The sequence below is a fragment of the Momordica charantia genome (genome assembly GCF_013281855.1).
Source record: "Momordica charantia cultivar OHB3-1 chromosome 4 unlocalized genomic scaffold, Mcharantia_2.0 BLBB01000004.1, whole genome shotgun sequence".
Classification (NCBI taxonomy): domain Eukaryota; kingdom Viridiplantae; phylum Streptophyta; class Magnoliopsida; order Cucurbitales; family Cucurbitaceae; genus Momordica; species Momordica charantia.
This window is the reverse complement of record NW_028275162.1, coordinates 21216843-21332735: the sequence shown is the minus strand read 5'-3', so window position 1 is coordinate 21332735 and position 115893 is coordinate 21216843. Positions and strand designations below refer to the sequence as shown.

The 115893-nt window shown below is 35.1% G+C and overlaps 13 protein-coding genes and 1 pseudogene across 20 annotated transcripts; 8 read left to right on the top strand and 6 right to left on the bottom strand.

Moving 5' to 3' along the window:
- The first annotated feature begins 383 nt into the window (after nt 1–383).
- On the top strand, nt 384–5727 carry LOC111015565 (glutaredoxin-like protein). Its single transcript, XM_088123493.1, has 6 exons — nt 384–1383; nt 2488–2543; nt 2985–3215; nt 4037–4328; nt 5068–5264; nt 5449–5727. Exons 1-6 carry the CDS (start codon nt 415–417, stop codon nt 5603–5605), a joined length of 1902 nt encoding a protein of 633 aa, XP_087979619.1. The 5' UTR covers nt 384–414; the 3' UTR covers nt 5606–5727.
- Nucleotides 5728–7658: 1931 nt separating this feature from the next.
- LOC111015579 (uncharacterized) lies at nt 7659–12429 on the top strand. 6 transcript variants are annotated; one of them, XR_002602059.2, is made up of 9 exons: nt 7660–8165; nt 8567–8968; nt 9679–9778; nt 10110–10163; nt 10565–10685; nt 10766–10877; nt 11413–11474; nt 11552–11647; nt 11915–12429. XR_002602059.2 is itself a non-coding variant. In XM_022290652.2 (9 exons), coding segments are annotated over exons 2-9 (864 nt in total). In that variant the 5' UTR covers nt 7672–8165; nt 8567–8627; the 3' UTR covers nt 11916–12429. The 6 variants fall into 6 exon arrangements, 5 of the variants coding, with proteins under 5 accessions (XP_022146346.1, XP_022146345.1, XP_022146343.1 ...); XM_022290652.2 differs by having other exon boundaries at nt 7672–8165; nt 10789–10877; XM_022290654.2 differs by having other exon boundaries at nt 7659–8165; nt 11552–12429.
- Nucleotides 12430–12573: 144 nt separating this feature from the next.
- Nucleotides 12574–15991, top strand: LOC111015578 (phytosulfokine receptor 1 pseudogene; annotated as a pseudogene).
- Nucleotides 15992–18765: 2774 nt separating this feature from the next.
- Nucleotides 18766–25021, top strand: EMB2794 (Tetratricopeptide repeat (TPR)-like superfamily protein). Of its 3 annotated transcripts, none has more exons than XM_022290729.2 (4): nt 18766–21690; nt 21893–22027; nt 23776–24073; nt 24616–25021. In XM_022290729.2, exon 1 carries the CDS (start codon nt 19033–19035, stop codon nt 21394–21396), a length of 2364 nt encoding a protein of 787 aa, XP_022146421.1. In that variant the 5' UTR covers nt 18766–19032; the 3' UTR covers nt 21397–21690; nt 21893–22027; nt 23776–24073; nt 24616–25021. The 3 variants fall into 3 exon arrangements, with proteins under 3 accessions (XP_022146421.1, XP_022146420.1, XP_022146419.1); XM_022290728.2 differs by having other exon boundaries at nt 23776–24085; XM_022290727.2 differs by lacking the exon at nt 23776–24073.
- Nucleotides 25022–26193: 1172 nt separating this feature from the next.
- LOC111015557 (PPR containing protein) lies at nt 26194–31580 on the top strand. The gene is made up of 9 exons (XM_022290628.2): nt 26194–26315; nt 26471–26759; nt 27101–27224; nt 27352–27693; nt 28302–28464; nt 29416–29539; nt 29850–29915; nt 30212–30463; nt 31285–31580. The coding sequence occupies exons 2-9, from the start codon at nt 26577–26579 to the stop codon at nt 31384–31386; spliced, it is 1356 nt and encodes a 451-aa protein (XP_022146320.1). The 5' UTR covers nt 26194–26315; nt 26471–26576; the 3' UTR covers nt 31387–31580.
- A 4626-nt stretch (nt 31581–36206) lies between these two features.
- LOC111015681 (Protein prenylyltransferase superfamily protein) lies at nt 36207–37850 on the top strand. The gene has a single exon (XM_022290778.2). It carries the CDS (start codon nt 36499–36501, stop codon nt 37522–37524), a length of 1026 nt encoding a protein of 341 aa, XP_022146470.1. The 5' UTR covers nt 36207–36498; the 3' UTR covers nt 37525–37850.
- A 4091-nt stretch (nt 37851–41941) lies between these two features.
- Nucleotides 41942–43898, top strand: LOC111015572 (Pentatricopeptide repeat (PPR-like) superfamily protein). The gene has a single exon (XM_022290643.2). It carries the CDS (start codon nt 41978–41980, stop codon nt 43766–43768), a length of 1791 nt encoding a protein of 596 aa, XP_022146335.2. The 5' UTR covers nt 41942–41977; the 3' UTR covers nt 43769–43898.
- A 472-nt stretch (nt 43899–44370) lies between these two features.
- Nucleotides 44371–45967, bottom strand: LOC111015597 (defensin J1-2). The gene is made up of 2 exons (XM_022290677.2): nt 45810–45967; nt 44371–44731 (listed from the first exon to the last, which is right to left on the bottom strand). The coding sequence occupies exons 1-2, from the start codon at nt 45862–45864 to the stop codon at nt 44556–44558; spliced, it is 231 nt and encodes a 76-aa protein (XP_022146369.2). The 5' UTR covers nt 45865–45967; the 3' UTR covers nt 44371–44555.
- A 3422-nt stretch (nt 45968–49389) lies between these two features.
- Nucleotides 49390–50817, bottom strand: LOC111015560 (defensin J1-2). Its single transcript, XM_088123521.1, has 2 exons — nt 50655–50817; nt 49390–49758 (listed from the first exon to the last, which is right to left on the bottom strand). The coding sequence occupies exon 2, from the start codon at nt 49754–49756 to the stop codon at nt 49586–49588; it is 171 nt and encodes a 56-aa protein (XP_087979647.1). The 5' UTR covers nt 49757–49758; nt 50655–50817; the 3' UTR covers nt 49390–49585.
- Nucleotides 50818–55030: 4213 nt separating this feature from the next.
- On the bottom strand, nt 55031–56648 carry LOC111015561 (defensin Ec-AMP-D2). Its single transcript, XM_088123293.1, has 2 exons — nt 56488–56648; nt 55031–55438 (listed from the first exon to the last, which is right to left on the bottom strand). Exons 1-2 carry the CDS (start codon nt 56534–56536, stop codon nt 55266–55268), a joined length of 222 nt encoding a protein of 73 aa, XP_087979419.1. The 5' UTR covers nt 56537–56648; the 3' UTR covers nt 55031–55265.
- Nucleotides 56649–67271: 10623 nt separating this feature from the next.
- On the top strand, nt 67272–95899 carry ARC3 (GTP binding protein). Its single transcript, XM_022290754.2, has 16 exons — nt 67272–67771; nt 68331–68389; nt 70026–70090; nt 78910–79044; nt 79245–79293; nt 79533–79645; nt 79731–79802; nt 88923–89033; nt 89749–89930; nt 91584–91871; nt 91968–92044; nt 92216–92598; nt 94153–94257; nt 94352–94489; nt 95299–95465; nt 95564–95899. The coding sequence occupies exons 1-16, from the start codon at nt 67455–67457 to the stop codon at nt 95634–95636; spliced, it is 2334 nt and encodes a 777-aa protein (XP_022146446.2). The 5' UTR covers nt 67272–67454; the 3' UTR covers nt 95637–95899.
- A 264-nt stretch (nt 95900–96163) lies between these two features.
- LOC111015662 (uncharacterized protein At4g15970) lies at nt 96164–100236 on the bottom strand. The gene is made up of 4 exons (XM_022290755.2): nt 99765–100236; nt 98886–99251; nt 96897–97378; nt 96164–96420 (listed from the first exon to the last, which is right to left on the bottom strand). Exons 1-4 carry the CDS (start codon nt 100056–100058, stop codon nt 96414–96416), a joined length of 1149 nt encoding a protein of 382 aa, XP_022146447.1. The 5' UTR covers nt 100059–100236; the 3' UTR covers nt 96164–96413.
- Nucleotides 100237–100879: 643 nt separating this feature from the next.
- PTR2 (peptide transporter 2) lies at nt 100880–105215 on the bottom strand. The gene is made up of 5 exons (XM_022290713.2): nt 105057–105215; nt 104078–104183; nt 103578–103795; nt 102659–103215; nt 100880–101996 (listed from the first exon to the last, which is right to left on the bottom strand). Exons 1-5 carry the CDS (start codon nt 105105–105107, stop codon nt 101174–101176), a joined length of 1755 nt encoding a protein of 584 aa, XP_022146405.2. The 5' UTR covers nt 105108–105215; the 3' UTR covers nt 100880–101173.
- Nucleotides 105216–113145: 7930 nt separating this feature from the next.
- Nucleotides 113146–115217, bottom strand: LOC111015677 (glutamate decarboxylase 4). The gene is made up of 2 exons (XM_022290774.2): nt 114005–115217; nt 113146–113907 (listed from the first exon to the last, which is right to left on the bottom strand). The coding sequence occupies exons 1-2, from the start codon at nt 114963–114965 to the stop codon at nt 113351–113353; spliced, it is 1518 nt and encodes a 505-aa protein (XP_022146466.2). The 5' UTR covers nt 114966–115217; the 3' UTR covers nt 113146–113350.
- Nucleotides 115218–115893: the final 676 nt, after the last annotated feature.

Sequence of the window (115893 nt, the reverse complement as noted above, 5' to 3'; positions counted from 1 at the left end):
AACGATACGACAGGGGACCGTGCGCTTTGGTTTTGACGTCAAACCAAAAAGATTCATTCTCTTATAATGTAACTTGTAATGTAAAAATAAATAAATAAATAAAATTGGGTTGGCCTCGCCACTTGGCTGTTGGAAGGAACGGCGTTTTTTCCAAAATTCAAACTCCCCGTCCCCCTAGTCCGTCCCTCATGCCTCCGCTCCACACGTCACGTGACCTCTCCTCTGGGCCCCACCACACCCCCCCGCTTCTCTTCCCTGTCCCTCTCTAACCGTCTCTAAATTATTTCAAAAACCTTGTAAAATTGGCGTCCTTTTGTGGGCCCCTTTGACCTCTTCTCCCACCCTCCCCTTCTCTTTCCTTATAACCTTAAACCCCCCTCCCCCCCTTCTCCTCCATTTCCATTTCTCCCCGCCATGGCCGTCGACGTTCATTCCTCTATTCCTCAACACCCCAATCTCCGCCCATCTTCAGACCTCGTCTCCGCCGATAAACTTATTTCAATTCCTCCTCCTCTAGATTCTCCTTCTTCTCCTTCTTCTTCTCCTTCTTCTTCTTCTTCTTCTTCCGAGGATGGCTTCCCAATTCAGCCTTCCAATAATGGCGACATACGCGTCACGGAGCCTCATTCTCAGCTCCCCAAGCCCGAGGCCCCCCCTGGGCTACGCTCCTACAGCTTGCCGGAGAATATCTCCGTCGACATGCCCTCCATTGGCAAGTTCATCCGGGAGAGGAGCAATAGCTTGTCGGCGGCGATCATCAAACGGATTTCGTCGCTTAAAGACGAGGCCGACCAGGAGGATGACGACGGGAAGTCGCTTACTGGCGTCACCGAAATCAATCTCTCCGGCCTCAAGGTCGTGGTGAAGCTGAAGAGCGACGAGGAGCGGGATAGAGAAATCAGGGGAAGAATCAGCTTCTTCTCGAGGTCCAATTGTAGGGATTGTAAGGCGGTTAGGGGTTTTTTCAACGAGAAGGGATTGAGGTTTGTGGAGATCAACGTGGACGTGTTTCCTCAGAGGGAGGCGGAGCTGATGAACAGGACGGGGAATTCGTCCGTGCCGCAGATTTTCTTCAACGAGAAGCTGTTTGGGGGTCTTGTGGCGCTGAATTCGCTCAGAAACAGTGGGGAATTTGACCGGAGAATTAAAGAGATGCTGAGCGATAAATGCCCCGACGACGCTCCCGCTCCGCCGGTGTACGGGTTCGACGATCCGGAGGAGGAATCGACGCCGGCGGACGAGATGGTGGAGATCGTGAAATTTCTGAGACAGAAGTTGCCGATTCAGGACCGTCTGATCAAGATGAAGATCGTGAAGAACTGCTTCTCCGGCAGCGAGATGGTGGAGGCGCTGATTCAGCGCCTTGACTGCGGGCGTAGAAAGGTATGATTAGTGATAATGAAATCCTGTGTTTTCTTTTCTCCTTATCGCATTTCAAAGTCCTGAACACTGTTTCCTGTCCGTTGGATGGATTACAGATCACGCCAAACTCCAATATATGTTTTTAAATCATACGGTCGTTGCCCTTGCCATCTCATCACTTCGTGTTCCGCGAAGCACCTGATTTCTTTTCCATTCTAAATTTCCAAACATAGGGGAACTCGGAGGATTATTCCGTATGGTTAGAATATCAATTTATTAGAATTTTCCAACATACAATAGTGTTATTCCCCTCAATTTTAGTGGATAAAACATCTCAGTTTAGATATTATTGAAGCCTATGTAGTTTTCATTTTAGTTTATTTAGATTAAAATATCTTTTTTAGTTTGCACGAGAGACTAAAATACTATTTAAATTAAACCTCTGTTATCATAATAATAAGGTTGATGGTTGGGTCTATACCATATAAATATTAAAAAAAAAAAAAAAAAAGAAGGAGCCTGAGGTAAGCTACTAAGTAGGACGAATGAAATGACGAAACTGCCCTTACATAGGGCAGGACCAGTGGGAAGCGTATGGAAAGTTACCCCGTGTGGCACGGGCGACATTAATGATGGGGAACAACAAACAACTAACAAGGCAAGGGGGTGAAATGATGAGATATAGAAACTACAAAATGGAGGGGCGTTGTAAATTTGTGAGATGTAATTAGGAGGTTGGCTCTGTTCCCAAAACTGGATCTTATGATTTTATGGGAATTATTAATCACATTTAGTTGCATCTTTAATTAATTACTAATATGTTGCTTGCCTAACCAAACTAAACCGTATCATAGAATTATAGATAGATGACCAATATGCTGCTTTATTTTACTTTCTTGAATTTGAAAAGGTCTTTGATTTGATTGTAAGCTTTGCCAATAATGTATGATTGTGGATTGAGTTATGTAATTATCGCAAGTGCTGTTGTTTGATATTCTACTATGCTACATCTGTCCAATTATTTTAGTATAAGCAATTAAATTTTAAAATTTGAATAGAACTTTTTATTTTTCATGGGCTTTAAAAAGATAATTTTTTACTAAGTTTTCTAAATGTTTGTTGTAGGCTGTTGAAATCGGAAAGCAAATGGCGCGGAAGCTCTTTATTCATCATGTCTTTGGGTAAATTCCCCCTCTCACACCATACATTGCAAGTGTTGGTAGTATTTTGTGTACTTTTTTTAAGTTTGAGTCTAAAATTTATTTATTTTTATGTTAACAAATGTTTAGAAGCTAATTTTAGATTAAATTAAATTACCAATTTAGTTCTGGGTTTGATTTGAATTTGGTCGGTAAGGTTTTGAATATTTTATTATGATTTTATAATTTGAGTTTATTTTCTATTTGATCAAGTCATTCTAAAAGTTTTAATGTGGTCCTATAATGGATGTTAAAAATTTATCATTTTTTTTTCCATTTTTTACTCGGCTTTATTTCCTAATATAACTAGTCAAATAGACGACACTTATGAAGTTTGACTCATCCATGAATCTCAATTATCAAAAAGGCTGAGTCTTATATTGTATATTATTATTATTTTTTTTATTTTGTGGTGAAATACAGGGAAAATGAATTTGAAGATGGGAACCATTTCTACCGGTTCCTGGAGCATGGGCCATTTATTCCTCGGTGCTTCAATTTCCTGGGATCCGTTAACGACAACCAGCCCAAGCCCGCTGCCATTGTTGCGCAAAGACTGGCCAAGATCATGTCCGCCATTTTAGAATCCTATGCCTCTGAAGACCTTCAACATGTCGATTATCTCTCCATTAGCAACAGTGAAGAATTTCGAAGGTACGTAATTAGCATTAATGAACAACGGTTCTTTTTTTTTTTCTTCTTTTTTAAACTCATTTCTATATTTAGCATAATTACTATCCAGCATTGATGTCTTATGTTGACCATGAATAGTTAATATAGTAACAAATTACTTAATTTGATGTATTCGTTTTTAATGATATGTAATTAGTTTTAAAATTAGTGTGAATTGATTCATTAGACAAATATGATAAATTTAATTCAACTCAGGACAGTTAATTAATATTAAATTCTCAATTTGGTATTTATGGTCTGGATTTGAAAATTCTTTCAATTTGGTATCTATGGTTTAAACTTAATTTCATTTAGTCTCTGACCTAAATTGTATTCTACCCAACTCCTCATTTTAACCCTAATATAACCGACTAACATAGTAGCAAATATAGTGTTTGTTGCCACGTCTATAGAAAACATCACATGTTCAATATGGTAACAATTTAGAAGGTTGACAAGAACAATTTGTAAGATTCGATCAAACTACTAGACCAAATTGAAACTTTTAAAACTATTTAGGATCGTATTATTGAAACTATGTATGAGGGGGACGAAATTTGGAAGATAACTATTAATTAGGCATAAGAATTCCTTTAAAAAGGTTCATTACGGTTAGATTTTAGATGATAAACAAATATTGATACCCATTACTCATTCCTACAAATTAGCCATATACAGCATATTTCTAGTATTTCCATCTTCAATCCTATTCTCAAGCTTTCATTCTGGGAAGGCTTTTTCTTTTTCCTTTTGCCTCTTCACCACTTCTAATTTGCTTCCTTCCCTCATGAAAACTTATGCAGGTATATAAATTTAGTACTTGAACTTCACCGCGTGAACCTCTTGGAACTGTCGCATGATGAAAAGTTGGCATTCTTCTTAAACCTGTACAATGCCATGGTCATACATGGCTTAATCAGATTTGGACGACCAGAGGGCGTAATAGACAGAAAATCCTTCTTCTCCGACTTCCAGTACTTGGTGGGTGGACAGCCTTATCCACTAATGGCCATAAAGAATGGGATTCTCAGAGGTAATAAGAGGCCACCATATTCCTTTGTCAAGCCCTTCAGCAACGGCGACAAGCGATTGGAGGTAAATTTATCTCATTTCCCTACTCCCCTTGTTCTTCCAATATTAAGGAATAAGATCTGTTTACCTTCGGTCGATACCATTCCTTCTGTGATACTTTTGTTCTGATTCTGTTTGATTTGTTCAGATCCTTGCTTTGTTCTGAAGCCCTTTATCACTTGTTTTCTGAAAAATTACGCCATGTCAAATCTAGTTGATTAGATATATAAACGAGACCGTTATTAGTTAAACTATTACTGAACTCAGAAGCTTAATCTGATAGGCTACAAACAGGTCATTAAAACTTTTATTCATATTCTTAGGCTTGAAAAGTTAACATAAGACCTAACAAGTGACTATCATGTTAGAGTAACGAACATAGGACCTCATGCTCTGACATCAGGTTAAATCACCACTAAACTAAAAAAATTAAGATGATAGATTCGATATACTTAATATTATATTCATATTATTAACCGATGATAGTTGAACTAGTTTAGATCCTTGCTTTATTATGAAGCCCTTCAGCATCATATCCTTGTTTTCTTCAAGTTATGCTCTGCCAAATCTAATAGCTCTTTCTGATTAGATATATAAAGAAGGTGGTGGGGTGGTAAGAAAGGAGGGAGGGGGGGTTGGGTAATTTCATGTTGTTCTTGGTTGAGTTTATGATATTTGTGCTTATTGAGGATGGATGGGATGGTGGGTGAGTGGGATGGCATCTTTTGAAACTCATTCTCTGAATATGATGAACACATGTCAGCTTGCGTTTGGAAAAGTGAATCCATTAATTCACTTTGGACTGTGCAATGGCACAAAGTCAAGCCCAAGAGTGAGATTCTATACTCCTCAAGGAGTCGAAGCAGAATTGAGATGCGCCGCAAGGGAATTCTTCCAAAGTGGGGGAGTGGAGGTTGACTTGGACAAAAGAACTGTGTACCTCACTGGCATTATCAAGTGGTTGGTTCATCAAACTCACTTCACTCCTCATTTTACTTTTCTCCCTTTGATCTCTTCTGCTAAACTACCCAAAATTGGGATAACATTGAAACTTTTGAAATCAACTATATATGTCGTCGGGGACCCCGACATATTGTATATAATTTAGTACTTTTGCAGATTTGAAATGGTTGTTGGGTTGCAGGTTCAGTGTGGACTTTGGACATGAGAAAGAGATTCTGAGGTGGATCATGAGCTTCTTGGATGCCAAGAAAGCAGGCCTTTTGACACACCTTTTGGGAGATGGAGGTCCAGTCAACATAGCCTACCAGAACTATAATTGGACCATGAACTCTTCTTGATGATCACTTTCCCATTACAAAGGACAAAAATCTTCAAGGATTTTGTTTTGTTTGTGTGCTTTGTCATGGCATGCCCTTGCCAACAATTATTGTAAATAATATATAGCTTTTCTTCTTTATCAGTTATCACCTCTATGCTAAGTTTTCCCAGAATGCCAATTTTTCTGGGGTGGGGGTGTCTCTGGGGTTTGGGAATAGGGAGGGGGTAGAATGGGGATTTGGACAGCCTGATTGTTGCAAACAATTATTATATATATTATTTATGAGAAACATTTTGTGCTCAACTTTTTATTTTAGTTCTTAAATTTTAGGTTTATTTTATTTTGGTATCTAAATTTTTAATAGGTGTATTTTAGTCTTTCAACATTTTTAAAAATAACCATCAATATTTTAGTATATAAATAAATAAGTGCATGCTGATACACATATATGTTCGAAATTATTGTTTTTCTTTTTAATTTGTGTAGGTAAACATTTAAAAAATTTAGGAGTGTAAAATATATATATTTTTTAAAGTTAAAGTTCGAAAACTAAAATTAAATAAAATGAAAGTATAATATTGACCAATACGAAGTTTAAACCTTTTCTTTTTACCTTTTTATAAATGTTTTAATACATTATGCATAACATAAATTATTAACCATAATAAATTTTGTTATTTAGGTGGTTAGTTAGTATTATTATTCCTATGCTAGAGGGATCAATCCTTAACTTGTGTTGTTATCAAACAAAAAAAAAAAAAAATCCTTAACTTGTGTTATTGCTAAATTTAATATTTAGTTTTTAAAGTTAAAAGATTTTGTGTAGTATTAATCACTTTATAGTGGTTACTAGCTCAACTGATTAAAACATAAATAACTTTCTACGAAGTAATAGTTTTAAATCTTCATTCTACTTATCGTTGATGATTGAAAAAAAAATCATTTTAAAACGTTTTTAAATGTAGTATTTTTAAGATCACCTTCTTAAAAAAAACAATAATTAAATATTTCATCTAGAGAACTTCTAAATAGTGATATATTTATTACGTGAAAAATGATAGATATAAACTTTCATTTATATTAATAATTTATAATTTATCAAGCTAAATAGGTTTCTTAATTTAACCAAAAATAGGAGCTAAAGAGAGATGAAATATTTTTTTTCTTATACTTAAAAATGCATATAATTTGTTAACATAAACTGCCAAATTAGAGGGTCGAATTTAAAAGAAATTGCATATAACCTACATTTACATAGAGGATATTTTGATTAATGTATTTTATAATCTTAGAGGTTTGTTTAGGCAACACATTGTTTATTGATTTTTTTCTTTCTTTCCTTTTTTTTTTCTTACTTTATCCAAATTGAAAGATCAGTGATTATGTTTTTCAAACAAATTCCTTTAATTATTAACATAAAAATGGTTAAAAGAAAGACAATTTTATTTTTCTAGAAACAGTAAATTTGAATTATCACCGTGTATTTGTGACCATGATATTTTCAAATGATATCTTCGGGAGCACTATTAACACATTTTTATCATGACTAAAAGTATTTCTCACCCTACAAACATTAACATAGCTTCTTACTAAACCTTATATTACTAAAATACTTACAACTAAAGTATTCTCGTTGAAATTAGATTCCCAAAGCATTTTCAAACATATCTTTACTTTCAAAAGCATACAATTTTCAAATGAGAGAAAAAAGAGACACAGAAATATTCTGAAACAGTGAGGATTCTGAACGAGGGGCAAAGGGAGAAATCAAAAATGGTGAAAAAAGAAGAAAAAGAAAAAAGGATTGGTTTATGGTAAATAAATTAATTGAAGAGCCCAAAATGTGGCGTGAGACAACAGCTACTGACATAGTTTATCACAAAATGCCTTCATTCACTATAATCCACTCCCACTCCACTCCACAAAAACAATATATCCCCACAAAAATTCATATTTATACCCCTTTTTGAGAGAAAATTTTATTTTAAAATTTAAAAGCCCAAAAAAAAAAAAAGCAAAGGTGGAGAGTCCACAATAATTGGCATCAAATGCTTATGGGGATTCGCACTGTTGCTGAATTCCAAGATCTGCAGCAACGTATCCATTATTTATTTGAAAAAATGAGGCACCCCCTTGTTCTCTCTCTCTAGCTTTTGCTTATTTCAAAACGAAAGTTGTGTTTTTTTTTACCAATCTTCCATGGTTTTTCATTGGCGGAGGTGAGAGAGGATTGGAATTGAATGACCCAAATGGAAAAAGGAGGAGGGCGTAGAGAATTTGGGTGCGGTGGTGGCTCGGAGAGCGAGGATACCAGTAGTTGAGTTTGTATTGTATCTGTAGCTGTAGAATTTTCAAGCCCTCTCTCTCTCTCTACATTTATAAATGGATTTCATAAAGGAATATTAAAGCTAGTACAGCCAACCCCAAGCCAATCAGGGCTCCGTCGGAAAGTTGCACCCAAAAAGGTAATCCCCTTCTTTCCTCTCTCTCTCCTCTTCTCTGCAACTCCCCCCTTTTCATTTGGGGCTCCTAGGGCTTCTATCCTCTGCCATTTCGATCGTTACCCAGATGAAATCAACGTGAGTAATACCTTAATTTCCCCCCTAATTCGTTTTCTTCATCCCTTTTCATTTGTGGGTTCTTAATATTCTGCTGTTCCATGGCTTTCAACTGTTGATTCATGGAGTTTCTAGAAATGCTTTGTGTTTAGATGGGTGTTTCCGCCATAACTTTGCTGCTCTCTAATTGTTGTATTTTGTGGTGTCTATTTGCATTTCCCTGATTATTTTGTCGGATTCTTTTGGAATTGTGGAGTTTTCTTGCATTTTCCCTTTTCCTGTCTTGTGCCTGAGATGTTTAGGAATTATGGACATATTGTGTTTAAGACTTCTCGTGTTATCCCCTTTTCTGGAATTCGGACTGCTTTGTGTATTATGATTCAATTTTCGTGTTGTTTCTCTTTGTTTTTTTGAATTTACAGGTTGGATATGGTTCTGCTGAGATTCCTGTGAGAGTTACTGTAAATAGGAGGATTAGTAATCATGGCAGCAGAATCCAACACCGGGTTTCACTGCAACGAAACGTTAAGCTCCGCTCTGAATCGGCACGCTATATCTTTTCAGTCTACTGCGACGACCAGCAGCTCGGAGATGATGACAATGGGGAATTATTTTGGTGTCAACAGTGCGTCGGCCATAATGTTTTCGGGGAATTCAAGTGTCGTCAACAACAACAACAACAACCACCACCCTGTTATCAGCCAAGCTGCTAATTCATCCGGTTCTCTGCTACTTGATACAGTGCCCGGGCTCAAGCATGATGCTGGGTTAGCGGTTGAATGGTCTGTGGAAGAGCAATTCAAATTAGAGGAAGGTCTTGTCAGGTAGGTTCTTCCTTTTCCATCTTCTAACTTACATTCCTGTTAGATTTATTGGCTTTTGAGTTGTTGAAATTTATGTTCAAGATTTGTGATGGAAGAGATTTTCAGTGTTATTTAATTTCTTTTTTTATAAGAAACCGAACTTTCATGGAGAGAAATGAAAAAATAGACAAGGTTATATAAAAAAACAGCCCAACAAAAGACACCCTTGGAGAAAGGGGTTCCAAACCAAATAATTACAGAAGAACTTAGAAACCGACCCCTACAGGAAATTATTAAATTTAATGAGCTCCCAAACATACTCTTTGGATCTATCATCCCTAAAGATTCTATTGTTTCTCTAAAGCAGAATTTCCCATAAAGTAGCAAAGAAACAGACTTGCCACAAAAACCTTTTCCTATCCCGAAAAGGGGGAAAACAACACCTCCTCCATTATGGATGCAGACAGCAAGGCACCTGGATTTTACATCAAAACTGGAATCCATTTGTTGTTATATAATATACCCCTTTCATGTGCTTTCTTTTCCCTTTGAAGTTCTTTTATGTTAAGCCAGTCATTCTTCCTTCTCATGTGTAGTATATCTTCCTTTCTTGTTGAATAAAGCCATTAGAGAATAGAGATATCCATGGTTATGCTTTCTTTCTTTCTTAGTTCCATATAACAATTATCTTTTTACAGTATATTCCATGTTGTTTACATGCCATATGATAGGTTTGCTGATGAACCAAGCATTTTGAGGTATATCAAGATTGCTGCCACGTTACGGGATAAAACTGTCCGGGATGTTGCTTTAAGGTGTAGGTGGATGACTGTAAGCACTTCCATCTTGTTAAATACTTCTGTGTATTATGTTATTGACTTGGGTATGAATCATATGTTAATGGAAATTATTTGGGATTCATCATTTTGTGGAGAATGTAGAGCAAATCTGCTTTTTAGCAGTGCCAAATTTTGTCCTTGACTTGTACTGAATGTAAAATAGTTTCTATATTTAGTTAAAAGCACTACTTCAACCACTGCTTGTGGATTTTCAGTTGAATGTTGCTTTCTCCAATACAATTTTGTAAAATACTGTTCTGTGTAAATTACCAATGATCTGCCTTCTTCAAGTTCATGTAGAAGACTAATAAACTTGTTTACAGAGAAAACGAAGGAAGCCTGAAGAACATATTGGAAAGAAAGTGAACAACCGAAAGGTACCTTTATGAAACTATGTGTATGCATAATGTTTTTTCTACTAGTACATTTATTTTGATGTGTGCGGGCTGTTGGCAAGGCATGTAGTATCTGAGTAACACCTATTCGGAGGTCACATGTTCGGACTTCAAGTGAGTTTAATAAGAAAAATCTTTGATGTCACCCAGGTTTGGGCCTTGGGGCGCCCCGGTACAGGGGAGAAAAGGTCTAACTCTGGGTTATAAAAAAGCATTTATTTTGACCTTTTTTTTTTCCATTACTGTCTTATTTTTATGGGTTCAAATTAAGAATTTTCTGAAGTTCTCTTATGGTAGTGCTAGTTTTTATATGAGTTCCCTCAAATATCTTGATGATCTGATAGATTTGAACAACCAGTTTCCTAAAGATTGTGAATGTTCAGGATAAGCTGGTGGAGTCATCTTTAAAGATAAACAGCACACCTTCGGCCCCCGGACCGAGCATGGGTGCATATTCCCATATGACGCCCCATATGAACAGGAAAGAACGTACGCCTTCTGAAGGTTAGCGTTGTTGAAATTCATCTTCCTCTATACTTGTTTACAGTAGCTCTTAGCAACCGCAAATTATTCACTTTTTTTAGTGAGACATTTCTTTTCATCAAAGCCTCAGAGATCAGCAGTGCAGCTGCACATCTTCTGGAACAGAATGCTCAAGCTTTTAATCAAATTACTGCCAACCTTTCCATGTACAAGGTGAATATCTAATAGTAATAGCTTCTAAATGCATCATAGAAGAAACATCTAAACTAATATCTCAATTCTGAAAGTTCATTTATCTTGGTTGTATCGGGTCATGTTGATGTTTTTCTTTTTGTTACCCAAGCTTTCATTGAGAATAAATGAAAGAATATACGAACAGACCCCAATCCTAAAGAATGGCACCAAAGGTGTTAAATCTAACTAACTACCAAATTTTCCTCCAAAACCTCTCTAACCCCTAAAAATTTTACCATTCTACTCGATCCAAACACTCCACTGAATAGCGGGGAGAAAAAAGAAAAAGTCTGCCAAAACATGATCACCCTGTGGATGTTAGTACGAGATCAATCTCATTATAATGCTTTATTGCAAATTGATGGGTTTGTCTTTGTTCTGTTCTTTGAAAAACAGAATGGCTAGCTTATATAAATGTGAAAATATTCTTGTGTCATTGAATAACAGCATATGTTTTAACCAGACTACTATTGGTCATTTTAATTACATTATGATATATTATCTTTTGAAGCAGTTGCAGGATAACATTGATCTTTTCTGTCGGACAAGGAATAATATTATTGCTATCCTAAATGAGTACGTGGATGTTCATTTCATTAACTTGTAAATACTTCCTTCAATACCCATTAATTTTGAATTCTAAACTTTTGCAGCATGAGGGACACTCCAGGCATAATGAGCAAAATGCTACCACTTCCTGTATCTATAAATGAGGATCTTGCAAATAGAATTTTACCTAGTACAACCTGGTAAGATCTCTAACAAGTATGTCGGCCAGATGGGTGCGAGAGACGTTCTGATTTTTGGACTGTATTCTCATCTACTGCTTTGAACAGATGGTTTAGGAACGTAGATGTCTCGCTAATACATTATTTAGCTGTGAGATAAAAAGATAACCCCAAGTCAAAGTTAATACATCGATTTGGCCATTTGGGTAATGTAAGTTAGGAGGATAGGATAAAGAGAAGCATGAAGTGATTTCTGATATGTTGTTCTGTTTTGAATTGGTTGGTCAGAATTGCAACGGCTCCATTCTTTTGGCTCTTGGTTGTGTTTTATGCCAACACCAGGGCCACTGCAAAGAAATATGAAGAAGATGACGATGACGAGGACGAGGATGATGTAGCGCTGATTGGTTGGTTACCGCCACCCCGGCTGCCCAATCAGGCAAAATGAAATTCATGGCTGAGAAAGAACTGCTTGATGTCATGTCTCTGAGCTCCCCAGCACACAAAATATTCACAGGGAAGTGTTGTCAGCTGCAGATATTGGTTGGGAGATTTGAGTCAAAGGGAGGAAAGGAGAGAGGGGAGGAAATATGGATCTGCTGCTTCCAATCTGTACTGTTAGGCGTTACATAAAAATAAAATTATTGTGCAAAAAATTATTTCATATGAAAAGTATAGTTGGAGCTGAAAATCACTTTCTTGCTTACCCTTGATTGCATTTCTGTAGTTACCTGTGTGTTGGAGGCTGATTTGGTCAATTGGGTGGAATGGAAAATAGACCTACTACACACCGTGTTGAATTATTTGATACTTCCCTTGTGGAGCCGCCATCCATCCCATACCTGTAATCATTCTCTCTCTATTTCCTGCAATTATTCACAAACATTTTATATTTCTTCATCTTAAGCTTCCATCTCTCAAAGAGATTCAACAGATTTTTTGGACTGATAATCGAGACAAAAATTCCCTCCAAAAATAGAGAATTCGAATCTTTGATCCATCTGTAGTTTTCTTTAAAAAAAATTGTTTGTCACTGTGTGGTCTGAAACAAACACCTGCATACATATATTTGATGTTACATTGTTCGACCTGTTACCTAACCAATAAAAAGCAACAATAAAGTGTATGACAGTTGGACCATATACTTATTTTTATAATAAAAGCAGAGATATACTAAATGAAATCGTCATTTCCTCTATTCTATCAACCCTCCTCATTTATGATGCATTTCCTTCGTCTGCTCATTGTCAGTATAGTTTGGTGGGGGAATTTTAGGTGTCTAAATTATTATTATCATTATAATTATTTTCTTGATATTTGTGATCGTCGAGATCAACATATGCTAACCATCGTATGAGGTTCGAACCAGTCCTTCTCACTTTATCCAATAAGCCACCATTGATAATTTTAGGTGTCTAAATTAATATAATAAAATCAAGCGCCCGAATGAATTAGCTCAGTCAATTTTGCTTTATGCAATTTCAAACCCAGAAAACATTTCGACCAAACAAGTTGAATTTTGGAGCTGGCTTATTCCAAGTTATTATGGATTTTGAGCTAATGTGACTTAGCAGCAGGTTTGGCAACCCACTATAATTTTTTTTTCTTGGTCCGGAAGGCAACAATAGCAGATAGATTAAGAAATTTGAAAATAAGAGCTGTCTATAATCTAATATTCTATATCCACAAATTCAAAAGGTGAATTCAAAGTCAAAACAACAACGACTCCTCCATTATAATAATAGACACGATACTTACTTGCCCTTGAAATGATATTTGAAAAGCTCTTCATTTCACACTTCGCTGCTGCTCTTCTCCCTTGACACGCCATGTTGTTGCCATTTTCACTCTGGAAGGGACCAGAAATATCCGCCACAGCACAGAAGCACTCTTATCCACCAGACTCAAGATTGCTTGCTTCCCTTTCAGCTTTACCATAAATGGGTATTTCACTTTTGTTAGTTTTTTACTCGCTATGGTGCTGCTTCTTTAATGCTCACCTTTCCACCTCCATGGATGCAAAATGCCACTCTGCTGATTTGAAAGCCTTGAAAAGCTTCGTCAATGGCCTTTACTCTCCAGTTCAAGGTTGGGACTTTGGCTCTTCTAATTGTTGCAAATGGAAAGGAGTAACCTGCGATCCACCAGCGTCCGGCTTCAACGATTCCAGTGTCTTCTCCAGAGTTGTGGCTTTGGAACTTCCCGGCGAGAGGTTGAGGGGAAATGTTTCAGAGTCTTTGGCATATTTGGTTCAGCTCAGAACTCTCAACTTGTCAGCCAACTTTCTCACTAGTTCTCTTCCGGCGAATCTCTTCCTGTTGCAGAATTTACAGGTCGTTGACTTGAGTTCCAACGATCTCTCTGGATATGCCCCATTAAATATCATTTCATCTTCCATTACGTTTATAGACATTTCTAGGAACAAACTTACTGGAGATGTTGATCCTGGGTTCTGCAAAACTGCAAAACGAATTCAAGTATTGAATCTATCTTCAAACAGATTTGATGGGAAAATTCTACCAGGTTTTGGGAATTGCTCTTCCTTGGAGCACCTCTCTCTGGCTTCCAACTTCTTCTCTGGGAATTTGCCTCCAGATCTGTTTGCATTGTGGAAGCTCAAAACTCTTGACCTTCGGGATAATGGGTTTTCTGGGGAGTTGAGTTTTCAACTTGGGAATCTCTCAAATCTCGTCTACTTGGATATTTCTTCAAACCAATTCTCGAGTTGGCTTCCCGATGACTTCTTCAACCTCCCAATGCTCGAGCAATTCGCTGCATCATCGAATAACTTCACAGGTGTTTTGCCAGTTTCTTTGTGCAATTCACCAACCATTTCATCGCTTAGCCTTGACAATAATTCCCTCAGTGGCTCAATCGATGTTATTAATTGTTCCGCCATGGTTCGTTTGACTTCTCTGAATCTTGGTTCTAATCATTTCGTAGGGCATATTGGAAGTCTCTCATCTTGCCACAAACTTCGAATTGCAAATCTTGGCAAAAACCGATTCGAAGGTGATTTCCCAGAAAGCTTCAAGAACCTCAAATCACTTTCCCATTTCTCGATCTCAAGAAATAGCTTCCGTAATCTATCGTCAGCATTGACAACACTACAACATTGTAGGAACTTGACTGTGTTGATTCTGACATTCAATTTTCATGGAGAGATAATGCCCGCCAATTCCAACTTCAGATTCGAGAACGTGAGGCTGTTTGTGATTGCTAACTGTGGGCTTACCGGTTCAATGCCGCCATGGCTGAGCAGCAGCTCGAAGCTGCAGATCCTGGACCTGTCATGGAACGCATTGAGTGGAGAAATTCCGTCTTCAATTGGTGAATTTCGATACCTCTTCTACTTGGATTTCTCAAACAACTCGTTATCCGGATCAATCCCTACCAGCATCACCCAATTCCAGAGCCTCGTCAATCTCAACAACTCGTTAAAGGGGGAAATATTCGAAGGGTTCTCGTTTTTCATCAAAAAGAGCCAATCCTCAGGGCGACAATACAAGCAGCTTTTAGGGTTTCCACCATTGCTGGACCTCAGCCACAACGAATTGAGCGGAATCATTTTGCCGGAGTTTGGGAATCTGAAAGACCTCCATGTATTAGACCTAAGCAACAACAAATTATCAGGAAAAATTCCAAGCACTCTATCCAAATTGACGGATTTGGAAAGCTTGGATCTATCCTACAACAATCTAACAGGAACGATTCCACCTTCACTGGTGAATCTCCACTTCCTCTCATCGTTTAACGTTGCTCACAATCACCTGCAGGGGCGCATCCCTTCCGAAGGGCAGTTCCATACGTTTCCGGATTCGAGTTTTGCGGGAAACGCTGAACTCTGTGGATTTCAAACATTTTCTTGTGAGGAAGAAACTGAATCCACGGACGAAGGGAACTCAGGGAGTGTAGATAGCGAGGAAAGCTTGGGGTCTCTTATAAGAGTGCCATTGGGCGTCGGAGGAGCCGTCGGATTCGTTTCGACGGTCGCCGTTTGCCTCTTCTCCGGAATGGTGTTTCCGAAGGAGAAGTGGAAACTCCGATGACATCCTCTAAAGCAGAGAAGATTCATGGCAATTTTGGAGTTGCTCGGCTCCTTAGATCGAGAGTTCATCACAATAGTGATGGTACTAATAATCTTGACCCTTTTTTCTATAACAAAAATTTAATTTACCTCGAGGATCTACGTCGAAAAGTGAATGCACTTCGTAATCATTTATAATAGACATGAGCTACTTCTCTTCTTGCCAATTGATTTTGAGATAGAACTCATGAATATTAATATGGTACAGAGTATTAAAACTCAAAGAGCCACGATTTTGAGGTGGTATTGGTTTATAATAGATGAATATTAATAGTTTAGATGTTTGACTTTTTTTTTTGTTTGGAGATTGATTTTTTAGTACAACACCTCGAATCAAACTCACAACTTTTTTTGTCGAACTAACGACGATTAAACAGTGTGCTTGTTTTTACCTTTTATTTTGAGATTTGTAAAATAATTTTAGAGGGTCTTGAATATGTGTACATGGTTGATTTGGTAAAACATATTAGTTTAATAATATATTGTCAATAGGTGAGTTCGAATCTCTACATTGACATATGAAGTTCATCGGAAAAAATAGAAGGAAAAGGAGTGAAAAAGGAAAAATGAGAATTAGATTGAAAGTCAATTTATGAAATTTCATTACAACACGTGTACTAATTCACCATTTTAAAATTATAGGAACTATTGAAATTAATTCAAAATTGTGAAGACAAAAATGCTTATATCTTCGACCATGAGGAGGAACCTTGTCATCCCCACCGAATTAATTCATTATTATAAATTTGGATAATGTGAGTTGAGTACTTCCCCATTTGTAATGTGTTAGAAAAGAAATATCTAGTATAGAACTTTAAATTTTCAATACTATTTTATGATTTATTAGATTTCTTTGTTTAATATATAATTTGAGTATGTAGGTGGATCAAGTAAAAATAGAAGTGGTTATTTTATTTTATCATCATACTTTTTTGAAAACAATTAAACTATAGTGTTCAATAAAAACCATATTCTAAGTTAAAAAGATTAGCAAATGCCAAGAAGTTTAAAATGAGATCATGCTTTGTTTGAACATTTAAACACTCTCCCTAAATGTACTTCCTAAAAGGTGAACAAATCCACATTACAATAATTAAAAAAGACACCATTTTATAGCTCATTCTTAAACCTTATTAGTTATTATATATAGGATAATTGCAGGAGCAAAAATATTTTATGTATTTTACAAAATGTCACTAATTTTTTACAGGTTTAAATATAGTAAAATATTTGAATTTTTATTATTCTAATTTTACCCTTATGATATCTTATTATGTATATCTGTATCTGATATACATATATGATCTGATACACATCCAATCTATATCTGATGTACATTCGATGTACCTCTGATATACTTCCGATATACATCTAATTTACCCTTGATATACATCTAATGTACACCTGAATCTGGTCAATACTAAGGTATTAATTAAAACAATTTAAACTTGTAATTAAGTCTCTCTCAATCCAAATCTTACAAAGTTCACATTTAGATTGAACATCAGTACATCTTCGTAGGCACTTTTCAGATATTTTGCGAATTAGATGCACTAATAACTGTAGTGGACATCTCATAATATTAAATGATAGAAAGTGTCCAAATGATCAATTTCTAAAGATTTCTATTTTGGTTGGTGCTAGTATCTTGAGAATGTTATCTATTAATTATAATTTTGAATGTATTTTTCACTTTTGTATTAAAATATCATATTTCATTCTTTTGTTAAAGTAAGAATGTATTTTTCACTTTTGTATTAAAATATCATATTTCATTCTTTTGTTAAAGTAAATCAACATTATATCATATGTAAATCAAACTATCACATCAATAGTATATCAGTAGTATATCAAACAATCATTTCAATAGTATATCAAACACTCATATCAGTAGTATATCAGACGCTCGTATAAATAGTATATCACATATATATCAGATATACATATCAATAGTATATCACACACTCATATCAATAATATATCGCATATATATCCGATAGAAATCAAAGAGAAATCGAAATGTAGAATTTTTTGGGCTTGAGTTTGGGCCTGCAAGGTAATATTGTCATTTAATATGTTGGCCTCCGTTTTTTTTTAAAAAAATACTATATTTGAAAAACCAAAACATCAACATGGTTGTTATTTTACCTATTTTGCTAATTTTTTTTTGTCATATTTCAAGTTGGCCCTTATATATATTCTTAAACCTTATTATATAATCTAAAAAGACATGCTTGGAAGTAGTTATGTTGGCGTAAAAAGCTTATCACTGTGAATCACCATGTCATTAACATTTTATAGCCCATTCTTAAACCTTATTATATATATTTGCCTTATGTCTTTATCCTTCTCTGTATTTTGGTTTAATTATAATTATAGTCTCAAACTTTTAGAAGGGTGTCAGATATGTTTTTAAAATTTAAAAACTATTTTATAAGTATCTATATTTTTTTTTCAATATTATGTCTAATAAATTTATGACATTTCAACTTCATATTTAATAAGTATATGATTTTTTTTTTAAAAGAAAAAGTTGAATAAGTTAAAGATCTATTAGAAAAGAAAAAAATTGAAAGTGAGAGAATTTTCTAAGACAATTTTTACAGTTAAAAAATATATTAGATATTATATAAAATTTAGAGACCTATTAAACACACCTGTCCAAAGACCCCACCTTGAAATTTGTAATTTAACCAATTTTTTTTATAATTTATATATGGATAAAATAAATTAAGGATTCAACCCCTTCTTTAAATATGCTTTCTTTATAAACGAGAGATAGCAAATAAAACTGAATTATCAAATATAATTTTTTTTTTACTTTGACGGGTGTAATATTTTGAAGAAAAAAACCATTTTTTTAATTTTATGTTTTCGAAAATTATGATTGTCACAATTTTTTTTAAGAATCTTTTTACCTTTTTTTTTTTAAAACACATTTAAATTTTGAGTCAAATTTCGAAAATAAACAGCGAAACCAAACAGGCCCCTTCATAGAGTTTCGAAGCCTGCCACTTGGATGCCATGGCCCAAGAAATCTGGGTTAGGTTTTATAAATCGATCGCGTCATTCCCCTAATTGGGTTTCCGTCTTCTAATTTCTGAGCTGCTTCACGTCGAGTCCAGGCTCGGTTTAGTCATTCTCAGATTCTCTTCGCTTTTGAATTTCGGTGTGCCGATTTCGGCATTTCCAACTCCGCAAGCAGCTCGATTCGCGGTGGCACGGTTGGCCTTTGCCCATAAACCCTAAAAACCCCACAACTTTGGATTTTACCACCCACCCATTTGATCTAACATGAGCATCCATTGCTTTAAAGAGGATGAAGCTTTGTGTTGAAGTTCTGGCCTTCGCTTCCTTCCTCTCAGCGATGCTACTCTTCTTTCGCAGTCTTTTCCACGTTAGCCGCAGAGCCTCTCACCGAGTAATAGCTCTATCTTCGATTTCCTCGCATCCGGGTTGCTTATCTTTCAATATATTTAATGCCCCATCATCAAAAAATGGCTATTGCATTTCTTTTCCGTCTTTCTGGTTCGCTAGCTTTCTTTGTATATTTCGGCTCCCTTTTGTTACTTACTCGAATACAAATAATTCATTTGAATTCTTAGACTTTGGTTCCCTTCGTAAAATAATACAACAAGACCTCTGGAACGATCCTATGATTGTTGTTTTGTTTGATTCAGCACTAGCGCCCATTTGGGTTTCTAAGATTTTAGTTGAATTTAAAGAAGATCCAAAACTAGCTTTCAAGTTCTTCAAATGGGCTGGAAGCCAGGTTGGTTTCCGCCATACCACCGAGGCTTACTGCATTGTAGTTCACATACTGTTTCGTGCGAGAATGTACGCAAATGCCCACGATATTATCAAGGAAGTGATTTTGAAGAGCCAGAACGACTTGGTTTTGCCAGTTTGTAAGATATTTGATATACTTTGGTCGACTAGGAATATTTTTGTGTTAGGAACAGGGGTCTTTGACGTTTTATTTAGTGTTTTGGTAGAGTTGGGGCTGCTTGAGGAAGCTAATGAATGTTTCTTGAGAATGAGGAAGTTTAGAACTCTTCCCAAAGCCCGTTCTTGCAATTTTCTTTTGCATAGGTTATCAAAGTCAGGGAAAGGACAGTTGGTGAGGAAGTTTTTCCATGACATGATTGGGGCTGGTATTGCACCTTCGGTTTTTACCTACAATGTAATGATAGATTACTTGTGCAAAGAAGGAGATTTGGAAAATGCTAGACGTTTGTTTGTGCAAATGAGGCAGATGGGCTTTTCTCCTGATGTTGTGACATATAATTCTTTGATTGATGGCTATGGCAAGGTTGGTTTATTGGAAGAATCTGTGTATTTATTTAATGAAATGAAAGGTGCAGGCTGTGTTCCTGATGTAATTACCTACAATGCTTTAATCAATTGTTTCTGCAAGTTTGAGAAGATGCCTCGAGCTTTTGAGTATCTCTCTGAGATGAAGAACAATGGGTTGAAACCAAATGTTGTAACCTATAGCACCTTGATTGATGCTTTTTGCAAGGAGGGAATAATGCAAGGTGCCATAAAACTTTTTGTTGATATGAGAAGAGTAGGCCTTGTACCTAATGAATTCACCTACACTTCTCTGATTGATGCCAATTGTAAGGCAGGTAATTTGACAGAAGCATGGAAGTTGTCTCACGATATGTTGCAAGCAGGAGTTAACTTAAACATAGTCACTTATACTGCCCTAATGGATGGCCTTTGTGAAGATGGAAGAATGACGGAGGCAGAAGAAGTGTACAGGGCAATGCTGAAAGATGGAATATCTCCCAACCAGCAAGTTTACACTGCTTTGGTTCATGGCTATATCAAGGCGGAGAGAATGGAGGATGCAATGGAAATATTGAAGCAAATGACAGAATGTAACATCAAACCAGATTTAATACTCTACGGAACCATTATTTGGGGTCTCTGTAGTCAAAATAAACTTGAAGAAACTAAGCTTATAATTAAAGAAATGAAGAGTCGGGGTATTAACGCAAATCCAGTTATATACACAACAATTATAGATGCTTATTTTAAGGCTGGAGAAAGCTCAGATGCAATAAATCTTCTTCAGGAGATGCAGGATGCAGGTATTGAGGCTACTGTTGTAACCTACTGTGTATTAATTGATGGTTTGTGCAAAACAGGTAAGGTCGAACTAGCAGTTGATTATTTTGGTAGAATGTCTGCTTTTGGTTTACAACCTAATGTTGCAGTTTATACAGCCCTCATTGATGGTCTTTGTAAAACAAATTGCGTTGAATCTGCCAAAAAGTTGTTTGATGAAATGCAATGTAGGGGTATGGCCCCGGATAAAACAGCTTTCACTGCTCTGATTGATGGCAACTTGAAGCTTGGAAATCTTCAGGAAGCTTTGAATTTGAGTAGTAGAATGACAGAATTAGCTATCGAGTTTGATTTGCATGCTTACACTTCCTTGGTTTCGGGATTTTCTCAATGCGGTGAGCTGCACCAAGCGAGGAAGTTTTTTGATGAGATGGTTGAGAAGGGCATACTTCCTGAGGAGATTTTATGTATATGTCTATTGAGAGAGTATTACAAGCTTGGACAGTTGGATGAAGCCATTGAATTGAAGAGTGAAATGCAAAGAAGGGGTTTGATTACTGAAAAGTGCAGCCATGCAGTTCCTAGTCTAACAAGAGGACTCCAATGACTAATCTGATCATCTTTGGCATCTGGAAGCTGAGGTTGTATCTTAATCGCAAGCACATGCGGCATTTATTTGGAATTCAGAAGTATGATGACCCAAGAAACCCACCATTCAAATGGGTTCTGTGTTTGATGGGAAGAACTTGCAAGCAATGCATGATGTATCTGATGTTGGTTTTGGAAGCTCTGATGCAAAATCTTCCATTTGATAAGATGTAGCTTTCCAGTTTTCAAATGACATTCTGCAGAAAAATCCCATAATGTCATGTGTTTCATTAATCATCAATCTTCTAAAAATGTGAGTGACAGTCTTGTTCCTCCTCTTCCTCCTTTTTCCGAAAAGAAGATTTTCTTTTTAGATATGAGATACAGGCGTGGAATTTTTGGCAGTAATAGCCATTTACGTGAGATTGAAAGTAATAACTTTTTCTACAACGATTATGCATGATGTATCCATCTTGCTTGTCTTCTGTCAACTAATTTGGCATGTTGGTTTACAGGTCCAAAGAGGATTCGTGTGGGCAGAGATATTGATTCCCATGGAGGCATTCTAGTGAAAATACCTATCTGTTATTGGTTCTGAGGGAAGCATATTCATTCAAGTTTGAAGCTCGGCACTGCTTATTATGAGCAAGGTGTTAACCCATTCTTCATGCTTCTTTATATTTCTGAAACTCTTGGAATCCAAGCCTTTGAATGGCCCTGAGAGACTCTGGATTGGAAGAGTGGTAGGTTCTTAGGGAGATTATTGGCAACATTCAACCTAATCCTAGAGAGAACTCTTTGAAATGGATCCTTGATCCTTTTCAGTAGTTTATGAGCGTCTCTCTATTTTCCTTTTTCATGAATGGTTATAGCCTTTTGCCAACAAACCTTGCTAGGAAGATTTGAATGGCAAAATTCCTATGGAAGTCAGAACATCCCTCTGTTCTCTCAATTTCTATTAAGAAGAATAGAAAAGCAAATTACACCAATTCTCTTCTTTAGAGATAGATTGAGCCAACGACCCAAAACCCATCTAAAATTGACAAAACTGACTGCAAAAATCAGTGAAACCAACCAGTTCGTTAAAAACCAAAGCTATTGAAATATTTGCGATTTTGAAACTATATAAAATTGAATAGACCGACACTTTTACCAAATTGACCCAACTAGCATGATAAGTGCCAAGGTTGCTCGGGTTTACAAAACTAGAGGTCCTTCTAAGATCCTTGCAAACATTCACAAAAACGACTAACTTACCAAATGATTCCAACCAAGAGTAAGGTTAGAAGATGATTCACTCTTAGATCGGACTTGGAATCTACGATGGTCACTCCTAGATCATAAGACGACTCACTCCAGAATTAGCTTGATCGAGACTGATCCAATGAATCGGTTTAATATCAAACCTAAGCAAGATTTGAAAGAAGCAACACCAAATGTGTTAAGGAACAGAAGTTCTTGAATTTCAATATGTTGAATCTGCCAAAACAAGGTGATTACAAGCCTTTAAATAGACTAAATGGTCGTTTAACATAGGAACACCAAAAGTCTTTCAAAATACTACTTAATGCAAATTGAAGAAAATAAGACATGCAAATTAAAACTTGATTGCACATCATTCTAGACACTTAAATGCGGATCAGAAAACGTAGTCACGCTTCAAATGGTCTTACCTATGTGCTGTAGGAGGTGCTTCACATTTTGATATGGTTTGACAACTTTTGATTTCACAAACTCCCAAGAGGTGCAATCTGCAAAGGCACCTGTTCACGAATCTGCACACTTTTTTTGTCCTCCGTGCCATCTCTCAAAATAGACAACTTTTCTTGTGCCATCTTTGGTCAATTCTCTTCTTGACTCATTGAAGTAACATTGTAAATAAATTTGGGATCAAAACTCTTCGTTGGTTCTTGTGTATTAATCATCCTTTGAAGATGTAGTGTGAAAGCCTTTTGAATCTTCTTTGCCTTTCTTGTAATAATTGTTCCTTTGATACATGTAATTGGTCACAAATGGATTCGATCATAGCACGACTTCATTGTTTTCATTGGTCCCATACCTAAGAATGTTTCAGCCTCTCTCCTAAGCCCTGAAAGCCTGGGTGGCCTCCCTTTGGGTGCTAAGGCTTGTTCTCCAGTGTGTGGGAAATGGGAATGTTGTTCTAGTTTTTTGTTGGAACATTTAGTCAGGGAAAGATACAAGGGTCTTTCAAGTTCTTCATATAGAGATTAGGGGATCCTTTTGGTTATAGTAATCTTCTTGTCTCCTGTTGATGGTTCTTTCAGGAGCTGCTACAGCTATTGTACTACTACTATAGTTGGCAGCTGGACAACTTTTTGTAGTTTTTAGTTGCTCTGGGGCTTGAGAGATGCCTTATATTTCTCCCTTATTTTTACAGGATTTTTCTTCCTCTGGAAAAAGCTCATCAACTTCCTTTTCCTCCAAATGGAAGGTCTTCACGGATGAGGAGCCACTTCTAAATCATCATGGGTTGACTTAGTGTTCGTAAATGTAAATAGTAAAGGGCTGAGAAAAAATAAGCTCAAAGTTTAAACCATAGTGGCCACCTACCTATGATTTAATATCTTACCAGTTAACTTGGCAATCCAATGTAGTAGGGTCATGTAGTTGTTTTGTGAGATTAATTGAGGTGCGCTCAAGCTGGTCTGGACACTCACGGATATCAAAAGATAAAAGTAAATAAATAAGTAGGCACTTCTCTGTTGTGTTTTTATTTTAAAATTTTTATGTACCTTAAAGCAGTGTATTTTTAGTTATTTATCATAACACTGTAGTTATCCTTATGTGGTTGTTCTCGTTTCTATTGTTAGATATTTAGTTCGTTACAACATGATGATGGTGATTAAGAAGGCTATAGCATTGGTTAAGCATTCCAAAGCTGCTTTCTTTTTTCAAGTTAATTTGTCAAGTGAAACTGATTATCAGTACAATTTTCACTTCTGATTAGTGATTTTTGGCACCTCCACTGATAGTGACTTGCAAAAGCTTCAGATGGTTCCCATTTCTGTTCATTACCATCTTCAGGAGTCCTACTGTAGGGAACAAAACTTAGTCAGATGCCCAAGAACAGAACTTAGTGACATAATGAATATTTTATGTCGGTGTTCCGATCATTTGAATATTTGTCAAATTTATTTATGGCATGCATATATTAGTTTTACTATTGAAGCCTGAGGGTGAATGATTTTTATAAGATAAGTTTCTTTGAATTTCTCAGGTTGTTGGTTTTGGAGAGTATATCTGGCAAATCATTGGCAGAATCAGAACCCATCCATATTTGTTGAGGGTGCTTTGAGAGGTTCAATTGTTGAATAATTGCGACTTGTTTGGCTCCTCCTAACACATTATATGCAAGTCCCAAATCTCAACAGTTCTGGAAGAGAGAACCTGCTTAATAATTTGTATTACCCTTGCGGAATACAAATGAGGTGATGTGATGTACAAAATTTTATTTGTTTTGAAAATCTGTACATGATTTTAAGAAATGAAGCAGGAGAAACATAGAGAACAGAGTGTTATTGTCTACAAACAACCATAAGCTATCTGTTTTTCGGTTGCGTGAAAAACAAGGAACCAAATCATTGCTATTTTTTATATGGAATCGTACGCTACATTTTCGGGCATATTTGATAGTAATGTCAAAATTATTGTTCTTTTAAAATTATATCATTGCATACAAATATCAATATTTAAAAATAAGGCTAGAGTAATTTATATATATATATATAGAGAGAGAGAGAGTTAACCATGGTATGGTTATCATTTTATGTGACTAGGTGAGTTACTCTGAACACTCGTAGATGATGATGAAAGTCTTGGAGGTAAATCTTAATTCATCTCTGAGTTAGAAGACCTAATTAATCTCAAGTCAGAATACCTAATTCGTTCCTAAAATATAAATTAAAAGATAATAATAGTAAAGTATATGTATACATATTTATTCACCGGTTTTGCCACTAACAAATGTTCAATAGATATTATTAAACTAATCTAAATTTTATGCTATATTTCTTGGTAACAAATATAATTAAGGGTGTGTTTGACAGTGGCCAAAATCACTAATATTTTCATTGATCATGTTTGGTAAATTAGTATCATTGGAGGATGATTTTGAAAAATTAATTATACTTATATCAATTTTTTCAAAATAACTTCTTCTATCCTAGCTCCTAAACATATGTTAAAGTGAGCATAGTTCAACGGTAGTTGACATATACCTTGTAAGTTTGAATCCTCTCCCCAACATGTTTTTATTTTTTTTATTTTTTTATTTTAAGATTGCAAGCTTGGGAAAGACCGAGTGTGAGGGAATTAATGGTAAAGTTCAAATCTTCTTGCATTTTCCCAATTTGTAATGTAACATTTGTTAAGAAAAAACAATCAGACTAAATAGATGTTTTAATTCTTAATGTTGGAGTATTTTTTAATTTATTTTTGATGTTTTAAAAGTTTTAATTTAGTCGTCCACCATCAATAAATATTAAAATTTTTTGATGATAAACTTTATAAATGTAATATTTAATGAATCGATAAAAATTTAAAAAAGAAAAAATGTTAATGTAAATTTCTAAGAAATTAGTGAAATAAAAAATTTGAGTTTGATAAATTTTTCCCCTCTAAATTTCACAGATTTATTATATATTATGTTGATGTAAAACACCAATAAGTAGAGACCAAATTTTAAAATGTTAAAATATAAAAATTAAATTAAAAAATGTTTAAATAATGGAGACAAACATTCATTAAAGACTAAAACGAAGAGTGCACGGATATAAAGGTGAGGTCGGCCGCACGGAATCTGTACCACTGTAGTGGACTTGTTTGGGTTTTTGCTTTGGGAGGTGGTGCGGATATCAGATTTAGGTTTCGAAACTGGCTTTGGTCGTCCCGGAAGCTCAGCTACGGTCTCAGCCTCGGGTATGGATTCCCCGCCCTCTCCCCCTCTTCCCATCTCTTCGCATAGCCGTTAAAAACTTTGCTTCTCATTTTCGAATTCACAATCGCAGCAGAAATTGACTTCAATCGTCCTCCATCAATGTCTTCTTCTCATTTTTCTCTGTTCCCTGTCACAGGCAATGAGCTTCTAGCGAACTGGTTCAGGTTTAGACGAAGAAGAAGACGGTATTTTTGTGTTGGGAGCTGTTCTCTGTGTTTGATGCTTGTACTTGTTTCACCGATATGACTACCAGAGTTCCAGTGCAGCGCTACGATCTCAGAACGGCGAATTCGTTCATCGGCAGCGCTTTGCATGATCTCAACACCGTGGATGGAAGCCCTTCTGATATTGCAGCCATCAGCGACGTTGATCGCGACGCCGTCACTGAAGATCGCTTGGACGATGACCATGATTCCAGTGCTGTTGTTAGTGTTCTTGTCTCCCTTTACTCTTCGTTCTCTGTCGTATGGCTATTTCTCGTTTACCTCTGAATTCTAGTAGTCACGAAGTTAATTATCACTTAATGATATGACGGAAAGTTGGGATGTTCATAAATTCAAGGTCAATGTTTTGTTTCCCTCCATTATTTGTTCTAACATAAAAGCCCTTATGCAGTTACATGCTTCCATCTTAATCAGCACGTCCTCTCATTGTCTTAGAGCTAAATTCCGCTTCATCAACTGTTAAATAACGAATTTTTTTGCTGAGTTGCGGCTGCTTTCTTGTAACTGTACAGTTGTTCATGCCTTTTGATTGCATTTTGTAGGATTGCATACACGAATCCTACAGAACTTCATTACCCCTTCACGATGTGGGAGTAGAAGAAGATCGCTCCAGTCTCGAGAATAGTGGGTCTTCCAGGTTGCCATATGACTCTTTAGTAATAGAGGGTATTGTCGACATATCTGAAACTTATCACTTATCTTAAAAGGAATTCTGGACTTCAACCTCTGCTAGGCCTTCACGGGCTTTTGTTTAGACCAAATATAAATTGATAAAAGCTTAGTTTTGGTCCAGATATTGCACCTATTGAAGCAGCACGAGCAAGATTTCTGCAGATCATTGTGGATCATTTTATTGATGATCATGTGACAGAAGTGGCTGAGACTGATAATGATTATCTCTCTCAGTCTGGACAGGATAAGTTGACAAAGAGGAAGACAAAGGAGGTCCAGTATGAGGGGGATCCAAAATATGTCTTACCCTTGATGTATGTGGCAAATATGTATGAAACGCTTGTTAGTGAAGCAAACCTGAGGCTTGCTTCCTTGAGTGGCATCCGTGATAAAACTATTGGGGTAGCCCTTGAAGCAGCTGGTGGTTTGTACAGAAAACTGGCTCAGAAATTCCCCAAAAAAGGTACAAACTATTACTCTATAGCAGTGTTTCAGACGAACAGCTTAGGATAGAGGGGGGGAGGGGCAGTGGGGGGAGTATTCTCCTTTCCTTAGGTTTACCTCTCTCCAGTGATTATTTTGTTGTGAAAAAATCCTGCAGGGGAGAACAATATGGTAGTGGTAGTATTTCTGGAAATTGAGGGTTTGTTTGGCAACTACTCTCATAATGGTTTTCTGTTTTTGAAGTTCAATGAAAATGTGTTTACATTGCTCTTTTTTTAACCTGTTTTTTGTTAAACAAATGAAGTTGTTATTTCCAAAATTGTAGAGTTGTAAATAGTGGTTTTAATGGGCATATTAACTTTTACAGATTATCCAATAGCAATTCTTAAAATAGTTTTGATAATAAAACAGAAAACTGTTTTCAAACAAGCCACAATGCAGTTATTTTTTGGATAGCACTATGCAGTTATTTTTTAAGAGTGTAATACTTGGAAATTGGCTTCTTTGATTGAGTGGCAGCCAGATGAAACTAGTTTCTATATATATATATTTTTTAAGGAATAGTAATAAATTTTCATTTTTAATGAAGTTACTTCTTGTATCTTAATGACATTGTATTGCGAACAGGCCCTTGCACATATAAGAGAAGAGAACTTGCCACTTCTCTTGAAACAAGGACTAGGTTTCCAGAGCTAGTAATTCAAGAAGAAAAGCGGGTTCGTTTTGTGGTAGTTAATGGTTTAGACATTGTTGAAAAACCAAATAGAATGCCTATGGAAGATGCTGAATGGTAAGTTAAATAGTATAATTTTACATAATTTTTTAAATTTTTTATTAGTGTAAAAGTTCCCAGTATCATTATTTACATCTCCATCGGTTAGCTTCCCAGAATCTGTTTAATTTACAAATTGTACAGAACTTTTTCTTTAGTTGTATTATACTAGCTCTTTTGCCTGGCAAAATATTTATTCCTGAGTTCTAATTGTGATTGAATAAGAATTAAGCAATGGGTTGCTGGAGAGTGAAGACCATGTCCTAAGAAAATCTTGTTTTTTCTAATCAAATAAAAAAAAAATTGTGATGGCATTGTGTTAAAAGACATAATATATCTATTATGTCAACAGTTCACAGTGAAAAGAAGTAAAATATTTGATATCAGAACTATTTTTTTAATAGAAAAGGTACAAGAAAACTTTTTTTGAAGAACAAACTAAACAATTTTTATTCAGTCAAACTGAAAAGATTCCACAGTCCTTACAATCAATTTACATGGCATCTACATTATCATCAAAAGGTTGAATTAAGATGACCGTGTAATATGAAGGTCCACCATTGTAAGGATGTTGGGGTTGTGGTATCTAACCACTTAACCATATTAGGAGCCCATCTGAAGGGCAGTGAAGTTGATATTATTAATGCAGATGGAGTCTACAAACCAATCTGCAGAGTCGCTTGCCTTGTTCCTCCATTTAGTTGAACATCCTGGACTACTTGAGAGAGTGAGCAATAAAATCCTTTCAATCCTTGGGAAAAATGTAACTCAAGATCTTCAGAATACCCTTTTCCTTTTATTTGGTCAAATTTTGTTTTGTTGATAATCAAGACTTGGCCATCCCTGCAAAGAAAAATCTAGATGCGAACAGAGTTTATTCACCTGTCTCCAAGAATCGGTAGCAAGTATTTTGATTTCTATTTCCAGTTTAGGTCAACATTTTGCTGATTAAATTGCTTCATTGTGTAGGTTTAGACGATTGACAGGTCGCAGTGAGGTAGCTGTGTCTACTCAGGACTACAAGTTCTATTCACCAAGACACAAATATAGGCGAGTTGTGGCAAACTCTGTGTCCAGCATTTCCAGTTTGAATGTAAGCATAGTAATTTTTCCAATATTTTTTATCCATTTTTATATCTCCCGGAAATATTTTGCATAAATGCATTTTGCAGGTGATTTTCCATAATGTATTCTCGCACTGTGAAAAAAAATTGGATCATAGCTATAGCTTTGGTATTATCTAAATGATGTCAAACAAGATATATCGTTTTTTCTTTATTTTGTTGATAAATTAAGAGATGTTAGACCTGTATGTATTTATTTCAAGGACAAATGTTTTTGTCATGCCTGACTGAATTATTCATGGAGAAAATAATGTCTGGTGTCTGGTGTATTTTTTTCAGACATTTTCCAGCAGTGACAATTCTTCCACTCTGGCTACTGGTCAAACATTCCGCTCTCTAAGTGAAGTAAGAATTTTGTTCTCACCAAATTTTTTATGACTGGTACCTTTTCTCTTTGGGGATTAATCTGGTTTAATTTTGATCATTATGCCCTCTTACAGAATTCATCCTATTCTTTACTTATTGAGATGCAAAGAAGAAAGTAAAAGATTTAAGAGTCTGGTTTTTGTTTAAAGAACATTTAGTTTAGGAAATGGTGGGGCTGTGTCCATATTCTTGTCGGAGAGAGTAATTTATATTGTGTGCATTTCTGTGATGTCCTAACAACCAAAAGCCTGACTCTTCCGCAATTTTAAATTCAGCAACAGACACCCTGCAAACATCATATCCAACAACTGCCGCATCAGCCTCAATTTCAGTCTATCCAGCAGAATCATCATCAGTCCATGCACCAAAGTCAACATACCGCCCACTTCGCTCACAATCATCAGTGTGGTCAACCTTCACAGTTACCGGATATTTCTCATACTCATCATTCTCCAACAATGTCACAGCACATTGCTTGCTTACAACCTCTTTCTGGTGTTGTTGGTGGGCGCTTGCATCATGGGCTGGTAATTTCAAATCCCCCTCCCCCCAAATTAAGATCATCCGCTTCCCTATTTTCGTCAGCTGAATGTTGGGCAGTTTTTCATTTTTCAATTTCTTATGAAATATTTTCAATTTCTTTTTTGAAAAATTTTATTTGGGGGTAAGATCTTCTAAGAATTGTTAGCTCTCACAGTAATTGTCTGGTCTTAATTAATATGATATTGGATTACCCCTTTTATGAGAACTTCTGGTCGTGGTCCCATAAATGTTATTAAGATACTATCACAACTAAGTTCTTGGATGACGCAACGGAAAGAAAAAACTCTCTTTATTTTGGACAATTTTAAACATAAAAATAAACTACTTTTGCAACTTCGTTTCCAGATTGTAAGCCGGACATACCAAAAATTTTTTTATGCGAAACTGTGCAGTTTTTATCTACATGCTGACTGATAAGACAGGTTAAACTTTAAGCTGCCCCATAATGCTTTATTGGTTCCTGCATAGCTGGGGCAGTCGACTGCCAGAAGAGTGATTTAGAGAATCATACAATGTTTCTCAAGATTTCAAATGTTCTAAAAAATAATTCTCAGCATTTCTCCGGGTGCCCCTGCTTATTTTAATGTAGTATCCTGACGTCTTAGTGCCATAAAATTCTTTACTTGATGTTGTGCTACTTATATTTTGATAATATGAACTCTGGATTTCTTCGAGTCCATTTTACGTTAATTATTGATTGATGTTGGCCACATAATTCAACTTCTCTGCTAAAATATCTAATAGAAGGGAAGCAGCTTAGGTTTCTATTATCCAGTAATATTTTCTGAAATACTCATATTTGCAGCCATCAAGCCCTGCCAAGTTCTGCGATGAATGTGGAGCTCCATATTTAAGAGAAACCTCTAAGTTCTGCTCAGAGTGCGGTGTTAAGAGGTTAGGAATTTGACGTGTGCTGTATAATGATCGTTGTTAGTTAGTTCCAAAAAGCTCATTGTTGTATCTAGTTTCTCGTCAAGTTAGTGGAAATTAAGTTTTCTGCAGTCCTCGTACATAAAATTTAGATCTCAAATATACAGATATACATAGCTATGATGTCAGCTTTTGAAAGGAATGAATATAGAAATTACTCTTACCCATAAACGTGCACTGTTATTGGAGCTGTATATTTCTTAAAGATTTCAGAAGAGAATTCGGATGCCAAGAAAGTATAGCGAAAGTTTCCTTCCTAAAAACACTACATACAGGCATCATCACCTTCTTGGCTTCTCTTGCAGCCCAAGGACTTCATGGAAGAACCTTTCTTAACGTAGCTTGCTGCAAGAGCATTCTTGAAAACATACTGAATGCCTTGATCTGATCGTTGAAAATCGAACCGAAAAAAATGTTGTCATATCATTGAAATGCCTCTAGATCTTATTTTGTGGATCTGCTAGTTCGTCCGATTTATTTGGAATCATTTCTTGGAGGTGTTTGGGGTTTCTTTAGCCTTTTTTTTTTTTTTTTTTAAATTGGGAGTGAAAGCTTTGCTTTCCTATACCAAAGGGCACCCACACTTTGCTTTCCTATACCAAAGGGCACCCACACTTTGCTTTAAGGCTTGGATCCAAGAGTTTTTTGTATTAAGTCCATCGGAAAGTTCGAACTTGAGACCTCTAGGCCAATGTGACCAAGAGATCTCAAGCTCTTGCCAATCAAGTTGACCCTTGAGGATGGACTTTCCTATACCAAATGGCACCCGCACTTGCTCTAGGGCTTGGATCCAAGAGTTTTTGGTATTAAGCCCATCGGAAAATTCGAATTTGAGACCTCTCAGCCAGTGTGACCAAGAGATCTCAAGCTCTTGCCAACCAGGTTGACCCTTGAGGGTCGGGTTTCTTTGGTTCTCAATAGAGAGTGTTGCACGATGATGGAGGAAATGTTGCTCTTTCCCCCTTTTCGGGATAGAAAAAGTTTTTTGTGGCAGGCTTATCCATTTTTATTTATTTATATATTTTTGGCTATTTTGTACAGCTTTTGGCTCATGAGGAGTAGCAGAATTTTTAGGGGTTGAGAGGCCTTGGGAGGAAGTTAGAAATATTATTATTCCTCGCTGTGAGTGTCGGTCTCGAAGGTTTTTTGTAATTATTAATTAGAGATTATTCTTTTGGACCGAGGCCTTTTATATAGGCCGGTCTCCTTTTGTCAGGCTTATTTTTTTTATGTCCTTTAGACCTTCTTTCATTTCTTTTCAATGAAAGCATTCTTTTCTTATTGAAAGAAAAAAGAAAAAACACAATGTTGTCAATATCATATCAGAGTTTTGACACTTGGCAATCATTTTGAAGAACAGGAACATGAAGGATATCTTCCTAGAGTTAGAGAGTTAATCTGAGGAGAGACTGTCATTATTTGAAATTCAAATGGTTTTGCCGTTTCTTGCCAAATAGTTTCTCATACTCATTAAAGAGAGTATAGAGTGAGTTGCTTAGAAAGTTGATGTCAGGAATTTAGGTGGCCTGGAATTGGATCCTCCACAGTCTGTTTTTCCAGCTTCAAAGTAAATACAGGGATAGAGGAGATATCTTATATCCCTATATAGGAGTTTAAAGTAGTTTTTTCAAAAATCACTCTAAAATTTTTTCTGCTTACTTTCATTGTTGTCTGTTCGAATGAGTATTGTTAAAGAATTTGGTTCTTGTTGCTGTATGCTCGGTGAACATTATGAATCTCCCAAGTCAACTCTTGAAGGGCACCTACTTTAAAATGAAAGCTATATCGGTATGCTTGCAAAACCTTCATTTGGGAAGTTTGGGTTGAAAAATAAATGGAAGAATTTTTCTGATAGTTGTCGATTTCTTGATCTGATAAATTTGATCGGTTTGTGGCTTTTTAAGGCACTCATTTGATAGAATCTTAGTCTAGAGACGGTTTTGGTTCCTCTACTTTTGGTTTTGATTCATTTTGATTATTGTATTTCTAACTTTTGTATACTTAGTCCTTATACTTTTAAAACATTTGTTTTAATCCCTATACTTTTAAAGGCGAGACTTCTTTTACTATTTTTTACTATTGTTTATTATTAAATTTATTCTAAAAATATATCATCCACTAAATTATTTCCAAGAATAATGCTCACAAAATAGGTGGTCGATAATATATGAGGTGGCAGCTACAAATCTCTTGATTTTTTTTTTAAATCCATAAGTTGTCATCTTCGATAAGTTGTGTATCTTTTTTTTTTTAATTCACAACATGTCGTCTCTTGGCCACTTATAGGTCATCTCTAACAGATGATTTTTTATTGTTTTTTTTAATCTCTGTACCGACATGGCAATTAAAAAGAAAAATCAAATTGAATTTAACTAAAAAAATATCTAACAAAATCTCAAAACAAACCAAAAAATGTATTTTAGAAAACAAACTTTAAATTAAATTTAACTATAAAAAACCTAACAAATTCTTAAAAAAAATATTATAAAAAAATCAATCTAAAAAACAAACTTTAATTATGTTTAGGTATGAAAAATCTAACAAATTCTTAACTAATTCTTATTAAAGATTAAAATTATAAACAAACTCTAATTTTTTAAAAATTTGATCGGATGATTGTACCTTAGATTTTAGAAAAAGGTCTGCAATCCAATAGTGTTTCGGCAATCACTCACAACTTATGAATAAAAATTTTAAAATTTATTTTCTGCTTGTGACATTTATACTTGAATTCTAAGTCTCCACATGACAATTTCTCATCATCGACTCATTGTTTTCTGATTTTTTATTAATATTTATGGGGAGGTATCATGATATTAAAATGTTTTAATGATAAATTTAATTTAAAATTTGAACGCTTAATTAATTAAATTAATTTATTTTAAGATTTTGTTTTTAAATAGATTGTTAGATTTTATTTTAAAATATATTTTTAAAGATTTTGTTAGTTAAATTTAATTTGAATTTTTAAAAAAATAAATATTAAGAAAATCTTGAGAGTACCCTATAGGTAAAGAGATTTTATAGGTGGTCAAAATACAGAGACACAACTTGTGTATTAAAAAAAAATCAATAACAAAAATAGTTTGGTAAGTGATATATTTTTGGAATAAATTTAATAATAAGTAATATTTAAAAAAAAATCCTTTGAAAGTGACTATTAGGATGTTTTCATTTTCATTTATATATCATTTCTTTTCACCATAATTTTTTTTTTGCAAAGGTTCTTACCATAATTTTAACTGGACATTTCACTCATAAAATTTCATAAAATTTCTTGAAGTGTAGCCATAAAATTGTATTAATTGAAGTGTAGTAATAAAATTGTATCAAACAATTTTTACTGTATATAAAATTTATGTTAAATTTTACCCATAAGAATTAAGATAGTCATTTTTTAAAAGTACATGAACTGAACTAAAGCAGATTTTTTGTAAGTATAAAGATTAAAATGAACAAAACTTGAAAGTATATAGACTAAAATTGATGTCTTGAAAAGTATATTGATTAAAATGAACAAAAATCAAAAGCACGGACGTTAAAATAGTATTTAAATTTATAATTTTTTTCTTATTATTTTGAGCCAATTATTGTAGTAGTAGTATTGGACCCTCCCATTCTTTTACATCCTTATCAGTCATACATCGTTTTCGTTTTTCTATCTAAAAGATAAGATAAAATTATAGAACATGCACGCTCCCCGATACCTGCAAATTTTTCCTAAATAATAATATATTTTTCCCTTTTAAAAAAAATAATGTGTGTATATATATTTCATTGGTAAAGACTAGAAATTAAATTGTGTATTCCAAATTATTGAACTTAAAAAATATGTATAGTTGTAGTAATTAAAATAATGTTATTTATGTTTCAATTTTAAATGGTATACTTAAAAAAAAATAACAACCTAAACTCATTTACGAAAAGACTAAAATAGTAAATTGGCGGCAATTTCTTCTGTCTCACAACGTGTCAACTCACATAGTCATAGACAATGATAAAATGTCTAAACAGGTGGGTGCTTTTTTTTTTGAAATTTCCATATTTACAAAATCATACTACAATTTTTTTTTCCTTTTTTCTTTTACAAAATCATAAAATACAATTGTCATCCACTAAAATTTCAAATTTGAATATCACCAAATATTCTAAACGAAATGTGTTTGTACTTTATTATACTCTTGTTAATCTAATTGGGTCAAAGTACATTTAAATATAACATAATCTTTCTTATCTTAGTTTGTGACCAAGGTAATAAATTATTTAAATAACGTAATTTGAAATATTTAAAATGACTCACGTGAAGAAAAATTTTTTCTTCACTTTGGAGTCATAAGAATTTATTTATAACCTAATCAAAGTTTTAACTGTCGACATTGATGAAAATGTCGAAATCTCAATTTCATGAAAACGTCGATAGAAATATCGATAAAATATCAACGTTAATGGTTATTTCTAGAAATGTTATAAAAATTTGTAAAAAATATTTAAATTAACAAATAAATATTTTAAATAATTTTTAAATAATTAATATTAATATCATGCCTATATAGTTTTTTTAATATTTTCTATATCTTATCGATTTTTTTTTAATAGTATATGATGGAAACAACCATGGAAATGATGGATATTTTATACCATGAACCCAACCATTTTAATTTGCAAAAAAAAAAATAAAGGAAAAAACCTTTAATTTTCGTCTGAATGTTAAAAAAAAAAATCTCATAGCAGGGGGGATCAAATGAAACGGATCAAAGAGAGATTCAATGGCAAAATTATGCGAGTAATAATATTTTTATTTTCAGAACCAAAAATGCCACACGCGAGAAAAACAGTGGAACCAACTAGCCCTAGCAGATAACAAAACGACATCGTTTTAATAGTCGGGATTCCAACGGCGGCGCCGCCGGAGGTAGGTTTCGATAACTTGCGATCGGGGTCCAAAAGGTTCCCTCTTGCTCCCTCCAAAGTGTACAGTTCACTTGTTCTTGAAAATATCGTCTACCAAACTCAACCACCAGAAATCCTCCGACCGGCCATAAACCCCTCTTTCTCTCGCTCTCTTCCTTCGTAGCCGCTCGCCGGAACCATGAGCTCCACATTCGCCGCCATGTCTTCACCCTCTTCCTCCTCACTTTCATCCATCTTCCATTTCAATGCGTCTAAACCTAAACCGGTCTCACCCCCAAATCTTCGTTTTGCTGCTCCCCTTTCTCGTAATTCTGTATATGTGCAACGTTTTAGGGTTAGGGCTTCCTCTGCTCCCCTTCCGGACGCTTCCCGGAACCACCCTGTTGTTCAATGCCTCCGGAACTATGCCAGAGCTGCGATTCTCATTGGTGCTGCGGCCACCATGGTGGGGAAGTTCTCGCATTTGCCTGCAAGAGCCGAGTCTCCGGCGGCGGTGGCGGAGGAAGCTTCCAGAATGGAGGAAGATCGGCAGGTGGTTGAGGACTCGGACCGGGACAGGCAGCAATCCTCGCCGTTGAACGATTTTCTCGAATCGAATTCTGAAGCTGTCGAGGCACTCAAGTCTCTCCTGCAGCAAAAGCTCGAAAATGGTGAGGATGAGGAGGCTCTGAAAATCTTGAAGCAGTTGGTATCTGCTCAGCCGTCGGTGACCGAGTGGAAATTTCTGATGGCCAGATTACTCGGCGAGATGGGCAAAACGGAAAATGCACGAGATGTGTTTGAAGAAATTTTGGCTGTGAATCCATTGTCTTTCGAAGCATTGTTTGAAAACGCATTGTTAATGGACCGTTGTGGGGAAGGAGAGGCAGTGCTTCGGCGGTTAGAAGAGGCTCTGAGAATTGCTGAGGATGAAAACAAAGCGAAGGAAGCTAGGGATGTGAAGTTGATAATGGCTCAAATACAGTTCTTGCAGAAGAATGTAGAGGAGGCCTTGAAGAGTTATAAAGAATTGGTGAAGGAGGATCCTAACGACTTTAGGCCTTACTTTTGTCAGGGAATGATCTATAGCTTGCTTGATAAGAATGTGGAGGCCAGAGAGCAATTCTCCAAGTACAGGGAGCTCTCTCCAAAGAAATTTGAGGTTGATGGCTACCTACGGACTCCATTGTCAAGGATGAAAATTTTTGGATCTGATGAGAAGTAAAGTCATTCCACGATGATCAGATAAGTGGGCTCTTTGGAAAATAGAAGATGAGTAAACGAATTTAAGGTGATACTTTTTTTTTTTTCCTTTTTTTTCTTTTGCTGATTATTGTCATTTAGCACTTCTTACTCTTAGTCTGATCTGCCGTAAGCATATGTAGTTCATTTGCGGGATTAAATAGGAGTAAATTGAATTTTATGAGGACAGGTGTTTTCCCTTTCATGAAGCATAAATTTTGCTAATTTATGCAGTTGTTTTGATGATACTGTATTAGACTACTCACATTAGTTGGAATAAATGCAGAAAGGTGCTCCGTTAGTAGTTTATCATGTTGTGTGTTGACTTCTGTTTCAAAATAATAATAGCTATAGTTCGTTTGTATTGTTACAATTGTTCTTGCACTTCGATGTATAGAAATGATTATTTCCTTCATGAAAATAAGATAGAATAAGAATGAAAAATCATCTCCTGAGAGAAGGGCAAATATTTCTTGAAAGAGAGAGAGAGAACATCCTACTTGCTCATCCTTATGGGAGAGTTCCACATGGACTTTTCTGCCTAATTTCAAATGGTAGTTTCAAAGGAAGGGTTGTGAGAAGAGTATGCTTATCTTTCCTTAAAAGCATAGCGATTTTCAAAGAAGCCATTAATATGTTTTACTATAAAAAGTGAAAATAAAATTGTTAGATCTGATTTTGTCTCTTTCTTTTAGATCTGTGTCAATATGTGAGATTGAGGAAATTAAAGTATTTTTTTACCTAGAGTACAAGTACGTGCTTGCATCTGTCTTGCACTAATAGTCTTTTTGGGATATATCTTGTGATCTTAGATTCTTAATTGATTATCCAAATCTTTAGACAATTCTGGATGCTTTAGAGTAGGCTTATGGTAAGGGGGTTCATTTTCTTTTTCAAATTTGATGAGGAAGAATCCATCGCTTTCACTTCCACTGCAAGTTTCCACGATGATTTGAGAAAGAAGGTTGGTTGGGGTAAGCAATTCAATCTTTATCACTATTTATCAGTTTGATAAGAGCAATTTTGCTTGAAATAAATGAGACTGATCATTAGTACAAGGATACAGTGTCTAAAATTATGTCTGTGCTTTGAAAATGATGATGATGGTTGGTGGCTGATTTTAACTTAGATATTTAACTGCTGCTAAATTATACGCCAACTGTAGTGACGTTGTATGATTTTCTTACTATGATTATGGTTATGATGATTTATTAATGTCTGTTGAAGGAACTTTTGTAACATCCTTGCTCTCTGTCCCCTTTTTGTGCTTTGTTATATTGAATTGATATAACATTTCTACGTTTCTGATTGTTAGAAAATTATATATTGTTGGGATCAACTTTCATGATTTTGCAAACTTTTCTACTTTGTATGCAACTGGAAGTCAACCCGAGCTTAGTGAATAGTACTTATGATATTCATGGGTTTCTATCTCAACACAATTGGTAATGAGATGAATAGTCCACTTATATTATAAATTCTTGGTAGGTTCCTTATCTTTTCAATGTGGGATCCTTAACATCCCTTCAAGATTTCTTTTGGCTCATTGATTTTGGTCAGATTCCAATTTTGGACCGCTTGCTCGTTTGAGCGTTTTGGGCTCTAATACCATATTTATATTCATGGGGTTCCATCTCAAAACCAATTGACGGTGAAAGGAGTAACTCACTATTTTTACTCTTTGCTAAAAGAAATTCGGGAAATAATTAAAACTTTTATACTCATGTCAGTTTTTTCTTTCGTTCAATTTTTGCTTCATTGTTAAATGGGTGAGGTTTGAGATCGAATTTTCATTCTTAAAGAAGATAATTGAGGCTATAAATTATACGAAATGATATAATTGGATTTAATTTTGTACTTGGCATATTAAAGCTTCGGTTTTATCCTTGACTTTCTAATTTTATTTTTGAAAAGATCTTACATTTGCAATTTTTGTTAAAATGTTTGGAGGAAATAAAAATTGGGATTAATGTTGAAAATTTTAGAGCTAGGGCGGAATTAAAATCAACTACGTATGTTAGGGACATTTTGTTATCATTTTATTGGTTTCAATTTGGTCCGTAACCTACTAACAATTTAAACTTTACCAAAGATCATAGTGAAACTTGTAATTTTTTGAATACTAAAGACAAATTTGAAAACAACTACATAATTTAAGGACATTTTATATAGTTTATCCCAGTAAAAATTAAGATGTTTTAAATCTAAAATTTAATGGTTATGTTGAGCAAAAGGCTTTATTGTCAACCCAAACATCGAATAATGGATAAAACTCTTGCTTAAAATTGATAATTTAATTCCTAACTCTTACGTTTCTTCAAGATGACACAATGACAAGGACTTGGGGCCTTGTGGTATAACCTACCGTAAGATCTCTTTTCCTTGCAGTATCACCTATCATGAGATCTTGTGTTTGAGTTATACGTTGGACACAGTGCTGTTGGCAATGAGTCTCGATTATAGAGATCTATAAGCGTAAGCCATATGACATCGATTTTGAGAAATAAAAAATCTCAACTTCTACCATTATTGAACTAAAAAAAATACATCATGCATACCTCGACATCATAAATTAAATCGTTATTTTAACTTAGAGTATAAAAAAGAGAAGATACTTTGTCAATTATGCTCAACAATTAATTATGCCTACCTCTTCATCATAGGTTAAATCGCTATTTTAACTTAGAGTATAAAAAACAAAAGTGTTGTTTAAGCTTATGGAAAAGAAAAAGAACTATTCAACCAAAAGATAATTTGTACCTAAACTATTTAAGACTAGGGAGTAGGATATTAAATTTCATAGGTCCTATATTTTACATCGACATCTTTATACTATCATAAAAATTTAGACAAAATATAAAAATATTAACGAATGTTATTAATATAGACATAATATTCATATTAATAAATTTTAACTCATTTAAAAAAATGAAATGCTTGATCCTTATGTTTTAATATTTGTATTGATTTTTTCTTAACATATATATTTTTAATGAAAAAAGTATTAAGTAATCCACGTCCCTTCTGAAAAATAAAAATAAAATTTACTGCTGTTGAACTTGGGAAATTGAGATTTCTAACCCCATTATATAACTCATCTGGATTTTTGACCCCTTTTAAAAAAAACTAATTTTGTGACCCTGTTTTAATTTGTCCCCTTTCTACTTTTTGTCTTTGTAAAATTACCAAAATATCCTTGTTTATTTTAAGTAAAATTATCCACCAATCTTTTCTCTCAACCATTGGCATTTTTTTTAATTTTGAATCTAATATAAATCTAATATAGATTAATTTATTACTTAACAAACGAATCAACACAAAAAAATCCGTAGATTAAATTCTCCAATAAGTAAATTAGGGTGAAAAAAAGATTTGCATAATCCAAGAATAAATGCATAAGATTTGTTCGGAATTAATTACAAAAAAAAAAAATTAAGGTTTCATAAATTTCGTGTCAAAATTGCATTAAATGCCCGAGATTTACTTGACAATAAAGGCTAAAAGAAACTGGAATTCAAAGGGAGATAATGCAAAAAAAAAAAAAAAAAATTCTGGAATTTGGGATCCGGGACCGGGATTGGAGGATCCCGGTCCGGGTTAGAAGGATCCCGGTCCGGGATTGCAGAATCTCGGACCGAATAGTAACCTTGTCCGGGTTTCTACAATCCCGGTCCGGGATGGTTCAATCCTGGACCGTGATCCTTCTAACCCGGACTGGGATCCCAAATTCCAGAATTTTTTTTTTTTTTTTGCATTTTCTCCCCCTGGGCCTATTGTTATCAATTAAATCTTTAGTATTTAATGCAATATTTTCCCGAGATTTTTGTAATTTTGACTTTTTTGTAATTAAATTCGCACAAATTATGTAATTATTACGTTTTTTTTTTTATTTTTTCCATATTAAACTTTTAATTTACTATTTGAGTTAGATATTTTTCTTAAAAGTTAGATTTTTTAAGGTTGGAATTAATTATTGTGAGAAATTTGTGGAGGGAATAAAGATTTGTAGAGAGATTTGTGGAGGAAGATGTTGATTTTGAAACGTGAGGGTACTACGATAATTTTACATTTAAAAATTATAAAATTATTAATAAATAAGGGAGAGTGGGGTCATAAATTAGTTTTTTTTTTTTAAATGAAGTTATAAATCCAAAGTGAATTATTGGAGGGGTTAAAATTTCAAATTTCCCGTTGAAGTTAATATATATATATTCATTCTATTTTTATTATTTGTGAGGCCACATGGCCCAGGAATGAGGCTCGCGCTTTTGATGGAGGAATTACAATGCTTACGTGGAACATCCACTCCTTGTGTCCAAAAACTTCCCACTTGGCAGAATTCCAGTGGCTGACAAGATGTTCCCGGATAAGGTATATATATTATGTGGCACTCTGTTCTTTCTCCCCTGTCCTCCGTCGGAGCTTATCAGTCTCCCATGGCCGCCACTGCCTCTCCCGATTGCTCCCTTCCTCCCATTAACTCCTTCACAAAATCCCATCTCATCACTTTCCCCGCCTCCAACCTTCCCCTCCTCTTCTCTCTCCCCTCTTCAAATCTTCGATCCCTTCACCTCAATTCCTCCTCCTGCCCCTCCCCAATCCTTGACCAATCTCCCATCGCCCCTCCCGCCTCCAATCCCCAAGATTCGAACCATTTGTTATCTGGGTTTTCGTCCCAAGATCCTGGAACCGAGGATTCGATCTACGATTGCTACGTCAAGGCGAAGAAGAGGGCAGGGTTCAGACCCGAGAAGTCGACTTTGCGGCATCTGATCAGGTACTTGGTGCAATCCAAGAAGTGGGATATGATTTTTTCGGTTTCTAGAGATTTTAGGGATTATGGGGTTTGCCCTGATAGAGATACGTGTTGTAGATTGGTTAGTAGTTGCGTTAGAGGTAGGAAATTCAAAATTGTTAGGGCTCTGCTTGAGGTTTTTGAAACGGATGGTGATGTTGCTGCGGCTGCTTTTGAGGCCGCTATGAGAGGCTACAATAAGCTTCATATGTTCAAGAGCACTATCCTCGTTTTCCAGCGGTTGAAATCGGCGAAAATTGAAGCCGATTCTGGATGCTATTGTAGGGTCATGGAAGCTTACCTTAAACTTGGGGATTCTCAGAGAGTTAGGGAACTGTTTGATGAAGTTGAGAGTAGGATATCGGATTTAACGCCCTTTTCGAGTAAGATTTATGGGATTCTTTGCGAGTCGTTGGCGAAATCAGGGCGTGTTTTCGAGTCGCTTGAGTTCTTCAGAGATATGAGAAAGAAAGGGATTGCAGAAGACTACACCATTTACTCTTCTTTGATATGCACTTTTGCTAGCATTAGGGAAGTCAAATTGGCTGAAGACCTTTTCAAAGAGGCCAAAAGCAAGAATTTGTTGAGAGACCCTGCAGTTTTTCTAAAGCTAATATTGATGTATATTCAACAAGGGTCATTAGAGAAGGCACTTGAGGTTGTGGAAATGATGAAGGGCTCGAAAATCGGAGTGTCTGACTGTATTTTCTGCGCAATCGTCAATGGCTACGCTGCGAGAAGGGGCTATAACGCAGCGGTTACGGTTTACGAGAAGCTGATCGGCGACGGGTGTGAGCCAGGACAAGTGACGTACGCCTCAGCGATCAACGCCTACTGCCGCGTCGGGCTGTACTCGAACGCAGAGGACATATTTGGAGAAATGGAGGAAAAGGGGTTTGAGAAATGTGTAGTAGCTTACTCTAGTTTGATATCAATGTATGGGAAAACAGGGAGGTTGAAGGATGCAATGAGGGTGTTGGCAAAGATGAAAGAAAGAGGGTGTGAGCCAAATGTTTGGATTTACAACATTCTGATGGAGATGCATGGAAAAGCCAAAAATTTAAAGCAAGTTGAGAAGCTATGGAAGGAAATGAAGCGCAGAAAGATAGCACCTGATAAGGTTAGCTATACAAGTATCATAAGTGCTTATGTGAAGGCAAAAGAATTCGAGACATGCGAGAGATATTACGTCGAGTTTCGGATGAACGGGGGCGCCATCGATAAGGCGATGGCGGGAATCATGGTCAGCGTGTTCTCGAAGACGAGTCGGGTCGATGAGCTGGTGAAGCTTCTGAGGGAGATGAACTTAGAAGGAACAAGGTTGGATGGGAGGCTGTATAGGTCAGCCTTGAATGCTTTGATGGATGCTGGGTTGCAATTGCAGGCCAAATGGTTGCAAGATCATTATGCAGCAAAATCAGGCTTTGTTTAAACATGGCATAAGCATAAGAGTGAACAAAATTATCATAAACCCATGTGAATGTGATTGGTTATTGTAAGTAAGTTTTCTTTTTTGGGTTAAATTAACAATAATTTGATTCTTAATCTTTTAAAATCTTCAATATCATCCTTAAAAAATTCTCAATTAGGTCGTCCGAATGTTAATAAAAAGTTGCTGTGTCAAGCTATTACTTTACTAACATATTTGAATATTTAGTTATGTAACTTGAACATAAAATATGAAAGAAATGGATTTTGTTGACAAGAGGAACGTGTTATGAGTTTGACGTATCAAATAGTATTCAAGCGATATATCAATGTATCAAAATATATATAAAAAGTAACAATATAATGATGCATGAATTTTTTAGTGACAAATGTTGGACACTATTTTTTTGGAAGGACCTCGTGAATAATTTTTAATACATTAGATATTTAAAAAAGATTAGAAATCATTTTGTATATATAGCGGATTAAATTGAACAAGATGGAAAGCAATTCATTTAACCATAGTTGAATATGAACTTTTGTGAGCCTCATTATTGTTAAAAATAAAAATCATGACGAATAACATTACGAAAGTAGACAACAAAGTTACCATTACAAATAACATTGCATTAATTAATTCAAACCAAAACCTTACACAACATACGCATATAAAAAGCAACAAGTGGCGAAAGATGGCCACTTTTATTATTCTTAAACGCCACAAACCAAAAAGAAAAAAAAAGGATCTGTTTTGAGTGATAGACATAAGCGATTTGAGATAAAAGATGGTTTCATTCAAGACAGTGCTTTGTGCAGAAGCAGCGGCGGCGGAAGCCTCTGCAACGGCCGCCGTGGAAGCCCTCCGTTTTGCAGACATGGCCACAGTTGTTCTTACTAAAGCATAGCCCCTTGAAGTGCCGGCTCTGAGACTCGCATGTCCTTCCCTCTGCAACCATCGGCGCCATTCCTGCTCCCAACCAAATACTAACTTACCATTTATCTCATGACTACTATTAAATGTTAAAACAAAGAATTCTTTTTAAAAATAATAATGAGTGGTAAAACATCTAACGATCCAATCATTTAATTTCACTAAAAAAATTATCAAAATTCACGTGTATATCTCTTGACTTTTGAAATTTTGTCTATTAAATTCTTTAACTTTTAAAATTGTGTATAATTAGTCTTAGACAACTGTGTAATAGATCCATAAAACTTATTAAACAATACAACTCTAAACGTTTTGGCTTCTCATTTGTAATAGTTTAAGTTATTATGAATTCAAGTACAACCTAAAGGGTAGATATTCAAATATATCAAATAATATGTCTTAATTAACCCTATCGAGCTAAGCTCATCTCGGCCAAATGATTCCATTTAGTCATTGTATTATTCTTTTTTAAAAAGTCGTTAGATTACAAGTTCTGAAAAGAGAAAAAAAAAGTGTATGCAAATTCTCTCTTTTCCTCAATATACCTAAAATGGAATATAATGTTAACTAAATAATTTGAGAAAAGACGAAATAAGCTTAGAAAATTAGATGTTATGTGTACTTAAAATCGTAATTTAATATCTGTAAAAAAATCATAATTTAATATATTATAATTTTTTTTACTACAATAAAATTGGGTGAGGATTCAAATTCATGAATTTTAGTGATAGCTACCGAAATCAGTGTAACTATTCTCAGGTTGCAATAAGTTATGATTTTGAAACGAGCTAAACATGTTAAAAAATATATTAAAAAAGTATTATATATATAGTTATGGAATCAAATATAAAAAGGAAAAAAAAAACTTATGTTTTAAAAATAAATATCAAAATTCAAAACTCCATCTCCATAATATTAATACTAATTACATGTTTATGTTTAACTCGACAAAATATGTATTATTTTCTTGCTTTGGGTCGTCTTGGTTAAATCTCTCATCAAAAGAATCTTTAGGAAAATTAACAAATTCTTGAATGAATTTGCTACACTGATTAAACTAAGATTTTCTTTAACCAAAAAAAAAAAAAAAAAAGAAAAGGAAAAATAAACAAACCAGTGCCGAGAAGCAGCAGGGCGAGCAGGAAAATTGCAGCGGAGAAGAACTTCATATTGAGAGAGGGAGAGATGATGAGTTTTGTGTTCGGTGAGGAGAGAGAGTGAAGAGAAGAAAGGGGTTTATATATAAAAGGAATGACAGCAAGGCTTTAAATATTAATATAGAAATGTCGAGGCCTCAATCATGACACAAAAAAGATTGTAAAAATAAAAAATTCCTAAAACAATATTTAAAAACTAACGAATATATATTTCAACCTTTTTCAATAAGTTTAAAATAATTAATATTAATATGATCTCTATACTTTTATATTTCGTTGAATTTTTTTCATTACTATGAAAATGTCGATTTATCTCTCGTCTTTACGTCGAATCGATAAAAATATATAGGGGTGTTCACGGGTTGGATTGGGTCGGGTTAGAAGGGATTTTGGGACCAACCCAAATTTGCGAGTTTGAATTGGATGGTCAACCTTAAACCGACTCGAATTTTTTTAATTATGCATATATATAATTAAAAAATAGCATAAATTCGGATTTGTTTGGATTGACACGATTTTTTAAAAGTTAAATTCGAGAGCCAATCCAATCCGATCTGGTTGGAAAAATCACAACCCAATCCAATCCGAGACTTCATCTAATCCAACCCAACCTTTATAGTTTGAGTTGGATTTGTCAGGTTGTCGGATTTTTTTAACACTCCTAAAAATATAGATAGAAATATCGACATGTTCAGAGATGTTAATACGTTAGATTGAGAGAAAACACAACGTGTGATAAAAGAATGATCCAGAAAAGAAAGAATGATAAAAAGGTGAAGATTGGTAATAAAGATCAGTGAGTCATAAAACCACAAGGTTTTGTCGCAGCACGAGATCTGATCTGGTCCTTATGCTTAATTTGAGCTGTCCTTCAATCCTTTTGCCCCACCAAATTCGCCTCTTTTTCAGTTTTCACAAGCCATACAGAGTGTAAACACTGTTTATAAAAACAATAACCCAAACGAAAATCTTTAAGCTTTAAAAAGGTTAGCCAAAACTTTATAATGTGCTGATGATCATGTGCTTTAATCTAAAAGCACTTTTGAATCTCAAATCACATATCTATTGAGCTAACTTTGGATCCAAGACCATAAGGGTGTATTTGAGAGTGGGGTAGAATTGAAAAAACAGATTTTAATTGAATTGATTTTTCAGAATTACCATCCAAGTGATACCTTAAAAATTAATTTTAAGTGATTTTATGTTTTCCTAAAATCAAAATTTTAATTTGTCAAATATGATCGATGGATCTCTTTCTCATGAAAATAAGAAATTAAATATGTTTTGTTATAGGGAGAAAAAGAAGATCCAGTGAAGCGAGAGAAGACTGGGGAAGAGCCCAGACAAGGCATGAAGCAGAAAGGGGATCGGTGCTCGACGACCCAAGTCGGCCCCCTGACCGACTAGTGGTCGGCAGCGAGACCCTTCTCGATGTCGAGCAGTTCTCGACCCCCCGACCGAGAACTCCAGAAAACCCGTCTCGACCACGATGCATGCCGACTCGAACCCATCGCGTCCCAACTCTTAATTCGACGACAGGCCCATAACAATATACGTTGGCCCAGATAACCAGATTTTCTAGATGTATCACGATTCGAATTCCACAATCCCCAGAGGATCACGATTCAATTTTTATAAATATGGAAGTAAGCCAAACACTAAAGCTATACTCACAATATCCTACACTTTATACTCAACTACTCCAATCATAACTTAAGCATAAGAGTCCGTATGGTAGAAGCCACACCGGTCTCAGTGTTATTTTGTTTTGTAGGTCTCGTCGATTCCTTTATTCTAGAAGATTGGTGTAAATATTGACAGAATCTTAAGAAGCCAAATTTCTGCATCAACATGTTTAATAGGTAAGAGACTCTTTAACGATGGTATAAAGCTTCTTTGTCGGACGGGTTAAGCCTAACCAAAGTTAATAAATATTAATGAGAGTCATTGGTGAATTCAGTTAGCCATGGATCATTTTAATTGGGTCCTTATAGCTAGACTGGTACAGTAATTATATTTTAATATTTTAATAGGTAGGCCAAATTTTAGGTTAGAATTTCTAACTGTTGGGGAGTGGAGACAAAAAGGAAACAGGTTAGTCTTCAACCGAGAGATTAAAAATAGAAGCAAAAACAGGTTGCGGCAATATTTCGAAAAAGAAGAAGAAACTAGATCTTGGCTTGTGGAATGTTATTTGCAATCCGTTCTCGTGAGTATCGTCGTATCCAAGTTAGTTATTATTGTAAAGTTTAGAAGTTAGGTAACTATTGTTGTAGCCTCTAGAGAGAGTGTTTGTATAAAGCATTGTAAAGTTCATTGTAATCTTCTCAACATAGTAAGAACCATGCATATTGCAGAAGACTGAACATAGTTCTAAACTTGAGGTGAACCAATATAATTTCTGGGTTCGTTTTTCTTTCAAACCTTCATATCTCCTTTATTGTTTGTTTAAATTGTGACTTACTTTATTACGTGGAAATGAAAAAACTAATTAGATCCTAGCTCTTAGGTGTTTTATATGTTTTTTTCCAACACTAAAGTGAACGGACATGTGTGGAGTCTAGTACCTCGTGCATGAAAATCCAAGCTCACACAATAAAAAAAAACAAGTAGAAATTCGAATCTTCAACCTCTTAGCTTGGTCGGAGTTATATGCCTTAACTAACGAAGGTGTGCTTATAGGAGTAACGAAGGTTTGCTTAAACCTTTCTAATCGATCACTCGAGAAGCCCGATCAAAACATCGTATTTCTAAATTCTCATAGGGCTCCCTTGGAATCGTCGAGTGAAAGCCAATGCGTTTTCTGAAGGGGACAGATTTTGAAAAAAAGGTCTAGCGCCTATGGAAAGAGCATACCCAACCAATATGCGCCTGTTCGAGACTTGTCAATCCCAGTGGTCGAAGTGCTTCCTGAAACAAGCACGAAGAAAGGGTTAGGAGCAAAACTCTAATTCCAATATCGAGAATTGAATGGAGTTTTCCCGTATTTCATCTTCTTCGGTGGATCCCTCTTGTTCCTGTTTAGTCCCTTCGTCTCGGAAGTGTTTCAAAAGAAATTAGTTACTTCATTTAACTTTGAGAAATTATAGAACAAATTAAACTAGCTAACATCACTTAAGAAATAGTTACCAACTACATATTTAGTTTAATCTAAACTTATATTAATTAATTAATTTTTTTTTTAATAAATTTGTGTATATTATTTTTTTACAAGATTATATAATTTAAAATACATTATATTTTAGATGTTTTAATTTTAATAAACACAAAGTGAGTTTATAATATGAAATAATATATTTATCAACGTTTTTAAATCATTTTTAATGTAATTTCGCATCTTAAAAATTTCAAATTTTGTGTTTGAAAGCACTGAAAAACAATAAAAAAAAATCGTTTTCAGAATTTCTACAGTTTGGATCACATAATTCGAAAACAATTTTAAAAAACGAATCTGTCAAAACCTACCAAAAGCATATTCAATACAAATAAAAAACAGAATCCGAATTTCTAAAGAGACCGTAAAGTAAGAAAATACACAGGAATACATAATTTATTATTATTGCATAAAATCCAAGCTAACACAAACACAAACATTAAGGCAGAACTAAAAAGTAACAATGGGCCAAAGATGGCCACTTTATTCTGAAATGCTCCAAGTACTTTTCAAGTAGTGTTTTTACTTTTACAGATAGACAATCGGTGTTCATCAGGATGGATTGATGATTATTGAATTTCAAACGCAGTGCTTTGTGCAGAAGCACCGGCGGCGGAAGCCCCTGCAGTGGCCGCCGTGGAAGCTCTCTGTCTTGCACACATTGGCGCAGTTCGTCCCACTAAAGCACGGCCCCTTAAAGTTGTGGCTCGGAGTTTCACAAACCCTCGCCTCTGCAACCATCGGCGCCATCCCTGCACCAAACCAAGCTATTTTGTTAAATAATTCCCCTCTTTCAATTTCATCTAATTTCTTTTTCCTCATTTTGAAAAAAAAATAACACATAGTATATAGGATAAAATTGAAACGTAATTTAAATCGTAATGACTAAATTGGAATTTTTGAAACTCAAATTACCTGGACACTAAATTTGCAGTTTAACCAAAAATTGAGGTGTGCATGCAAATTATTTTATTTTTACCTTTAAATTTACAAACGATAGGATATAGGCATAACTAAATAATTTTAGCAAAGCATATTAGAGATAATGATCATATCTAGCTTAGAAGGAAAATCACAGTACTTACAAATTAACTCAATGTCAAAAAAATTTTTTTTGTTAGATTATCACTATGAAATAGCTTGTATTTTGTCAACAAGATAACAAATAAAATGATTATATAATTTTAGCATTCAAATTATTTATTTTTCTAACGTACTTTTGATTTTGAGGCAATTACATAAATATAACATACGATAAATATATAGATTCTTTTTCTATGAGTTCAACCACATGTACTTGAGACATGCACGAAAATTTAAACCTCCAATTTTTTTGGTCTAGAATATATGTTTTAACCAATTGAGGTAAGTAATTGACAAATAAATATATATATTTTCAAATATAGCAAAACACTCTAAATTATAGTTAAACAATCCAAAATAAATATATATTTTCAAATGTAACACAAAACATATGAAGAAAAAATCACTTCACCATAATTTTATTAGTTGAGACAAGACATGTATCCCTAACTAACAAGTAGTTCCAATCCTACCCCAAAGAAAAATTACATCACACTTATGCTATATATTTGAAAAAAAACAAATAAAAAATTGTAGCTTTTTTTAAACCCAACAAAGAAATTACCAGTGCCAACAATCAGTACAAGCAGAAAAATTGCAGTGGAAAACTTAATTTTGAGAGAGGATTTTTTCTTTTTCCTCTTTTTTTTTTTTTTTGGTGGGAAGAGAGTGAATATAAGAAGGGTTTATATAAGGGTTGTGAGAGCATATGAGAAATGATATATGGAGCAATCTGCGATCAGAATAATCCCATAGGTTTCTATCGCAGCCACAGATCTTTCAACCCCTTTGGCCTTTCTCAGCCGTTTGATTTAAATAATCCGATCACTTTGCCTCCACGAAAATTCTACTTTTTTTTTTCTTTTTTGATGCTCACAAAAATTATACTTTTCGATTATTTTATACATTAAATTAAACAGCCACTGGTTTTAGACTAAAATCATAATAATTAAGCCATAAGCATGGTAAAATTAAACCTAAATCTTAGCTAGGCTTAAAATTTAATAAACGAATGATTATTTTGACGATTCTGTTATCCCATGGCCGAGGTAATTACTTTATAAAATATAATATAATATTTATGGTGTATTGAGTGATTTTAGTATGGCCAAAATTACTCGGCAAATTAAAATTGTGATTTTCGAAAAATTTAAAATAACTTTAAGTCTATTTTTAAGATATATCACTTGGATGATAATTTTTTATAATTAGACTTGAATATTTTTTTCTTTTCAAAATCATTCATTCTCATACATCCCTTCAAATTGTGCGTATATGCCAATTACCGTTGAACTATGCTCGTTTAATTTTCACCAAAATATTAATTATTTGAGTTGAGGTCGCATATACCTTTCTCACTCACAGTGCACCATTACTTTATTTGCCTAAAGCAATTTTAGCCTCTGATAAATATTGCACTAATGTTACTTGAATCTCCTAAATTTAATAGTTTTATTGTTCTGCAAGCCATGAATATTTGCTATGCTTTTATTAACTTATTTACATCCGTCAGTTAAATGTAAGTTTGTCCAATTGAGCTATCGCTAAATTAATGGATTAAAAAAAAATTTAGACATTTTAAGGTGTATTGATCTATACCGATATAAATATAGTTTAACTCGTCAATACATTACTTACCTCTGTAAAGGTCGGAGGTTCAAATTTTCCTCACTTTCATGTTGTGTTATTGGAAAAAGAAAATAATGTTCTTGTCTATATTGATATATTGATCTGTGGTTCAATATTTAATAAAAAATCTTTCATGAAATCGTAAATAAGAAGTAGGGGTAAGGACTCGAACTAATCAAATTCATCATTAAGATTACACTCATACTTTGGGGATAAGATTAAAAGTTAGGCAAGGCAAAATGGAGAGACTTGAGCTTGACTTAATATGCAAATAGGATTTTGACAACCATCTACCAAAATAATTAAAATGGATTCTTATGTGAATTTCCAAAGACAAGTGGCCTACTTGTGGTCCTTGTTTGATTATATAAAGACAAGGCAATTCATTTTCAAACTGAATTTTCTCTCAAGGAATTGGAAAATCTACTTTAATCCAAGAAGGAGGACTACTTGTGACAATGGCCTGTTTTTTAATTAAAAAAAAAAAACTAGACTTTGAAAAGTAGGTAAATTAATTGCAGAGTGATGTGCATAATAATATATTCAGTGAATATGATATATTATTCCGTAAAAAAAAAGTGATATATTATTTTGTGATTTACCATATATATCCATCTCTCTTTTATGGTGGTAAGAATCAAAACATAAGCGAGCATAACTTAACAGTATTTAACATATATCTCCAATTAGGAGGTTGTGAGTTCAATCCTCCACCCCACATATTGTATTGAAAAAAAAATATAAAAACATGTACTGCGATGCCCGTGAAATTTATAATTTTAATTATTTTAAAGTATAAAGAAAATATTAGAAAATAATAAATTAGTAAAAAATATAATTTAATTAGTTTTTTAAAAGTAGAGAGACATTAATGTTAATATTTTATTTTTTATTTATTTTATCTTTTTAGAAATTAATTTTACATTACAGGAAGAAATTTTTTCATACAAAATTTAATTCAACGTTATATGAATGGCAAACTATACATTATATTTCTTTTATGATTCATGTTATGCCTAATTTCATATTTTTATTTATTACATTTTAAATATATATGAGAACTTTACCTTTTAAAAAGAATTACACTACATCCAAATTTTCAGTCAATTATAAATAAATAAATTATAAAATATATCATTGAAATAAAGTAATATAATACCATTCAAAAAAGATATAAAAAAGTAATTTTCACTTAAAGTTTTACCTCCTACGTCATATACCTACCTTATTTGATTATCTATAGACTATGGTTGGATTGAAAATTATATTCTTCATTTTAATAGAAAAAATAAAAATGAACAAATAAATAATAAAAAGAAAAACAATAGGAATGAGTTGTTACAAAGACCATTCATATCGTGGTCGTCTCAAGCAAGACACCGAATCAATTGAGATTCCAATTCCACGTAATCTTCACTAATATTTTATAGAATTTATCATATCAAGGATATTTTGTCCATTGATCATTTTGCGAAAGTAAACAATGGCACAATGTGAATGGAGAAATTGCAGCGCGTATATTCTTCACGAGATTATCGCATGATGGACCATCATCGAAATCAAGAGAACACTTTGAGAAGATCGTAGTAGAACATAGATTAGCAATTGAGACGACTCTTATTGAATTGACAGATGATGTACTTTCCATTGTATAAACTCTACAATCACTGGTTCATCTTAGACTTAGGAGCCTCAAGAATTATATAGAAAGAATAATGAGAGGTAGAGAAAAACTTTCAAGTTCAATAATTAATATTTAGATGATGACTTTTGGAGGGAGAGAAAGGAGGAAAAAAAAACTTTCAAATTTCATAAGTAAAGACTCAATTAAATAGATGATAAAACTTTTCATCTAAATGAAAAATTAAGTGAAATTGAATTTTAAAAGACAAAAAAGAAAAGAAGAGATAAATGTTACTTGGGTGGATTAATTTGAGTGGAAATTTGGATGGGTCGAAAAAAATTAATTAATAGTGAATGAGAAAGAAATATTAATAAGATTATTAAGAGAGAGGTTTTGACCGATAGAATGAGTTGAGAAAAATAGAATTTGTAAAAGAGAAGAGAGAAATTGGGGGAAGTCGCCGTGAGAATGAGAGGGAGAGAGTAGAAGAGATAAATTTATATTTGGAGGATAAAATTATTATCCCTAGAATAATAAATAGGGAGAGAGTTTCTTCCCTATAACCACTTTTATATATAGAGATAGATACATACCTATTGATCGACAACTTCACCTCAAATTTACAAAAGAAAATATAAAGATAGGGATATAAAGCTTATAACCCTATAGTTTATACTAGTCCACTCATAACTCATGAGTTATGAGTGGACTAGTATAAACTATAGGGTTATAACGCCAGTCCCTTATGCAACAACATATTCTACTATAATACGAAGGTTATATCGACGTCTTCTCTCTCTCACAAGATTTTATGTCTCAAGTAGCCCACGAGTGACTACCTGACTTTTTAAGTACAACATGACAAATATGACTACTTAACTAGAGCTTTACACAAAAATATCTTCGCTAAACTCATGAGAACACGATGCCAATAAAGCTCTACACTCCTACTTTGGGCAGCAGTATTTCAACCGAGAGATTAAAAATAGAAGCAAAAAGAAAGCGTGGGGGCAGTATTTCAGCAAAAAAGAGAAGAAGAAACGGGATCTTGGCTTGTGGTTGTTATCGACAATAATTCTTGTGGTTGTTATCGGCAATAATCCATTCTTGTGAGTATCTTGAGGTTTATTGTATCCATAAGTAACTATTGTTGAAGTGCTTTAGAAGCCAAGGTGGCTATTGTTGGAGCATGGGAACCACCGCCACGTCAAAGTGACACTCTACCACTAAGTTCTCAACATAGTCGAACCTACATAATATTGCAGAAGAGATTGTACATGACCCCAAGCTTGGGGTGCACCAGTATAATCTCTGGTATTTGTTTCTTTTTCATACTTCGTATCTCCTTTATTATATTGTTTGTTTAAACTGTGACTTGCTCCGTTTTGTGGGAGGAGAAAACTGGTTAGATCCTATTGGATAGCTCTTATTGAAAGACTAAGTGTTTTATATAATTTTTTCAACGCTAACATGAACTGCATGTGTGTGGAGTGTAATACCTTTTGAATAAAAATCCAAACACAAACACACAATAAACGATAAGTAGGGATTATTCGAATCTCCAACCCTCTTAACTTGTCGAGAATATATGCTTTAACTAATGAACATACTTAGGGCTTGCAATAACATTTTCGGGAGCAATAATTAACTATTTCACTCAAATTAAGGAAATTATGGACTGGCTAACATGACTTAATGGATTCGTTTCGAGAAATTAAAAAGTATCAAAATACACCATCTAGGAATTGCATAAAAATCGAAGCTCACAAAGCATTAAGGAAAAACTAAAAAGTAATTAATTAACAAGGGCCAAAGATGGCCACTTTATTCTTAAATGCTCCAAAAAAAGTACTTTTCCAAGTAAGTGTCTACTTTTACAGATAGACAATTGGTCCTCCATCAGGATCGCTTCATTATTGAATTTCAAACGCAGTGCTTTGTGCAGAAGCACCGGCGGCGGAAGCCCCTGCAGTGGCCGCCATGGAAGCCCTCTGTCTTGCAGACACTGGCGCAGTTGGTTCCACTAAAGCATAGCCCTTTGAAGTTGTGGCTCTGAGATTCACAGACCCTCGCCTCCGCAACCATCGGCGCCATCCCTGCTCCCCAAGCCATGCACCAAACCAAGCTATTTTGTTAAATAATTCCCCTCTTTCAATTTCATCTAATTTCTTTTTTCTCATTTTGAAAATATAACACGTATTATATAGTTCCTAAAACTCCTTGAGAAATAAATTTAAGTTGTTTGTTGTTTTTCTGTGCTTTCTTGCTCTAAAAACCGTTTCGATTGTCAAGGGGTTGAATATTGGGTTATATTATAAATTTGGATTTAATTTCAATTTAGTTTGATTTGAAAATCCTAATTTGGTAAAATTAATAAATATAACCTCGTTACTGTGTAATGAAACAACATGGATGAATGGTATTCAATATGATTATAACATGGATGATTCGTGAAATTTGACTAAATTATGGAGACGGATTGAAATTAAATTAAATCATAAAAATTAAATTGAAAATTTTAAGTCGAAATCCATGAGGACTAAATTTGCAATTTAGCTACAATATTAAAACAAATAACAAATAAATTTACAGTAGATTGAAAAAATTGAGTTGTGCATGCAAATTATTTTCTTTTTAGATTTCAATTTACAAACGATAGGATATAGGCATCACTAAATAAAACTTCAGCAAAGCGGATTATTAGATATAATCATCTAGCCAAGGGGAATCAAGCACAGTTACATAATTAACTCAATCTCAAAAAAAAAAGTTAGATTATCACTATGAAATAGCTTGTATTTATTTTGTCGAGAAAATAACAAATAAAATGACTATATAATTTGAAAGAATGGAGATCTGCGTGCAAATTATTTCTTATTCTAATATACTTTTGATTTTGAGACAATCACATGTAATAAATATATATTTTCAAATGTAATACAAAATATTGGAAGAAAAAATCATGTCAATCGTCCAAACACGGTTCAAACGAGTTAAAAATCATACATTCCCAACTAAAAAGTAGTTCGAGTATGCATTCCTACGTGTGGTACTAAAAAAATATAAAGAAAAATTATATCACAGTTATGCTATATATTTGAAAAAACAAGAAGAATGCATTTTTTAAACCCAACAAAGAAATTACCAGTGCCAAAAATCAGTAGAAGCAGAAAAATTGCAGCGGAAAACTTCATTTTGAGAGAGAGGATTTTTTTCTTTTTTCTTTTTTCTTTTTTCTTTTTTTGTGGGAAGGAGTGAATATAAGGAGGGTTTATATATGGGTTTTGAGAGCATATGAGAAATGATAGAGCAATCTGCGGATCAGAATGAACCCATAGGTTTCTATCGCAGCCACAGATCTCTCAACCCCTTTGGCCTTTCTCAGCCGTCCGATTTCAATAATCCAGTCACTTTTCCCCCTCGAAAATTCTACTCTTTTTTTCCCCCTTTTTTTATGCTCACAGAAATTATACTTTTCAATTATTATACACATTAAATTAAACAGCCACTGGTTTTAGACTAAAATCATAATAATTAAGCCATAAGCATGGTCAAATTAAACCTAAATCCTAGCTTAGTCTTAAGATTTCACAAACGAATGATTATTTTGATGATTCCGTTACCCTATGACGGAGGTAATTGCTTTGTAAAATATAATATAATATTTAGGATGGTGTCCTTTTCATTAGATTATGTTTGACAAATTAAAAAATTGATTTTGAGAAAAATTTAAAATCATTTTAAATTGATTTTTTTTTAGGCATATCACTTTGATTTTTTTAAAAATCAATTATACTAATTGAATTTTTTTTATAAAAAAACTACTCATTTTACCTATGCTCTCATACACACCTTTAGGCTATTATTCAAATACCGAGCCCTCCCTAGAAAAAATTTCATAACTTTTAAATTAAAGTCTCTATCTTTTCAAAATTTCCTTCTAAAATAAATTTCTTATCTTATGAAGAACTTTTGTTTCATGAAGAAATAGTGCATAGAGAATAGAAAATTGTGCTTTTTGTTTAAATTAATTCTCACCAATATTAATTACTTGAGTTGAGGTCACATACATTTTTCACAGTATACACTATTTACTTTATTTGCCTAAAGTAATTTTCGCTTTTGATAAATATTGCACTAATGTTACTTGAACCTCTAAAGTTAATAGTTTTACTGTTCTACAAGCTAGCTAGGAATATTTGCTATGCTTTTATTAACTTGTTTAATTACATGCCTCAGTTTAAATAGCAATTGAGCTTGCTCAATTGATTAATTAAGGGGTTAAAAGTAACAAATTTTTTAATGTTTACCCCCACTAATTATTTTATGCTAAAAAAAAAAGCTTAACTACAAGTTCTAAATCTTATATTCCAATAAATCATTATACATTTCATTAAATGTATAATATAGTTCAACTTGCCAATACATCACTTACTTGTTTAAAACTCAGAGGTCCAAATCTTCATCATTCATTATTGTACTACTGGAGAAAAGAAAATAGTGTTATTGTCTATATTGATCTTGTATTTAATAAAAACAATCTTTCATGAAATCATAAACCAGAAAATTAGTAGGGTAAATTCGAACTTTCATAAGTGAGATTATTAATACTTTATTTAATTCTAAATCCATGATGGTAAGACCAAAAGTTAGGCAACAAGGCCAAATGGAGAGACTTGAGCTTGACTTAAGATGCAAATTAAACGGGATTTTGACAACCATCTACCTAAATAATTAAAATGTCAATTATTAAGTGAATTTCAAAGACAAGTGGCCTACTTGGTCATGTTTGATTATATAAAGAAAAGGCAATTCATTTTCAGATTGAATTTTCTCTCAAGGAATTGCAAACTCTAGCTTTAATCCAAAATGGAGGACTGCTTGTGAAGATGGCCTGTCTTTTAAAAACAAAACTAGACTTTGAAAAGTAGGTACATTAATTGCAAAGTGACGTGCATAATAATATATTCTGTGAATATGATATATTATTTATACACGCATGCATTGGTTCACCCCAAACACGTGACTACATTTAGGTAGTCTCTTTTACAATAATAGATTCTACTATGAATATATATGAAAATTACAATGGGTCACACGAAATCATGAGAACATGGTGGCAACAAAGCTTACACTCTTTATCTCTTTGATCTCCACACACACTTCTTATGTTTCTATGGTTGAAAATAGCCAGTAGAAAGTGATGCTTTTATAAATTATCGTCATAGCACTAGCACTGCGATACTGTATCTCTAACGTTGTGAAGTCAGTGTTGCAGCCGTCGTGCTCACACGACCCAATAGCCTGCTTAGTTTCAACTACCTTTTTTATTTTCCTAACAAAATCATGTAGGTTCAAAGTTTTACTCTTGATTTAATGTTTGGTTACTTTAGTTTTTGGTTATATTGGAGTTCACTTCGCATTTGAGTAGGTAAAAATTTACATTTCATTTTAGATGATGAAAACGCAACAACCTAAAGCTTTTGACATCCTTTATTCTTTTGGCAAGAAGATGAGAAAAATTCATGAAGAAAGTGAAAATTACATGAATTTGGTTGACAAAACTAAAATCAATTACTCCAAAGCCACCCCTCCAAATTGGGAAATATTATGCTAGATTTGTCTATTGCAACTTGGGCTAGAAGGATCTTTTGAAAAAAATACTTTAATCAAAGGTATAATTATATATGTTTTCAAACATTTTCAACCATTGTCACTGTGGCATGTGATAGAATGAAAGCCAAATCTGATTTTTCTTTTTTCTTTTTTAATTTCTGGTCTTTAAAATATAGGTTTGTTTTCTCCTCCTTTCTTAGATATGTTTTTCACGTTTTCTAAAAACATATTCGAATTCTTAGTTAAACGAAAAAATAAATTTTTTCAAACTACTACTCCTTTAACTTTCAAAATTCGGCTTAAATTTTGAAAATATTTTTAAAATGTATCAGAAAAAAAACAAAATGAAGACATAAATTAGATAGAGCTATGCTTTCAAAGCAAACACAACCTTTTTTTCTCCTTTTGTCTATTAATTAATACATAAATTTTGAGTAATCTTTTATGGAACTACACATCTCAAGATAATATTGCATGTGAAGTGGAGGGGTAGATTTTTTTATAGTATGAGTTGGCATATGACATGTCAAATCTATTAAATTAAATATGAAGTATCTTTTTATAATCTAGTTAATAGTTACAAAAATATTTAGTAAAAGATAATTTAAATTTAATATTTAAGTGATGGAACCAAATATTTTAAAGATTTTAGAGATGAAATTGAAAAATGAGTACATGAATTAGTAATCAAAATCATGTATTTAATCTAAAATGACTAGTATTTGAATAAATTCTTCTTAGATCTATAAAAGAAAGAATTTATGTATATATTGATCATTAGCCAATGAACCTTTGAAATTTCTGCAAATATTTTCAAGCCGACATAAAATTGGTAGAGGTGGTGGGGTGCAGTATCTCCTAGCAGTAACACCATGTTTATTTTATCACGTAATATATATTTTTCCATAATTATATCAGACATCAATATTAACAATACGATGGCTGCAGCATGAATATCAACAATAAAATACATCAATTACTCGCGAAGATAGAGGTTCAAATCTTAACTCTCATATTTATTGTACTGAAAATAATAATATATTTTAAATCAAAAGAAAATAAAAGAAGAAAGAAAAAACGATATTAATAATGTAGTTCATTTGTGCTAGGAAGAGACTAAGAGTCATTCAAATCAAAAATTATTGAATGAAATTTTTAAATTAATACCATCATTCATCTATTTTTCACTGGTGTTAGTGTTGATTTTTGTATTTTGCAAAATATTTATTTTGATTTATTTATATTTTTAATTTTTGTCGACTTAACGTATATTTGATCCTTTTATATTTAAAAAGTGACTACTTTGTTTGAAAAATCCGTACACATTCTATATCGTATAAACAATAAAAATCTTTAATATAAAGTTATGACAATATGTTAAGATTTTTTTTAGTGCAGTGCTACGAGACCAAAAAAAAAAAAAAGAGATTGAAGCGTAAGTACGTGAATCAAATTAATACTAAAAAAAAGTTTCAAAAATTTAAGGTCAAAAAAAGTATTAACTTCTATTATGGAGAGATAAAGTCAGACACGAGGAAGCTAAATGAGAGATCCAAAACGGGCCCAGATGAGAGAGGCCCAAATCCAAAAGCCCAACCTGAGTGCAGAGACCTGATCCACGGAGGGTAGACCACTCGAATGATCGACGCCGACCAGTTCCTGACTGCCGGCCAAGTTCTGTGGCGATGGCCGTATGACGTTCTTCAGAAATGGGCCCCAACCTACCATGGCTTGATAAACTCCACAGCGGGGCCAATGACCCTTCAATGTGATACTCGACCCACGACAAGCTATTAAAGTCCAAAGGACTAGAGTTTCCCAGGAGTACAAGGATTCAACTAGAAATAGAGGTTGTATGCTAAAATAATCCTAATCTTTATTATCATCAACTTCCGAAAGTATCGGAGTCTGTGTGGTAACGCGCATGGATATCTGTTTTGCAGGTTGACGTTGAATCCACTTTTATTCTTGAAGATTAGTGTGAATTTGGTAAATAATCTCAAAGGCCAAATTTCTACCTCAACAACTTTCAAATATGTATATAGCGAAATGGATATTTGATGTATAATTTTTATTAATCTATTAATCATTTTTATTAAAGATACTTCTAATTCTATTTTTCAGTAAATAATGTGTGTTAGAATGATAAAATTTGGCCAATTGATTAAATGTCATGTCATTATTTTTAAACTATATTTAGGGTCAATCATAAAATTACACGTATCCTAAATTAATTTTAAAATTGACAAATCAAATTACAATACGTGTCTCTCTTATGGCATGAAATGAATTAATTGGATCAAACTCATAAAGAGATTGGGTCCAAGCTCATGGCCCACATAAGACTCTACAAATAGAGGGAGTCACCTCTCATTTGAGACATTCGGAGAGATCCAAAAGCATTGGAGACTTATGAGAGGATGAAGAAAAATTAAGAGGGAAGTAGACAACCGATTGAAGAACTTCACAAGCTACAAGTCGAAGACTTCATAAGCCGAAGACCTGCTGCAAATTTCATCAAGCAAGTCGAAAACTTCATCAAGCCACAAACTTCTCTAAGCATCAAGCTTCACAGTCGAAGACTTTAAAAATTCTTCAATACACCAGAAGCTGAAGACTCTATCTCATTGATTGGAGAACAAACTCACAAGCCCTCAAATTAAAGTTCACATCCGAGATAATTAATTAGAGGGCTTTATATTAGAAATTGTAACACTACATACATTCAATACAAATCAAGTTCATTAATTCGAGTTTTTCTTCGTTGAATTTCTCGTCGAACAAATTGTTCTAAATTAATTTTAAAACAATCACATGACATTTAATCATTGGCAAATTTCATTCAACAATGTGTCAAACGTCCATGGGTGCTATATGTCTTGGCAACAAGAAATTGCTACAAGGCATGAGAGAAGTAATACTCGGATCAAAAATTAAGACTAGAACCAAAATAATATTTAAATTAATATAACACACATGTAAAAGTTTTCATCAATTATTCCTCAGATTTGTGTTTATATTCATCACGTAGGACGAAGGATCGAATTCATAACCTTTTGATTCTTAGACTCGTTTTAGTTTCTTTTTTTTTCTCTTCTTCTAGTTTCTCTCTCTCATGTAGTTTTTCTTCATTCAACTCTCTCAAAAAACTGACCGATCGAATTTGGAACGATCAAACTGACGAATTATCGATCAGACATGGAGGCTATTCTAGCCATTCTCCTTGGCTCCCAAGTAAATGAAAACGAAAACGCATAAAATCTTGGATTATAATAGCAATGAGAAGTGAAGTTTGGGTATATTGGGCCTTCCAAACCCCGAAATGAACTCTCTTCTGGTCCCAACCTTTCTACAAAGTGGTAGACAGCTCTAGAAAGCTCATATCCTTCAAAAAAATATTTGGACAATCTCTAAGTCTAAATGTTAAAATTGCGTCGGATAGGTTATAAGATTTAAAGGTCTGGTACGCCCTCAAATTTTCAATACAGGACCTAAACATACAAATCAATTTTATGCTAATAGTTATTCGAATGTTAAAATTTAAGACAAAATACATTTGCTCCCGTTTCAAAATCAATTAGTTATGAAAGGAGTAGCCAACGTCTGTTATAAACCGCTATTAAGTCTCTTATCTTATCGATGTGGGATCCTTAACAATGTGTCAGATACACCGACAATCGCTCCACGCCAACGCTCTCTTTTCTTCTCTTTCCTCTCTTCTTCTTCCTCTCGGCATAAGCTTTCCACTGCGCTGAAAATCCACGCCTTGTTTACCCTTATTTTTACCATCACTCTTCACACCTACATAACGTTGTTCAGATCTGAAACGAAACTTTGTTTCATATCTAAAGCCAAAATTTATATTGGATCTGAAATGACCAGAGGGTTGTCGTGGTCGACGGTGGTTATGGGCGTGGAGCGGTCGCCAGTATATTCTGAAACGGCAGTGGCGCCGGACGCCGGTAGTCGATGTTGATAGGCGGTAGTTGACGCTGGCAAGCTATTGCCGGAGAAGAAGAGACGAAGTGGAAAGGAGAAGAGAAAGAGGGAAGAGAGAAAAGTGAAAAGATAAAAAAATAAGAAAAAGAAAAAAAAGCCACATATCCAATAAAAAGCCACATAAACTATAATAATTTAAAATTCATAAAAAAAGAAAAAAAAATGAAACTTCATTCAAAATAAGACATGTGTGTGATCCAAGCCACATAGTACATATTCGAATATAAGACTTCATGATAGATAATACCGTAAGACTTTATTTTCTTACCACTGAGTATATAATGTAAGTAGAGTTGTATAAAGTTTGAATTTATAAAAGGAGAACACATTTTGGAAAGGATAAAACTTGGTTCCACACTAGTAAGGAGCAACATTGTCCTTACCTATCATTGAATATTTGATAACTAAGAGAGAGAAATGCAAAAACAAAAATTTATTTTAAAATATAATGAGTTGTCAAATATTCAATATCGTATTGTTCCTTACCAATGAAGAACCAAGTTTTATCCTTTCGAAAATATGTATTTAGGAACCCAATGTCCGAGCTTTATATTTCATGAGTTTGAGTTTAAAAAACAATAATTTTCTAGGAATATATTCTAGAAGTTCGAACTAAAAGCTTACATTTGGAGTGTAAGTCTTTGAGAATGTGTGTTTGAGAGGGAAGTTTGAAAAGCTTCTCTACATGAAATATAATGTGATTTTTTTTAGATAAGAAATGTAGTGTGAGTTTTAGTTTGAGTATTAACTGTTTGAAAAAATATCAATTGGATTTCAAACCTTTTTAAAAATAAAATATTTAATTTAGTTTTTACCCTCAAATTGAGGGGAAAATTGACAAAATAAACTTCCTGTGAGACCCTCTTAAGTTTTTTAATAGCTCTTCTCAAAACACAAGTTTTCTAGTTATTGCTAACATTACCTACTTTGCCAAATGACTTCACATGCCCCTCCTTACCCTTTTAGTTTTCCTCCCTTATTTCTCTTTTTCTTTATTTCTTCTGTCTACCTCCATCTTCCTCCTTTTCCAGATTTTTTTCTTCTCTCTTACTCTTTTCCATGTCTTCCGCAAGCATGAGTTTTTTCTTGTTTACTCTACCATAAAAAAAACCTAAATCTCTTACCATTTTTTAAATAGCAGCCTCCATAATTCTCGTGACCTTCAACAATCACCAGCAACGGATGCATCAAAGCCGACGAGGGAGGTCGTTCATCAAAGAAAGAAGTTCAGGAGAGGAAGAAGGTTACGATGGGATGGGGAAGGAGATAGAGAGAAAGTTGAGAGAGAGCGAAAAACGATTTTAAAAATTGGAGTGGAGAGAAACGAAATCTCAAATTTAAAATACTAAGCATTGAAGACTTTTTTAACTAAAATTTTAGTATATTCAAATTTGAAATTTAATTTAGATTTGTTTTCTTAATTGTTTTTTTCCTCTTTAATTATTTGAACGAATCATTTGAAAAATTAACATAAATCTCTCCTTTAATATCTCCCCTAATTTTGATTAGATAGTCCTCCTTTAATTGTGGAAGTATAAAAAAAAATCATGTTTTTTCCTTCATCTCTTCCTCGTAAATCTGCTCCTTTAATCCTAAATTTAAAATTTAATTTAACTCAATTTGGTGGAGTAAAGAAAAAAAAAAACAATCCCTTTTTTTCTTAACCATCCCCCATTTTTTTCGTTATTATCACCACTTCTTTACCTCTCTCTCGATCTCGCTCTCTCGATCTCGTTCTCTCTGTCCTTCTCGATCTCGCTCTATCGATGACGCCGCTCTCGTTCTCTCGTTCTCGCTTTGTCCCTCTCTCTTCTCTCCCCTCCCTCCTCGACGCATTTGGTTTTGGTTTCATGGAGAAAAAGATAGTCACGGGACGTGCAAGAGATATAGAAGGAAAGTTTTTGAAATCTTGAAAATTTGATTTTAGAAGAGAGGGTGAAAGAGTTGGGAAAAATAATAAGGAAATTTTTATCTTATTTCATATGCAAATTAATCTCTTCCTCTTTCTCGCCGCCGACAATGTTGTCATCGTTCAACACTGTCGTCGGAGAGGCCACCAGGGAGGCGCAAGAGCTCGGGATGGAAGCAGCGGACGACAACCGAACGGGACCTCCACTCGTTGAATTCCTAGCGGAGACGCCAAAAACTGGTGTGTGTTGTGTAGAAATCACGGAGAAGATCAAGCAAATCTAAGAAATGGAGGAGAGAGAAGAGAGATGGAGTCTGGAAGAGAGAAAAAAGTAAGGAGGGGCATGAAATGTCATTTGACAAAGTATGTATGTCAGCAGTGACTAGAAAACTTGTGTTTTGGAGGGAGTGATTAGATTAGAAAATTTAACAGGCACCTCCAGAACGTTGTCAATTTTTCCCAAATTGAGGTAGAATTAAAATTTGTAATTAATTGTAATAAAATAATATTGGAATTTTAATTTGTTTAATTTTCTCCTTTTTAAACATTGTTTTATATGAATATATATACTTGATTACGTTTGTGAAAACTACTTTATTTCACACCTAAATCGTGTGCACAAAACTATTGAAAGTAGACATAATGTTTTTAACTACTATTTTACAGATATATGAATACACACTGAGACCAAGATATTAGTTTGTAAATTATTTTTTCCATATCAATTAAAATTGAGTCCAAATTCTTAGTCACGTGGTGGTATAAAGTACATTTTTAGATATTAGTTTCTAAATTAATTTTTTCATATCAATTAAAATTGAGTCCAAATTCTTACCTCAAGATGATGAATGTCACGTGGTGGTATAAAGTATGTTGGAGGTGGATTTTCAGCTCACTCATGGCGTGAGACGATTGAGTCATAGAAGACACATAGCTCACACTGTCGAAATGTGGTCACTAGATCGGTCAAGCCGATCTCTCAGGTAGTTGAGTCGACCAAGCTATGGAAAAACATGTTCCCAAATCATTGGTCGAGTCGATTGCTTCTCTTCAGTTCAGCCCCATCTCCGACAGACTCCATGACAACACTCTGCGTCTCACGACAATCTTTAAGAGTCGTTGAAGCCTTGTTGGGAACACGATCGGGATCTCGCCTATAAATAGAACTCATTTGCTCCGTTTAAAAGTTCACGAACATCCCTTTTCTATCTGAAAAACATCTCGGATTGTTCCTGACTTTGGCATCAAAGTGTTATTTGTTTTATAGGTCGCCTCTCTAGTCTCCTCCAGCTCGTCCACCAGGTAATCTTGGTTTTCGAGCCGAGGTTCACGGTGTTGGTCATTTTCTTGATCAAACAAAATACATTTTTAATATAGATTTTTCAAGAATAGGTTAAAAAATCAAAAACATTTTTATAAAAGGAATTTTGAGTTGTGGTACAAGTGTCACTTTGCATAATAAGACTCCCTCACGCCTTGTTCAACTTTTCCCTGAATATGTAGGAAAAATTATTTGTCAAAGTTTACACTTGATATGGATAATGTCTTAGTGCTAAAACAAGATAGGAATTATAATGTGAAATAACCAAAAAAGAGGTATGAGAATGAATAATAGTTATTTAAAAGATGTATTAGTAACAAAGTATTGTTATTTTCCAAAAGTCTTTTATCATATAACATAATGTTTTTTTTTTGTTGATAAATATCATATAATATAAGCGACTTCTACGTGACATATTGAAAGAGAAGTTATTGAACATCTCAAATATAACAAATCATATCTCAAAGTTGATGAATCATTCCAGAACCTCACTTAAACTTCGACTTTTAAAAGTTGAGTTAAGATATCAAATAGAACCTCTTTCAACCGCCCACCCACTATCGTAAATTTCGCACCCTAAAATCTCATAGCTGTGTGTAGCGATCATTGAGTGGTCGATCCCATACATCAACACTTATAAATATAGAACGAACTTCTGTATTGCGAATTTGATTGATCATCTCGAGAGCTTATTTAGAATTCCACTAACTTGAGCACCAACACTCTTTTCTTTATTTATGCAGGTTTTGTTGTACTTTGTGAATCCAACCCCTATTATTTTCGTCACCATAATTTATTATAAATAAAGATAATAACTCAATTAAAGAGGTCAATCATAATTTTAATTTTATTGATATAAACTTCACTAATATAATATTTCTCAAAAGAAAAAAAAAACTTCACTAATCGTTGAAGTAAATCCCGGATTAATTTTGGCCACAAATTTATGAATATAAAATTCAAATGTATCTCCATCTTTACCTTTGTAATGCACAAATTACGAAATTTCGTTTCTAGAAATGGAAGCCCAAAAAAATAATCTAAATTTATTATTGTTCAACAATTTATTATTATTAAATTTATATTTCAGGGATGGAATTGATTTGGGACTGGGATTCAGTGAGTCGTCTCTCCAAACTATAGCGACGCGAAACTTTGAAGCTCGCTCCATTTTTTCCGGTTCTCTGTCGCCATGGCGCTTCTGCGGCACTCCATTTTATGACTTGCAGTAGGCTCATACCCAGCCGGTGTAACGGTGCCACTTATAATGGAACTTCCCGTAATCAATGGCTTTCACCCATTGCTCCGTTCCTCCTTATGCCCATGCCCTTGTTCTTCAATCCGTAGCCTCTTCTTTCACCGCAGGAAGATGTTTCTCAGGTCAGCTGGATATCAAAATTCCTACCCATTGCTGCATATTACAGCGAATGGTTCGTTATCAAGTGCTGCCGTAAGGGCCACTAACGAGCAGGATTTCTGGAATGATTGTGAGTTTGTGGAGGTGATTGGCATTGGCAGTAGAAAGGAAGCCGTACTTGATTTTTGTCTCGAGTCGTCTCTCAGGATTTCATCTCTGCGATTTTGGTAATTTCAAGATGTCCATGTTCTCAATTCTGCACAATGATAGCAACTACTTTTTTGCTTTTAGAATTTTGGTTGTTAGTTGAGTTACCTTCATAATTTCGCTGAAGTTATCCGAGAAAAGTTTAGGCTCCTTTGATTAAGTATGGTTTTTGTTTTCATTTTTAATTTCAATTTAAGTGTTGTGAAAAACGAAAAACATGATCGAGTAGTATCATATAAAAATTAGTTGTCACAATATGTTACTGACAGAGTTATTATGGTAAAGTCCACTTACAACAATTTGGAAAGTTTGGGAAGTGATGATAAAATTGAACCCCCTATGGTTGATTTACTACTTGTTTTCCCTTATCTATGTTTTCATTTTCAAACATAAGGGGAGAAAAGCAAACGTAGTGGTACTAGAAAAAAAAAAGGTTAATTCCTGTTAGTTATCTATTGCTAGGGGTTGGTTAATGGTTTCACTATTTTAGTTACTTGTGAAACTCAACTGAAAAGTAAAGTTGTATGTTGTGAGGAGAATTTGATTACATATTGTATTTTTTTTACAAACTTTTTGCAGGCAAATTGTAACGAACGATTCACTAAAAGTGCAACTAATTCAGAGGTTCATTGATAAAGGTTCTTTCACTCTTTTCATGTTTGATTTTCCATTTTAAGCTGTTGCCATGCAAGATAGGCTGATCACCTAGAACATACAATTGAGTTAGGGTAACTTCAAATTAGCTTTTTTCTGTTATCTTTTGCTCGCAGGCCAATACAGTTAACAAATTAGTTCACCTTGAAATTACAAAATCTGGAACTTGCTTTAATCTAAATACACACCTTGAAGTCTAACATCATAAGGTTTCCAAATGCCAACAAATTAAGTGTAGTTAAGAGAAAAGAGAGAAAATAAAAGGAAGAAATATCGTTTGCATGAGAGAGCAAGTTTTTTTTTGTTGTATTTTTTTAATTCTGAATGAAAATTTAAATCAATTGACAAGGAGAACTGGAGAAGTAAAGAAAAAGTGAGCATCAATCATTTCTAAAGGTAAACTGGGGCTAGTTGATGGTGGTGGTTGGATGGTCTCTGGCTCTCCATTGTGGAGGATTACAAAGGGTAATGCCATGAAAGGAATAGCTGTTTTCTATGAAATCTCTCTCGTTAACAAATTGGTCCAAGTTCCTATTCTGCTGTCAACTTTTCGCAAAGAGAGGGAGATTAATAAATGTAAAGTTTTTCTTATAGACGTTATCCTTGGATACTCTAAACATCAATGATCAAGATCTAAATGGAAATCCTCAACCCAAATTTATGCTGCCTTCACAAAAAAGGTTTGGAAGATGCTAATCAGCTTTTCTTATCATGTTAGATGTTGTGGAACAGAACAGACTTCCATTTTAGGTTGCCTCCTAGATCCTCCAAAGATTTTGGGCGCATAGCTTTAAGGATAAGAAAGAGCTATTCTTGGTCAATAGTTTTTGTGTGCTGTTCTGAGAAATATGGGTTGAATTGAATTGAAGAATTTTTTATGAGGCAAAAAGCTTAGACTAAATCTGATGTTGCTGTATATATTTCTTCTTCTTGATGTCTTCGATCAAACACTTTTTGTAATTACTTTTATCTAATAAATAGACATTGGGGATTTTTTTCCCACTTCTCTAGTCCTCTTCCGTCCTTTGGAAATTCCATTATCTTAATGAAATGAATTCTTATAAAAAAATTCTGCAATTTACTATTCTTCAAGTCATCCTTCATTTGGTTCAAACTCAAACATACAGAGAGACATGCAGACATACTTATATATATGTGGATGTATGTGTACATCTACATATATGTATATATGTCATTGAGATGTATTATTTCACTCTTTTTTGTTTTATATAATTTCATATTGTCTAAGATTTTCTATGTTACAGACCTTGAGTCTCTTTAGTTTGATCTTATCCTAATGCGGGAACTGTGATATTTTCAATGTGAGCTAGAGTACAAAGAGAACCACGGAAATTTTATTTTTCAGATTCTCATTATGTGCTTGATCCTAGATTATGTAGATATTGTGCTAGACATATCAATGCATTTCATTTATTTCTTCATTTGCGATCTCTTGTTGTAGGAAGCTTAATTCTCTTCATTTATATTAATACTTGATACTCACATTAGTTACAACATTTAATTCTTACTTCTGAACAGTATATTTCCATATTCACACCCAGCACTTAGTGGGTGAAAAGAAATATAATAATCTATTACTCATTTTGATTATGCTTGCAGATAATACCCCAAGGATGGTTGACGTTCCACTGTCACTACAATCATGTTCGAAGGCTGTTATACTTGTTTGTACATTTCTTACCTAAAAGTCCTTATCTCAATAGAAATGATTATTTATGCCACTAAGACCTGAAAGTTCTGAATTTGATTGCTTGCCTTTCTTCTCTCTAGAGATATTATGTTTGTTATGCTTCCTAGTTCCTTCATGAATTATGATGTTCCTTGGGGATTAAAGAGGAGGAGACTTAATCAATTATTGCTATATATGGTTGACTCTATATTGCCTTCTTACGATGATATTTCATCTTGTTTTTTTTTGGCCTTTTTCTCGTAATAAGAAAAGTATTACGACAGAACAATATTACAAAGAATATCCTTAGAGATATCATATAGTTGCGTGCTGTAGATGAGGAGAATGATATCTTTGTCAAACAATTATTCCGAAGGAAATATGTAAAATTGTAGTTTGAGGATGTATATGATAAGAAACGGGAAATTTTGGGATATTTCCTAAGAGAAATTTTGGAAGCAAAGGTGCAGGTACAATTGGTTGAGCCTCATTTTTCTTCCTTAATTACAGTTATTGGTGTGCATTAAATTGGTTGAGCCTCTGTTACCATTTAGCTAGAAGAGCATTGTTTTTCTTCCTTAAATTACCAATTTTGAAACCACGATACTAACAGCTTGGAACAATATGCAACCTTTTCAAGCAATTTTTCTTCCCTTTACTTTCCCGAAAAGTCTCACATTTTTCTCTCGAACTCAAGGATAATTCTCTTGGGCTTGGGCATGAGAAATAAAGAAGTGTAATACGAGGAAAGGTAAGAAAGGACCAAATAACAAAGAGTTAATCTCTCCCTCTGGATAGTAAATATTTTTTCATTCGTCCAATTTTTTCTTTTTTTTTTTTAGATTTGAAAAATACCTGTATTGATCAAAAAAAGAGAAACAAACTAGAGGCTGGGGTAGAGGGAACCCCACCAAACGAACTAAACAACCGCTTCCCAATTGTTCATAAACATGGAAAGATTGTAGTTACAAAAGAATTTACTATAAGTGATGCACCACCGAGAGGCCGTGTGCTGTACATTCCTACAAAAAAAACCAAAAGTAGTCGACTTATCTTCAAACATGCGAGAATTCCTTTCCAGCCATAGACTCCATAGGAGAGCCCTTGAAGCACACTTCCAAATAAACTTAGCCTTTTTAGGAAGAGTCCACCCGTGAAGCACTTCAACCATCCAATCATCTATCATTTTTGGGAAGCAAATAGAAATTTCAAAGGTGTTTAAGAGGAGACACCAGTTCTTTTCCGCAAAAGAACAATGCAGAAAAATGTGATCTATGTTCTCACTGTGATTCAAACAAAAGGAGCAGACCGAAGGGGATAACACCCAATTCTTGCACTTTTTCTGTAGGTTCTCATGAGTATTAAGGCTTCTATGAGCAAGAGACCAAAGGAAGACTTTGATCTTTTTTGGGACCTTGAAGTTCCAAATTGCCGAGATGAGGGGTGATCTCATAGATGAGCTACGATCCAACAGCTTTAAACGGGCCGAGCGAGTAGAGAACTGACCATTTTTTCCAGGAGGCCATAAAACCCGATCCTCCCCCTCACCCCATCGCACCACATCGATAACTTGGAGAAGATTTATCCAGTTTTCAAGCTCCCAATCAAAAAGACCTCTACGCAGACCTAGATCCCAATCGTTCTTATTTGCATTCCAACACTCCATGACTGTGGCTTCCTTTTCTGTAGAGAGATTGAAAATGTCAGGGAACCTCTTTTGGAGAGAGTCATTCCCAATCCAACTGTCCGACCAGAATTTAATACGATTCCCTTTCCTCGTCTTGAACTTAAGGAATTTGGAAAAAAACGAGCCGTTCTTGAAAATATCGAACCACGGTCTTCCTTTGGCACAACCTTTAGGAGGAAGGGTATTCCACCCGTGAGGTTCTTTACCGTAGATGCTAGCTATCACCTTCCTCCAAAGCGCATTGTCTTCTTGGGTGAATCTCCAAAGCCATTTAAGTAGTACACTGTTGTTCTTTTGTTGTAAAGCCCCTATACCAAGACCTCCATATTGCAACGGAAGAGCGGTCTTTCCCCAATTCACCAGGTGAGTAATAGAGCCATTATTGCTATTTCCTTTCCAGAAGAAATCCCGAGACAGCTTCTCAATTTCCTTTATAACCTTCGTAGGAGCCTTTAAAACCGAGAAGTACTATAGGGGAAGACTTGTGATCACCGATTGCGCAAGAGTGAGTCTACCTCCTTTTGAAATGAAGAGGTTCTTCCATTTGTCTATCTTTTGCCTTCAGAGGATCCCAAAAAGTTTTTTTCTTATAATTGCCACCCAAAGGAATTCCCATAATTGCCACCCAAAGGAATTCCCAGATACGAAAAAGGAAGCCTTTCCACTTTACAGCCAAACATTCTAGCTTTGTCTTGAAGAACATTTTCTTCTACATGAATTCCTATAATAGTTGTTTTCGAAAGATTCAAAGACAGCCCCGAAGCCTGTAGGAAAATGTCTAAGATCATCCACCATTTTTCCAAAATGCCTATCTCATTTGGACAGAAAATCATCGTATCATCGGCGTATTGCAAGTGAGAGACTTCCACCTCCTCCTTACCAATGCCAAAGCCTTTGATCAGCCTTCTTTGACTACAAAAATGGACCATTCTACTGAAAGAATCACCAACTAAGGTGATAAGGAAGGGGAAGAGAGGGTCCCCTTGCCTCAACCCTCTTTTGGCAAGAATTTTACCCCGGGGCCGACCATTAATAAGAATAGAAAAATTAGTGGAAGTTAAAGAACCCATAATCCATTTTCTCCATCTGGACCCAAAGCCCTTCTGTTCCATGACTGCTTCCAAATAAAGCCAATCTACCTTGTTGTAAGCCTTCTCATAATCTAGCTTAAGAACAAAGCCTGACTTGTTTCTCACCTCCCAATCCCCAACTGCCTCTGAAGCAATAAGGATAACATCAATTATTTGACGGCCTTCGATGAAAGCAGACTGTGCATCGTGAATTATCATTGGTAAAACTTCTTAAGTCTTTCCGTAAGCACTTTTGAGATGATCTTATACAAAGATGTTACCAAACTAATCGGTCTGTACTCGCCAACCTTCATAGCCTTCTTCTTCTTAGGAATTAAACAAATATAAGTCTCATTTGTGCACCTGTTGATAACCCCATTTCTTAAAAAATCCTGGAACACCCCCGATAAATCTTGCTTCATAATGTTCCAGGACTTTTTGAAGAATTCATTTGAGAAGCCATCCGGCCCCGGGGACTTCAAATTTCCGAGGCTAAAAACAGCTTGCTGAATTTCCTCTATATCAAAGGGTCTCTCCAGCCAAGTTGTCCAACGATCTTCAAGGCCTTCCCATTGAACGTCTTCAATCAGAAAATGAGGTCCCGAGGAATCCCCATATAATCGCTCGTAGAACCCAACAATTTCCTGAACAATCTCGTTTTCAGAGGAAAGTACCTCTCCATTGTCTTTTTCTAAAATGGAAATGATGGTTTTAGATTTCCTAGCCGAAGACCATCTATGAAAAAAATTAGAATTTTCGTCCCCCTTCTTGAGCCAATTTAGCTTACATTTCTGGGCCCATTTCCTCTGCTCTCCGATGGACAAAATAAGGAAATTCTTTCTGTGCTCCTCTCTTTCAACCTTCTTTGTCTCAGAAAGAAGTCTAACTTCTTCAAGTTTGTCAAGCCCATCTATTCTTCGTTCGCAGTCTCTAAGGTCGTTTTCAACAACCCCAAAAGTCTCTTTGTTCCACTTTCTCAGCCGAATCTTGATTTCTTTCAGCTTATTCATAAAAACATAGCCGGGCCACCCGAAAGTGGGGAGAGAATTCCACCAAGACTCAATGTTATCCTTGAAAGAAGGATGATCCAACCACATATTTTCAAAGTGGAAAGGGGAGGGACCCCATTTCTGGTTGCCTAAACGCAATAAGAGAGGGAAATGGTCCGAGGTTGTACGAGGGAGTCTGAGCAGTTCGACTTTCTTAAAATCTTCCACCCACTCCTTAGAAAGGAAGAATTTGTCAATACGAGTAGCCACTGGGTTAATTCTGCCATCAGACCATGTGTACAAGCCATTCTTCATGGGGACGTCAACTAGATTCAAATTATCTATCAACAAGTTAAAATTCTGCATACTTCTCGTCACTCTGCCTCCACTAGATTTATCTTCCAGCCGTCTAACCACGTTAAAATCGCCCCCACACACCAGCGGTCCGCACAAAGACCATTTAGGTCCAAGATTTCTTGCCAAAAATCATCTCTGGCTTTGTAAGTTGAGGGCCTATAAGTTGAGGGCCCATAGACACCTGTAATCCAACCAACAAAGCTATTTTTGAAAATAACCCGAATAGAGATAGAGAACGTACCTAAAACCGTCTCTTCCACCTGAACTGAATTCTGGTTCCACATAATGATCACGCCCCCCGCCGATCCTTCTGCTTTCAGCTCGGACCAGCAAATGTGTCTCGAGCTCCAGATGGATTCCACTAAACTTCTGTCTATCGTGTTGAGCTTCGTTTCTTGAAGAATCACCACGTCGGGGCTATTTTTGACTAAAAAGGACTTCACCAGCACTCTTTTGGAGGGAGCGTCGAGGCCTCTAACGTTCCAGGAGATAACTTTCATTCAGAAACCATCAGTCCTCAGATTCATCTACTTCCTTTGCCTCTAATTCTCTCTCCATGGCCCTAAGAAGGTTCGTGATCTCTCTGGATTTTTTCTTGGTGGACACGCTACCTTTGGCAGAAATCGGTCTAATGCACATCTTACACTCCCATAGAGATCGAACCAACTTTCTAGAGAAAGGAAACTTGTCTGAAACTTCCTCATCATCCTCAGAAACTTCCTCCTCCGAGGCTTGAATAGACTGACCCGAACCATTCTGTTCAATAAATTTAAGTGCCAACGGAGAGCTGCCCTCCCCTTCCTTTTCCGTTGTCCTGTTCATTTCTACATCATCTACCCTTCCATTCTGATTTTCCTCCTTGAAAACAAACAAAGTAGCCCTCAGGGAAATTTTCTTGGGATTCAGCAAGAGGGGTTGCCTCCACAAAAGCTTCCTCTTCACTGCTTATGCTGAAAACAGACCTGTCCGACCCATCTTCTTTCCGTTCAGCCTCCTTCTTTTTGTCATTTCCTATGCTTTGTAAAAGGTTCGTAGAATGGATTTTGCCATTTTTGTGAAAGAGCCGGGTTTGATTTCTTTTAGAAAAGGACACTGCCTTATCTTTTCCTTTTGCTCCTTTCAAATCGCCTTGGGAAGCGGGAAAAGTCTGAGTGTTGGACTTTGTGTTATCCTTACACAGTACCACAATGTCCTTTTGTTTGTCTTCCTCCAAAGTGGGGCCCATTACCTCTTTATCCTTATTTTGAAAGGACATACTAGCTTCTGGATGCTGCAAAAAGGAACCTACTTCTAGGTGTTCCTCCGGCGGGAAAGGGTACCTTATAGTAACCACTGGGTAATGGCAACCATCTTCTATTCTCCAGCGGTCTGCGGCATTGAAATCTGGACTCTCAAAACCTTGGTAGAACGCCCTCGCTGCCTCCGGCAAAAAACCTCCATGAATGGCGACATCTTTTCCGGCGAGCCACTTACTTTCTTCATAAGGAACTACTTTGGCCTGAAAGCAATGAGGGCCGTTGACCAAGCAAATCTCAGCTGGAATAAAACCACAGTAGTTTCCTTTGACTTTGATTGCCACATCGAAACATTCAATAAAGCATGAGTTGTTGTCGTCGTAATCAAGGAAACCCCCCAGGGCGTTTCCTACTGCCTTGAAAGTGGCTAGGCTCCATAAGTGTAGAGGAATGTTTCTCACCTTCACCCAACTACCATACGAAGGAAACAAAAAATCTCTACCATGGATTGTGGGATTCCATTCTTCAACTTTGACTGTTAAGGGGCCGAAAGTGACCCACCCTTTATTCGACAGAAGAAGACAAGCCATCTCTGTAGAGGGGCATTTAAGGAGGGCCTTGTCAGCTTGGAAGAGATTGATAATAAAAGAACTCTCTGTTTGTTCTTTAATGACATTCACAATACGGCTCCAATCGTCATGGAAATTCCTACGAGTGAGGATAAGTGTCTCTTCCCAATTCAAAGGTCGGACTTCCATTCCTGCAGCCCCTTTTCTTTGTTGTTTCCTCCATTCAATTTCAGTTTTCAGCTTCAAAGATGCATCCCTCTCTTTCTGCTTCGTTTTCACTATGTCTGCAAAGGAAAGAGTTTCTCTACCAAAGAGCTTACTAGAAGAAGAAGAGGCAGACACTGGACTCACCTTAGCATAACTCACCTTAACTGTAGAAGAGGTGGCCATCTCATTTTTTCCATTCAAGAAATCGATGATCAAGGTACTGAAAAGCTTCCATCCTTTGCAATCTTCGTCCGAGGGGATGACTAAATTTCTTTTCCCTCCCGAGCTATGAACCTTTGTCACTTCTAAAAACCTCCCTCTTTTGTTTGTCGTTTTCTGTATCCAGAGAAAACCACCATTGCAATTTGTCTTTCTGAAGAACTTCTGTGTTTGTGGAGCAAGGAGTAAGTCTTCCACACTGTCGGCTATCCAGACCGCCGCTACCGCTTCCACTGTGATCTCAAAGAGTCTTCGACCATGTTTTTCAACAATTCTTACAAAGTTCCCATTCTTTTTCCTATCGTATTCACAAGAGAAAACCTTGTTCTCAATCCTTACCGAAGGCTTTCCCATCGAAAAGGCCATTAAAATGCAACATCTTCTGGCACGGCGGTGAGGGAGGAGAGAAGGGGGGGCTGGGGAAGAGGCATAGCAGAGAGAAAAAAATCGCAATCCTCAGATTCAATGAGGTGATTCTAATTAAAACTGAAGTGTAAGCTGTAAACATTCGTCCAATTTTTTCAGCATCTTCTATATATTGAGTTTCGAAATTCTAAAACTTTCTTGGAGCTCTTCCTTAAGGCAACCTAGACACGACATGGGAAGTTCTTCAAATTTACATCCCAAATAGCTTGGAATGCTCTCCAATCGAGGCTTACATCTCAAGGCTTACACTTGAGCTCTTTTAGAGGTACTTGGATCCTCCATCTCTCTCCCTCTATTTATAACAAAACCCCTAACAACTTTCCTTACTAATCACTAATATAGCCTACTATTCTATTAATCACCATAATTACCCCTAAAGACCATTCCTATCACATTGCTTGTAAACCTATGCTTCAGTCTCCCACTTTGTTAGATTTTTTAATGAGGTCTGCAAAAGAATTTAGAAGGTCATATACCTAGGGAAAATAAAGTAGGCCTTTGGTCTCTTTGAAGGTTAGCACAAATGGCAAAACTGCAAGCATGGTGTCTCAATCGCAGTTTAACAAGGCTCACAAAATGATTGTAGAGCACTCGCTCGCAAGCAAGTCTACCAACTCAAAGTGCCACAACCAATGACACAACGGGTCTACTTCGCAACCACCACCCACTTCTTGAGAAAAACGATTTTAGAAGACGTGGTTGGAGAAAACATTTGAAAAAGTGTTTGAAAGCATTTTAGAAAGCATGTTATAGGCTTCTAAGCAAAAGAGAAACAACGAACTCAAGGTAAGGAGGATGGTCACTAGTGGTACCCGGTACCCTTGTAGTATATTATTAGGCATTTTGCCTGACATCGGGAAAATGAAAAGTGGCGAGGGTCATTCACCACCAGAAGTAAAAGGAAAAGAAACTAACTTAAAAGTACAAGAAAAAGATACTAAGACGCAAAATTAAATATGTAAGATGAAAACATGCGGGAAGAGGTTGTTATGACGTGCAGCCACGGATAACAGGCCCTGGACAAGCATGTTCATGAGTCTCAGCATGGTCATGAGTCTCATGACACTAGGCAACCCTAGAGGATGCTTATTTTGAGCTAATATTTTTACGGAGAGGAAAGCTCCTCATCTATATATGCGTTGCTCCTGCATGAGTATTCTTTGGAGGAAGTTTATGGCTGTTTTATGTCCTCTACTCTCTTTTCCAGATGGTATTCAGGCAAGAAAAAGGAGAAGCTGGACTCAATACCATTGAATTTAAATCTAACACATTGGAATCAACACTTTCTTTAACTTCTGCAGCAATATTCTTGTTGTGTCTTCTGGAAAGGGAGTGGGAGTCTGTTTGGGAACTCATAAGGTTTAATGTTTCTTTACGGGGTCTGTTTCAAAGTTATTTTGTAATTATCAGTTAGGTCATATTCTTTTGGATTGGAAGCCCTTTCTCTAGTCTAGCTTCCTTCTTCATGGCTATGTTTTTGTATGCCCTTGTGTTTATGTTTTGTTTTCATTTTCTCAATGAAAAGTTCGGTTTCTTATAAAAAAAAAAGTTCTTGTTGTGTCTTTCTCAGTGAGGAAAAAAATATATTCTTGGCCTAATTCTGGAGGTTATCATTGTTGGAAGTTTGGCTGGAGCATGACAAAAATTCCCTTGATATGGAGAGAGCTGTGGAGGGAATCTGAAAAAATATAGTTTCTGTTGCCTCCTCTTTGAGTTCCTTTGCCTTAAGATTTTTGGAACTACCACATTTCTTAATTCCAAGAGGAGAACTTTTATGAAGCTTCTTGTATTTGGAATTTGACCCTTTTTTTGGATAACAAACCACAATTTGATCCTTTTTGCAAATTTCGTCTTTATCAATGTAATAGTTTCATATTAAAAAAAAACTGCTTTCTAAGAAAATTTGTTAAGAGGCAAACTACAAAACCTTAAAATGACTTTTCATTTGTTTATCACATGTCAAAATACTGTGCTTCTCTTGTAGCAGGTTATTATGGAATTCATATTTTTCCTTAATCTAATTATTCTATCCATTCTTACTTTTGTCTTCTTTAGGTTGTTAGTGCTGGATATGGTTTGGATTACTCTGCAGCTGTTGATATTCTTAGAACCATAAGATCTGCAAATGGATTTACTGTTACAATTGTCTTAAAACCTTTTAGCTTTGAAGGCCAAAGGCGCCAAGATGAGGTAGTGAATGGCATGCAGCTTGTACTTGAAACGCCTTGTGATAACGAAAGCTTGTTTTTTTCATTAAAAAAAAAAATAGCGCCTTGTGATATGTGATTTATAAAAGTCTTCTATTTTGCATATTTATTGAAGTTTCTGTATTTTATGAGCCATCAAAAGATATTATTTCTGAAGTTACTAACGATCAAATCAAATTCCAGGTTAAACATTTGGTAGGAAGTCTAAAGGAGCACACGAGCTTCTTAATTGGTGAGTTATGTCTAAATGAGATAACTTAAAAGACTTCAACTGTTTCAATATATTTATTTTTCTTCATGGAAATTGAAAAGGTGAGATGGTATTTTCTATCCTGCTTCAATCCACTGGGATCCTCCATTGTTTTCCAGGACCCCGGATTGAATTTCCTTCTGGAAAGAGTGAACTTAAAGAAATAATAATTTCAATCAAGGAAGATCTGTGACCACTTAATACTTTCTTTTCGTGCACAGATATTGACACCAAAAGACTACTTGAGAAGGACTTGGTGACTCTTGACGAGGCTGTGAGATCTGCAAACAATGCTGTCTTGTTGGCTATAAATTCAATATCCATTATCAAGTCTGTAAGTTCACCTTCTCTGCCATATATTTAGAAAATTACAATTGCTTGCTTTTGACAACTGATGTGTTATATCTGGAACATATCAGGAGACGTTAATAAAGTTCATAAATGAACCTCAGAATGATCTGAAAGAGCTTGGTGCAAGAGAAGTCATTGGAGTAAGTTTCCTCAATTTATTTAGAGTTGGAAATTGGTTGCTTCTTGTGTCTCATTTGTTTCTTGGTTAGGTTCATAGTATATTTCTTAATACAGACTGTTTATGAAAAAATGAAAAGATCCAGGGAGAATACTTATCTTGTTCCTTTGCTTATATTCATCTTATATTTATAAGAAAAAAGTTTCTGGTATATGGGCATAGAAGATGTATTCCAGGCACTCCTCTTTGTAGTTGCATGGTCGAAAGGAAGATCTTGTTTGTGGAACCCGGCGAGAGTCAATATGTCTAAAGAAAATAAGAGTTTTCTTAGTGAAAGAGGGAGGAGCTAATCTTCTCTCGATTGCATGGTCTAGCCTCTTTAGAATGGGTAGAAAAGTGTTCTAGAGATATTTTAGTTGTTCCAGTAATCAATAGATTCTTTAGACAGACTCATTACGGCGAGAGGTGCATGGATAACTATGTCTTTTGGATTGAGAAAATAAAAAATAAAAGACGCATTTTAGCTGAAAGTTTTTAAGATCTGATAGTGATGGACAGACATACGTTATGGTTCCGAAAGAAAGGAGTCAGAGGGATGGAGAGATTTCTTGCTAGAAGGCTTCTTAACTTACAAATGTATGATTGGTGTCCATCACCAACAAATTGTTTACATTGGACATAAGTGTGGGGATTTCATTGAATGTTTTTTTTTTTCCTAACAAGATACAAAATTTTCATTGATTAACGAAAATGAACAAAATTGTTCAGAAATTTCATTGAATGTTGTCAGAAAACTTCTACCATGCTCAATCTCATGGAAGGAACATGAACGATAATTATACAAGTTTGTTTAATGATAGACCCCCGGTTACTAGAGTATACCAGCATAGGCACGTGAAGGGGAGAGAGACTATGTAAGGGGGGCCATTACACACTAAGTAGGTGAGCCCTTTGTTAGTTAGGAGAGGGCCGTAGGGGTTTATGAAGGAGAAGAGTAGGGGTTTATGAAGGAGAAGAGTAGGGGTAGAGGGGGATTATCTTTTTGCTGAATATTGTGTCTGTATTCTCTATGATAATTGGGAGAGGTAGATAATATCATGTCTTCTCTTTATCTCTCCGTTCTCTCTCCTCCCTTTCATCCATCCCCAGAACGATGTCTACGGTGATCTTCCTTCCGATCACCATTAATCTCCGACATGGCTCCACGGAGATTAACCACTAGGATAGAAAACAAATCCTTCTCTTGCTCTTTTGATTAGAGATATAAAGGAAGAGTGGTCCAGATTGAAGAATTTCATCTACAAAGAAAATTTACAGTTTCCTTGGAAGAAGTGGTTATAGTTTGGTTAACAGATGCTATATCAGACCTTCTTCTCTCACCTCAAAACCAGAAGTTTTTCCGGAAGAATCACTGTGCAAATGGTTTTGTTTGGATCCTAAAAACCACAAACAAACGAGGAAGCTTCATTGAGATAACCAAGGTACAAAACTCAGGAGGAAAGACAAACCTAGTTGTCCCGGCAGGGGAAGCTTTCAAAGGCTGGATTTCCTTCAAACAACTTTTGCTAGATTTCCTGAATGGGTTCGAATCAACGAGCCCTGCAAAACTCCCTAATAGGCCTTCATCGGAAAAATCATATGCTTCAGTTCTCTTATGCCCTTCTCCGATTCCAAGGAAGAAAACAGAAGTGCAGCCATTGTCTAAAGAGGTTAGATTCGTTGACTGGGACCAAGTCCTAGTTATAACCAGAAGGGACTTCCACGACGATTGGGGGCTCATACTCTCTACACTCGAAAGTCAACTCCAGAGAAAGTTAATTCTTAATGCCTTTCAACGAGATAAGGCCATCCTTAAATGCCCGAATGAAGAGCTAGCTAGGCTCCTCTGTATGAATAGAGGATGGGTAACATTTGGGGCTCTAACTCTTAAAGTGGAGAGATGGAACAAAGATAGACACGGATGCAGTACGACGGTCCCTTTCTACGGGGGTTGGTTGAAACTAAGGAACATTCCTTTGCATCTCTGGAGTGAGGACCTCTCTCGTAAGATAGGAGATATTTTTGGAGGGTTCATTGATTATGCAGATGAAAACGCGGCGAGAATAGAATGTATGGACGTAGCAATCAGGGTCAAGGGTAATTATTGTGGATTTATCCCAGCCAGAATCAAGATTCAAGATGAAGATATCTCCTTTTTAGTGCATGTATCGACCTTCGAGGATGTGAAATTACTGATCGGAAAAGAAGCCAAGGTCCACGACAGTTTTTCGCCGGAAGCTGCAACACGATTCCATGGAGGTTCGGTGGGAAACACAGGTCTCAGTCCAATGGACCGGTGGAGGACAGAGGATGGCTTCTTTTACCCAGTGGTCATAGCAAATCTCCCCTTTAAGAAAGACCCAACTGCCTTGAGACGCTCAACGACAGAGACTAGTGAAAAGACAGAAGGAAAGGAGGGTAGCTGTCAAACGGGTCCCACAGCTGAGCACAGAATTTCAGATCCTATTTTAGGAATTGAAGAGACCCATACGCAAAAGAAAAAAGAGCCTTTCACTAAAGGAGGGGTACTAAAAAAGAACAAGGGCTCAACCACAGACTTCGGGCAACCTTCAAAAGAGGTTGCTTTTAGAAAAGAACAAAAAGACTCTTCGATTTTCAAAAAAGGGGTTGTTTTTACAACAGAAGAGGAAAGACAAAAAATCAGAAAGAAGGAAAGAGAAAAGGAAATTGCAGAGAATGCTAAGAAGAAGGAAATTCAATTAGAAGTCTCATCAGATTCTTCTTGGTCTAGCGAAGAACTCCCACGGACAGAAGGGTTTTGAATACAGGGGATCCTTCTACAGTTTTTCCAGAGGGTTATCATAGTTGCTTTGATGTAAGTGCTGAAGATGAGACACAGACGGCTTGGGAAAAACAGGGAACAGAGATAGTACTAGCAGAGTCAGTTCCTTTAGATTGCCAACTACCAGAGACTAGGGAAGAAGACAAAACAGAGGAGGAAAAACACACTCCACAGAAGGCTTTCTCTTTTACCAAAGACATGGTTATGGAATTGTGGGCAAATAATTTGTGCATCAGACCAATCTCAAAAAAAGGAAAGGCAGGTGGGAAGACAAACCCTTCAGAAAGCAGAGAAGTTAGAAATTTGCTTGCAACTTGGGAAAATGAAGCAAAATTAGTAAAGCAGACTATAGAAGCGGGACCAACCGTTTCTAGATGAAGTTGATATCCTGGAATGTTAGAGGATTGGGCGCAGCCTCTAAATGTGCCCTGGTGAAGGATGTTATTCAGAATTCAAATCCAGACTTGGTTTGCCTTCAGGAAACGAAGCAAAGTTCCTTAGACAGAAGCTTTGTTAGATCGCTTTGGAGCTCTAGACACGTCGGCTGGATTTCGTTAGATGCTCAAAACACAGCAGGGGGTATTCTAGTTTTATGGAATGAACAAAAGATCAATATCTCTAATTCTCTGTTGGGTACTTTCTCAATTACTTTACAATTTAGTCTTATTGATGGCAGGAACGGCTGGTTTACAGGGGTTTATGGTCCCTCTTCTTCTTCAAGAGATAGAGTCGATTTTTGGAGGGAATTAGAAGTCTTAGGTAACAAATGCCAGGGTGCTTGGTGTGTAGGAGGTGATTTCAACGTGGCAAGATGACTCTCAGATAAACAGAGCAAAAAACAAGGGCGAATCACTCGAAGTATGAAAGAGTTTAATGCTCTTATTGAAGCGATGAACTTATTAGATCCTCCTTTGGACAACGGCTCGTTCACTTGGTCAAATATGAGAGGCACCCCGACTCTATCAAGGTTAGATAGATTCCTTGTCTCTAAAGATTGGCTTGGGGTTTTTGCTAATCAAAGAGTTTCTAAACTGTCCCGCACAACTTCGGACCACTTCCCCATCCAGATGGCTTCTGAGGCTATTAAATGGGGTCCTACCCCCTTTCGTTTTGAGAATGTTTGGCTCGATTCTCCACAATTTCTTCCGATGGTAGATAAATGGTGGAAAGACAACACTCTCAGGGGATGGCCTGGTTACGGTTTTATGGAGAAACTTAAAGGTCCAAAGGGTGTTATCATTAAGTGGAACAAGGAGGTCTACGGCCTTATCCGTGTGCAGAAGGCGGATCTGATCAGAATTATCAGCGATATTGATAAGAAAGAAGAATTGCATGCCCTAACAGTAGAGGAGATTGATAGAAGGCAGCACCTGAAGGCACAGGTTACCGATTTGATCATCAATGAGCAGCGTTTGTGGTTGCAAAAAGGGAAAATTAGATGGCTTGAAAAAGGGGATGAAAATTCCCACTTCTTTCATCATTGGACTTCACATAAGAAGAATCGTACCTTTATTGGGGATCTAGTGTCTGTCCAAGGATACTTGCTCACATCAGAGAAAGATATTGAGGTAGAAATTTTGAGTTATTTTGAGACCCTTTATACCACAACCACAGATACTTGTTATATGATAGATGATTTGATGTGGTCTCCTTTACAAGAAATTCATAGACAACAGCTAGAGGCCCCTTTTACAGTAGAAGAAATCCGAAAAGCTGTGGCAGATTTGGGGACTCTCAAATCACCGGGTTCAGACGGAATGAGCAACGAGTTCATGAAAAAGGCTTGGAACACTTTCAAGGGAGATTTAGAGATTGTGTTCCAAGATTTTTTTTGAGAAGGGAATTATCAACAAAAGAACAAATGAGACCTACATCTGCCTTATTCCCAAAAAGACTCATCCAACTTCAGTTAAAGACTATAGACCCATTAGTTTGGTGACCTCCCTTTATAAAATCATAGCCAAAGTCCTTGCTAGTAGGCTTAAAAGCGTCCTTCCCCACATAATTCATGATTCACAGGCCACTTTCGTGGAAGGTCGTCAGATTCTAGATGCCATTTTGGTAGCTTCAGAAACTGTAAGCTATTGGAAGAAAGAAAAAAAGAAGGGCTTCCTTTTAAAGCTGGATTTTGAGAAGGCTTATGATAAAGATGATTGGTCCTTCTTAGATGCTGCCCTCGAAGCTAAAGGTTTTGGCCTTAAATGGCGGGGTTGGATTCAAGGATGCCTTTCTTCTGCCAACTTCTCTATCATGATCAATGGAAAACCAAAAGGGAAGATTTTGGCTAAGAGAGGGCTAAGACAAGGTGACCCCCTCTCTCCTTTCCTCTTTCCCATTGTGGGAGATGCTCTAAGTCGCCTAATTCACTTTTGCAATGAGAGGAAGATCTTAAGAGGTTTCCCTATAGGCACAAATACTATTGAAGTAACTCATCTTCAATATGCAGATGATGTCCTGATTTTCAGCCCCTTTTCTAGGAAGAATATGGAAAGATGGTGGGGCATCATTCAAATTTTCCTCCAGATGTCGGGCCTTTCTTTGAATATCGCTAAATCGGCTGTCATAGGGGTGAATTGCAGTGCTGCAGAAGTTAATTTCTGGGCAAACGCATGGGGTTGCAAGACAGAGACCTTCCCTTTCACTTATTTAAGGTTCCCTCTTGGAGGCAACCATCGGAAGTACAGTTTTTGGGAAAAAGTGGTGGAAAAAATGCACAAAAGGCTGGAGAAATGGAAGCCCATGCTGCTGTCCAAAGGGGGTCGGCTTACTTTGGCGCAGGCGGTTCTGAATAGTATTCCAACTTATTTCTTCTCCATCCTTAAAGCTCCAAGGCTGTGATAGATGCTATGGAAAAGCTTACGAGGGATTTTCTATGGAACGGAGGGAATTATAGGCCGATTGGGAATCTAGTCAAATGGTCTTGGACTGCGCTGCCTTTTTAACAGGGAGGAATGGGAGTTGGGTCGCTAGCACACAAAAACACTGCCCTCTTGATGAAATGGGTGTGGCGCTTTGCGAATGAAAAGAACAATCTTTGGAGGAAGGTCACTGCTGCCATTTATGAGGAAGAGCCTTTTGGATGGTGGTCCACGCCCTCCAAAAATTCTTCAATAGGCAGACCTTGGATTGATGTTCAAAGAACAACTCCAATTTTCAGCCGATTTATTATGTACAAAGTTTATTCGGGGATTTCAGTTAGATTTTGGGAAGATGATTGGACAGACTCTCTCCCTCTTTCGGTTACTTTCCCAGATTTCTATGCTATTTCAACTAAGAGGAATTTTTCTATAGCAAATTGTTGGAACACAGAGGCCTTGACATGGGACCTCGGCTTAAGGAGGAACCTATTTGACAGAGAACTTGATAGATGGGCAATGTTCATCGGGAAAATTGAAGGGCTGGTCTTAGGATCTGAGAACGATTCTTTGTGCTGGACTGCTGATAACAAAGGAGTCTTTACAGTGAAATCGGCCTTTATGGCTCTTACCTCCCCCTCTCCGAAGCTAAATGCAGCCACTGCATCTTTAATCTGGAATTTCAGGGTACCAAAAAAAGTTAAAGTTTTCCTCTGGACTCTCTTCTATAGGGGCACAAACACAACTGAAAAAGTTCAAAGGAAACTATCTCAGTGGACCCTCTCTCCCTCAGTGTGTGGAATGTGTCTCAAGAACACAGAAACGGTGGATCATCTCTTTTTACATTGTCCCTTTGCTGCAAAAGCTTGGAACTACCTGACATCTTATCTAGACCTGGCCCTCTGCTTACCAAGGAAAATAGATGATTTTATAGAAGAAGGCTTTGGAGGATCCTTGTTAAAAGGAAAATCTTTCATCCTGTGGAGTTGTGGCGCGAGAGCTCTTCTTTGGTTGCTTTGGAAGGAACGGAACAACAAAATTTTTGCAGAGAAACAGAGCTCTATTGAAGATTTTTGTGTGAATATTAGGCATACAGCTTCTTGGTGGGCTTCTATCCACAAGAAGGCTTTTTGTAACTACGGTTTTCTTTTGACTTTTCAGAGTTGGAATTCCTTGATTGTATAGTTTCTTAGCTTCTTGAGGGAGGGTCTTCTCGACCGTTTGACCCTAGGTTGTATGCCTCTTTTCGGTCTCCTTTTTTCTTTTGGAATGAATCTTTGTTTATTATAAAAAAAAAGATAATTGGGAGAGGCAGGGAGCTCTCTAATCTCCCTTGGTTGTGTTGATAAATAAAATTGAGGCTTAGCCTATCATTTAGCTTCCAATTTTGTTATTGAATGACTTCCTAGTCTACAATAGTTGCGTTGTCCAGATTGAATAGAAAATGTTCTTTATTGAAGTTGACAAAAACTTCTAGAGGTATAGATCTAGGATTTTTAAAATGGCAAAGGTAACTTCTTTTGTTTGCAGTGGTCTTTTGTGGTTTGGCTTTCTCTTTCTGAATCCTTTAAGGCCATCTTTACATCAAGGGAATGGGAATGAAGGAATAAGAATCAATTTTTTCATTCCCTTTAACGGTGTTTACCAAATTGTAGGGATGAGAATCAAATGGTGGGACCCACACAATTTTTTCATTATCATTCTCTAGGAAGGGGAAATCTCATTCCTCTCCTACACCCCATCAGTTCCATTCCCATTCCTTATTCCGTGGGCCCCACACATTTACTGCATTTACTTTTTTACTTTTACCCTTTCTCTTTCATATATTAATCAGACCTATATTTTTTTTAATTATTTGTTTTATATTTTTATTATTTCTATTTCATTTATATTACTAAAAATTTTTATTCAAATAAAAATTTATACCGATTTTATTAGTTGATATGATTTTATATAAAATATTATAAATTTACATATAATTTTTTAGTTTTACTCTGTTATTATTAATTAATATGAATAGATATTTTGAAAATATAATTCATTATTATTAAATATTATATTAATAAAATTTAATAAAATTTTATATTAAATGATGATGGTTCTAATAAAAAAGTATTTTAGTTGATGTCATTTTATTTTAATTATTCATTATTTATTAATATTAAATAAATTTTTATAATAAAAAATATTTACCATCGATAATATAGTAACAAAATAAATTAAAATTTATTATTATTATAACTAAAAAAAGGTTAAAAAACACTTTTAATTCCTGTACTTTCGTTAAAGTAACAATTTAGTCCCTAAATTTAGATTGTAACGATAACGATTTAGTCCATGTACTTTCAAATTGGTAACAATTTAGTCCTTGAACTTTTATATGTAACAATTTAGTCCTTGTAATTTAAAGTTGGAAACAATTTAGTCATTATCGTAAAATTTTTTTGTTAAGCTTCTTGTATGTATAGATTGATAAACTAAAGAGGTACCAAATATGTTTATGAATTAGAAAGATTAAGTTGTTATATGATAAAATTTGACACTTAATTTTAATAAAATTTTTTACGATAGGGACTAGATTGTTACAAATTTTAAACTACAGGGCTAAATTGTTAGAAGTTAAAGTTCAGAGACTAAATTGTTACTTTAGGGATAGTTTAGGGACTAAATCGTTACAAACTGAAATTCAGGTACTAAATTGTTACTTTAGTAAAAGTACAACGACCAAAATGTGTTTTTTAACCTTAGAAAAATATTAGCACAACAATATATTTGTAATTAGCTAGAAAGAAGAAAGGAGTATACTAGTAATTGTTATATATCTAATTCCGATTGACCTGATTCCGATTGATTTTCATTCCGATTCATGCCAATTCCAATTTCTGGTAAGTTAACAATGCCTAAGTTCCTTTTTGTTACTTCCTCATAATCACTTTTGAAACTTCCTCATAACCAGAGGTCTTTCAAGGATTCTTAGAATTCACAACTAGGTTTAATGCCTCTCTTTGAGTGGCTGATACAGTGTTGCTAAAAAGTTCTGTGACAACTCTTTACTTTTCTGTAAACTCTAGTTTCCGATTCTTTTGTAGATTCCTATAATGGGCTTTTCTTCTTTCATTATCTGTTTGTTTCCTTCACCTTAACAAAAGTTTGGTTTCCATTTAAAAAAAAGGTAATATTTCTTTTTGATGGATTGAATGTGGAAATACATAAGTAATTCTGGGAGCCTTTCGGGTCCCATATTTTTATTTTCCCAATAGGTCTTTTGCCTGTAGAATCCAATCCTCTAATTTTGATGAAATTAATTTTTACCGTGTTAAATAAGTTCTCTGCAAATTATTTTTGGTTGTATGTAAATTACCATGTCCAATTATTATTTCCTTTTGTTTTATAAGTTCAATAGCTGCACTCTTTTCCTTATTAAGGTTATTGCAGCAATATTCAGATTTTGGAAAACCTTAAAGAAGGAAAGATTGGATTTGGAGCTGGTCACAACTTTCGAACTTCAATCTTAAAGTCAATTTACGACTGCCCTTTCCTCAATGTGCATTTAAAGGTACTGGAAGCTTGCAAGCGGATATTACAAACTACACAAAAGGAAAATCACGGTCATCTGAATGTTACTCCTTTTTTCTTTCAATTATAAGTTTCAAATCTTTGTTATTTAGTAGATTGGATCTCCACGCTTATCTGTATAGTATCAAATCCATTAGGTGTATAGCTCAAATTACACTATTATGTATCTGTATACATTGACTTTCTAAAATTATAAAACTCAAAATATAGAATTTAATCAATTATAAACACAAAGGTTGCAGTGCGTTACATGTTTTCCTAGAACTATTTTTCCCCTCAATGTATGTACTACACTCTTATCAGTGTATGTATGCCGGTAGCTTATTGGATCCAAAATCCGTAGTTACCAAATATCATAGACTTTTGTGGTGTCTTCAGTTGAAACCCAATGAATATATGAGTAAGGTCAAGGAACTTTTAGGTACAAAAAAGTGAGAGAATATGCATACTTGTGTTTATATTCTTAATATGTTTAAAAGTCTCATATTTTCTGTTTTCCAAATCAACATTTCATAATAGAATTATTTTTTTCAAGTATTGCTTCATCGTCACTAGTATTCTTAAAAAAAAAAAATCATTACTAGTATTTTTAAACATTTCATGCTTCTGAAAGCATTTGTATGCCATAATAAATCCTTTTCTCCATGGGTGCTCTCTTACCATTGTTCATTCATATCGTTGTTCAATTTTGCTAGGAGTTGAAAGGTGTAGTTTTATGCATCGTGGCAAGCTCGGGTATTCTTGATGACAACGATAAAAGTACCTTGTTGAGAACTTTCCGTGAAGTCACTGCATATACTGGGAAAGTTATATTATATGTAATTCAAGACCTAAATCTGGAACCAAACTTTTTCATGACAACTGTTCTTATTGTTGGGTAATATTTTTTTTTTTCAAGTTGTTTTAAATCTCTAATCACTTGTCAGAAGTTGTCAAATCTTTGAATTGGTGATTTCATATATAATGATTGTACATTATTAAGACAGTTGAACTGTAATGTTCTGGTCAGCCCTCTATTACTTGTGAAAGAGCTTAAATCATCGTCTAGTGATAAAATTGCATGAAATTATTGATTAAACTCTTCGAAGAAGTTCTAAAAGATGGATAAATTGGTCGCGTATTGGACGTGAGTCTATTATCTTCTTAGAACAAGTGACCAGATCGCTAAAGTAAGAAGGAAGAGTTTACTACTCGTCTTTCTCTAAAGTTGAATTCTCTAGTTTTTCTCTAGAGGGTTATATTGTTGAGGGAAGTTAGGTTGATCAATCTTCGGATTTGGAGGTTGGAAGATGCCTTTCCTTCCTTTTCCCAGAAAACAGACATAAGGTCAGGAAGTTGTTAAGTTCAACTTTGGGAGTCCAATTCCTATAGCAAAGAAAAAAAGGAGAAGATTACAGTCTCACTCGGAAAAAAATAAGGGAGGCCAATCAAGGGAAAAGTTTACCTTTCAAGCGGGTATGGCATAATGTCTCAGGGAAAACGATTTCTACTTCACGCCAATAGGCAACAAGGTCTAAAGGAATCATAAATCAAGCCAAGAACACTGGAAGGGATTTAAATAACTCATAAACTTAAGTTTAATAATTAATTATGAAAATTGTTCTAGATAGTGTACTGAAGGTCTCATTTTACATGGAAGTCTTTATTTGATACGCATATGGTGAAGAGCCTCATTGCTAATAATAGCCTAGATGTGGTCATCCTCACGAAAATTAAGATCAAGTGGATTGATTGGTTATTGATCATGTTTGTTTGAAGTTCTAGAGATTTGCTTGGACATCCCTTAATACCTCGTGTTCTTCAGGTACCACTCTTGTTCTCTAAGATGATCTTTATATATGCTGTAGAGGTGGTAGAAGGTTGTTTCACCCTATTTATTAATACAGATGTAGTTGGGTTCTGGTGGCTATTGAAAAGGAGGTTATTGCCTCTTTCTCGCAATTGTATGCCAAGTTTGATTCAGTTAAGTGGCTCCCCCTGAACTTAAATTGAACTACCAGTTAGCTTGATTTTGAGTGCTTGGCTTGAGTGATCATTTTAGGAAAGTTAGATTAGATGATCCGACAAATGATTTGAGCTACTCTAGTTCATTCTTGAACTTTCTTTCATAGGTTCTGTCACCTTGCGCTTTGCTTGATAATATAGCCATAGTGATAGTACATCTTTACTAATCCGTTAGTACACAAGGATCTTATACATAATTAACTGACTCGACGAAATTTTGATCTAAAAATTTTAGTACATTCCAATTTTGTTTATAAACCTTTTTTTAGTGTTAAATTGATTGTCTGACGACAATTTTAAATTATTGTTAAACTACAATTTATTTGTAGTTGAATCATTTCTCGGTATTCTTGCTCCATTGTTGACATCACCCGTTTAAAGGCACCATATTGCATGTTGATTTATAATTTTTTTTTTCTTTTTGCAAAAATTACATAATTGCAACTACAATGGGAAGAAGACTGAATTAAAACCTAATCTATTGTTTATGGATCATAATTTAGTGTAACTGTCAAATGAATTTCAGTTCAACAGAGCAGCAATCTTCCAAAAGAAGTAGCATTTTGTCTAGATTGGCCCAGCGTTTTCCTTTGGTTTTTAAGCTTTTATGGAAACCTCAAGAGCCATTGGAGGAAGCTGAAGAAAGTGATATGCTTGAAAATGCAAATCCTTCCGATGTAAGAGAGTCATTAGGCCCTGATGCAGCCATAACTAAAATTGCTTCAGTGGGAGTGGATGAAGGTTTTTATTATGGCACAGAACCTGAAAATCTCCAGACAACATTCAACTGCAGTGATGAATTATACAGTTCAAGGTATGATTCAAATATTATCTGTCTCAGCTTCTAAGTCTCCTCTTCATTTGCTTGGTTGTATCTGACATTTATTACATTGTTGGGAACTAATGACAGTGATTTTGAGCAACCTGAGGCTGGACTGTTAGAAACTGATGTGAATTCTTTGCCTTTTAGCAATACAATTAGTAGAGGTTGGCATTACGAAATTTCTTGTTTATTTCTAGATTTAGCTTTCTAAAATCTCGCTTTATGCACTGATAGATTCTCATGGTAACTCCTAGTCCTAGGATAGGACACTGAACATTTGTCTAGAGCAATGCTTATATTACTCATAACTATCTGAATTTAAATGCATTTTCTAGGAAATTCTTTCCGCAGAGACCCACTAAACAGATGGAATTTGGGTCCGGGACATCAGATTGCACAGCAGTGGGCCAGAGAAAGAGCTGCTGATGCTGAATTGGCTTCTGCACTTGATAATATAAGCATATTTGACCTGCCAGTTGGGGTGAGACCTTCAGAAGAGCAAAAAGATAAAGCCACTCCAAATCCGGACATGAAATATGAGAAGAAATCTAAAGCTTCAATTGCTACTTCTAGATTTTCTTCTCGGAATTCATTGACTGATGCAAGTTTAGAAGTGATTAAGGAATTTTATGATACCTCATCTACATTTTTAAAAGGGAAATCTGCTGACGTTCCGAAGAAGCAAGGACTTTTATCTGTTCGTGCAGCATCGATGCTGGTGATGTGTTTCTTAAAAAAATTTCACTTGTCATTCATATTTTGAATTAATTGACATCTAAGGCATCCAAAACGATATATGCAACTATGCAAGTGTTGTTTTATGTGTACTCCTTTTGTTTTACTCTTTTAACAGCTATTAACTGATATTGAAGGCCAAATCATGCTTGATTCTGCAAATTCCTTCATATTTCCTCCCATAGATTTTTTGCTTCACACTGACCATGCTTTTATGGGTCAATATTGACCAACAAGAGGTAGGATGGAAGCTGAAAGACTTGCGTGCTTAGCTGGAATCTCACCTTTGAATTATCTAGGCTTATCCTTGGGAGGAAATCCCAGTAAGTTGGTTTTTTGGAGTCCGGTCATTAATAGAGTTAAAAGTTACTGTGATTAGACAAATAGAAAAATGTTGTTCTCTCTAGAGGAAGATTAATGTTGTTTTGTCTGCTCTCGCTACTTTTTTCCTATTACTTCTGCAAATCAAATAGAAGGTTGCTCATCTGTAGGAGAAAAAGATGAAAGTTGATTGCTAGAACTTTGAGTGTGGCCTAGCTTATAGCTTCTCAATTTTACTAGATCTGTGTCAGATAGAAAGATTGATGATTACGATAGGAAGACTGATGATGATTTTCAATCTTTACTAACAGGATGATGAACAGTACTTGGAGTCTACTGGCTTTTCTCCCTAGCTTTCTTAGGCTTCATCTCGCGAACAGGACTAATATGCTCAATACCTATTTGTCGAGAGCCATTTAGAGAAGAAAAAAATAATAATAATAAGGCCATACCGATAAGTTTAACTTTTTTCCTTCAGAATCTTTCTTTGGAGGGCATAAACGCAACGGGTATCCAGAAAAGAATTCCCCTCTGCTACAGTTCATTTAACTGCTGCTTATCTCTGTCTTAGAGGGTCAAAATCTCAAAGCCATCTATTCTTGCATGTTCTCGTACCAATATTTATAATGGTGTTTTTTAGATACTTACGGTGCCCAGTGGTGCACTCCCCACCACATCCTCGAAGGCTGGACTCAACTTCTGCTTGTTCTTAATTTCAAATAAAAAGGGAAGGTATTATGTATTTGTGTTATTAAAAGTTCTCATTGGAGAACTTGGATCAACAGAAACAATAGGATTGTTCAAATCTTTGTTGAGAAGTTATGCAGACGTGGAAAGTCTGTCGTTTAGGACTTCCTTTTGGAGTTTTACTTGATAAATTCTTTTGTAATTATAATTCTTTTTGTGTTTACGCCAATTAGAGGAATTTTTTATAACCTAATTGGTTTGGATGAGTTGAAATCATGTTTTACCCTTTTTATGCAATTGATTCGAGTACAATCAATTGACACAGTTACTTGCAACTTGCATGCAATTGATCCGCACGTAGTCCATACAAATTCAAGAATTTATTCCAACTTCCTTCCTATAATAAATTAGCAGATCTATATGATTTTAAAAGTTCTTAGCTAATAGAAGTTTGTTATTACCAAAGCTTGCCCATTCTTATATTTTCTGAATCTAAAGATTTGAATAATTGTGGTCACATTTCATTCAGGAAGCCGAGCGAGATTCCCCAAAAAAGTGGAATCCTGTTATGGAGTTGCAGTACAGAGGCGGTGTTTACAGGGGACGTTGCCAAGGAGGTCTTCCAGAAGGGAAGGTATTGTCCCTAACATAGAAGACAAGGGCAAAATCAATTTTTTGTACCCATCTTTATGGAAAGTACTGAATGCTACTTTTGACACTACCTACAGGGCCGTCTAGTTCTTCAAGATGGGAGCATATATGATGGTATGTGGCGCTATGGTATGAGATCAGGTCAAGGTACAGTCTACTTCAACAATGGAGATATGTTTCAGGGATCATGGAGGGATGATGTTATGAATGGAAAGGTTTGTGCTTTTCTTTTTGCTTGTTTCAATCCAAGTGACCATCTCTATCATGAAAAAGCTTTCTTGTGCAAAATATAGAAATATGCATTAAGCTCTTAGAAAGTAGTTTTTTGGTCAGACTGGTTGGTGAAAGTAATTTCTTCTTTAATGGTATAATAATTATATGGAGAAGTTACACCTTAAAAATGATTCACTTTAGCTCCTGAACTTAACTACAAAAATTTAAGAAACTATTCTAAGCTGGCTCGTTTGAAATATTGTTCCATTAGCGACACACTAACGAAATTCTAACCAAAACATTTCAAGTGATGATGTGATAGATGAGAGAGATAAGCTAATTATTTTTGTGATATATTTTTTAATCCACTGTGGAAATTTCCTCTTACTATTTTGCTTAATAGTAGAAGTTAAACAAATAAAATTAATGTAAATAACGGTTAGAAAATCCACATAAAGCAAAATGACATCATCATGTAACATGTTCAACCCCTATTGACCGACATAAATATAACAATAATTCCATTCCACGAACCAATTTGAATCTTTTTCTTTAATAGAGACGAAAATGTATTTCCCTAATCTTTTACCCAAAATGTTTATTTTCCTTAATTATTGCAGTATTTGAATTATTCTTTCAGAGAAAAAGTTCTAGGACTCGCATCATACTTTTTTTTTATGAGGTGAACTCTCTATTATTCTCAAATGTTGTTGACGTGACTAATAATGAATGAGAGTAGTATCTGTATTGTATCGAAAATTTTACTGTCTCCAAGCAGTGATTGAACTGACAAAATTCCCATGGTTGTCAGGGCTGGTTTTATTTTCATACAGGGGACCGTTGGTTTGCAAACTTCTGGAAGGGAAAGGCTTATGGAGAAGGTCGCTTCTACTCAAAGTCAGGTGACGTCATATTCGGACATTTCCAAGATGGATGGCGTCATGGTGACTTTCTTTGCATAAACGTTGACGGTTCAAGGTTGGTGCTTGCTATTCACTATTCGGTGCCTATACAATATATTTACTGACTGCTATTTTTTTCTTTTTAATCCTTTTTCACATTTTCAATGTTTCCAGATATATAGAAGTTTGGAATGAAGGGTATCTTCTGGGGCGTGAGAAGTTGGACTCAGGTCCTGATTCTGCGTAAAGAATAAGATCTCGTCTCAGTTTTGTGATCGTTGTGAGGTGTTTCACAAATTGTGATTGTATATTCTGTAGATTCTGTATTAATTAAACCTTAATAGAGTTGTATGTAGGATTTCTTTGGCACAATCGTACACATGATGAATTATGTGTACACTGTTGCAATTTAACTTGATAAATTTAAGCAGTTTTTTCAGGCTTCTGAGAATGAGATTTGAGGAGAATCTTGTAGCTTGTTTCATTTCCAATTTATATGAGTGTTGGTTATCTGTGGTTATAAGCTTCAATTGGAAGGTAAACAAACACTTATGATCATCAACGTAATGGAGGATCATGTTTTAGTTGTAACAGATTTGTACATAGAAATTTACTTATCCAATTACAGTTGAATGTAAATTTACCTTATATTTTGAATTTTTGAAACGCTCAACAGTTTTGCCTAAGCCTCTTGGACCAAATTTTCTAGCCAGCAAGCTACCTAATGTTGGTTAGGCTGTATTCTTCAGGCTTCCATGATTTGGCAATGTACAGTCACTTGAACCATGGCATCGAAATTTATCGGGTATAAATTTACATGAACTGGCAGATAAAGAGAATACAGGCACAACACTGGGATATGCTTTCTTTAACATTCACCTTGGTGTAAGTTGCAATGTAGAGATGTCTTTAGAGGCCCACAGCACTCGACTTGGTTGCAATGCAAACATGATGGCTCAAAATGCATCACTCTGCGTTTGGTATGAATAGTCGATTATTTGCTTGGAGATTGTCATCACGGATATCAGATGCTGGAACAATAAGAGGAATAAAAAAAATCAAATATAGAAATTGAAGGTTGAAATACATATTTACTCTTTATAATTTGAGCTTGATTTCAATTTGGAACCTAAGATTTGAGGTTTCTATCATTTTAAGTTTTAAAAGTTTCAATTTGGTCCCTATAATTTAGTCAATTTTCACAAATCATCCCTACCCTTGGCACGTTTTCTATTTACATGGTAATAATATACATAATATACACTAGAATTTAAGGTGGGCAAAAATAAGGAAAAATAAATGAGTTTTTGAGGGGTAAAAACAATTTAAGGACAATTTGTGAAGTTTGACTAGATTGTATGAACCAAATTAAATCTTTTAAAACTAAAAAATTCAAATCATAGTACCCAAATGAGACTTTTAAATGCATAAGCACCATATTGAAACCAAACCCAGGACCTAGGAGTACTGAAGCATATCAAATTAAGAGATAGCAATGGTGCCTTACCTGCAGTTCTGTGGAACTCTCCAGGACAAAATTGATGAACTCTTCACATATGGCGGCAGCGACATGAATTGTTTCCAATCCTCAATCATAATTCTAAGATCATGAAGCTTACTGTTCATTCCAATACAGCAGTTTGCGTGCATGGTTATTACAAGATTCAAATCTTTGCTGGGTTCACAGAACCCACCAAAATAAGCAGTATCCAAGAATCTGAACTTTAGTCCGATGTCATCGATGAGAGGATCATATTTGATCTTATTAAGAACATCCTGATCGTGGTATCCCGGATAAGTTTCCCTAGATGAGTACCAGTACTTGTAAAACTCAATTGACCGATTATTGGACTTCACAAAGGCAAACCCTCCATTCGGTCTGTTATCTAAATCTTCAGGGATGCCCAGGTAATGATCACAAGCAATCTGGAAATCTGCATCCATATCAAAGATTGGGAATGGATCCCTGAACCACATAACATCAGCATCCTGGAGGAAGAAATAAGAGTGAGGGAATTAAAGAATTACAGAAAGAATAAATCGTAAAATTATTATCTTGATCTAGACGAGCATGCGAATTGCCATTATCCAACATGCATGGAAGTAAAAATTGATATATCCTGAAGAAAGTAAGTGGTAAACAGCCAACTAGCTGATTTTGAACAACTAAAGTTTGTCCATTGCTTTTGACCACTCGGCCACTCTCCCCTTCCCGGGCCTGAGGCCTTTCTCTCACTCAATAGATGTATCTAGTCTGATACAGCTTAGTAAAGCAATACGAGACGATGAAATGCAATGGGATGGATGGTAGGCATGAGAAAGCAAGAAGTTATGTTTCTTTCTCCGATCTTCTAGTTCCCAAACTCTGCCTTCCATAAAGTTGCATAAGGCATGTCCTGCTACTGTAGTTTGATGTTTGACCCTTGGGATGGAAGGTAAGTGAAAAAAATGGTGGGGCCCCTGTGGTTTTCAAATATGGGAGTTACTGCTGATAGTGGAGGAGAAAGCAATCCAAGTGGGCAATCAATTGGCCATGACCTTAATTCCTAATTCTCAAATTAATCTACGGAGCATAGGTGACATTTGATTGATAAAGGAATCTTTCCTTCTCCAAAAAAACTTCCTCTGAACCACCCAAGCAAGTTCCAAGACAAAGACAACCAAGTGGCCACTGGAGTGACGAAAAGACTTAAGATGCCCTGATACATGTAGGATTACTCAAATTTATATCAACTGGAAAGACACCTTTATTTATACATGTCTGCAACACATGTTATAGAAATACAGTATTGACATCTTCAACTTCCTAACAGGTAATCTTAGTCTTGTCACTTCCTTCATTTCCGATATCATAGATTGCCCCAGAAACTCTCGAGCACAAGAAGATTTAATGTGTTCTACTGTACAACTATATTTCAAAAGTGGTGACTCTACCACATTCTAGTCATGTCATATCATATCTGTTAATAGTAATAAAATTCCAGAAAAATCCCTACACAAGGAAAACTCTAAAAACTCATTGAACATACCAATGGTTGTACCACTACCACCCATTATCTACTTTACTATATCCATGCCCTCCCCCATAAAAAGACAACAGAAATTCCGTGGGTGGGTGTTTAAAGATCAGGGAAACTATTTTATCAAAAGATTTAAGAAAAAAAAAAGAAAAAGATGAGAGAAGCTTAAGATCAGCACGCTGTTTACTTATTCTTTCTGAGCATTAAATTAGTACTCTCAAACCTTTCTAATGTCTCTGCAATCTAAATCTTTTATCAACAAATGCAATAGTATCTACGAAAATGAATGTTTTCATGTCATCTCAATCAGGGAAGTAATTAAGTCAATGTGCATTTTCCTGGTAGCAAATGAATTACTTAGGAATGTTATAACTTATCTCAACCTTAAACAGTAATTAAAAAAAAAAAAAAAATTATTGATGCCAATTAAAACTGAGGAAGCAACTATCTCAAGGTGAAAGGAGAGAGTGAGATACCGTGAAAACAAAATTGTACCCCATCTCAAGAACAGTTCGCAGAAAATCAATCCTTCTCCACATCATCTTCAAGTAGTCAGGTGTCATAAAATATGCCTCTAAATGAAAATCAACTCCTTCGGTAACAAGAGCAAAGCAATGAATATGAACAGCCAAGCAGCGAATAAATGCCTTTTTGTCCAATGCAATAATAACCAAATGGTTTAATAGTTGCCGAGTATGATTTCCAATTCTGAAGCTTTCAAGAAAGAGATCAATGACTGAACTTGGAGATGCCCATGCTTCATTTAAAGTAGTTAAAATAATAGTTCTGTCTTCTGTTGCAGCATCTTTTAAGACCCTTTCCAGTCCATACTCATCAGCTTCCTACAACCAGCCGAAAGAGGCAAAAACAAAGAGAAGTAACAGTCTAAATTAGATCATAAAAGAAGAAGTTCAAACCTCAAGAATGAGAGTTTAAAATCAAGCTGTAATTAAATAAGACAAGTTAAACGTAAAAGCAAATCTTGCTACATTCCAATACGTTGTGCATATCAGCCACACCATGCTCTATATGTTTGTTATGCTGGCAGGTAAAACTCATCTTTGAAAACACCAGTAAGCGTAATAAATAAATAAATAAGATAATTTAAATGTCAAAATGACACTCATGACGAGGTATGGAAAGTTTCCTTATTCGCGTTTATTACATCCCTCATCATCAAGACCTATTAATTGAAGTCCAGTTTCACTCACCATCAACGAAATTCAAACGAACGAGAAGCGAAAACTTGCATATGGAAACAAGAACTAAAGAACAGAAACTAATGCTAAAACGACCAATTAGATAATTACTAAAACATGGCGGGAAGGTAAAAAAAGGTAACCGCATAAACTCACCGAAGAAGGCTCGTCGACGTCGCCGAGGGAGGATGCGAAGTAGGGTGAAGAAAGAGGTGGAGTATCGGAGAAAGTAGAGAAGGAGAAGAGATGGAGGTAGGGGAGAGAGTGGGATTCTCTGAGAAGAACAAGGCAAGAGAGGGAAATGGCAGCGGAGAGGAGAAGAATCTGCAGAGTACGGCGGAAGGGGAGGGAGGAGGAGTAGGCGAACATGGCGGAAACATAAGAATTAGAGGCGGCGATGGTGGTGAAAGTAGAGCATCTCCGTCGAAAAGCGAAGCGACGTTGAAGCATCTAGGGCTGGAGATCGGACCATATTCAAAGTTTAGAAGCAGCAGCAGAAGAAGAAGGAATCAGAGTGGGAACGCACCGCCACGCCTGGACTGGACTGGACTGGAAGAGTGAGAGAGAGAGAGAGAGAGAGAGAGAGAGAGAGACGCCGAATAAAGAGATTTGTCAATTGTGATGCGTTGTGGGAGCCACAGCCATTGCCATTAATGGGAGAAGCTTCTGAACTGACCCATTAAATAAAAGCAATCGATCTCTCTAATTATATTTCTCCATTTCTTGACTTTCTCTGTAGATCATAAAGTTAATGAGTTGCAGTTGCTCTCTTTAGTGCACATTCACATTTCACGTTGTATTTTTCTTTTTTTTTTGGTAGTACAAATCAATTTGGAGTACGAGACCTCCGACCTTAAAAAAAAAAAAGAGTAGATGTGAATTATAGTTTGAATTGAATTTTTATTTTCAATACAACAACACGTGAGTAGATAAGGATTTGAGCCACCTGGTCAAGATATATGCCTAAATCACAATGCTCCTATTTTGTTTATTGAAGGGTGATGTATTTGTTAATATATTTAGATAATCCAACTATGTTAACAAAACTACTTTTATTGTCGATAAGGTCTAAATTTGTACTCTCACACTCAATCTTGCAGAGGCTATTTTATACTTCATAGAATTTTTGAAATTACATAATTATATCTCTATCCTACATATTTTGTTCTCTATATTTGTTTTTTTTTTAATAATTCGATTCATGTATTAAAAAAAGATGTAATCATGTAGATACCGTGACCTTCTTGAACATAATAATAAATTTCTCGATATTGAAAGAAGCAAATAAGAATCTATTATTTTCAAATAAAGAACTAAAAACAAATTACAATACAAACACTATTAAACCACTAAAGATGGTTGATAATCCATACTTTTTCTTAAGCACATAACATCATTTTTTCATGAAATTGCAGTGAAAAAATGAACTTAAATTAAACGAAAGAAGAAAAAAAGGGGAAGTGGGCCGCTTATAATTTTATATACAGTAGACCAGAATAATGGCCAAAATATGCTTTCTGGAAAAGGCTTCTTCTTCTGGCTTTACAGCATCTTCTCCTTCCCCTTTAAGAGGCCTTCTTTGGGCGGTAGCGTTTGGCGCACACAATGTACACCAGCAAATTCAAGAAGCTGAGTCCAGCCAACAGCCAGAAGAAGAAATCCAAATGGCCCTCATTCAAGTTATCTGGAATCCATCCAACCTCCCCATTTCTTGTTGTCAAGTAAGTTACAATGGTTAGAATGAAGGAGCTGAGGTAATTCCCCAAGGCAGTGGTCAACAGAGACAGTGCACTGCACAAACTTCTCATCGCATCTGGAGATTGGTCGTAGAAAAACTCCAGCTGCCCAATGAAAGTGAATACTTCTGCTGCACCCAGCAAGAAATATTGTGGTATTTGCCATAGTATGCTCAGTGGTACAGCCTCTGCTTTATCTACCAAATCGAGTTCTTTTGCAAGATCCAGTCGTCTGATCTCTACAAAGGCTGCAGCTGACATGCAAAGAATCGATACGAACAGACCGATCCCCATCCGCTGCACTTCTGAGAATCCCCTCTCCTTTCCTGTAAGTGTCCTTGCAATTGGGACTATGAATCTATCATACACGGGAACCCAGAAAATAACGCTTACTACATCGAAGGTGGAGAGAGAGGCTGGAGGAATGCGGAAAGAACCGATGGTCTTGTCCATCATCGTCCCCTGCTCCACGAATAATGTGGACATTTGGGCGTATACTGCAGAAAAGACGATTCCAGTTGCCCATATTGGGAACATGCGGATAAGAATCTTAAATTCCTCGACCTGTGTTACGGTGCAAAGCTTCCATGGATCGGAGAAGTCGCCACTTTTCAATTCAGCATCTGAGATGACAGCAGCTTTATCAAGGCATCTGCAGCACAAATAAAGGTTGGGCCAAATTTCTTCAGTGAATAGCTAATATAGCAGTCAGTGAAGTTAAGAAGAATGATAGAAATAACTTAATGAGTTTTTATGCACGTATAACCACTAATTAAAACTTCATTTAATTGCGGACTAACAAAATGATGCTATTTCTTACAAATAAAGGTATAAACAGACCGTAACTAATTAAATTTCAGTGACCATGGTGCAATAGTAAGGTTGTTAACTACCCAACCAGATTTCCACATGATTAGAATAGAACAGGTTCAAATGTGCATATAATCTTACATGATTCTATCATAGGTACATGCCTCTGCATGTAACAACTATACACCAAACTGATTCAAGCTGAAAATCTACTAAAGAACTAATTACTGCTATCACAATTATCATTTGAGAGATCCCACTAACATAATATCAGAACTTTCTTGAGAACTGGGGAGGAGGAAAATTTGGTCCTCCGCTATGCATGCTAATACATAAATGTTGATAGAAAACCAACGCTTTACTGCATCAGTTAATCCATCATAAGGAATCTTGACGTGAATAAAAGCCTTCCCCACCAGAATAAGATGCTAATCTAATAGAGGAATAAGACTAATATTTTGTTAAGCGGCTAATGATTATATCTCTAGTAAGGAAGAAAGTTACTTCAGTTCATCACTGTGTTCCAGCTTACGGCTTCCTTCAATGGCAGAACTTTTGTCTTGCACCTCATACAGAAGATTACTATCGCTGGGAACCTTTATGTTTCTTTTATGGAACGATGCAACCAAAACCTGGCACATTCTTGTAATTGGGCTGCCTCCCGGTCTCTGAAATCTGTAGAGCCTTGTGCCGGAAAAGAAACTTACAATAGCAAGGCCCATAAATAATGCAGGGATGCCAAACCCTAGACCCCACCCAGCATTGTCTTGTATCCAAACCAGGAAACTACTTGATATAAGAGCACCAATATTGATAGAGAAGTAAAACCAGTTGAAAAACGAGCCCTTTTTAACCCTTTCAGTAGGATCAGTATCATCAAACTGATCTGCTCCAAAGGATGAAACACATGGTTTGATTCCACCTGTCCCAAGGGCAATCAAATACAGACCCGAAAAAAATACAATATACTGAGCAGAAGAAGCTGGGGGGCACATCAACCCAACACATTCGGCAGGCTTTAGAGCAGGAACCGATGCAGAGAGAGTCAATGTACACATTCCCTGTAAAGAAAAAAATGCATTTTAAGTTGCACTCTTCAAACAAAATATTTAGATTAGCATGCAGGTAGAAAAAACTGGTGCATGCTATGCAACAAAATAGAGTAAATTTGGTCCACAACTGACCTCCCTAAGTTTAATACATGTAGGATTTGGAAAGAAAAAGAAACATGAGAATACGATCATAATTCAAAAGAACTTTTTGAGAAAATGTATAAGGAAAGAACATCATGACACTAATCACTAAAGAACATAATGACACTAATCACTACAATCTGCGAAAGCAAACAAATATACAGAAATACTAACAATCTTATCTATGCTGGGGAAGGGAGGAGGGGGTATCCACTTCAGATTAAACATACAATGAAGTACACTGTTGAAAAAGCAGCAATTGTCCAATATCTTCCCCAGTAAGCATCTGCCGAGATAGCTCCAATAAGAGGTGCAAGATAACAAGTTCCTTGCCAAGTAGTGACATTTCTAGCAGCTGATACATTTCCTTGATGTAGTTTCTTTGTAAGATAAGTGACAAGATTAGTTGAAATCCCATAGTAGGCCAACCGTTCACAGCATTCATTCCCTGTATATTCCAAATAAGGGGCTTGAAATGTCAAGTAAAGAATAAAATAAATAAATAAATAAAAACTCAATATTTGAACTTCACATGAATTGAAAACAAGAAAGGAGGGGAAAAAACGTTTAGAAAAATGTACTGCACTTGCATCTCCAAAGGGGAAGAAACACAAAATCTTTAGAGGAAGAATGATGCTAGATTACTATATCTTGAATGTTGAAGTTTAAATAGATAAGTCCAAGTTGATTCACTAATTTATGCTAATTTTACCAAAGCACAAAAAGTCACCTAGAATGAAGGGGCATGCTTTCCAGTTTCCAGTATTTTGCTTGAGAACAGGTTTCCCATGGAAGTCAACTGAGCCATCACCCGTGTAGAGTCCATTGCTTTCATTCTACAGAGTGAAACCAAAATTTAAGTATCCATAGGAGTTGAACCCGCAGCATAGGATAGATAACATGTCCACCCTTACATGTTCCATGAGTACGAAAATTTTAACATGTTACGTGTAATATGACGTCTTAAGAGCAAAGTGTAACTAAAATACCTTTATAATACATATGAAATAATATCTATACTTTATGCATGTTGATCATAAAGTTGACAAGATATTGGCTAAGAGTTACTATGAATCCAACTGCTATGTATACTTGAACAATTCGCATCCCATGGGTTCATTAGGATCTCACCAATGAGAGCAACCGAGATTATCTGTTGCAAATCGATCTCAGGGAAAGATAAATCCTCCCATAATCATGCTAATTTAAGGAAGCCTTCATCCAAGAGGGAAGAAGGAGGAGCAGGGGGAAAACACATGGTCATCAGAATTCACACACCCCAATTCCAGATCAATTAAACACTTCAACATTATCAAGACTCGGCTGTATATAACCAAATAAAAGGCTTCAACTTCAACAATACACATCATATAAGAAGAAGACTGATCCCAAAATTATACGAACATGAATTTCAGACTCAATAATCCAATCGGAATTGACAATGAAATTTTCCCTTAATAAGCGTCGGTAAGATCATAAAGTGCTTATATTAACACAAACAATTAAATCGCACCATGTTTTTTCCCCGAATATATTCAAAATATTCGTCTAAAAACTCTCACGAAAACAGGGAAAAATATCATATCACGGATTCAAAGTATATTTGTTCCGCATTCAAGAAATTTACACCCTTTGACCATTCCACCCGCTTAAACAGTCCTGTTCCGGAAAGTTCGAGGACCCAACAGAGAGAGGGAGAGAGATTAAACCTGCAGAAGACCCTCCTCCAAGATTGCTCGGTCGCCTTCCTGAGAACCCATTCCTTTAATTCTACGATCTGAAAGATTACGATAAGGCGAATAATTTGGGAGAACTCGGAGAAGCCAATTGATTCGTATAAATATCTTCCCAAGGCTACGGGTCAAGGGATCACATCAGAAATGGAAAACAATAGATCGTGCCAGTCAAAAAATGAAAATGAATATTAAATTAAAAATTAAAAATTAATACTCCCAATAATTAAAATTATATTTTCATATCATTTTTTATAATTTAAAAATTAAAAGTAGATTTAAATCTTCCATTTATTCTATTATTCAAATTCGTTGATTTAATACCCACTTCAGCTAACCTATATAATTATCTATACATATCCATAATTACTATAAAAATATATATGATATTTTAAATCACGCCATCCATTGATACTATAATAACTAGAATAATTAATTTTTAAAAAGTTGAATGATTAAAAAATATTTTAAAAATTTAGAGATTAAAATAAAATAAATCTAAAAAAATTAGAAACTTAAATATAAAATTTTAAAATTCTAGAACTATCATTCAAACAAAATAATTAACAATCTATTTTTAAAATTAATCAGGTTCAACAATCAAAGAAAAGAAAAAGAGATATAGTGATTGAGTCATGAGACGCTTTAATTTTTAGTAAATTATATGATATAAGCTTATCTTATAACTATATGTAATAAACAATAGTAATAACAATTATGGTGCTTGATGTATATCTTGTTGTTTATATTAATTTAAGATGTTGACTATAGGATCACTTATGGACAAATTTGATCTAAAATAAAATAGTTTAGGCCTAATTTTATTTATTATTATTTTTTTGTATTCAATGTTACATGTGATTTATAGTTTTCATAAAAATTTATTTATTTACTCTCAAATTTTTAGTTTCATAATCAACTTTTAAAATCTACGGTTAGCTCAGTGGTAATGATACGAAACATCAAGAAGTCACGAGTTCAAATTTCCCCATCTATAATTGTTGTACTCGAAAAAAAAAACCTTTTGAAGTCTACATGAACTTAATTCGACGGTTAAGATATATTTCTCATTTCTTAGAACTCGGAGGTTCAATTCACATCTAATTGTCAATTCTAGAAATAGAAAAATCAAGTTTCTTATTTTGTTTTTCCTACTTCCATTTTTTTTAAAATTATAAATAGGAATACTATTTCATCATTTTTATATATTTATAATAAAGATAAAGATATATATAAAATATAAAATTTTGATTTTTTCAATTTAAAATTTTAGAGGATAAAAAATAAAAATTGTTATCTTTATTTGTTTATTAATTATCAAACATATTTTTTATTTATTCAAAAAGATGAAACAAGAAATAAAAAAATAAAAAAAACAAAACAAAAAAGATAATTAACATTTTTAAATAGCCCTTATTAGCGACTCGATTATTTTCTATTAACAATTTTATTTTAAAAATAGTCTTGAAAATTATATATCTATGTGTTTTTTTTAATAATCTTTGAAAATCACTATGTTCCATTTTAAAAATTTTTTAACAGGATTTCAAAAACATTTTTAATTTACAAGAAAAAGTTACTATTAACAGAAAACAAAAGAAAATATATCAAGTAGGCCCTTCCTTCTTTACATTTCGAAAACATAGTTGATATCTTTATTTAACTTTAAAATATTAGTTAGTATTTAAAAATATCTTTAAACACAAATTTTAGAAATAAATCATATTATCCTCTTAAATTTTTTAATAGTCTTTTTAGCGGGCAATTAGAGAAAAAAAACAATAATAAAGAATTAGAAGATTGAGAGAGACCACAGCCCAAAATGATATGGCTCACATATCTAGACTGCATCCTCGGTAAGTGGGCAATCAGCTTATGTATATCTATAGTCCACAAACTTATAATATATAAAATAATTACAAAAGTAATTTGATGTAAAAATATTTAACTAAATGTAATTAGCACGTATCTTTAATAAAAAAAATCTGGGTTCGACCCCAGTTTTACATTGTGTACTAAAAAAATAATTAGGTAAATATTTTGTCATAAAATTAAAATTTAAATTTGATCGGTGGAGTTTTTATTTTTGTTTTGTTTTTTTTTATATGGTAGGTAGAGAAATTAGTAAACCCTCCTAGCTAAATAAAAAGCATTCAAAATTAAAGCTAGGAAAATGTTTATACTCAATTTAAAAATTATGTAATCTGACCGCATCTATATCTATAGTATATATAAAAAGGGTTATAGTGAAAATTTTTTTTTCCCTATTTTACCATTTTAATTTCAACATTCCCATAGATATTTTAAAGGCAATTTTGTCCTTCAAATATAAATTTTTCTCTCTCCCTCTCACGGCACTCTCTTTTTTTTTCATTTCTTTTAAAATATTTAGTCTCTATCCTTACAAATTTTACTTTTCTCAAATTAATTTTCTCTTTCTAATAATCTCTCCTTTAAAGGTTAGAATATAAAGAGTTAGAATAGTTAGGATTCCATGTTAAAAGATTGTAACTTATTTTGAATTATAATTAATAAGGAATTTCAAAAGTTTTGTAACTTTTTATTTTCTACAATTATATAAAGAGTTTTTTCTTACTCTTTCTTCCAACTTTTTCTTCATCAAAACTTGAGTTTCTTTTCTGTTTCGGTAGGTTAGTTTTCTCCTTTAGTTAATGCCTTGTGTTTTCTTATATTTAGTTAGATTGTTTGATCGAATATTCAACTTTTTTAGTTTTTCTTTTTCCAAACAACTCAATCAACTGGAAAAAGGAAAGGGAAAATGAGTGATAAGATTGAATCACCTTAGACGGATCCACTTTGGGATGACACTTGATAATCACGAGGACTCTCTCAATGACCTCTTCTTTCGTAAAGTGATCATCATGTGATGAAAATAGCCGAAACAATCCATCGGAACATGGTGGCGGTTGGCATTCCCGACGAGCTAGGGCAAGGAATTGGATCGGAACTCGAACATGGCAAAGAATGGCAAAGAACGGCTGTCCTGAACGCATCTCTATCACTCACTATTTTTTTGTCATTTTATTTTTGAATGACTCAAATAAGAAATTGAAATAAAGTTTTATTTACTTTTATGTATTGTTATGTTTAGGAAAAAGATGAAAAATGCATGAATATGTGTTTTTTTAGAAATTTTTTTTAAGTAATTGAAGATTAATACTTTTAGTCACACTAACACATCAGTGGGAGATGAGAATTATTGAGACGTTGTTTTATGAGATAAAAATTGAAAATACGAAAAGACTTGGTGAGGTAAACATTTAGAGATAAAAAAAACCAAATTAGATTATAAATTTTAACTATTTAATTAAATTTTATATTTTTAAACATTGAAATAAAAACTATGAAATTTCACGTGCACCGCGTGTTTTTTACTAGTTAAACAAAAATGCGCCTAAACTCAAGTAATAAAGTGTTAAAAAAAGTATAGTTAAGAAGTATCAATTAAACCTAATTGAGAAGAACTAATACTAAAATAGTCCTACGTAGCCGCATAATACTTATAACTAACTATATTTTAGCTGAAATCTGACCGCACGAAAGATCATCTCTTGTTTTTATATGATTTGGAAAGAGCTACGCTGACACGTGTCAAACTTAGAATTCATCCTTCATCAAACTACAAACCTTACAAGGAAAAGGAAAAAAAAAATAATAACTAACTTAGACTATTAATTTCACTAAAGTATTATCATAATGAATCTAAAAGTTTCAAGTGAAATTGACTTAGCCAATTACAAGAAACTAAATATTTTTCTGCCTTGCTCATGTTTTATATTACTCAAATTACTTTGATAACCCCTGTGGCTTAAATCTCAATGAATGCAAATAGGAAAAAAGAAAAAAAAAAAAAAAGGCTCAATGAATTCATTATTTGCTACGAGGTTATAGATTTTTTAGTGTCTTCAAATCCATTAAATATAATTTAGCTAGTATTGACGATATAAATATAGTCTCATATTATATTAATTATATACAAGTTAGAATATATCCCCATGACATTAGAAGAATAACATCTTTTTCATTCATTAAGCTGCACAAATTTAGAAGATAAAACTTACCACCATTTTCTTTTACAAAATTTTGATGGGGCCCAACGGATGAGGGTCGTAAAATTCACTGGAAGAGCTAGGAGAAGATGTGTATGCCGAAAGATAGTGGAGGATTTAATTTTTGAGATCTTCAGACCTTCAACCAAACTCTCTTGACAAAATAGGTGTGACGAATTCTAAAACATCATAATCCCATGGTTTCAAGGTTACTAAAGGATTGCTATTTCCCCGAGGATTCAATTCTCACCCCTACAACTAGTTCTTCAAATTCCTATCTTTGGAAAAGTATTGTTTGGGGTCGTGATTTGCTCGCCAAAGGCCTTTGGATAAGAATTGACAAGGGTCTTTCAACAAATTTCTTTAAGGATAGGTGGGTACCTCGTGAAAGCACTTTCAAACTGCCTTATTCGCACTTACCCGATGCAGATTTTATGGTTTCTGACTTCATTACCCTCATTTAAGTAGTGGGATGCTAGAAAACTGAGGAGTCTGGTTAATGAGGACGATTTACAGGCTATTCTTTATGTTCCTATTAGCTGCACTGAAGTGCTAGATTCTTGGATTTGGCATTATGACAGAAAATGAGCACTCACTAAGAGTGGTTATAAACTAGGTATGAACATTAGATTCTCCAACCCCTCAGTAATCTAAAATAGAACTGGGAGGTGGTGGAATTTTGTTTGGAAGCTTAAAGTGCCTCCAAAAGTTAAAAGATGTTTTTGTGGAGAGTGTTCAATGATTGTGTGCCTTCTATGGGAAACCTAATTAAGAAAGGGATTCCTGCAAACCCGAATTGTCTAGTCTGGAGGAAGCATATTGAAACAACTTACCGTACTTTATTCGAATGCAAAAGAGCAGATGATGTATGTAATAATCTGTTACCTCAAGATGTCTTGCAGTGTGATTTCAATAATTCCATCCAAGAGAGAATGTTGTATTTGGTGGAGACCTCTTTGATTCGGATTTCGATTTGGTTGAAATTAGTGTTTAGGCAATCTGGAACAACCAAAATGCAATTAGAATGCAAAGACAAATTCAAGACGTTAGGATTAAAAGCGATTGGATCCTTACCTATGTGAGGGATTTTCAGGCTCGTTATGTTTCAGGCGGGTATCAGTACTTTTGGTCGGATTATTGAGAGTCACTGGTCACCTCCCCCGATAGGTTGGATAAAATTTAACGTGGATGCAGCTTGTAAGAAGCCTCAATTTAGAACAGGAATAGGTATTGTCGGCAGAAATGACAAGGGACAAATTTTGGCATCGACTTACCATGATCCATTGAATGCAGAATCTCTTGCCCTCCTTGAAGACCTCTATTTGGCTGACCGTTTGAATATCCGAAAAGTACAGTTTGAATTTGATTCTTTGCAATTGATCAATCTACTCACCGAGGAACCCGATTCCTGTTGCGGTTCTGACGTTTAGTTGGAGGATATTCGTACGTTGGCAAGAAATTTTACCCATATCAATCTTTTTCATGTGCGTCGATCCTCAAACAAGGCAATCCACAAGGTTGCTTCTTTTGCTTTTGGCTCTATTAATCCTTCTTTTTTGGGCTCTCGTTCTCATGACTGGTTGGTAGATGTAACTACTCAAGACTTGTTGTGTTTGAATAGTAATAATGGCTTTGGTTGATTTTCAATAATATTCTTTTATTCTAAATAAAAAAAATGTTGGAATTTTTTGAATAAAATTATTTTTGTTAAAATTGAAGAATCGCAACTTTTGATGAACTGGTGCGTCTTTTGTAATTTGTAAAAGTTATATCCTTTTATCAAAAGACATAACTTTAGATGAAAAAATATGACTATTTGAATGACTATAAATAGTCTATAAATACGTGGTTCTTCTCAGTTTTGTAACATCGGAAAACTGATCCATCAAAATTCTCTCTTTTCTTCTGTACGAGTACTTAAATAATGTGAGTTCGTTGAGTCCTGTGAAGTGTTGCATTCACTTGATATATCTGTCCTATCCTGGGAGACAATTGTTCATGAAACCTTGAGTACCGTAGAGGGAACAAAATTGTTTTAAGAAAACAACCCTACGTTGGATTCGGATTTTTAATTTTGTGTTTCCTGAAGTTTTCTATGCATATTTCTTCAATAAAAAAAAAGAAAAATAAAAAAAGGAACAAAAACTTGCGACCATTTTAAATGTTGATGATTAGATTTCTCGCTAGCCTTCATTTGAAAGAAAAAGACACGATGATATTCCAATTTTGGACTGGATTATTCTCCCAGAGTTTAAAACTTGGAATCTGCCGCAAGACTAACATCTTTACACGCCAAAACGAATCTACACTCTACAACTGGATTGCTTACCCATGAAGGCCTAGGTCTATTGGCGCTCCTACCCATAGTATTATAACAGAGTTAAAGGAAGTAAAAAAAAAAAAAAAGTAAATTCTACCTAATACATGCAATTTCACTCTTAAACTTTAAATTAAATCCTCGTAAATAAAAAAATTAGAACCCTAAACTTTCAATAGTATTAATTAAAATTTTAAACTCTTATAAGTGAAATTTTAATATAATATTTTTTCAATAAGACAATTAAATAATTGGTGTTATCTTGGAAGCAATTTATTTATCTTATTATCACATTATATTTTAAAAAAAATATTATAGATATGTCGGTTGTTAAAAAAATGTTGCTTTAAAATTATATATTTATGATAATAAATATTATTGATAATATAATTCCTTCAAAATATTAAAAATAAATAGTGATATTATATATGTAAATATAATGTGTACGAATATACTTAATTGCATAAAGTTGTTTATTAGACGGTGAATAAATTATAAATTTAAAAATAAAAACAATGAATTTCAGGATAAAATAAAGAAAATTGGTGAAAGAAAATATATTAAAAAAAATGAAGGACAAAAATATAAAAATTTGATGCCCTCAACACATGAATCTTGAGAACTCATATTTTAAAAAGGCATCCAAAATTTGTTACATGTCTCCCATTTATACGGACATCCTAAGATACCGAGACATCTCATAAGCTCAGATATCCTATATTCTAGCAAAACAAACATGGAACCAGATGCTGGTCTAGGAATCTTAAATTCACAAATAACAAATGGTCCCTTAAACCTTCGATTGTAAAAATTAAACTCTTACATCGATAGAGAAATAGAGTAAAATAAATAGATTTTTTTTTTAATTTGAGAGTTTAATTTTTATTATTGACAGATTAGGGGTGCAAAAGTTTAAGGGTCTAATTTTTTCATTTACACTTTCTCAATCTTGGAAAGGTGACCTGTCGAAGATGGGACCCTTTAACATGTTTAGGAGGACCTTAGACTTATTCGAGAAAGGGGGTTCAATTAGTAGAGGAGAAAAGTTTGAGGGTTTAATTTTTACCTTTAAAAGTATAGGAACATAAATGTAACTGGTAATATGGATCTCACCAAATTCGCATAAATCTTCAATAATTAAAAATGGATCTGATGTCAACTTGCAAAATGAATAAACCTAAACACTGGTGTGGTGCTAGCCACATACATTTGATGTTTAAGTTAGAATCAGAAGTCAATGATGGTCAAAGAGTTCGATTTTGTAAGGTTGAATCTAAGATACCTAGCATTTTGGGCTTGAGTACCTTGTTGTGGGTCGGATGTTGAATTGAAGGGTCGTTGTAGAGTTTTACCAAGACATAACAGGTTTGAGCCATCTTCACAAATCGTCAAAGGATCCTCGTCGGAGTTGAGAACTGGTCAGCGCCGATCGCGGATCGGCTTCTGTCGATCCAAGCCGCTTGTCTTCCGTGTATCGATCTATGCTCCTCTATTGGGATTCTGTATCCGAGCCTTTCCACCTTGAGACCATTTGGAGTCTCTTGTTGTTTTGTTGGATTTGACTTGATCTTTCCATAATACTAACAATTATTATACTTTAGGGTGGTTACCCAAAACAGAGGGAGAGAGAGGGAGAGAGAAAACAATGTGATGCCAATTGTAGGCTAGGCTGAAGCAATGATCGAATTCTATTTCTAAAATGAAGTTATTTTATTAATTCAATTTCAAAATTCGTTACACATTTATATAGTCAAAGGTAGCAAAAATGAAACATTACATTAGCTATAACATCAATCAAAAATTTAAAAGTTCAAAAAAGATAATAATAAAAATAATGAAAGAAATTTATTTTCTTATGAACTGCTGCCATGAAACTCGACTTCTTATTTGGCAATGACGGTAACGGAAGGACCAGCTTGATTAGCAGCAAGCTTGATTTTCCTGGCCTTAGTTATATTCTTCCAATATGTCGCAATTTCCCTCTCTGCCTCCTCTGTCGTCTTCTTCATCATCGGCTCACCATTTTCCAAGCTCGTAATTTTCACACTATTCTTCGGTGGAAGAGTATCAAGCTCTGCCAGAACCTTAACGATATCAAGCACAAGCCGCTCCGCAAGGGTCCGAGAGAAGTCTTCTCTAATCACAACACGAAGAACTGACACGTGCTTGGCACCCTCCGGCATTGGGTACGCTGGCACGATCCACCCGAAGCGACGCAGCATCTCCGACACCTCAAACTCATCGTGGCGGCTTCGGTCTTTCAGAGAGAACGCCACCACCGGAACTCCCACGTCCTTTGACGCAATACTGAACCGCCCTGTGTTCTCAAGTCCTTCCTTCAGAACCATTGCATTGTCGTGACAATTCTGCATCACATTTCTGTACCCCTCGAACCCCAGACGGATTAGTTGGTAGTATTGGGCAATGATCTGGCTAGACCCTGAAAAAAATTGATCAAACAAATTATGTCATCGTTATCTCACATGGGTGGAATCCAATTCCATTCAATTCAACTTAATTGGAAGAAGTGGTGTTACCCTTGGAGAAATTGAGGGTGAATGTGGGCTGATCGGCTCCAAGGTAATTGATGTGGAAAATGAGCTCTTCCGGCAGATCCTCCTTGGTCCTCCAAATGACCCAACCAATTCCGGCGTAGACAAGCCCGTACTTGTGGCCACTTACGTTGATGCTCTTCACCAGAGGAAGCCTGAAGTCCCATTCCAGCTCTGGGTACAGGAACGGCGCTATGAACCCACCGCTGGCCGCGTCCACGTGGATGGGAGTGTCCCACCCAGTTTCCTTGTTCTTCTCCACCAGCAGATCGTTGAGCAGCTTCACATCCTCGAATTCCCCATTGTAAGTGGAGCCCAAGATGGCGGCAACGCAGATGGTGTTCTCGTCGACCATGTCTACGGCCTTGAGAGGGTCCATGACGTAGTACCCTTCACTCACATTAACTTCCTTGAGCTCCACCTCGAAGTACCTCGCGAACTTCTCCCAGCAGACTTGGACGTTGGAGCCAGTGACGATGTTGGGCCTGTCGATGGGCTTCCCCTGGGCCCTGCGCTTGTTCTGCCACTTCCTCTTGAAGGCCAGCCCCGCCAGCATGATGGCCTCCGATGACCCCACAGTGCCCACTCCCACGGCGGCGTCGGAGTCTCCGAGGGGGGCGTTGAAGAGATGGGCGATCATGTTGACGCAACGGTTCTGGAGCTCGGTGGTGACGGGGTACTCGTCCATGTCCACGTAGTTCTTGTTGACAGAGTCCATGATGAGCTTGTCGCACTCGGGCTCCATCCAAGTGGTGACGAAGGAAGCCAGATTCAGCCTGGGATTGCCGTCGAGCATGAGCTCATCGTTGATGATCTGGAAGGCGGCCTCCTTGGGCATGGAGTTTTCAGGCATGCTGAACCTCGGGGCAGAGTCGCGGACATAGCGAGAGGCAAATGTTGAATGTATAGACACATCCGATTCAGAAAAAGTTTTAGAGAGCACCATTTTGGATATCAATTCGAAATGGAAATGGAGAAATAGAGAGATTGAGAATTGAGAAGATGGTGTTTGAAGTTGGGTGGATTGGTGAGGAGGATGGAAAACAGAGGATGGTATTTATAGTACAAAAAAGAAGTGGAGAATGGAAATTTCTGGAACTGTTGGAATGGGAAATGTCAAAAGTTGAAGAAGGAAGGAAGGGAGGAAGGGAGTGGTGAAGAAGTCAGAGATTGAGAATGGATTTGAAAATTAGAAAATTGTGAAGTAGCATGTTGTTTTGGTTTTGGATGACTGATTTCAAACAGAGACAACTTGGAGGTTTTGTTTCAAAAAGGAGAATATGACACCGAGGATTGATTAACGCGCAATCTGATGTGAACGTACGTTACAAATGGTTAAAACTTAAAGTATGCTTCAGTAATGTTCATATTTTCGTACGTTGAATTTTAAGTTGGGTGGGAACCTACCTGGACTTTTTTTTTTTAAAATTTATAAACTATAATCTATTTGGGTTATTTAGACATTTAATACAACAGTGCAACATAAAGATATATACCAATTAGCTATGTTGATACGTTGATTGAGCTCAAGATAAATTTTGAAGGCTAAATTAAATATATGTTTTAGTACCAATATTTCAATATCTTTTAATTTAATCATCAATTCATTTAGTTCTTAATATTTTAATATTTTTCAATTTATTTTCCTTTTTCGAGTGATCCTTGCTCGCTTTGGATTTTCAATTTATTTTCTCACCCTTCGTAACTGTTAAAATTGGTTGCAAAAAAATTTATTTAGTGAATTGGGTAGAAATTTGAAGGAGGAAAAATATTATCCTAAGAGATTTTTTTTAAACTAAATTGATGTCATTTTTTTCCTTTAAATATTTCAGCAATTCAGTATAAAGTAGATTTATCAGATGTCTCCGAAGAGA

Excerpts from the sequence above, each read along its gene's own strand:
- LOC111015565 (XM_088123493.1), top strand. The coding sequence starts at position 415 with ATGGCCGTCGACGTTCATTCCTCTATTCCTCAACACCCCAATCTCCGC. Across the intron at positions 1,384-2,487 it reads TTGACTGCGGGCGTAGAAAG|GCTGTTGAAATCGGAAAGCA; the intron begins GTATGATTAGTG and ends TGTTTGTTGTAG. Across the intron at positions 5,265-5,448 it reads CTCACTGGCATTATCAAGTG|GTTCAGTGTGGACTTTGGAC; the intron begins GTTGGTTCATCA and ends GTTGGGTTGCAG.
- LOC111015579 (XM_022290651.2), top strand. The coding sequence starts at position 8,628 with ATGGCAGCAGAATCCAACACCGGGTTTCACTGCAACGAAACGTTAAGC. Across the intron at positions 9,779-10,109 it reads TAAGGTGTAGGTGGATGACT|AGAAAACGAAGGAAGCCTGA; the intron begins GTAAGCACTTCC and ends ACTTGTTTACAG. Across the intron at positions 11,475-11,551 it reads ATTATTGCTATCCTAAATGA|CATGAGGGACACTCCAGGCA; the intron begins GTACGTGGATGT and ends AAACTTTTGCAG.
- EMB2794 (XM_022290727.2), top strand. The coding sequence starts at position 19,033 with ATGAAGCTTTGTGTTGAAGTTCTGGCCTTCGCTTCCTTCCTCTCAGCG.
- LOC111015557 (XM_022290628.2), top strand. The coding sequence starts at position 26,577 with ATGACTACCAGAGTTCCAGTGCAGCGCTACGATCTCAGAACGGCGAAT. Across the intron at positions 29,916-30,211 it reads CATTCCGCTCTCTAAGTGAA|CAACAGACACCCTGCAAACA; the intron begins GTAAGAATTTTG and ends TTTTAAATTCAG. Across the intron at positions 30,464-31,284 it reads GGCGCTTGCATCATGGGCTG|CCATCAAGCCCTGCCAAGTT; the intron begins GTAATTTCAAAT and ends TCATATTTGCAG.
- LOC111015681 (XM_022290778.2), top strand. The coding sequence starts at position 36,499 with ATGAGCTCCACATTCGCCGCCATGTCTTCACCCTCTTCCTCCTCACTT.
- LOC111015572 (XM_022290643.2), top strand. The coding sequence starts at position 41,978 with ATGGCCGCCACTGCCTCTCCCGATTGCTCCCTTCCTCCCATTAACTCC.
- LOC111015597 (XM_022290677.2), bottom strand. The coding sequence starts at position 45,864 with ATGAAGTTCTTCTCCGCTGCAATTTTCCTGCTCGCCCTGCTGCTTCTC. Across the intron at positions 44,732-45,809 it reads CCTGCTGCTTCTCGGCACTG|GAATGGCGCCGATGGTTGCA; the intron begins GTTTGTTTATTT and ends GGTTGGGAGCAG.
- LOC111015560 (XM_088123521.1), bottom strand. The coding sequence starts at position 49,756 with ATGGCGCCGATGGTTGCAGAGGCGAGGGTTTGTGAAACTCCGAGCCAC.
- LOC111015561 (XM_088123293.1), bottom strand. The coding sequence starts at position 56,536 with ATGAAGTTTTCCGCTGCAATTTTTCTGCTTCTACTGATTTTTGGCACT. Across the intron at positions 55,439-56,487 it reads TCTACTGATTTTTGGCACTG|GGATGGCGCCGATGGTTGCG; the intron begins GTAATTTCTTTG and ends CTTGGGGAGCAG.
- ARC3 (XM_022290754.2), top strand. The coding sequence starts at position 67,455 with ATGGAACTTCCCGTAATCAATGGCTTTCACCCATTGCTCCGTTCCTCC. Across the intron at positions 68,390-70,025 it reads TCAGAGGTTCATTGATAAAG|ATAATACCCCAAGGATGGTT; the intron begins GTTCTTTCACTC and ends TTATGCTTGCAG. Across the intron at positions 91,872-91,967 it reads GATGAATTATACAGTTCAAG|TGATTTTGAGCAACCTGAGG; the intron begins GTATGATTCAAA and ends AACTAATGACAG.
- LOC111015662 (XM_022290755.2), bottom strand. The coding sequence starts at position 100,058 with ATGCTTCAACGTCGCTTCGCTTTTCGACGGAGATGCTCTACTTTCACC. Across the intron at positions 99,252-99,764 it reads ACGTCGACGAGCCTTCTTCG|GAAGCTGATGAGTATGGACT; the intron begins GTGAGTTTATGC and ends GGCTGGTTGTAG. Across the intron at positions 97,379-98,885 it reads GGTACAATTTTGTTTTCACG|GATGCTGATGTTATGTGGTT; the intron begins GTATCTCACTCT and ends TTCTTCCTCCAG.
- PTR2 (XM_022290713.2), bottom strand. The coding sequence starts at position 105,107 with ATGGGTTCTCAGGAAGGCGACCGAGCAATCTTGGAGGAGGGTCTTCTG. Across the intron at positions 104,184-105,056 it reads TGGAGGAGGGTCTTCTGCAG|AATGAAAGCAATGGACTCTA; the intron begins GTTTAATCTCTC and ends TTCACTCTGTAG. Across the intron at positions 101,997-102,658 it reads GAACACAGTGATGAACTGAA|ATGCCTTGATAAAGCTGCTG; the intron begins GTAACTTTCTTC and ends TTTGTGCTGCAG.
- LOC111015677 (XM_022290774.2), bottom strand. The coding sequence starts at position 114,965 with ATGGTGCTCTCTAAAACTTTTTCTGAATCGGATGTGTCTATACATTCA. Across the intron at positions 113,908-114,004 it reads CACCCTCAATTTCTCCAAGG|GGTCTAGCCAGATCATTGCC; the intron begins GTAACACCACTT and ends AATTTTTTTCAG.